The sequence below is a fragment of the Pipistrellus hanaki genome, assembly GCF_964339955.1.
Source record: "Pipistrellus hanaki genome assembly, chromosome: 12".
Lineage (NCBI taxonomy): Eukaryota > Metazoa > Chordata > Mammalia > Chiroptera > Vespertilionidae > Pipistrellus > Pipistrellus hanaki.
Window position 1 is genome coordinate 51,917,219 of NC_140514.1, and position 115,173 is coordinate 52,032,391.

General features: G+C 41.6%; 3 protein-coding genes and 2 long non-coding RNA genes across 5 annotated transcripts; 3 read left to right on the forward strand and 2 right to left on the reverse strand.

The window, feature by feature from the left end:
- Nucleotides 1-22,383: 22,383 nt before the first annotated feature.
- NMS (neuromedin S) lies at nucleotides 22,384-35,136 on the forward strand (the record flags this gene model as incomplete). The annotated part of the gene is made up of 5 exons (XM_084900976.1): nucleotides 22,384-22,456; nucleotides 24,502-24,557; nucleotides 33,470-33,505; nucleotides 33,940-33,981; nucleotides 35,098-35,136. The coding sequence occupies 5 exons, from the start codon at nucleotides 22,384-22,386 to the stop codon at nucleotides 35,134-35,136; spliced, it is 246 nt and encodes an 81-aa protein (XP_084757102.1).
- Nucleotides 35,137-47,503: 12,367 nt separating this feature from the next.
- On the forward strand, nucleotides 47,504-57,198 carry PDCL3 (phosducin like 3). Its single transcript, XM_084900149.1, has 6 exons — nucleotides 47,504-47,659; nucleotides 49,777-49,906; nucleotides 52,335-52,425; nucleotides 52,710-52,853; nucleotides 53,787-53,995; nucleotides 56,280-57,198. Exons 1-6 carry the CDS (start codon nucleotides 47,654-47,656, stop codon nucleotides 56,420-56,422), a joined length of 723 nt encoding a protein of 240 aa, XP_084756275.1. The 5' UTR covers nucleotides 47,504-47,653; the 3' UTR covers nucleotides 56,423-57,198.
- A 3,872-nt stretch (nucleotides 57,199-61,070) lies between these two features.
- LOC311630757 lies at nucleotides 61,071-66,137 on the reverse strand. The gene is made up of 2 exons (XR_014796448.1): nucleotides 61,960-66,137; nucleotides 61,071-61,924 (listed from the first exon to the last, which is right to left on the reverse strand). It is a non-coding gene; the product is annotated as an uncharacterized lncRNA (long non-coding RNA).
- Nucleotides 66,138-75,110: 8,973 nt separating this feature from the next.
- On the reverse strand, nucleotides 75,111-76,543 carry LOC311630759. Its single transcript, XR_014796449.1, has 2 exons — nucleotides 76,231-76,543; nucleotides 75,111-75,450 (listed from the first exon to the last, which is right to left on the reverse strand). It is a non-coding gene; the product is annotated as an uncharacterized lncRNA (long non-coding RNA).
- Nucleotides 76,544-80,646: 4,103 nt separating this feature from the next.
- Nucleotides 80,647-100,626, forward strand: STARD7 (StAR related lipid transfer domain containing 7). The gene is made up of 8 exons (XM_084900150.1): nucleotides 80,647-81,286; nucleotides 92,080-92,291; nucleotides 92,621-92,670; nucleotides 93,453-93,563; nucleotides 93,646-93,728; nucleotides 94,453-94,552; nucleotides 97,890-97,974; nucleotides 98,690-100,626. Exons 1-8 carry the CDS (start codon nucleotides 80,970-80,972, stop codon nucleotides 98,872-98,874), a joined length of 1,143 nt encoding a protein of 380 aa, XP_084756276.1. The 5' UTR covers nucleotides 80,647-80,969; the 3' UTR covers nucleotides 98,875-100,626.
- The last annotated feature ends 14,547 nt before the right edge of the window (nucleotides 100,627-115,173 follow it).

Below are 115,173 nucleotides of genomic sequence, written 5' to 3' on the forward strand. Positions count from 1 at the left end.
TGGACATCTGTATGTCCTCTTTGGAGAAGTGTCTATTCAGGTCCTCTGTTCTTTTTTTAATTGGATTTTTTTTTTTTGGTTTTAAGTTTTTTTTTATAAATTTTGGGTATTAATTATGGACAGATGTTTTCTCGAATATTATAATAAATGTGTCCTAATTTGCTAAAATATGATAGGGCTTCACATTTGTGAAAAATCACCAAAATAATTTAAGTCAGGGGCATTTTTAAGGCCTATATTTTGAATTGTTGAAAATATATTTTAAATATTCCTAAAATGAAATCCAAAAAGATGTGAATTCTTGAGATGGAATGAGACCACAGACATGCCCCCAGGTTAGACTACATTTCAAATATACTTGGCTAAGGATAGAAAATTTTATTTGGAAGAAAAGTGACCACACAGAGTGTGTTTGGCCTATGTGACTGGGCCAAAGAGATGCACACAGAAATTATCTAAGCCAGTGGATGCCAAGCAGTGGTCCGTGAGGTCTGGAAGGATGGTGACCGCTGATTTAAGGAAACCTTTGGAGCAGCGGTCACCAACCAGTGGTCTGCAGACAACTGGGGGTCCATGAGGTCCAAAGGGTTGGCGACCACTGATCTAAGCCATCTATAGGACTCACCCTTAAGAACATGCCATATGTTCCAGAATGGAAGCAGCTGTGATCCCTGAGTCACCATTTGGAGGAAAGTTGCAGTACCTGCACAGAATAAGATGAGCAAGAAATCAGTATTCATTGTGCTAAGCCAAGGATAGTTCAGGGTATATGCCTTATACAGCACAGCCTGTCCTAATACAATATCCTAGTTTAGTGATAAGAACACTGATTTCATAGTCAGGAGACTTATGTTCTGTGAGGTTAAACTATAAGAAATTGCTGATAATTAGAAGTTTTTAATATTCAAGAATGTCAATTTCGCATAATTTATATTAATAGTTCCTCCTCTGTGACCAGCTAGATATGTAACATTGAATAATCCACAAATCCCATTTTCCTGATGTATTAAAATCAGACCTAATAGACCTTTTAAAACACCCAAAAACAGCAGAATACATATTCTTCTCAAGGGTACATAGAACATTCTTTAAAACATACATATATGCTAAGCTATAAAACAAACCTCAATTAATTTTAAAGGATTGAGATTATAGGAAGTATGGTCTCTTACTACAATGGGATTAAATTAGAAATCAATAACAGCAGGAAATTTGAAAAATACACAAAATTGAATTAAATGTACTCTTCAATAATAAGAAATCACAAGAAATTAGAAAATACTTTCAAATGAATAAAAAAGGAAAGCAAAACATACCCAAACATATAGAATACACTGAAAGCATGCTCAGAACTTTATAGCTACAGATGGGAACATTATAAAAGGAAAAGATCCAAAATCAACCTAACCTTTCATCTTTTGCTGTTGTTTGTTGTTAATCCTCACCCAAGGATGTTTCCCACCCCCCACCCCCATTGATTTTTAAAGAGTGGAAGGGAGGGGAAGAGACAGAAAGAAACATCAATGTGAGAGAGACACATGAATTGGCGGTCTCTTGCACATACTCCAACTGGAAATTGAACCTGCATCCCCAGGTAAACCCAGGACCCTTCAATCCATGGGCCAGTGCCCTAACCACTGAGAAAACTGGCTAGGGCTAACCTATCATCTTAGAAAAACAAACAAAAAAAGAACAGCAAAATAAACCCAAAGCAAGAAAAAACAAATAAATAATAAATATTATGGTGAAAATAAGAGAAACTAGAAAAACAATAGAGAAAATAACAAAACAAAACAAAATTGATTATTTGAAAAGATCAGCAAAGTTGATGCACCTTTTTCTAGTCTGGCCAAGAAAAAAAGAGAAAGGAATCAAACTACTAAAATCAGGAACCCAGGGGGGAACATTACTACCAAACCTGTAGAAACTAAAAGGATTATAAGCAAATAGTATGAACAATTGTATATGAACAAATTAGATAGACAAATTGTCTATCCTAATGGGATAGACAAATTTCTAGAGAGACATAGATTACTGAAATTGACTCACTAAGTAACAGAAAATATAAATAGATATATAACAAATGAGAGATTGAATTAGTAATTTTAAAATTTCATACAAAGAAAAGATCAAGCCCAAGTGACTTCACAGTTGAAGTCTACATTTAAAGAAGAATCCATACCAATCCTTAACAAATTTTCTTAAAACCCAGAAGAGGATGGTGGAATATATATCAATTCATTTTATGAGGCCAATATTACCCTGATCCCAAAACTAGACATAGACATCATAAGAAAAAATACAGACATATATCTCTTATGACTATAGACACACACACACACACACACACACAAAAAAAAAAAAAAAAAAAAAAAAACCCTCAAAAATTTCAAACAAGTTGAATCCAGCAATATATATAAAGAATTATCAATATATACCATGACCAAGTGGGATATATCCCAGGAATGCAAGGTCGTTTTTAACATCTAAGGAATAATGTAATATATCAATAGAATAAAATCATAGAATAATTTGGAGCAGGAAAAGCACTTGACAAATTTCAATTCTCTTTCATGATAAGCACATACAACAGACACATGAACTTTCTCATCCTGATAAATGGCATCTATAAAACCCCACTGAAGAATCAAACTTAATGATGAATGAATGAAACTCCCCCCCACCCCCATTCAGGAACAAAACAAGGGTTTTTGCTTTCATCACTTCTATTTAACATTTTACTATACGTTCTAGGTAGAATACTTAGGCAAGAAAGAAAATAGAAGTATTGTCAAAATTTATGACAGAGACCTTAACCTAGACAGGAATCTGGAAGGCCAGTGGAAGGAACTCTCACACCCTGTGTCAGTTACAAAATTCCTACAGGAAGATCTCTAGTTTTCCACCAAAGCCCTATGGTTATAATAGCCCCTCCCCTTAACATCCTCTTCCCTTCTGTATAAAGGGTCTTCCAGCTTCCTCTTGCTCTCTTTTAGTGCATGGCTCCCCATGGCTGCATGTTCTGAGTAGCAATCCTTTCTTTTCCCCAAATAAATTGTTTTGGTGAGGGAATACTTATTTGACATTTGTTTATAGTTGACAATATTCATATTGGAAATGAAGAAGTAAAACTATCTCTACTTTCAGATGACATGATCTTTAATATAGAAATTCCTAAGAACTTCAGAAAAAGAAAAAAAAACTGTTAGAACTAAAAATGAGTTGAACAAAATTATAGGATATACGCCCATTATTAAAAAAAAAAAAAAAAAAAAAAAAGTCAAGCAGGACGGTGGCCATGGAAGTCGGAATCCGCTAAGGAGTGTGTAACAACTCACCTGCCGAATCAACTAGCCCTGGGGAAAAAAAAAAAAAATCAATTGTATTTTTATAGACTAGCAATAAACAATCCAAAAATAAAATTAAGAAAACAATTTTAGAGAAGAACCAAGATGTTGATGTAGGAAAATGCCTTTCACAATCACATCAAAATTACAACTAAAATACAGAACAAATTTAGAACCACCTGAAATCTGGCTGAATAGAGGTTCTACAACTATAGAAGTAAAGAAGAAAGTACATTGAGATAGTAGGAGGGGCTGAACAGGCTGTTTCAACACCCATGGGTGGCATTTTTTAAATCCGGAGAGAGATTTCTGCCGTGGAGGCCTCCCTTGAGAAGCAAGGGATCCCAGCCACACACCAGAACCCCAGTCCAGACTTCCAGAACTGGGAAAAGAACTCCCTCATAACTTAGAGCTGTAAAAACCAGCGGGGATTGCAGCTGAGTGACAGAGGCTGGCACATGAACTTACATGGTCCCGCTTCCTCTCAGCTTCAGCAATGGGTGGCTTTGGAGAATCAAGGAACATATGGAGAGGAATTGGATTGTCTGGCACCAGGGCAGGAACTCAGGGTTGGCAAGAAATATTTAAAGTGATGAATAGCAAGGATCTGCAACCAAGATTAGAATTGAAGATCAGATAAATATAATAGCTTCATAGACAAAAAAACAAAACAAAAAAACACACGGAAGGAGTTCATCACTACCAAACCAGTATTACATAAAATGTTGAAGGGTATTTTTTTTTTAAGATATTTTATTGATTTTGCACAGAGAGGAAGGGAGAGAGATAGAGAGTCAGAAACATCGATGAGAGAGAGTCATCGATCAGGTGCCTCTTGCGCACCCCCAACTGGGGATATGCCTGCAACCAAAGTACATGCCCTTGACCGGAATCAAACCCAGGACCCTTCAGTCCCCAAGCCGACGCTCCATCCATTGAGCTAAACCGGTTTCAGCTGAAGGGTATTTTTTAAGAAGATGAAGAGAGGAGGCAAAATGGGAAGCGGAGAAAAAAAAGAAGAGAAAAAAATATTATTAATAAAATGGCAATAAATATGTATCTATCAACAATTAAATATAATAATCAAAATAAACCAACAAGAAACCTAAGGACCATATAAACTGATGAATAAAATAGAAAACAATTCTATATAATAGCATCTAAAGAAATAAAATCCTTGGGGGATAAATTTGATAAAGGAGGTAAATCATACTTTGAAAACTATGAACATTTTTAAACTACAAACATTTTTTAAAGAAATTAAAGAACACCTAAATAAATGTAGAGACATCCCATGTTAATGTATCAGAAGATTTAACATTGTTAAGATGGCAATACTCTCCAAATTGACATACAGATTTTTTGCAATCTTCATCAAAGTTCCTGCTGGCTTTTTGGCAGAAATTGCCAGTGTTATCCTAAAATTCACATGGAAATTGAAGAAACTTACTAGCTAAAACAATCTTGACAAATAAGATCCAAGTCAGAGGGATAACACTTTCCAATCTTAAAATTTACTACAAAGCTGCAATAATCAAGAATGTGGATCCCGCATAAGAATACTGTATACATTAGATCTCTGGAATTAAGAATCCAGAAATAAACTCTCACATTTATGGTAAATTGATTTCAGATAAGGTTGCTAAGACAATTAAAATGGAATAATCTTTTCAACAAATGGTGTATGGGACAACTAGATATTTATATGCAAAATAATGAAGACACCTCCCTCACAGCAGATTTTAAAATTAACTCAAAGTGGATCAAAAGCTAAAACTAAAAAAACTAGCAAAAAAAAAAATAGCATATATCTTTGTAATTTTGAAGTAGAAAATGGTTTCTAAGATGTGACATCAAGTATACATGCAACCAAAGAAAAAATAGATAAATTAGACTTCCATTAAAAATTTTAAAATGGCCCAGCCAGTGTGGCTCACTGGTTGAGCATTGAACTATGAACCAAGAGGTCACAGTTCAATTCCTGGTCAAGGCACATGCCAGGGTTTGCAGGCTCAACTCCTAGTGTGGGCATGCAGAAGGCAGCCAAATTGATGATTCTTTCTCATCATTGATGTTTCTATTTCTCTCTTCCTATCCCTTCCTCTCTGAAATCAATAAAAATATATTTAATTTTTTGTAAATGTTGTGCTTCAAAGGACATGATCAAGAAAGTGAAAAGACAATCCACAGAATGGGAGAAAATTTTTGCAAATCACATATCTGATAAGTGACTAGTATCTAGAATATATTAAAGAACTCTTACAAATTCATAATAAAAAGCTCTATTTAAAAATGGGCAAAGATGTGAATAGACATTTCTCTGAAAATGATATGCAAATGGCCAATATGCACATGAAAAGATGCTCATCATCATTAATCAATAGAAAAATGAAAATCACAGTCACAATGAGATACCTCTCTATACCACCTAGAATGGCTAGATTAAAAAAGGACAATAGCAAGTGTTGATGAGTTGTGGAGAAATGCAACACTCGTACATTGCTGGTGAGACTATAAAATGGTGCAGTTGCTTTGGAAAATTTGTAGTTCCTCAAAACGTTAAACACAGAGTTACCATATAACCCAGCAATTTAACTCCGAGATATATACTCAAGATAAATGAAAACATGTCTATTCAAAAACTTGTACATGAATGTGAATATTCACAATGTCACTATTTATAATAGCCAAAGAGTAAACAACACAAATGTTCATCAGATCATGAAAGCATAAACAAAATGTGGTATATCCATACAATAGAATATGATTGGCCGAAAAGAGAAAAGGAACAGAGTACTGATACAACATGGATGCACCTTGAAAACATGCTAATTGAAAGAAGCCAGACACAAAAGACCCTTTATTGTATGCTTCCATTTATATGAAATGTCAAAAATAGGCATTTCTATAAAGTAAGAAATTAGGTTAGTGGTTGCCTGGGGCTGGAGTGGGGATCAGGAATTGGGAATGACTAATGGATATAGGGTTTCTTTTTGGGGTGATGAAAATATTCCAAAATTTGACTGTGGTGATTACTTTAACTGTTTAACTGTACACTTTCAATGAGTAAGCTGTAGAGTATGTGAAATATGTCTCAATAAAAATGTTATTAAAATGTGATGTGCAGTGGTTTTTTAAAAAACATTGCATATGTATTGCATATATTGCAATTCACTTTATTGTATGCATCTAGTGAACAAAAGGGTAACTGGAAAGAATGCTCAACTAATAGAAGATGTGATTTCCATTCTGGCTTTGAGGTAGACTCTGGGAAATCACTTAAGTTCTGGACTCCAGTCTTCTAATATGAAAACAGTCTGTTTTTAAATGAGTTCTATGTTCCCTTCCTGCACTAATAGCCTGTCATTCTGTGGAAGCTAGGCCTGAATCTATATAGAGCTGTTGTAGGGAATATATATTTATGTCTGAGTTTAAGTCCTATAACAAAGTAGCAAAGTGTAGAATAAAAAATGTCAGAAACATTCATCTAAGAAAAAAATAGAATAAATAAGGAGAAAAAAATAAGAAATGAATAAGTAGATTTTTTTTTTGTATATGTGGCACATAGTTAGATAATTAAGTATCCATCTAGTTCAGTGTTTCCCAAACTTCTCTCATGGTGAGAATCACCTGGTGGAGTTGTTAAAACACAGATTCCTGAATCCCAACTAAGAAGTGCTAAACTAGAATTTTTGGGAACATATAGGTAAAATTGTATACTTAACTAGTGTTTTAAGACAAATGTTATATACAGAGCACTAAGTTAGGTATGCAATTTTACCTATATGTTCTCAAAAATTCTAGTTTAGCACTTCTTAGTTGGGATTCAGGAATCTGTGTTTTAACAACTCCACCAGGTGATTCTCATCATGAGAGAAGTTTGGGAAACACTGATCTAGTTGGCTGAACTAAAAATTAACTCAAAATGGATTAAAGACTTGAACATAAAACCTGAAACTATAAAATACAGGGTGAGGCAAAAGTGGGTTTGCAGTTGTTCATTTAAAAAATCACCCAATAATTAATAATAATACAAGAATAAACTCTATGTTTTACATAGTCACAATTGTAAATCTACTTTTGCCACACCCTGTACATAGAAGACATAGACAATAAGCTCCTTGACATCAGTCTTAACAATGTGTTTGTTGATTTGATTCCAATGGCAAGGGAAACAAAAGCAAAAATAAACATGTGAGATTACATCAACCAAAAAAGGCTTTTGCACATCACAGGAAACAATCAACAAAACCAAAACAGCCTACTGAATGGGAAAAGATATTTTCAAATGATGCATTTGATAAGGAATTAATATCCAAAATATTTTTAAAAACTCATACAACTCAACAACCCAATTAATAAATGGCAGAGAATCTGAAAAGACATTTTTCCCAAAGAGGTCATACATCTGGATTGCATGAAAAGATAGTCAACATCACTAATTATTAGGAAAATGCAAATCAAAACCACAATGAGATATCATCTCACACCTGTTAGAATGGGTATGATCAAAAAGGTAAAAAACAATGTTGGAGAGTATGTGGAAAAAAGGGAACACTGACACACTGTTGTTAGGGATGTATATCAATATAGTCACTATGAAAATGAGTATGGAGGTTTTGAAAAAATTAAGAATAGGACTGCAATATGATCCAACAATTTCTCTTCTGGGTATTTATCTGAAGAATATGCCAACACTAATTTGAAAATACATTGCATACCTATGTTCATTGCATTAATTATAATAGCCAAGATATGGAAACAACCTAAGTGTCCACTGATGGATAAATGGATAAAGAAGATGTTGTATTTATATACAATGGAATATTATTCAATTTAAAAAAAAAGATGAAGTCCTGATATTTGTGACAGTCAGGGTATTATGCTAAGTGAAGTAAGTCAGATGGAAAAAGACATACTGTCTGATTTTACTCATCCTATATAATAAAAGCCTAATATACTAAGTGTTTGGTCAACTGGTCAACTAATCAAAGCATAATATGCTAATGATATGCTAAGGCCACTCAACTGCTCATTATTACAGGCACTGACCATGAGGGGGAAGATGCTCTGACCAGTAGGTTAGCTTACTGCTGGTGTCCAGCCAATCAGGACTGAGCGAGGTCAGCCAGACATGCCCTGGAGCCCTCCCTGGCTGGCCAATCTTCTGCATCCCTCCCCAACTCTGATTGTGCACCAGTGAGGTCTCTCGATCTGGCCTGTGCCCTCTTGCAATCTGGGACCTGTCGGGGGATGTCAGAGAGCTGGTTTTGGCCCAATCCTGCAGGCCAGGCCAAGGGACCCCACTGGGTGCATGAATTCGTGCACCAGGCTTCTAGCCTACCCGTATTTTCCGGCATATAAGATGACTTTTGAAACGAAAAAAAGTCAACCGAAAATGGGGGGCAAAAGACCAAAATTGCACAAAAATTACCTGCAGATCTTGATGGCAAAGTAAGTCTTTTCTTTGAAGTGGGGGGATAGTCTTATACAGTGAATATAGGCCTAAACCTATGTTTTAACTGTAAAATTAGGGGGTCGTTTTATACGCCAGAAAATATGGTATATAATAAAGGCCTAAACAACCGTTATGATGAACAATCAGAATGACCCGTTGCTATGATATGCACTGACTACCATGGGGCAGGTGCTCAAGCAGGAGCTGCCCCCTGATGGTCAGTGCACTCCCACAGGGATCACAGCTGGTGAGCTCGGCTGCCAAGGAAGGAGCCTCTCCCAACTCTGTGGCAGCAAGCACAATGGGCCAGGATGAACGTGAACGTGAGTGGCACCCGGCCCTGAATTGGGCTCCTCCCCAGCCACCTGTTGCTTGGCACACTGCTACATCTCCAGAGGGGTCCCAGACTGTGAAAGGGCACAGGCTGGGCTGAGGGACCCCACTCTCCTAGTGCACAGATTTCATGCACTGGGCTTCTAGTGTGGAACATAAAAACAAAAACAAATTCACAGAGGCAAACAACAAATTGGTGGTTATTAATGGGAAAGAGAGGTGACAGGATTAAAAGGGTAAAGGGGGTCAATTGTATGGTAACATGGAAACTAGATTTTTGATGCTACACATGATGCAGTATATACAGATGTTCAATTATAATGTTGCACACCTGAAACATACAATGTTATAAGCTAATGTTACCAAAAAGTACAGATATATTATTTCTCTTCAATCATGGAAGGATGGGATCTATTTTTATGTCTTTTACTTATGATGAGGAGATTTCTGATTAGAATAAAGTTATTATCTTTCTCATTTAGGGCATGCTGCTCAGAACACATCTCTTATAGTAAAGTAATGTAGTTCTAAGTTGGCACTTTGAAAAATAGATTCTAACTCTCTTCATCATGCATGCACTCTGTTTGTTTTACCATCAAGTCTTTTCCTAGGATTGGAAGATGTGTCTCAATTTTGCCAGGTCGGGTGGAAGTCCAGGCTCTTCACATGGTTCCCACTGACACCATAGGAAGGGGTTGTTACTACCCAGTGGAGATAACAGTCCTGACTCCCTACTCAGTTGTGTTTTGTTGTTGTTGTTGTTGTTGTTGTTTTGTTGTTGTTGTTTTTGCATTTAGACCCTTAATTTTAATTATAGAAAGAACACTTCTAGACTCACTTAAACATAAAGTTTATATATCATATATTGTTTATGTTCATAGTTAAAAAAGAAAATAAGAAATCTAATTGATTAAAAATTTTTAAACATCACATATTGAATCCTATTCTTATTACTTTTCAACTTAGAGCCAATGACAGAAGTGATTTCAATACAATAGCACCAGCAGTGCCACCAAAAACATTGATGATGGTGTGTGTGTGTGTGTGTGTGTGTGTGTGTGTGTGTGTTTACTAGTAAGTGATCTGCTGACAGTCATGTTTTTATATATTTTTTATTGATTTTTTACAGAGAAGAAGAGAGAGAGATAGAGAATTAGAAATATCGATGAGAGAGAGACATCGATCAACTGCCTCCTGCACACCCTCTACTGAGGATGTGCCCACAACCAAGGTAAATGCCCTTGACCAGAATCGAACCCGCAACCTTTCAGTCCTCAGGCCGATGCTCTATCCACTGAGCCAAACCGGTTTCGGCGACAGCCACGTTTTAAATGTGATGCTGGTTTCTTCCTATTTTACTGCTCATAGTTATGCTTTTTCCATTGAATCACTGGTAGCTAGAAGGTAAGGGCTTCTCTTTGAAGTCAGCAGGATACAACATATGCATTGATTACACCAGTCTCTTATTGCTTTGAAAATGTTTCCATTTATTTGGAGGAATTGGCAATTTATTACACCTTGAGTTGCATTGCTCGGTGTGGAGAGAGAATTCTGCAGCACCTTGCAACATCAGCAGCACCTGGAATCTCTGGCCCCACCCTAGGCTCGCTGCGCCAGAATCCTCATGTTTAACCAGACCCTAGGTGATTCAAGTTCAAGAAGAATTATTGCAGCTTCATCCCTTCGTAGGATGCTGTTTCCTAATGGCTGTAATGTTCTTGGTTGCTCCTTCTGGACTCCAGCCTGGCAGTCCCTCCTGGTCATGGGCCTAAGTGTCTCCTCAGCTGCTCCCGGTGGGCACCTCACGACTGGTTTTCAGCACCAGCTTCTCCTATGTTGCCTGACTGCAGTGTCCAACTCCTCCTGGCCACACTGCAGCTCATCCCCAGGCCCAGGCAGCACCCCAGGGGTGAGGACGCACATGGGTGGGCTGGAGGAGACACCTGCTCTGCCCAGGGTGGTGGGTCTCTGCTCAGCTTTCTCTGACATCACCTTGGCCATAGGGCTGGGCCTGGCAAAGGGGAAAGTCAAGGCTCCCCAAGCAGCCTTTGTTTGCAGGGCCTGGGCCAGGACAGTTGCTGTGCTGTTTTGCTGAGTAGAGTGATTATTTTCTAAAAGTTTCCTATTTTGCTAGGTGACCTATTCTAAGTCCTTCGGATATAGGAAGCAAGCTTCTGTTGGGGCTCTTTTGGTCTGCGCTCATTGGCAAATTTCAGGGTTGGTGGTTTTTCCAGCACCGAGTCTGGGGCATCTGAGGCAGAAAGAAAACCCAGAGAATGCACCACCATGCTGTTCTTGGGGCTCTGAGGTCCTATGTCAGTCTGCCTTCTTCTCTATACCTTTGAGAGCCTCTTATATTTTATATATCACAGTCGGTGCTTGTAGTTGTACATAGTGGGAAGAACAGAGAAACATGCCTCTGCGCCATCACTCTGGAACCAGGCTTGACTTGCTTTTCACTCAACGTTGTGCTTTCAAACTGTACTTATCATGGCACAATTAGAATGATTTATTTATCTAATTAATTCCTGTATAGTATTCCATTGTATGATTAAACCTAAATTTATTTACCTATTCTCCCAATGGTGAACATGTATGTTATTTCAGGCATTTTTGTTGTAACAGAGCTTCATTGAATATCCTTCCTTGCACATGTCTCCAGGGTACACATGAGTTTCTTTACACACCTACATGCAGCACGGATGACCATAGAGTGGGCACATTTTCAGCTTTACTAGGTATTTCCAAATGTTTACTCTCCCACCGCTTCTTTGCCACACTTAGTATTGTTAGACTTTTTGATTTCTGCCAGTCTGATGTGTGTGAAGTGTATTTAATTGTTTTACTTTGTATGTCTCTAATACTAGTCTACTGGTCTTTAGATTTCTTCTCTGAATTGCTTGTTCATATCCTTTGCTGAGTCCTGGTTCAGGCTGTTATCAGCTATGTGATATGGAGCAAGTTATCTAATTTCTCTGTGTCAGTTTCCTCATCGATGGAATGAAAGTATATAATAGTATCACTTTATAACTGCAGGGCCATTATTAGGATAAAGTGCCTTCATGTATGTTTAAAACTGTGTTTCATGTATAGTAAGCACTGTGTAACTAATTATTATAATATTTTTCATTCATAGAATATGTATTAATTTTTATATGGATATAAATTCCTCATTTGTTCTCTCTGACTGTGACTTGTCCTTAAACTTAGTTTATAGCATATATGATCAGACTGAAGTTTCAAATTTATATAACAGTATATATCCCTAATAATTTCTGATTTCTTTATAAAGAAATCATCTTTCCCCAAAATAATGAAATAGTTCTGCATACTTTCTTGCAGTTGTATCAAACTGTTGACTTTCATTTTTAGATATTTAATCTCCCCAGCACTTATTTTTATCTGGTGTGAGGAGATAGAAAGCTGAGTTAGGCCAAGACCACAGGAGCTGGTGAGGGCATTAGGACTGGTGAGGGCGATGACCCGTGCTCAGTTTGGTCTCATTCTTTGTCATTTACCGTATTTTTCGGACCATAAGACGCACTTTTTTCCTCCCAGAAGTGGGGGGAAAAAGTCCCTGCGTCTTATGGTCCAAATATAGCCTACACATATACTGTAAAAAAAAAAAGGTTTTTTTACTTGCCCGGCTTTGTGTGGTCTCTGTGTGCTTGCTCGGCTCTAAAATGGTTCTAAATGCTGCTGTTTACTTTACAGGGTTGATTACATGTGTTTATGACTGTGATGTTGGGTTTTAATGCACATAAAATATTTTAGGACACTATTTGTTTCAGAATCTTTTTTTCTTCATTTCCCTTCTTTAAAAACTAGTGCGTCTTATGGTCCGGTGTGTCTTATGGTCCGAAAAATACGGTACTTGGGAGCCAGTCAATGACCAGGACAAAGGATCACAGGAAGTTAAGGGCATTCGTACAATAAAACAGCTCTCCAAAATGTCCTTTGTGTCATGGAAGTGCATCTGATATTTGGCATCTCAGCAGGCCCAGGAGAGACAGTGCCAGAGGCTGCAGAGTTAAGACAGCCTGCCTTTTCCATCATCCTGGCGGTTGAGAGGGCCCAGGGGAGTCACATCACCACGTAAGATAGCACTGTGATCTCATGAAGATATTGGCACAACTCTGCCTTCCATTCCTTTTCTAATTAGGCCTTCCTGTGATTTTGATGCCAGGAGATGACACAATTCTCTCAGCTCCATGAATTGACTAGCCTTTCCCTGAAACTGGTCACATCTCCCACACAAAAGACCCCTAAAGGCCAAGATCTCAGTAACATCATCCACGTTGGCCATTTTGCTTTAGTTTTGTAAAGTCCGAATGCTGCGGAGCTGAAGTTAAAGCAAATGACACATTTGCTTGCAATGACACATTCCAGTTTTTAAGGATTCATAACACAACAGAGTCTTTCTCTCCAGATGCCTAATGGTATGCTATGGGCCCCGCGCTTGGAAGTGTGCCTTCTGGTAAATACAGCGGGGTCAGATGTAACAGCTGGGTAGTTATAATGGCAGGAAATGTGTAGCCTGTTCACGGTCAGAACCTGAGTCAGTCCATAAATTGATCGGCGAACTCTCCAAAAAGAAAATCACTGACATGGGACGTGGAGGAGTAAATGTGTGGTCACAGTCCGGTTTTATTTCCTGAGAACGATCGCTTCCTCAGTAATGGGCACTGTGTTCCTGGTGCCTTGGGGAAGCTCTCACTTCCGTAGGGTCATGATGGGTAATAAAAACACAGAATCCCGAGGAAGGTTTTAAGGATGGCCCCAGAATAAAAGGTAAAATGAGCTTGTGACATCTGACTAAGAGGGAGATGGAGGGGTGTGAGAATTATTCACAGTGAGTCATAAAATGAAAATGCCAAGAGGTCAGCAGAAGGGGCAGCCAGCAACGCTGGGGGGTTGTTTGCACACCGCTTCTCTAGATGACACATTCCAGTCATCAAAGCTTCTCAAAACTTCCCATCCGCCAGGGCTGCAGGGCGAGTGCACAAATGCTAATTTTACACGTGCAGATGGCTGTGCGCACATCTCGGGAACATTAGCAGCGGTGATGGAGCTGGGCTGTGGCACAGATCACCCAGGACATTCTATACGGCTTCTGGGAAGTCCTCTATTACTTTAATTTTGGCAGGAGAGTTATCTTTGTCAGTGTGATCCTGTGATTTATAAGAAATATACATTTGGTCTTCTTCCACAGTTTCTGGCTCACAGCTCTAAAACCCTTGGAATTTTTTAAGTGATGAGAGCATAATGGTGTCTTCGGTTGTGTTAATAAGGTGACTTTTGGAAAGTATCTAAGGTTGGGGGCTGGTAGACAGGGGAGGGTTGGAACTTTTAGTCCCACCAGCCTTCCCCGCCCCCACCTGCAGGGAGGATAGAGGGGCTGGAGGTTGAATTAGGGACAGTGACATTGATTTAATCAAGCTTGGCTATATAATGAAGCCTCCATAAAAAACCAACAGGACAGGGTTTGGAGAGCTTCCAGGCTGGTGAGCACGTGGAGACGTGGGGTGAGTGGTGCACCTGGAAAGGGCATGGAAGCTGAATCCTTTCCCCTCACCTGCCCTATGCATCTCCTCCATCTGGCGGTTCCTGAGCTATATCCTTTACAATAAACCAGTGAGATAGTAAGTTCTGAATTCTCTGAGCCATCCTGGCAAATTAATCAAACCCACAGAGCTGATTGTGTGAACCTGTGATTTACAGCCACTAGGTCAGAAGTACAGAAAACAACCTGTGATTTGCATTCTGAGTGGAAAACAGTTTTTGGCATCTCTAAGTGTTAGCCAGTCAGAAGCCCAAGTAACAAACTGGGTTTGTGATTAGAAGTAGAGGGCAGTCTTGTGGGACTAGTTGTTTACCTGTGGAATCTGATTTTATCTCCAGGTAAGATGGTGTCAGAATTGAGTTGAAATCTCAATCATCCTGCTGTGGTCTGAGAATTGCTTGTTGATGTGGGGAAGCCTACACACACACACACACACACACACACACACACACACTGGGCCTGGGTCCAGGAACACTTTTCAGTCAGTATTTTTCCAGAACTATATATATAAAACCTATATATATAAAACCCTAATATACAAATAAACTGAATGGCAGAACAACCAAACAACTGAAGAACCAATCACTATGACATGTGCTGACCACCACGGGCACGTGCAGAACATGGCGGGCATCGGCTGCGGTAGGATGGTAAGCAGGTGAGCAGGGGTGCCAGACCAAGGTGGGGCATCGGTCACTGTCATCAGGGTGAGCCTCTGGTAGTTACTGAAAATTCCTTGCTCCCGCATGCTGTGGTCCTGCCCAGCACTTGCACCTGCTGCCAGTACCAGCCATGCTCGGACCTGCAACCAGTTCCAGAGCTGCCACTCGCACCCACTCTTGGTACCAGGTGCCAGTCCCAATCACTTGGCGCCATCAATGGGTGTGAGTGGCAGCTGCCAGCCCAAATCGCCCCTGATGGCTTCTCCACCTCCCCCTGCCCCTGAAGGGCAATCGGAGCAGCAGCTACCACTTGCACCCACTGCTGGCGCCAGCCCCAATCACTCGGGACCATCAGCAGGTGTGAGTAGGGCCGGCACTATCAATGCATGGGAGCAATGGCAGTAGTGCAAGGGGTGGCAGGGGCAGGAGGGGTGGCGGGCGTGGGGCTGCTGGCAGACAGGGGACCAGTATTTCAATTGGCCCTCAAAGCTCAGTGAAGGCACTGGGACACTCTTAATCCATTTTATAGACCAGGAAACTGAGGCCAATTCCAGTTGGCTGTGGAACTGGACTCAGCTGCGCAGGGAGCCCTCACAGCTGCGCTCTCCATCTTTCCTAAGGGACATCCTTGGGGCAAACAGAGCAAACTTCCTCTTGAGGCTTCTAAGCTACCTCAGAGGGTACCTGGCAGCGTGATGCCCTTCCAGTGAAATGACGCTGCCCCTTAGCCCCTGCCTCAGGGCTGCAGGTTTGTGTCCTTTCAGCCAGCAGTCATCGCCTCTTGTTTTCTGCATCTTGGGGCCACCGCAGAACCTCGCTCTCCACAGGCGAGGCAGATCCCCGCCCGCCCGCCAGCCCCCTGCCCGGGCCGAACCCCCTCAAGTGCATCCTGCCTTGGTGCCGCTCTGTGCCCCTTGGGCCACCGGCCTGGCCTCCTGCACTTCGCTGAAGCTTCCTTTTTCCCTTCAGGGGCTTGGTTCCAGTGACCCCGCCCCTCCGTGGCTCCCTGGAGCCCCCGCTCCACTCTGCTCTCCTGGGTCGCCTATGCAGGAGGCTGAGAGCATGCGCTCTGTCCTAGAACCTGGGAGTGTGGAGGTGTGTATAGATGCTGCTGCTAGAGCTAGAACCCCTAAGTGCTGCTTCCGCTGGAGCCATCACCCAATGCAGGGAAAAATAAATGGCTCTCCCTTCTATCTTTCAGACTCCTCTTCCATTGACAGAAGGCAACTGGGAAGAAAGTTTATTTTGCAGGCTCCCAGTTCTCTGTGATTGGAGAGGAATAAGGAAGGTAGTTATGAAGACTAGTGTCCAAATAATGGGCACAACTCTTGACAAAGGAAAGTATAAAATACGAAGAGGCATGGTTCTGCCATCTCACGGGTCTTATCTGTTAGCACATTCTGGTTCTTCTGAGATACATGGCTCTCCTGCCCCCTGAAACAAAACAGCAAAAAAGCTGCATTCAAGTGGGTGTGGACAGTGTCAGCAGATGGGTGAGGTTGGCCTTTTCTGCCACCAAACCGTTTTTTAGGGGATTTGACAGCCAGCCTCTGAAATAAACCTATTACTACTTTCTATAAATCCTGCAGGTAGATAGATGCCATCAAACATTAATTATTATACCTACATCATAATTTACTTTAGACTCAGGGGTTCTGGAAGAACATTGGGTACCACAAGAACTAGGGGAATTATACTTTAAACCCTGAAACTTATCATTGATTTTGAAATTTCATTTTTTATATCCTACAGATTAAAGTTCAGTTCCTTGAAAGCCTGCTGAGTTTTATCATAATAACAACTTGTAAAGCGGAAGCTAATTTAATGAGGGAAGGAGAGGAATTTTTAGTGTAATTCTCTGGCGTTTGCTTCTGTTTCAAATGGTGTGGAAAGTCCACATAGTGAGTTCATTTATTTTTTTAAATTATACCTCATTAAATTGGCTTGGCACTGACAAACCCACTGGTCACAAGCTTTTCAATAATACCTAACAAATAAAGCACTTTGGAGAAATAAATGTAATTAAAAAAGAGAAGGATGATCTTTCACATATATAAGTTCAGGTCTTTACATATGTTAATCTATTTACTAATAATATCGTTTAGGGGCAAAATTCCATAGCATAGTTTAAGTCATAAATATTCTATGTTGAGCAATGCCTACTCAAATTATTCTGTAAATCTTCATTCATTTAAAAATTATATAAATGACAGGTAAGTTATTAACATGTTTTAGGCATATTTTAAGCATTCAACAGTTGTTAGGCCTTAAAAGACCAAAATTTAATGATATGCATGATTAAAAGAGCCCACACATTTGTTTAATATAGGTCATGTCTGTTTCCTCTTTAGTAAACAATAGCAGAATTCTTTTTTTTAAATCTTCTTTCTTTTTAAAAAAATATGTTTTTATTGATTTCAGAGAGAGGGGCAGAAAGATAGAAACATTAATGATGAGAGAGAATCATCAATTGGCTGCTTCCTGCACACCCCTTACTGGGCAGCAAGCCCATAATCCAGGCATGTGGTCCCTGGCATACTGGGAATGGAACCATGATCTCCTGGTTCATGGGTTGATGCTCAACCATTGAGCCACACCAGCCAGGTTGCCTTCTTTCTATCCCATATCTAATCTATTATTTTTAATTTTCTAATTTTTTTATTGATTGATTTTTAGAGAGAGATAGACAGACAGACAGAGACAGAGAAGCATCAATTTGTTGTTCCACTTATTTATGCATTCATTGGTTGATTCTTATTTGTGCCTGGGCCAGGGACTGAGCCCTCAACCTTGATGTATTGGGACAATGCTCTACCTACTGAGCTAGCCAAACAGAACCTTAATTTTTCTATAATTATCATAAATTTCATGTGCAAGTTTTAAAAATAATGTTTGTCTAAATTAGGGGTGGAGAACATCTGGATATGGGCCACAAAATCATGTGGTCTGGCCCTGCTAAGGCATTAGGGGTGAGTTAACTAAATGTCTGACCAAACATAACAGGCTAATTTTTAGGTTGATAATTTTGTATGGCCCACAAATGATGTTATAAATATCCAAATGGCCCTTGTCATAAAAGATTCCCCACCCCTGTGTTAAATAGTCTTCCTAAGTTTTTTTTTAATCTAATTCAGAACAGAAGAATAAAATTTTTCAAGCAAATACTTTATCAGGCCTCTAGAAATATAGGGTGGGACAAAAGTTGGCTTACAGTTGTGAGTACACAAAACACAGAATTTATTATTATAATACTAGAGGCCGATGCATGAAATTCATGCAAGAGTAGGCCTTCCTTTCCCCGGCTGCTGGCACCGGCTTTCCTCTGACGCCCGGAACCCAGGCTTCCCTCCCAGCCCCAGCTTCGTCCAGAAGGTCATTTGGAAGGATGTCCACTCTAATTAGCATAGTATGCTTTTATTATCACAGATTATTTATTAATTATTGTATTATTTCCCAAACAACTATAAAACTACTTTTGTCCCACCATGTATTGCATAGCTACTCAAATGAAAACATATTTTTAATATTTTTTCAGCTTTTTTATTTCAAGATAAACAATTTTAAATGTAATGTTAGATGCAATAAACCTTAATAGTTCAAGAAAAATAATTTAAACATGAATATATTAAATGCAATAAATACCAATTATTCAAAAAATGATCTTACATATAATATTGCATGCAATAAACATTAATATTTTAAGAATAAAGGATTTTAAGTATAATGATATTACCAAAACTGTACTAACATAGATGATAACACAAACGTTGTAGGAAATATTAAAAATCTGAAAATAACAGGATTACTTCTACTATATTCTAGTACATATTTTCTCTGGCTCTATTTTTGTTCATTAGTTTATGTTGTTCATTATATTCTACAAATGAGTGAGATCATATGATATTTATCTTTCTCTAACTGGGTTATTTCACTTAGCATGATGCCAATAATGTCTATTTTGTTGGATAAGAATATTACTACTACAGCTTTTTTTTTCTTTTCCATTTTCATGGAAAAGTTTTTTTCCATCCCTTCACTTTCATCCTGTGTGTCTTTTGTTTTGAGGTGGGTTTCTTGTACACAGCATATAGTTGGGTCATTTTTTTTTATCCATTCAGCTACCCTACACCTTTTGATCAGAGCATTTAATCTAGTTACATTTATGGTTATTATTGAGAGGTACTTATTTATAGCCATTTTAATTCTGTATGGCTAGGTTTCTCTCTGTGTTTCTTCTTCTCAGGAATCCGTTTAACATTTCTTGAAATGCTGGCTTGTTGATGATGAACTCCTTTAGCCTTTTTTTTTTTTTTTTTTTTAAATCAGGGACCGTCTATTTTGATGATAGCCTTGCTGAATATAGTAATCTTGGTCTCAGATCCTTGCTTTCCATTACCTTGAGTACTTCATGCCATTCGTTCTGGCTGTAGAGTTTCTGATGAGAAATCAGGTATCAGCCTTATGGGAACTCCTTTATAGGTAACAGTTTTCTTTTCTCTTGCTGCCTTTAAGATTCTCTCTTTGTCTTTCATTTTTGGCATTTTAATTATGATGTATCTGGGCATGGGTCTGTTTGGGCTCTTCTTGTTTGGCATTCTCTGTGCCTCCTGAACTTGTGTGGCTTTTCCTTTACCAGGTTAGTGGAAGTTTCCTACTATTATTTCTTCAAACATATTCTCTATTCCTTTCTCCCTTTCTGCCTCTTCTGGCACACCTACTATTCTAATATTGTTATGTTTCACATTGTCCCACAGCTTCCTTAAGCTGTCCTCCTGTTTTTTGATTGTTTTGGTTTTTTTTTCTTTCTGGTTCTCTAATTGAGATTTTCAACTCTGTCTTCTAATTCACTGATTCAATCCTCAGCTTCCCCTAATCTGCTGTGTATTCCTTCCAATGTGTTCTTTATTTGTGTTATGTCATTCTTTATCTCAGACTATACTTTTTTCATAGTTACTATATCTTTTTTCATAGTGTTGAGCATTTTTACCATCATTACACTGAACTGTGTTTCAGATAAATTTCTTATCTCTGCTTTATTTATCTCTTCTTCTTGAGAATTCTCTCCTTTCATTTTGGGGTTGTTTCCTTGGTTCTTCATTTTGATTGTCTGTTTGGGTTTGTGACTAGGTTTTAGGTAAATCTTCTACACCTCTCAATCTCTAGTGTTTAATAACAGTGTTAAAGGCTGTTTCTGACTAATTGGATCAGGTAAAGACTCAAAGCCTCCAGAGACTGCCTCTTCCTACAGATTAATAGGATTCTGACTTGAATTGCTCCCAGGCAATTGTCCTTAGGTATGGTGAGAGTTTTTTTTTTTTGTTTGTTTGTTTGTTTTTGTTTGTTTGTTTGTTTTAACAGAGTGGGGCAGTTGCTTCTGCCTGGAGGCTATTACTTTTAATCTCTTAAGTGGCCTTAGGGCAAGGTATTTTCAATAGGTTGTGTTCATTTCCCCCCCCACCCCCAGGCAAGGCAGATGTCTATGTGGGAAAGATGTCCTCCCTGTGTGAGGGAATGACTTAGCCCAGAAAACTTGGGGTGTCTGCCTTCTGAGCTCTATCTCCTGAGTCCCCAGTCCTGGGTTCTGATCTCATGGCTCTAGTCCACTTCACCCTCCCTCTGCCAGAGCAGAAGGTGAGTGGCTCCACAGGGAATATTTGTGCATTGGCCCTTTAAGAGGGTGCCCAAACTTTCAGCTGCCACTCCCTGGCAGACTGCACCTCACTGCTTTTCACAGCAAATGTTGTGTGGGTACCCTTCTCAGTTTGGTGCTTTCTGCTGGGGAGCCTTGCTTGTGGATTAATCCCAGAGTTCTCAGTAGCACCCCTCCCCCAACAGCTTAGATATGTTTCTGGGACTTCAGTTGCTGTCTATGAGTGCCTGGGCAGCCCTTTCATGCCTCCACCCCTCCTACCAGTCTCTGTGTGGTCTCCACCTTTAGTCCTTGGGTATCAGGGTTCTCTCCTGTGAGTTTTCCATTGATTATTCAGGAAGCCTTTCTGTATGTCAGTTGTAATTCCAGCTTTTTTCTGGGAGCATGTCCATGTAGCATCTTCCTACTCTTCTGACATTTTTAGTTTCCCATGTCTAATCTTAAAGGGACTATTTTTAGGGGGAAAAAAACAACAATAATAACAACACCTACCTCTTATCCCACACTCTTAAAGACATGACTGCATCCTTGGGTCCAAATTCCTCATTTTCATTCTTGATGGGATGGTGACCTTGGCAAGTTCTTTTATTTTCCAAGGTTTAATCTCCCCATTAATAAGATTAGTATGGTACTATAGTTCTTACGGATTTTCAGTAAAAATTACATGAAATAACTTATGTGAAGTGTCTAAAACAGACAAAAACTTAGTAAGTAGAGTGTTGTTATTATGATTAGACATTTTCATGTCTTCAGGTCATATTTAACTTACTTATATAAAAGAAGCTGGAAAAATCTTAAAGAGTCTGATTTTCAACCATGATTTTTTTAAAAAGAAGCTTACATAATTGAACTTTTTAATTTCTTGTAATGTTATATGCTGAACTCTAAATTTTGTTCTCAGATGCACCAAAAACTACAAAACATCCTTTGTTAATGATGGGAAAGAAACAGCTTCTTCAGAAACAAGACTTGATCATTCAAGAGTGTATAGATTTATGTCCAGATCTGTGATTTTAAAAAAGGGAAAAAGCCTTTCTTTAGAGTTAGAAATGTTTCTCAAACCACTATAGAAAAACAATTATGATTCTCCACTTTTTGTTTTTATTGCTGGGTTTAAAAGGATGACTCTCTACAATGCCAACACCAGGAGGATATTATTTCACAAATAAGAGCCCAGCATGACATTTATGAGAAAGCCGGGGTCCTCCTGTGCAAAGCTAATTGGTGCTTAGCCAATGGGCTCCGGGCATTGCTGGGCTTATCAGACACAGAGAAGAGGGTTGCCTGTACCTGCGGAACTTCAGAAAATACTCACTTCTTGTCCTAGCAGGACACATCTGTAGCCATCAAAGAGCAACCAGAGTTTAAAGATGAAGTATCTTCCCCAATTCCCTTCCATCTTGGCCATCTATTGCTTCTGCCTGCTACAGCATCCCTCCTCAGGTAAGGGAGCCCTTCATCTTAGTTGGCCTGAGCTCTAAGGAAGACTGAGATGATCCTTGATTCTTCTGGAAGGAGGCAAACTTTATTCCCCCACCTGCCCCTATTTCCACCCTTTCAATTTCTGTCTCTAACCTTTAAGAGAGGGTGAACAGAGCTAGGTATCAAAGCCTTTTACTAAAGCAGGCAACTTTCACTCGTTGAATGGTCTCACACAGCTCCTGCCGCTATCCTGAGGATGTGCCTGCTGAAACTGCGAGAGAAAGGACTTGGGGAAATCCCAATTTCTTAGGAACAGAACTAGAGACTGTAGAATTGAGATTACAGGCTGGATATTAGGGGCAGTTGGAGAGGGGTGGAGTAGGAGTGCTCACAGGAAAAGGGAATTTTTCATAGCCTTGTGGGCTCCCAGGAGGCAGGACCCTGAAACCCCAGCGGAGGTCTCGCTGCTTCCAGGTTGAGGCGTTGTCCGAGGTGCTGACTGGAGTCGCTTCATTAACTGCCTAGAACCAGCGGTTTGTAGGGAACCAGTGCGTTTGTATGGGGAGTAGTCTGAATCCATTACCCCTCTCAGGTAACTCTCCGTATGATGCAGGGAAGGATGTGGTGGCAGAACAGCGGGGCTGTAAACACGAACTGTTTAGAATTTTGATTTAGGGGAGTAGAAATCTTTGAAAATATATTTCAAACTGTATGTGTGTTTGTTAACTGTGTCGTATAATCACAAACCTAAGTATTTCAAGGAACTGTGAAGGTCACTTGATTAGCCTCTTATAGAGAGCAAGGATTTCCTCCGTGGTTTTCCTCTGTGATAACTCTGTAAAACCCAGTGCACTGCCAGCCTGAGATAGCGAGTAGCAGCTTCCTTTGGGCTCCAATAGAATCTTGTTTCTATTACACTTTTGTACATGTATTGTCTTTTATATATCTGTATGTATTTATAGCCACCTCCTTCATTTTTTCTGTTTGACTTCATGTTCTCTGAGGATATGGTCCCTATGGTCTTTGTGGTTATATTGATAACACAGAACCTATTAATAACTCTTTATAGGACTGGTTTGAATTAATTTGCATTTTTGAATGGCACCAACTATCAAGAACTTCTTTACACTAAACTGAAATCCGATCACATGTAACTTCTAACCATTAACCCTAGCTCTTTCCTTTGGGGATGTACAGAATAAGTCTAATAACTCTCAGGACAGTTCTCAATATATTTGGAGGTAGTTAACATATGCTTCCTAATTTTTCTCTTTGTCAAAGAAAACTATGTTTGGCTCCTTTTATTCTACCACACATCGTACTATTTCAAGTAGGGCTATTACCTTTCAAGGTTTGGACACTATTATTTGAATATAGCACAAGAATGCCTTAGGTTTTAGCTTTTTCTTGACTCATAGAAAGATTTCAGGGAGCAAAATACCAATTTTTCATATATATATATATATATATATATATATATATATATATATATATATATATATATATTGGGCCAGATATTTCTTTTCTCATATTTAAAAATCTAAGTTCAGAGTTTTGTATTTATCTCACTTAATTTCATCTGGTTAGTTTTGACCTATTTAGTTGATTCTTCCAATTGCACTATTAGCTATTCCTCCAAGTGTTGTATCACGTGAAAATGAGATGAAGACTTCATTTAGGTCAGATACAAATTGGTTGGCATATATTTCTTAAATGTTCCCAGAGTGATTTTGATGCACATACTTTACACCATTTCCTGGCATTTCATCTTCATAAATTCCATCAAAATATAAATTAAGATGTTGTCTAGGCATTTTTGCCCTTTTTCCTGACTTGATAATTCTTGCACTGTTAATTCCTGATAAATAGAAAATCAAGTTATTTCAATTAATTTTGGTGCAAATCTCATGTTTGCTAGTGGCAGGTAAAATGTTGTTTTCTTTGTCAATCCTTTTTAACAGCATTGCATTTATAGAATTTCTGTATGTTTTTTATGGGAAAGATTTAAAAATTAATGCTATGACTTCTTTTATCCTAATTGATATTTTTATGATTTCTCACAATAGGATACACTCAACCTTTAGATGATTCTCCAGATGGCGTGGATACTGTGCAGCTGGAGGTACACTGTTGTTCAGTAACGTGAGGTTTTTATTTAGTCTTGGCCTTGAAAATATCATGTGGTTAATGTTTACTTAAAACTATTTTAAGAACAGAGTCTTGGCTGCAGCAGGACTCACTATTGTCATTTTCATGGCCTCATTTAAAGCATCCTGAAAATTGTGTTGAAATGTATTGCCACTGTGTAAGAAAATAATACAAGGCTCATAAATGGGACAATTTTAGAATTATATGTGTTGTAATAGAATGCTATGGACTAATGAATTTATACTTAACTTTGATTCATTTTCCTCATTTTTTAGCGACTGGCATATTGGGCAACTCTTTCTAGTCAACCTAAGGTAAAAAAAAAATCCATCCTAATATGATAAATTTTAATTATAATATGTTTATGCCATAATTGATATCTGTAATAACTGCACTATTTTGCTACCTACAGGAGAATTTTATGTGTGTTTGTGTAAGAATATAGTTTTAGGAAATAACAACTGAATCTCTTAAATAATTTACTGTAAGATTTTTGTAGTTCATCTGCATTCTTACAATTACCATAATCACATATGGATATCTAATTAAATTAATTGAATATGTTGTGTTATAGCATAACATGAATTACAAATTGAATACTGTGATTTGACAGTTCTCCAAAACAATAGATTTCATGTAAAGGACTTATAGTAGCCACAACAGAAATATTTTAGTGAGTACAAAGTAAATGTTGATTTATTCTAAAATGTAAGAGAGTGGTATCAAGGAAGAGTCCATGATTCTTAGCATCGACTATATGGTTTTTACTTTGAGCTACATCTCTTCCTCCTCTACCTCTCCTAACTCACAGTATCCCATGCTCCAGCCACAGTAAACTTCTTACTATTTCCCAAAGCACCATGGCCCTTATTTCTTTGTATAGGCCTTTCTTTAGGTAAAATGCCTTTGCCTCCTTTGCCGGCTATAGTTAATATCCCAGACTCTAAAGCCAAAGCTCAAAACCCACATCTATTTATTTTTTAAAATATATTTTTTATTGATTTTACACAGAGAGGAATTGAGAGGGATAGAGAGTTAGAAATGTCGATGAGAGAGAAACATCGACCAGCTGCCTCTTGCCCACTCCCGACTGGAAATGTGTCCGCAACCAATGTACATGCCCTTGACCGGAATTGAACCCGGGACCTTTCAGTCCACAGGCTGATGCTCTATCCACTGAGCCAAACCGGTTTCGGCAAGACCCACATCTATTTAACCTTAGTAGGTGTCTTAATTGCTCTGTGTCTCAGTTTCGCCATCTGTAATATGGGAATAATAGCTGTAATAGCCTCATAATATTATGTAAGTAATGCTCACTTATTTTTATAATTGTGAAGTATTTTCAACAGTATCTACAAGATAGACAGTGACAGCATTTAAGTGCAAGCTGTTATCATGGGTTTTTTTTTCCATTTATCTTTATTGTTGAAAGTATTACAGATGTCCCCTTGTCCTCATATTGATTCTTATCCCCCCCCCATTGACTCTTAATTAAATGAATTTCCATTCTTCAAGACTGTAACATCATGTTCTCTCTTAAACTTCCTAAGTATATGGTGCCCATCTCTTCTCATTTTCAGTTTACCATTATACATATGTTTGAAGACAATTGTCATCTCTCATCTTTAGAACTAATCATTACAAATTGATACCCAGAGCAAAAATCCAGAGCAAGAGCTCTCCATCTCCTTGCCACTGACTTCTCATTCACACCGAAAGGACTTCCTTACCCCTCACATCAAGGCTGTGGGGGTGCCCCTTCATAAGCACAGGAAGTACAAGTGTGGCTGTCACATATACTGCCTTCAGTACTAAAGTAGGCTGTGTGATTCCCCAGTTGCAAAGGTCCACTTGGATGAATTTCCTTCCATTGTCTGCATTTTCCCATAGCTGATCCAGTTCATTGTTTCTAATTGCAAAAGAGCAAGGCATTGCTCAGTGAACACAACTACCAATATTTTACTAGAGAAAGCTATTAATAGAGAGACTGCGGCCAAAATCGATTTGGCTCAGTGGATAGAGCGTCAGCTTGCTGACTGAAAGGTCCCAGGTTCGATTCCAGTCAAGGGCATGTACCTTGGTTGCGGGCACATCCCCAGTAGGAGGTGTGCAGGAGGCAGCTGATCGATGATTCTTTCTCATCGATGTTTCTAACTCTCTATCCCTCTCTCTTCCTCTCTGTAAAAAATCAATAAAATATATTTTTTTTAATTTTTTTAAATAAAAAAATAGACTGCAGCTCTTCTGCCTTGTAGTGTAGCTTTGAACATGTCACTTCCTCTCCTGGGCTTTGGCTTCCTCTCCTACACAGTGTCTGCATGTCTTGCGCTGCTCTAAGTCCCCTCCAGTGCTGGTCTCCAGGAGAGTCCCGTCTGTGTCTCTAGGGAACTTTCATACAAGGCCACTCAAAAAGCATTACAACCTGCGAACTGCAGCTCTCTTGGTGTTTTGAGCTTCTGGTCACTATGTGGGATCAGAAGAATTTAGATGGGAAAGGGGGCAATGGATTCTTATGAACACAGCCCTACTATTCATCCATTTGAAAAAGGTATTTTTTGAAAGCATGCCATGTGCCAGGAGCTAAGGATATACAGTAGTGATCAAAATAGACAAAACTACCTATTCTCATGGAACTTATATGTAGTTAGGGAAATAAATAATTTAGATAAGTACACTTAAACTTTTTTAGAATAAAAGAAAAGAGAGAGAATCCAAGATGGCTGCTCGGGTAGGCAACTAGCCGCAGCCGCACACAACAATTTTAATAAAATACAACTAAAATATAAAATGGACATTACCCAGAACTACAGGAAAGTCGACTGACTGGAAATCCTACAACAAGAAGCAAGGAGAAAACCAGAAGGAAGCACGGAGGAGCTGTAAAAGCCCAAGGTACGGAGACACGCGGCGCGCGAGAAGAGGACGGAGCCGGAGAGGAGGGAGGCCAAGTGCCTGGCGGGCGTTCCCTAGCGGAAAGGAGATAAAACTCCGACTGTGCTGGGCCCCTCACTGCTCTGAACCCCCGTTCTGGGCCAGACCCCGGGGACTCAGGCTCAGCCATAGGGAGCTGGGCTGTAAGTCGGAACCCCGGGGTAGCGGAGAAAGGAGGTCCCGGAGGCGCGCACACTGCCCCCAGAGAAGGGCCGGCCGGCTGTGCCGCGGGATTGCCCTGACGGGAAGGAGACTGGGGCTCCAGACTGCTGTGAACGCCACCTCCAACTCCACTTCCAACTGAACTGAACCCCAATACCAGGCTCATTGGGGGAGAGCATAGACTGTTTGGCAGCAGGCGAAAATTGAGGGCACCTTTCTCTCAGAGGCGCCGGCAGCGAGCACTGAAGGACCCGCAGAGGGCGGGGCTGACGGAAGCCAAAGCTGCAGGCTCCACCCTGAAACCCCGCCCCATCTGTAACTGCGAAATGCGACAACAAAATAGATCACAAACGAAAGAAATGGAGGACAAAAAGCGTCTGGATATAGAGTTCAAATCTACGCTTATAAGGTTTTTCAAGAATTTCCTAGAAAAGATGGATAAGGCCTATGAGGATATGAAAAGAGACCATCAAGAAATGATAAGGGAACAACAAGAAATAAAGAATACATTGTCTGAAATAAAAAATATTCTACAGAGTCCTAAAAACAGAAGGGAAGATCGCAAGAATCAAGTCAAAGATTTGGAACATAAAGAGCCAGAAGACACTCCTCCACAGAAGCTAGAAGGCAAGAGAATCCAGAAAATTGAAGATAATGTAAGAAACCTCTGGGACAACTTCAAGCGAACCAACATCAGAATTATGGGGGTTCCAGAAGATGAGAGAGAGCAAGATATCGAAAAATACTGAAAGAAATAGTGACAGAAAACTTCCCCCACCTGGTGAAAGAATTTGACTTACAAGTCCAGGAAGTGCACAGAACTCCAAACAAAAGGAATCCAAAGAGGACCACACCGAGACACATCATTATTAAAATTCCAAGAGCAAAAGATAAAGAGAGAATATTAAAAGAAGCAAGAGCAAAGAAGGTAGTAACTTATAAAGGAGCACCTATACGATTGTCAGCTGACTTCTCAACAGAAACCATGCAGGCCAGAAGGGAATGGCAAGAAATATACAAGGTGATGAATAGCAAGAACCTACAGCCAAAAATAAGCTACCCGGCGAAGCTATCACTCAGAATCGAAGGCCAGATAAAGAGCTTCACTAATAAAAAAAAGCTAAAGGAGTTCATCACCACCAAACTAGAATTATATGAATTGCTGAAGGGGGTTCTTTCAGAAGAGAAAGTAAACAAAGATAAAAATTATGAACAACAAATACGTAATTATCAACAAGTGAATCTAAAAACCAAGGAAATTAAAAAAATCTGATGAACAATATTAACTGTTGAATATAATAGAATCAGAGGTATGGAAGGGGAGTGAACTGACGATTCTTGGGGAAAAGGGGAGAGGGGGGCGTGGGAAGAGACTGAACATAAACTGTGCACCTATGGATGAGGACAATGGGGAGAGGGGAAAGGGCAGAGGGTGGGGTGGGAACCTGGTGGAGGAGAGCAATGGTGGGGGGGGGGGGAAGGAACATTTGTAATAATATGAAAAATAAAAACTTATTTAAAAAATAAAAATAAAAAAAAAACAATAAAAAAAAATAAAAAAATAAAAGAAAAGAGAAAGGAAGGTGCATATAAAATGTTGAGAGTGGTGTTTAGCAACTGGAAAAAAAAATCTTTGTATTTCTTTGTGTGTGTGTGTGTGTTGTTGGTTTTTGTTTGTTTGTTTTTTGTGGTTTTTTGGTGTTTTTTGTTTGTTTGTTTTGTCTAAAAGGTAATGGTAAAAAGTTGATAAACTTGGTACCAAAAAACCACACAATTGTTCACCCAGTACGTTTTCAGAACACACACACACACACACACACACACACCACAGCAAACAGATGCTGACAATGAGACCAAAAACTATAAAATAGTAAATGGTAAATTTTAGAATTTATAATAAGGAAATAGAGGAACTCACCACAGAACCTCTGCTATTAATGATGCTGGAATTATATGTGGTGGGCAAAGTAGGTTTACAGTTGAAAGGATAAGAAATACAGGGTCTATTCTTATATTTTTATTAATTGTATTATTTCCCACATGAACAACTGCAAACCTACTTTGCCCACCCCCTATAGTGTGTGTCTGTGCCCATAAGTATGTAGGTGCATGTATGTACATGACAGAGAGAGAGAATGCATAGATATTGGCTGCTGCAGAAATTCTCCACAAAGTTTATAGAGAAATGTAATCATATTCAGAGCCACAAAATTAGAAGTGTTATTAAAAACTTTTTATTTCTGTGTTAATGGAGGTTAAGCTCATTCAATAATGTTTAAATGTGAATGAGATATGAATGATCAATAGCAGCCAGATCAACATATTTAAAAGTGCATTCACAGTAATCATCTCTAGCAATTTTATAAAATACAGACATGGAATCCTGTGCTAGCATTTTGTGAGCGCCCTCTTCACAGCATCCTTGAGTGGAATATGCTGCCCACACAGCTTTTTCCAGGTTGTCATCTATGCAAACAAGGGCAGGTGCTGCTCTGACAAGGACTTAGCATGAAAAACTATGCTTTGTGCAAGAACAGTGAAGATTCATGTTGAATGTTTTAGGGGGAAAAGTTTTGATCAATTCAAACCAACCATTTAAAAAGCTGAACTCTAGGATATACCCAGCAGCAAATTAAAAATTGCAATCATTATTTTGTTCCAGTTCTTATCAGATGGTTATCTGGGAATAGATTCTTGTATCTCTTCTAGGCATCATAGAGTATGTTTTCCCCTGAAGCTTGAAAAGGTAAAATGAGATTAAGTTTTAAAATGATGATATATTGCTGCCAACTTTGTTTTTCATAAGATCCTGCATCACTATAATCGTATTCAGTTTGTGTAATGAATTTCTTTTTAGCTTGGCAATTTATTTCATAATATTAAGGTAAATCCTATATATCTCATGGTGTGACTTATCCTGAAAACTTTGTCAGTTACCTGCCACATGAAATTCCATGTAACTTGCCCTCACAATTCTCTTTCCAGGATATTGGAGACATATACAAAAGGGTGAGTACCGCCCAGCCCGGTAGCAAGGGCATGCAGCTTCTACTTTGTAGCAAGTGACACAATACTACAATAAAATGAACCTTTTTTTGTTTTTCTTATTCAGTTTCTATTTGACTACTCCGGAGCTCGGGAGACAACACAGCCAGTTAACACTGGGGTCGGTATTGTATCGTAATCGTCTTTGTAAAAGTCCCTCCCCTCTGCATGCCTTTTTTCCTTTCTAATTAATATGTGCGCGGGTCAGCAGAGGCCTGAGACACTCTCTCTGGAACAGCTTCCCCGACGCCTTTCCCAGGCCGGTAGGGACTACACGTCTCCCTTCCTCGGTGGGAGCGGGAGGAGGCTGACAGATCTAGAAAGATAGAGAATAAATTATAGAAAAGGAAACGTAAGTAAGAAATCACTTTTCGTGATGCATTTAAACAGATGTACAAGAAGAACTTGACAAACAGAACTCTATTTATATTGTTCCGCATTACCCTCTGTTCTTAAAAGTATGAAAAAGTGTCTTGTGATGTGTAAAGCACCCTACCCCCCAACAGTGGTCCATGGATGTTCTTTTTTCATAACAGCCACAATGTGTGGGTGCTGTTCAAATAATAAACATCACCTCTAACTTTATTAGCATAAACTTGAGTTACCCTCAGGTACAGACTGTGTAAGTGAATTTCTGCAGGGTATGATTTGAGAATTATTAAAATCATAGAATAAAATTAATTCAGGTGCCCTGTCACAATAACTGAAATTTGACCATTAGAAAGTCACTTATTTATGTAATTAAGGCTTCCCAAGTCTTCAGGAAGACCCTTAAGAAAAACAGCAAAGTATTTTTTTCTCCTCAGAGGCAAAGATTCACAAGTAGTACAGGTTTGGGAATGGGAATCAAGGAATGATGGGGGTTTTCTCACGAAAAGCCTTGGGCACTGCAAGGGGGAGGGGAGGTGCAATGGAAGAGGAAAAATAAACATGGTCTGTGACACCAATTAAACTTGACTCTGAGTCACACTTCTCAGGAGGATTCAGAAAGACCAGGTAAGACACAGATGTGTCTGAGAGCCGGTGGGGAGTCACAGACACGAAGTCTGGGAAACTAAATGCATCGGGGAGAGAGGGTCCGGGTGCTGCCCTCCCAGTTGGTCCCTTAGGTCAGGAGAGCACAGCTGGAGGGCAGAAGGACCTGCGAGGAGATGCTTCTTTGGAACAGTGCACTCCACACCAGAAGCACGGAAAACTTGGGGCCAATGCAGCTCAGAGTCTGGTTTATCCTAAGGGAATGTTTTAAGTGATGTGTTGGAATTGAAACCTGCTATCCAAGCAGGCGTGTCTTTATTGAAAATATAAAATTCCAAGCTCGGGCTCAGAAAGGATATTACTCTGAAAATTAAACCCATTTGTAAGGGAGGGAGTGGAAAGGATGCGGATAACGCTGGGCTCTGGCCCCGCTGCCTGGAGCCTCACGGAGCCCATCTGTTGCAGTTTCCTCCGGGGCGCCCTTCCGTGCGGCTGGCCGCCTCGCTCGCCGAAGGAAAGATGAGGAGATTTCTACAGCGCGTATGTGCTTTTTTCTTCCGCCATATTGCATGCCGGTAAAGGTCCATTTAACCATGGTATATGCGTGTCTTCGCCTCGGAACGGGCTTGCATTCTCTCCTCAATCTATGTCTCCCTGCGGGAGGGAGCTCTGGCCCATTGACCTCACACAAGTTAATTAACCTCCCCCAGCCACAACCTCCTCCACTGGAACCGTCCACGGGCCCCTCATGGCTCCGTCCTCTCCGCTGCTGACCTCTTCATCCACACTTTTGTTGTTGTTAATCCACTGGAGAATATTTTTTCCATTGATTTTTAGAGAGAGTGGAAGGGAGGGGGAGAGACAGAGAGAAACATTCATGCAAGAGGGACACATTGATTGGTTGCCTCCCCCACGAGCCTGCTCTCAGGGACACAGACTGAGCCTGCAACCGAGACATGTGCCCTTGATTGGAATAGAGGCCGGCCTGCACTCTGTCCACTGAGCCAAACTGGCCAGGGCTTCATCCACGTTTTTTGTTTTGTTTTAGCTTTTGTGTTGTCTGCCACCTTTCCTGTCCCTTCTCTTCCTCTTGACATGAAGATTTGCCTTGGTGGCCCTCTGCTTCCCATTGCCCTACCCACCCTTTTGTCCATACCTCAGAGCTTTGTTTTTGTTTTCTTAGAGGGGAAAAAATAAGTTTAGAAATTGCCAGTTTCAGTAATAGTTGAACCTCAAAATCTTCATCAAGGTTTGTTGCACGGTAGCAAAAAGAAAACTTCTTTTGAACACTGTGAGCCCAAGTCAGGTGACCAATGCATCCCAGGATGCACAGGACTTACCTGGTTTTATCTCTGAAAATTCCAAGATCCTCAGGAAACTACTCAGTTCCTGAGAAATTTTTTTGTCACCCCAAGCACAGGGAGCAGTTTTTCTGATCTGACCACAGCTCTCCAGGCTGGGTCTTGCCTCCAGGGTTATGCCAGAGTCACAGGCAAAGACAAGCTGAAGAAGCTGAAATGCCTTATCTGGGATATGTGTCTAAACCAGGGGTCAGTTTCAAGTTTAGGCTGTTGAGAAGAGCAAGCAAATATAACATTGTCCAGGACACAAATGGTAACTTAATCAATAAGCATGCTTGCTTTCCTGAACAGGAAATTGAAACTGACCACATGCCTGTGCCCTTGAACAGGGAGGTGCAGAATCCCAGCAGAATAACAGCTAGCCTCACGGATGTGGTCCCTGTGAAATTAACCCGTGTCTTTTCCTTCACAGGATTCGGGGGCTGTGGCACCTGACTTTACCAAGAAGGTATGTGAGCCTTGCGGAGAACACAACCTCCCAAGAAAGATCTGCGAGAGGGAAGTACTTGGGACACATTGACAATCCTTTGGCTGTGGGTATCTCATCTCCAGTCTTGTGGATGCGTCACCTGGGGCCATCTGTCCTAGAATTGGCCTTCTGTGGCTCAGGGCCCCCATGCCAGTGTACCAACTTGGGGAGGTACTGCAAGTGGCACAGACCCTATATACCTGTGCTTCTCCGCTTTGACATCGCATTAAAGATATCTGGGGACCTTGTCAAAGTCTGGAGATTCAGTAGGGGCCTATGAATGCGTATTTCTAACAAGTTGTCAGGTGTTATTAATGACTGGGGACCACACTTTGAAAACTGCTGTCATAGACATCTTTGAGAGGCCTTGGGCACAACATGGTTGCATAATTGTTTGTGTTTTTATGTTGTAGGATCACGCTGCTACCCGGGGACGACCATTTTTTCTTTTCAGGGTACAGAATGTTTCTGTTTTTAACCCTGACTCCCTCGTGCTGAATGAGCAGAGCGGGCCCCACGATGAACTGATGAACAATTGTGGGGACTCTAACTCTTTAGTTAGGGGGTAACCCTCAAAGTTTTCTCCTACAAAGTCAGCGCTTGTAAAGGAAAGAGTCCACCAGGACACAGGCTGAGAGCACCAGGGCGCTGGGAGCACAGGGCTGGGAAGTGGGGGTTCTAGTGATGGGCAGACAGGAGGGCCAACCAGAGTCGGAGTCTGTGTTTCTGAACATGAAGGTGTGGATACCTGGCTCCAAAACACACTGGCAAGAGGAGCCTCGTGCCATCCTCTCCTTCCCAGGGGACTTGAGCCTCTTGCAAAGATCATGGAGCCGGAGAGTTCTCTCTTGGTATTTGACCTGCCTATCACCCGCTTTGTTTCAACCCCTAAATACGCAATGTTCGCATCAGAAAAATGTGCAAATCAGCCAGACTTGTACCTCTCAAACTGCATTCTGTGGGCCATTGGTGCAAAGAGTTGCTATGCAAAGATCAAATCAGATTAGAAAACACTGCACCCACCATTCCTGAAAGTTTACAATGCACACTGTGTCCTGCAGAAAACAACCTGTTTAACTTGAGTTTATTGTATGTTGTTTCCCAAACTGTTCTGGCTATGGAAACGCTTCTCAACCCTCATGCCACCCCACGTACACCCTTTTAATCTGCATGACCTGTTAGTGGTTGTTCTCTGGAAAGTACTTTATGAAACAGTGGGTCTCAATGATGTCTTTAGGGTGAGAAGTCCTGTGACAAATAGGTTGAGGACTGTCCTGCTACAAAAACAGAGGCTAAGGGGTGGAGTGAAGGAGGGGGGACAGTGTCTGGCTAGAGTGGTGGAGTGCAGACAGTCTAAGCAGGTAGGGTCTTGGAGCTCTGCCACAGAGGACCTACAGACTGAGACAGGGCTAAGACTCACCCAGTGAGCCCCCCAGGAGGTCGCTGACACCTTAGTTAGGAGAACAGGGCCTTAGGGCTCATGAAGAAAGAATCTGAAACCAAGAAACAGGTTCTGGGCAGTTTTGTTCCAATGTTTCTAAGTTGCTCCTTTTTTATTTTATTTTTTCCAGCCAAGGAATGGAAGAAACACTGAACACCCAGTAGGATAGACCAAGGTCAGTCCATTACAACGTTTTACTCCAAGGAAATGTTATGAGTCTGACAGGGGGTAGTGAGAGGCAGCCAGAGGGGTGATAGTACAAAGAAAGGAGGGCCACATGGAACTCTTGAGGACCTTCTGCCCCATCCCCTTTCCAGCTCTCAGCACCACAGAGCCCCCATTCCAGCCAGCCCTGGGCAAACACTGCAGCCTTCACTTCATACTGGCTCTTTGCAAGGGAGCTGTCTTCTGCTGCCTGTGAGGGGCTGGACGCTCCACTTGGCCCATCTGACTCTCTGTGAATTCTCACCTGGCTCTTCCAATGAGGAAAAAAACTACCCTGGGGTGCGTGGGGCAAGGTTTAAGCTCCCTAGAGTGGGAACACTCCAGAGTACAGCCAGACAAGGCCATTCCTTCCATTCAATGATGCTCAGAGCTTCCATCTGGGGAGATTCCTGGTCTTCGGCCTCTGGAAGCAAACATCCCTGTACAAGGTCTCCTCTGCCTCTCCTGATGATGTGGTCCCAGGGACATGAGGTCACAGTCCTGCAAAGGCAGTGCATCTTCTCACCTGGAACCTGATCCTGACCTGCTGGCTGTGGTCAGGGCCCCAGAAGGCCCAGGTGCCTGAGAAAGCTGCCCAGACGCCGGGTAACAGAGCTGCCAGGTCAAAAGGAGAAGGTATTCCTAGGGTCACAGCACTCACACATAGTTAGTGGTCTAATTAGGTACAGAGCAACACAGACCTTAGAAGTATCGACTATGGGCATTTAGGACATGTCAACTTGAGGTGTACTTTTAAAATATGCTATGTAATAACATGCCCATGGTCTCATCTCAGTTCTGAGAATGAATTCATCTGAGTTGTATGTTTTCTTTCTTTTTTCTTTTCCCAGAGTTCGGTGGCAAAGGGAAGCTGGATCAGATGAAGCAACCCAGCAATTATTCTGGACAAATGTCAAATTTCTTCTTATCAATATGAACAATATGAAAAGATAATTCTCTTGCTCTATATTTACTGAAATATTCAGTTGCATAAAGAATAAAATAGCATTGGCACATTTTCATTTCTTATTGGAAAATCTTGGGGGAAGGATCAGTGTATATTTAAAATAATGGGATTTTTCTTTTTTTTAAAGTACTTTTTGGGATATCATTTTAGCATGCCCCAACTATGATATCTTGTTATTATTGAGAACTGAGCACACAAGCTTGAGAGAGATGGGCTGCTTTCAAATCCTTACTCTATTTTGTAGTTGGGGTACCTTGGGCAGGTCACTTTCTACCCCTGTGCCTCAGGCTCTGGTAAAATGGAGTTGGTAATAATGGCTCCTAGACATAGTTTGTGTGATGATTGAAGAACTGGTCCATGTAAAGGGCTTAGCATGGAGGTACATAGTGAGCATTCAATTGTGTTGACTCTAATTATACTTCAAAGATAAATTTCATCACACAAATGGTATCAAAGGGACTTACCCTAATGAGAGCTACTTCTAATTGCTGACCAGGGGCCAGAGGTCACAGCATTAAGTTAATGCATAACAACTCAAACTCCTTAAGGAATCATAAGGCCCAAGCCATTAGCTTCTCACGCTCCTCCTCTATAAATAGTATTTGACATCAAGACGCCTCAAGATCATGTGAAGGAATAGACAGCGATGCAGAAGACAGGCACACAATGCAATGAGGGGCTCTAATGATACATGCATATAACAGTCTTTTAAGGCACTAAAGTGGGTGCTTTTATTGATCTTCACAGTCCTGTAAAGTAGTGTATTAGAGTAATGCTAGTTGCTACAGAAATAAACCTCTGAGTCTTGGTGGCTTGGCTTAGTATAATCTTTTTCCCCAAAAAATGGAGTGAAAAATTGAATTAACATCCTGAATATATGTTTCATTATTATATCATTCAGGTAACTAATCTTACTTTTACTTGTATTATAGAAAACATATTTGCCTAAGACAATAGTAAAATAAACATTTTTCTAACCTTTTCCCCTCAAAAGAATTTTGATGAATAGATGGAAATATAATACATCTTGTTTGTTTAAAAGCTTTACTGAATTTTAACTCTACAAATATTTATTCAGTTGGGTCTTAAAATAGCAAATACTTTATACTGTTCAGTAATGAAATATTTATAGAAAAACTGCCTTTTGCACATTTAGCAGTTATATTCTAAGACAGAGGTTCCCAAACTTGTTTGTGCCGTAGACCCCTTGCCATGTTTTTCGGTTTTGGGTAGACCCCCTACTTACCTGATATTGATTTTTTTGTAAATTTCTAACTGTAGTGAAGTTTAGTGTTAAAAACTTGAAATAAAAACACATGTTAAGTTTTATACATTTATTTATTTAATTTAAATTAAAACTACTCAAAATAAAATTTTGTATCTGTTATATAAAATATACGTAACATAAAATTTAATAAAAAAATAATGTACCTACTTTTCTCTGGCATTCTCAAACAAAATAACACTGATTCACTATAATTTGTATGATAAACTACCAGTTTATATTTTTTTAAATATTTTCTCAGCACTTTTCTATTCAAGATTCAGGAAACGAATGAACGTATTTTTCTCACATTCATATTTATAGAGTGACGAATTGAACAAGTTGGTGCAAGTTCTCGAAGCTTTGAGACAAAAATTGGCAAGAATGTTTACTGAGCGTATGCTTGTAACAAGATGATACTGGTATATCATTATGTGCAGGTTTTTATCCTACAACTTACACAATTTTATAAACATATATAATAAATTTTTTACTTCATAGGTACTTTTATAAATAATGTATATGTATTTATATTATAAGATAATATGATGTAAGTAAATAGGTACTATCAGTGTATGTTGAGATCCACTATCGTGGACCCCCATTTTCATTTCATGGACCCCCAAATTTTTTTTTCGCTGACGTAGACCCCTTGCAGGTTGTCATAGACCCCTGGGGGTCGATATAGACCACTTTGGGAATCACTGTTCTAAGACTTGGCCCCAATACTTCCTCATATATAAAGAAGTTTGATGCCTTCTTGTGAACACTTCACCATTCCTTTTTGCCTCATTATTTTTTATTAAAGTACTTATAAATTGGTAATACTTTTTTTGTTAGATTTTCGCCATTTATCTAAAATACTAGCAGCCTGGTGCACAAAATTCATGCACTCAGGAGGGCCCCTCAGGCCAACCTGCACCCTCTTGCAGTCTGGGAGTCCTTGAGGGATGTCCGGTAGTCAAACATCCTTAGTGATGCTACAGAGGCAGGAGAGGCTCCCGACACCACTGCTGTGCTCACCAGCAGTCAGCTGGACTCATGGCTTCTGGCTGAGCAATGCCCCCTCTGTGGGAGTGCACTGGCCACCACGGGGCAGCTCTTGCCTTGAGCGTCTGCCCCTAGTGGTCAGTGCATGTCATAGCAACCAGTCATTTGGTTGATTTGCATATTACCCTTTTATTATATAGGACTAGAAGCCCACTGCATGAATTTGTGCACGGATGGGGTCTGGCCAGCCTGGCCCTGGGGAGGAGCACAAGGGGAGTTGGCCAGCTGCCTACCCTTGATGGGGTGGGAAAGGCCTATTGGGAGTGGGGCTGGCCTGGGGAAGTTGGCTGGCTATCCCCTCCCCAGATGAGGCCAGTTTGCTGGCCCCAGAGAACATCATAGCAACTAGTCGGTCAGGTCTTTACAGCATTCCATTCACTGGCTTTTTAGATAGATAGATAGATAGATAGATAGATAGATAGATAGATAGATGATAGATAGATGATAGATAGATAGATAGATAGATAGACTCCTTAAGGAGAGAGCAGGCATGAAAAATTATGTATTTTCATATTGACTAAGAAACAAAAGCCGCCGGGACCGGTTTGGTTCAATGGATAGAGCGTTGGCTTGGGGACTGAAAGGTCTCGGGTTCGATTCCGGTCAAGGGCATGTACCTTGGTTGCGGGCAGATCCCCAGTAGGGGGTGTGCAAGAGGCAGCTGATCAATGACTCTCTCATCGATGTTTCTAACTCTCTATCTCTCTCCCTTCCTCTCTGTACAAAATCAATAAAATATATTTTTAAAAAAAAAAAAGAAAAAGAAACAAAAGCCTTATAGAAGACAAATTATAACACATGCCACTAAATCAGTAAAAGGTAAGCAGAAATCTGAGGCAGGAGATGATGCTGATTTCATCAGCTTTCAGATCAGCAGATTAGAGTACATGCTATCATATTTGCTAAGTACCTGTAAAGAAATGATATTTCTATGAACCAACCACTTATAACTCTCTGACAGGATTAATGAAATATAATCCCTCCCCTTTCTTTCATTTCTACAAAGAAAATACTTTTTCTGAGGTGTATTATTAAAATAATGTTAATCCTGAATTTCAGTGTACATAAAGGCCAAACAGTTGTCTTTCTAGGAAAAGAAGATTGCTACAAGATTGAAAGAATCATTTGATAGATTAATTTTAGAGATCACATATGCAATAACAAGTAGTTTGGGCTTAAGTTTTAGAGTTACTTTAACACATGCTTTAAACTTTTTAGCCTTACAATATTGATTTAATTAAAGTAATTCTGTTCATTGAATACATTTATTTTCATAGGGATTGGATAATGTTTTACCGTAACTCTTCATTACATACATCTCAAAAGTTTTACTGACTGAAAGCTTCATAAACTGTCACAAATGTTACGTAGAGGACTCTTAAAATGTAATTTAAATTTTATACATTATGTTTAGAATATTCAAACTTCATTTTAGTGACCCAGTTGACAATATCTATAAATTTTAAACTCTCAGAAACCAAAATCAAAACAAAACTTTCTAGATTAAATGCTTAAAAGTTATATTACTATGCTATATAAATGTAAGTGCTTATATATATGGAATTTCATTTTTATGATATTTATATTTATAGGGGTCATTAATGCCACTACAAAAGCCCTAAGTTGCATGCCTAGCACAGAAGCCACATTTCTTTTCTCCTTTTCTTTCTTTCTTTCTTTCTTTCTTTCTTTCTTTCTTTCTTTCTTTCTTTTTTTCTTTTTTTTTTTTTTTTTTTTTGAGTGAAAACCCTGAATTTAATGTGATATTGGGGAGCCCCATCTTTCACTTCCTATCACTCACTCATCGGACCTATTGTGAGTTGGGTGAAGGCTGCCCCCAGTCAGCCTCCTGGGTCTGTCTCTGAATCTCCTTCTCGCCTATTCATAGAGTGCCTGTTTTCACTCCTGTAGGCTTTCCAGTGGGCCCAGGAGGACGTGGCAAATGTTATGGCTGTGGGCTGAGGGCTCCCCAGGCCAGGGCTGGGGAACTGAGGAGATGCAATGTGCAATCATCATAAATGCCCACCAAATGCTTACTGTGCAAAAGAGGCACTGTGGTAGGGTCTTGGAGGCAGAGGTCAGGGAGGAAACTGGGTTCCCTCAGGGATGTCTTCAGGTATGAAAGCTATATACTCCCTCAAGTATATTGCCGAAGATCAAGTCTACGCAGCCAGTCCTCGCTGACTGGGGCCGAAATCTAGGGTGTGTTTGTCGCTTCAGGTGCTTTGTTCTGAATGCTAGAGTGAGTCATGTCCCCATCTGGCCCAATTCTTTGGCCACCAGCTGTTGTGCATGGAGGGAACTCCTCATTCCCCTCCCCCAGCTAGCAATGAGCAGGACACAGCCACTTGATACTTCATGCAAGATACAAATAGTGATCACAGCAGTTCTGAGACCCAGTAGGCATGTGACACCTTCACAGAGACTAGTCTCTGGACTCCAAAAGTAAGAGGCTATACAACATCCTGGATAGAAAATGGTCAGGAAGGTGTTACAGCCAGGGAGGTTGACTATGTTGTGGTTGAAAGGTATCAGGTAGTTGCGAATGAGGACCCTGAGATGGTGATCCCTGAGTCTCTAGTCCTGCCTGGCCAGCCCCAGCACCACACATTTCGCACCACCAACCTGTGAACGACACTGTCCAGCAGTGCACTGCTGAATCGGAAGGCACAGGTGCAGGACAAGGAGGCTGGACCTGATGGGCACGTAGAGTAACAGTGTGAGGATGGGCTCCGGAGCCACCAGGGGAGGCTCCATGGAGGTTGCTGCAGGGACTCCTACAGGCCACATTTTTACTTGCCACAGGTCAATCCATTCAGCTCTCACATGGTCCACTGCAAGCGCTCCTAGTTTAATTCAGAGTCCAAGTTCCTTTCTACATTGTAGTCTCTGCCCAGGATGGGCTCAATGAACCTCCGCACCCTCTCTAGACACTGATTGAATAGGGAAAAAGAAGATGCTCTCAGGAGCGAGGGTTTTATGGGCCAGGCCTTCCTTTTTAGTAGAACTCTGTCTCATAACCATGTCTGACTGGAAAGGAGGCTGGAAATGTCACCTTGCTGTGTGGCCTGGAGGAAGAGAGGCAGATTTGGTGACTAGCTGGTCAGTCTCTACTGCAGTATAAATATTATCCTTAGGGTGCAATAAAACTGACACTCAAAAAAATCAAATATTTGCCCAAAGTCTTTCACTAAATGTCAAGGTCACAATTCAAACCCCTGGCGCAACTGACTTCAATATCTGTGGCTCTTCACCAGCACAAGCTATCTCCCAAGGACAGTTAGCCTTTGGCTGGGGGCAGCAGTGGAATGGGATAAGGGTACACTGTTGAACTGTACATGAAATCAAAGCGACAAGCCCTGCTACCTGAGCCTTGACTTGTTAGGTAGAGATTGATGTGCTCAGTGCCAGATCAGAGGGAAGTAAGAGTTCACCCCAACCAAGCAATGCAAGGCAGTGCCTGATCGGGGCTGAAGAGGCATCTGGATGAATTGGGGGAAGTTAAGCAGGGACCCTCCCCCACCTCTGCTTGGGTTCCAGGTTCTTTTCCAATTCAACATGTTTAGACACTCTGGGTTTCTTAGTCTTTATGAAGGTATTTACTAGTATCTTTGTATCTCACTACCTGAAGGAACAAATATGCCTGGACCAAACAAACCTCTTTGAAGAGCTGGAAAAATTCCACTTTGGACAATTTAATTTTTTGCTCAATTCTCTGATCTCTTTGCTGACTCCTAGTATTTCAGCTTAATATTAAACCATCAATTTGCTTCAAGAGAATAAGTCACAATCAATAGAAACCCTGAAGGAACAGGCAGTAGGACTTACTTTATTTGCCCACTTCGTCTTCCAGACCATGGTGAAATGGATGTAGGGAATTGCTGTAATAAAGCAGAGCCCAGGAGAAGAGACATTCACTGCATGTCAGCTGTAAGAATGCTGGGCACTGGGCAGCTGAGCAGTAGACCATGTGGCTACAGACTTGCCGAAGGCTAAAGCAAACAGCAGTTAGCATAAAAATGCAAAAAGAAACATTGGAAGGCCAAAGGACTTTGGTATTCATCAGGGCTGAAAATCATCATAAAATTGCCCTGTTGTGGGCTCAATGACTCAAGACAATTTCCTAACCTGATAATCCTTACATTGTTTACCAAACTTTACCTTTGATCTGCCTGTATGCATTGCTAAAGGAAAAATGTGTATTCAAGTAAATAAAAAGCAGACCAGGCCAAAGGTGGGTGTGTCTCTTCAAGAAAGAGGCTCCACTAGACCCCCAATGCCTTCTAAATTCGTATTTCTTGTATAGCATTTTCATTTGTGCATCAGCCTCTCCTTCAGATCCTGAACCTAGCCATGAAGGTCATGGCACAGACTCAGAAGAAAATGTGGCCAAGGGAAGAGCTACCATTTATCACTATTTTCTGGGGAAAACTCACAGTGACCTGAACTAAGTAAAGAAGAGCAAGGAGCATTTGTGGGAAGAAAAGCCACAGGAGATTAATTTTACCCTTGATTGTCACTTATGCAATGGACAACATTGCAAAATGCATCTCTTTATCAGGGGATAAGGTCCCTTCACACTCAGCAAGAAAACAGACCATTTGGTAATGGGACTTGTATTACTTGGAGTCTCGATGCGAATGACCCAGGCCAGTTGAGCACCTCTATTGTTCGAACTGTTCAGAAGGAAAGGATCCTGAAAATCATTGCCTCACTGTACCCCACATTATTAAATCTGGGTTGCCCTTAATCTGTGCTCCAGCATAATGTTTTAAGTCCTGGGCCTGGAAATGAAAAACATCATTTCCCTCCCTTGGGGAGAAATAAACAAGACCACACTTGAGATGTAATTCATAGCTCATACCTGGGTGGTCCTATCTCACCACTTGAGATGTAATTCATAGCTCATACCTGGGTGGTCCTATCTCACCACTTGAGATGTAATTCATAGTTCATACCTGGGTGGTCCTATCTCACCAGAGTCTGCTGCCTTAGATTTAGAAGAGGAGAAGAGTTCTTGGAGGGCAACTATGACTAACAGAATTCAATGTTGAGGAAGAGAAAGAGATCCTTTAGCAAAGGGCTAATGCTGTGGTGTGCTAGGGGGTGGAGTTGGGAGAGGCTGCTCATGGTTAGCACACCAGGCGTTCCAGGACACCTTGAAGAGAGACTCTCCTCACTGCCTTAAATATTCCAGGCCAATTGTCCTCCACCCTCCCCTAAAACTCCACATTTCTTGACGGCTCCTTTCTTCTGGCTAAGTCATCCTACTCTTCCTCGGTGCTGTCATCTACAGACATCCTGGCTGTACCTCCTTGTCCCTCAAGGGTTTTGATAATTTGTTCATGGCCCTCCTCTCCACCTCATGTCTTGTGTCATTCAGGTTGGCGACAAAGCCCCTGTGGACATCTGTCTGATACTCTGGGCTTGGAGTTCTTGACCTCCTCATTGACAAAGCTTTTCATCTCTTCACTCTGGCTTCCCACTGGTTCTCTCCCCAACCTCATTGCAAGTTCCTTAGGTGGAGGATGCTTGTATCTATAATAATAAAAGGGCAATATGCTAATTAGACCAGACATCTTCCAGATGTCATTCTGGATGTCTTTCCTAACAAAGCCAGGGCCGGAGAAAAGCCAGCCCAGGTTCCAGGTGCCTGTGGGTGGCCTGAGGGAAGCCATCTCAGATCCTGGGTGCCTGTGGGTAACCAGAGGAGGGAAGCAGCCTGTGTCTGGAGTGTTGGAAGGAAGCCAGTGCCAGCAGCTGGGGGTAAAAAAGGCCTATTCTTGCATGAATTTTCATGCATTGGGCCTCTAGTTGTTAATAACTTCAGAGATTGTAATTCTGTTAAATGAAAGGTTGTCATGCTTGATTCATAACTGATAATGTTAGATCTCTGTTTGGGTCTTTTACAAGAAAACATCTAATGATCATGGGGAGGCAGAAGAAGAGACTGATTTGAAATGTGATAAGAAGTAATCATTGACAATTTCATGGTGGCCAGTCCTCTGGGTTCCTTTCTGTGACCTGGGATCTAAAATTGGTAATCAAGTCAAATACAAGCAAACAAACGCTACCATCTTTCTCCCCAAAATACAGGTCAAGGACCATATTCTTTCTATTTAAGCTTAATCAGACCAAAATCACAAGGACAAGCCTGAAATCTGACAGAATCAGATTTATTGACCTGATGCCATGAGGGAGGCACTCCAGAGGAGCCATGAGTGCTTCTCAGTAAATGAGGAGACTTGTAAGTCAAGCTCCTGATGAAGGATTCAGGAAAGTCCAAAGAAAGTGGGGATCAATGCTGTACTGGTTGCAGCTGCCAAGGCAGAATTATGAGAAGTTGGGACTAACTAGAGCTTGGAAGGCATAATGAGCAAGGGTGGCTCAGCATTTGGGAATACCTAGTAAAAGATGGTTGAGCTAAAGCATGTCTGGGCATCGTTGGTAAGAAAACAGAGGTCATTCGAAGAGGGCATTGTTATGACGTTTCACAGCTTGGGAGAAGGCTCTTCTCTGTGAACTTCGCTTTTGGCTTTATCTGAATCTGTCCTCCCAGCCTGGTATCAGCAGGACTGCTTTTGTTCTTTTTCAATCCAAGCTTATTTTCACTCTTTCAGTCCCAAACAAGTTTTAGCTCTTTCTGTTAACTGGATTTAGCCAAGTTTAAATATTCCCTTTTACATCTTACTAAACCTAATGTCCACATTTCCCTCTACAGCTATGACCATCAACCACACACAGAAGCAAATCAAATAATCCTGCAAAGACTAAGGTGGCATGTGTAGGACAACTGTAGGAAGGTTCATTAAAACAATTAGAACCAAATAAAATACAAACTAAAGTCAGAGGTGGTTTATTCCCAGCAGAAGTGGGGTGAGCATCTGCTTGCTGTGGCATGGTCAGCTTCATGTGACTGGTATTGGGGAACTGTTTTCTCTGCTAAGGCCCTAAAGCATTCACTAAGAGGAAGTACTTACCAGCTCCTCTTCTCTCATTTCTTTAAAAAAAAAAAAAAAAAAAAAAAAAAAGGAAAATCATTGAGAGTTTGGACACATTAAGAGCCCAGCTATTATAGCTGATGAGAGACAACTCATATTCCAGTAGTTCTCAAACTTTACTGTGCTTCAGAAAAACCTGTAGGACTTGCTGAAACCCAGGTTGCAGTTCTCTATCCCTAGAGATTCTGATTCAATAGGTCTGGAATAGGCGCCTAAGAATTCACAATGTCAGCAAGTTCTCAGGTGATACTGATGATGCCGATGCAAAGACCATATTTTACTTCTCTATCTCAGCTTTTCCTCGTTGCTTCCACCTTCCATATTTTTACACCTTCTGTTTCTCCTGCTTGAAATGCCTTCCCTGCTCTCCATGTAACTAGTTGTTTGTCTTAATTTCAGTTATCCAACCTTGCGTGGCTATTATATTCGTTTATCTGTTGGTATGTAACAAATTACCCCAGGTAGGACCTCCAGAATGGTAGCATGAGGTGCTCATAGAAACCATTAAACTGGTGAAGATTAATAAAGACAACCATTCAAAATCTTTAAAGATTGATCAAAAGGTTTAAATATAGTTGAGAAACATTAGATCAACAAAATCTATGGAAACTTAGTTGGAACAGTGGAAATCCATGGCATTGAAGCTAGAGAATGCATCCATCTCCCCACAGCTCTGCCTTGTTGAAGAACTAACTGTTCCAGTGAGCTCAGCAACCATCTATACTAATAAAAGAGTAATATGCTAATTAGACCAGGAGACCTTCCGGAGACCTTTCAGACAAAGCTATGGTGGCAGGGCTGAGGCAGAGGCAGTTAGGGGTAATCAGGCCAAGGGAGCAGTTGGGAGTGAGCAGGCCAGCTGGGGCGGGGGCAGTTGGGAGCAATCAGGTTGACAGGAGTGGCAGTTGGGGGTGATCAGGCCGGCAGGCAGAGTGGTTAGGAGTAATCAGGCAGGCAGGCAGATGAGCGGTTAAGAGCCAGTGGTCCCAGATTGTGAGAGGGATCCCAGGTTGGAGAGGGTGTAGGCTGGGCTGAGGGACACTCCCCTCTATGCTCAAATTTTGTGCACTGGGCCACTAGTTGAAGAATAAAACCTCCCTTTCCACAATAGCTCAGTGGAGAAGCCCTCATGGGCTCAACAGATGAATGACAGCTTCCATCTTCCCCAGCTTCCTAGGGATGAAGATGGCAACCAGTGAATTTCAAATCTCATCCTCTTTGGATCTGTGCCACAGAAGATTCATACTGGGGACATACTTAGGAGTGGTTGCCCCCTGATATGCGATCACTCCTTCCCCTATCTTGCCTCACCACCAGCACACACACACAGCTCCTGGTCAATAAAGAGAATCCAGGTGGGGTAGTCAGTCAAGAGTGAGCTCCTCACCCTCCCGCCAGCTCTGGCATCAGAGCCTCCATGGCTTAGGTTCTGCCCAGGGGGGAAGAGCAAATCTCAAAGTCGGGTAACACCAGCCCAAGTGTCCAAGGAGGGATATTGATTCTTTAACTCAAATTTGTAGGACTTTCATAGGCAGAATTCTGGGGCCTAGCACCCGCATTTTACAATTCAGACTGATTTTTACTCAGTGCCTCCAGTGTGCCCATATAAGGCTAAACATTTGTGCAAATATGGATCGCCTTTCTGGTTTTGTCTGTTGTGATCTATGCTGAATTGGTAGAGCCAAAATTAGACAAAGCAGGCTCTCAATAAATGTCTTACAAATGAGTTGCCTTATCCGACGCTGAAATTATAGTTTTAACTCCAGGTGACTCTGTATCATTTTTTATTATAACACTGCATCAGGGAAACATTTCTATTTCTGACTTCTAGAGCTTAGTTTAGACTTCTTTTGCACATTCAGGTCTAGGGCTGGAATCTCCTCCACCCAGCCCACAGCTCCAAGGCCGAAGACCAGCCCTAATAAGGTAGCGCTCAGGGTTGGCTCCGGGTCACGTGACTTTCAGCGCAGCCAGAAGGTAGACGTCTCCTGCCTCGCGCGTGCGCACAGCTTCTGCGCCGCTTTGAGGAGCGTGCGCAGACTCAGAGGCCTCGCTTCCTCCCAGGCTCCGCAGCTCACTCGGGTGGGCGGGGCGAAAGCTGAGCTGGGAGGAGAGGCCGGGCGGCAGCTGCGCGCATGCGCAGGAGAGACCTGAGGGCTCGGGCGTGGTGGTCGGCCTGGCTTAAGATATTTGAGACAAGATGCAGGTGAGCAAGCCCGGGGGTGCGAGGCCTGGGGGCTACGGTTGCTCGTGTACCCCGCTAGGTCCGCGCCGACGGCGGCCTGTCCGTCCGGGCCCGCGGGGAGCGCCACAGGCCGCTGGCGCGGGGGACGCTGGCCAGTCGGCCCCGCGCAGGCGCAGTGCGGAGGGCGGGCGTGTTCCTGCCGGCGGGGCATCTCCACCCCAGTGTATCCCACCCCCAAATCTCCGCTCTTTGGGGCTACCCCTCTTTGAGGTCGTATCCCACCTGGCAGTTACTTCTTACCTGTTAACTCCCTTACTGAGCACCTGAGCAGGTGTGTTATGGACCCTTTGCACCGATCGGGAAACTGAGGCTTGGAGAAGTAAAGGGTCCCTCCTGGTGGGGGGCGGGGGGGGTCCCCCCATAAAATGAAGTAGCGGTGGAACCCCTGTTCCTGATTCCACTTAGAGATTGGGGAGGGCCCTCGTTCGTTACATTCTTATCCCTAGCGATGATGTTCAGGTTGAAGGGGCTCTCCTGGCTTTCAGAACTCGGCCCGAAGAGCCCCTATGCTCACTTTCCGTCTTCAAACAAAACCCCCTTGTATTGTCCTCTTATTGTCTCTGTAATTTGACTAAAATCCAAAGGAAAGTAAAAGAAAATGACTGAAAACACAGTGAAAATGGATGCTTTTATGAGCAAAAATCTGTAAAACTAAGTCATCAAGGACACTCCCCGAAGGTCATTCTGCTGCCTTCCAGACCTCGCTGTGGGCAGGAATTCTGATGAAAAGGTTTCTGGCTCAGTGGGAAATGAGAATGAAGTTCGTGTGGGTTTGGTGGGCACTGGAGATATTGAGGCTGGAGCGGATGATCCTCTGCAAATACAGCGTGTCTGCCACAAGCTGGACGCTCTTACATGTTGAGGAAGCTCCAGGCTCCCTGGCTCCTTTGCACTCTTTATCCTTCAGGCCCCTCCTTAAAAATGTCACCTCTTCAGAGGCCTTCCCTGACCACCCAGTTGAAAGGATTCTGTTCATTTTTCTTTGGCTGTATCTCAGATAAACCACGAAGTGGAGTGGGCCTGGTTATCCCAGTGTCCTTTCCACAGCGCTCCTTGATTACACATTTCAAACCAGACCCATTAGCAGTGTCCCTGTCAAGCTGTGCAAAGCCCGTGTTTGAACAATTGGGTTCTGGAGCTAAAAGCCCACTTTGACATTTATCCTTCCGACATTTGCCTGGCAAATTGGACTGGTACCAGCATGGCAATGGCTTCCTAAATGCTGTGTCTCCTAGGCTTGTGAAAAATGAATTAAGCAGATACAACTAAAGGGCGTAGAAAAGCATCCAGCGCCCAACACTCATCAGGTGTTAGCCATTGTGAGCTATTCTGTGGGTCTCAGCTCTTCTCTCAGGGTTGGCTGTTAGAGTTGTCAGCCTAGCATCAGGCTCTCCTCGTGCTTCTCCTGCAGCCACAGGACTTGTAGATGCTCAATATCGCTGCTCTTGGGCCCTTTGGACATGCTGGTCCCTCTTCCTGGAATGTGACTTCCCAAGTTCTCATGTCCGATTCCTTCTCACCCTCCAGAGATGGTGAGAGGTCACCTCTTCTGAGGGACTGTCTTTACCCATCCTGTGGAATGCAGGCCCTCATAATTCTAGGTCAGCAGCCTGTTGGCCATTGCACTTGCTACAGTTTGTAATAAGTCTGTGATTGTGCGTTTAATTGTTAGATGCCTGTCTCTTTCTCTCTACTGTAAAATGGGTAGCTCTGGTATTCACCACTCTTCCCTACTATTGCCAATAATTTACATATAGTACTTGCTCAATAAATATTTGTTGAATGAATCACTCTAAGTCATTAATAAGAATATTGGATAAAAGTCAGGTCAGAGCCTTGGTTTCAGCTTTGATGTTGATCGGCACATCATATCCTGTTCTATACCCCTCAGTGATGGTTGGAGGCATGGGGGGAGAACCAGGAAGAAAGGAACAGTCTTTTGACACTTTCTCAGAAACATAATTTGAATTTTTCTTCCCACCACCTTTCCTTTCCCATTTGACCCCTTGCCCAACATGGCACCCTCCTTAGTGGACTTTGCACTCATTGTATATGTATCCTTGGTCCCCCTGTTACAGGACCCCAATGCAGACACTGAGTGGAATGACATCTTACGCAAAAAGGGCATCTTGCCCGCAAAGGAAGATTTGAATGAACTGGAAAAGGAGGCAGAAGAGGAAGAGCAGCGAGTGCTTCAGCAGTCAGTTGGTGAGCTGCTTTTATTACTTTCCGTTCTGTGTCTACCTGGGTAGAAAATAACTTTCTAAGCCTCTGACTGCTTTGGTGAAAGGATCCTGTGAGCAAGAGTTGGGAGCCAGGGATTGAGGTGCCAGAATTAATGCTGTGGGACTACAAGCGAGTCATAGCATGTCTCTACCTTTGTCTTCCTGGGCCGTAGAATTAGGGGACTTCAAGGCTTCCTTCATTTCCACGGTTCCTTGTGTGTGTCAGATGAGCACATAACAGTCTTAAACTTGACTTTCTCATCTGCGATTCACTTGGGATAATATCATGGAAATCTGCTCAAAGTTTATAATGTTTGTATAATTCTGAGCTTATACTTTATTCTCTTTGTGCCTTGATTGAAAATATTTAAATAACTTAATTTAGGGAAGCATAAGATGTTTACAATGTATAGGAGCTGAGAGAGGTATTTTCTGAAAGGTAGCTCTACTCCCAGAATTGGACTCCTTGGGGCGCTTGTAAACACTCAATTCCTACTGAATGGGAATCTCAGGACGGGGCTGAGGCCCAAGAATGTGCATGTTAAGCCAAGTGCCTCAAAGGCTTTCTGACTCACTCTAGAGCCTGAGAACTACTGACACAGAATCCCATTTGCATATTAGAGCTAATTTAGAGAAGGTCTTACTACAAAGCATGTATCCAGCGAACAGTTATTGAATGATTACTGTGTGACGTGTGTTTTTCTGGACCGGGGCTTTCACCATGCACAGGTCAGACAGAAATCCCTGTTCTGTGGGACTTACACTGTAGTGAGAGACAATAAACAATACATAATGAAATACAAGAAAAGAAGACAGTGAAAGGGCCTTTAAAAGGTTGAAGAAGAGGTGAGTATAATTTTAGATAGGGTCAGAGAGGACCACACTAGGAATGACATTTGGGTAGACCTGAGGGAGGTAAACAGCTGGTTTAGTGAAAAGTATGTTGGAGAATCTACAAGGAAGCCAATATGATTAGGAGAGAGGAGTAGGGAGTTCAGAGAGGTAACTAGAGGTCAAACTTGGAACCTTGTAGCTTCTAGTAAGGATCTTGATTTTATGTAGTGAGTTGGAAGTCATTGGAGTTTTATGTTTCAGCAAAGGGGTGACATGTGTCCTCCATGTTGGCAGCACCATCCTGTGCCTGCCTTCCAGAACATGGACAGTGGGGGGAAAGGCAGGACATATAAGACTAGTCTGTTAACTACTGCAGTAATTCAGGCAAGAGGTACCATTGGCTTGGACCAGCATGGTGGTGGTGGTGGTGGTGGTGGTAGTGGTGGAAATCGTGAGAAGTGGTCAGGTCTGCATATATTTTGAAAGTAGGGTAAACAGGATTTGCTGATGGATTGATCCTATGAGGGGAGAGAGGGAAATAAGTCTAGCATGAAATAAGGCTTTGGGTTTGAGCCACCAGAAGGATGGAGTGACCCCAACTGAGAGGAGGAAAGCTCGGAGAGAGCAGGTTTGGAGGTGAGATCGGGAAGTCTGTTTTGGACATAGTAACTTTGATAATTTTTATTAGACAAATAGGGATGGTAAGTGGGCTGTTGTTTTTCTCCAAGTCAGAAAATATGCTATGTTTTTCTCCAAATCAGAAAATATGGGCTGGAGGCATAAATTTGGGAGTTGTCAGCATACTTTAGCCATGAGATACTATCAACAAGGGAGTGGCTATAGGTAAAGAAGCAAAGAGATCCAACCAGCAAAGAGTCCAAAGGAGGGCAGTCTTAGGGGTAGGAGGAGAGCAGAGCGTAGGTGTCCTGGAAGCCAGCAGAGGGCAGTCTTTCACAGAGGAGACAATGATGGGTTGAATCACATGCTGCTCAGTCAAGAAATGAAGATCATTGTTGACCTTGATAAAAGCAATTCTTTGTTGTGAATGAGTGGGTGTCATGGACAAAAGCCCGCTTTGAAAGCAAAAAGAAAGAGTGTTTATGGCAATAAAAACAAAATACAAATGTTATAGCATTTTCTTAAAAGAAAAAATAGAGCGGCCTGGAAATACCCATAGCCTGTGATATCCCTGTAACTGTAGGAAGGGTGTGCTCACTGTGGGAGGATACCCCGTGGTCTCCTTCCATCTCCTGGGAGACAGGAGGACTGTGATACACCACCCACTAGGGTATGGGCTTGTTCTGCCAGGTGAGTTGTAACCTTGGGAAACTTCTCATTCATGTCCTTACTATGGTGTGTAGGAAAGAGTCAAGCCTGTAGATTCCAACACACTAGTTCTCTTTTTAAAACACCCTAACTTATTTTTACTAGTTAATACCTGAAGTACTTTGCGTCCTGGTTTTGGTGAGCTGGGACTCTTGGGTGTTGTGTGCACATCTTTAGGAGTGAAGGGGGGGAAAACAAAATGCATGTTTGTCCTTTAATTTTTTTGGTTTTGCTAACTTAATCACATTCAGTGAAAACATATGAAGATATGACTCTGGAAGAATTGGAGGATAATGAAGATGAATTTAATGAGGAAGATGAACGAGCCATTGAAATGTACAGGTTAGTGCCACCCGGAGGGACTGTTTTTTTATGAGGCACTAAAATGTGTGTCATTTGAAAATGAATTTTTTGACTGAAATCACATTTGGGAAAGACCATAGTTAAATAATATTTCAGATTTCAGCAAACAGGTCTTGGACTTTTGCCATGTGTCAAAGAAACCTGGACCTTTATGAAGGTTGCTATGTGAAAGATATACGTGTGTGCACATGCGTGTGTGTGTGTGTGTGTGTGCGCGTGTGTGTGTGTGTGTGTAAGATAACTCACTCCTCCTTGTTGTGCAGGCAGCAGAGACTGGCTGAATTGAAAGCAGCTCAACTGAGGAATAAATTTGGAGAAGTTTTAGAGATCTCAGGAAAGGATTATGTTCAGGAAGTTACCAAAGCCGGAGAGAGCTTGTGGGTGATCTTGCACCTTTACAAACAAGGGTGAGTGAGCTTATGCTTTGTCTTTAATGCTCATTTGAATTTATATCTTGAACATCTTTATTCCACATTGGAGGTTGTTTTATCTTACATTTTTTTGTGGCTGATTTGCCCAAACCTTAATGCCTAATTTTTGTCTTAAGATTTTCAAATTAATATTTGTGACTAACACAAATGCCTTTGTTATGGTGTAACAATAGAGACTTTTATTGAAAATAAATTTCTAAGTTATTTATTCCTCTAGAGAAACCCTGGCTTTTTGTAATCCCATGTATGCGTCACTCTCGTAGGTGGCCAGGTGCCTTTGTAATGATTGTCCACAGTGAGTGGTACAGTGGTCCTCCATGTTTCTCACCTCCAGGTCTGTCCTCAGAGCAGGAAGTACTTTCTGACGTATTTCACACATTCTGAATCTTGAATATTCTGTCATGGAGAGGGGCATAACAATTATCTTTTACATTGATGCTGTTTTTCTGACTTACATTTCGGAATATTAATTTGAACTTTGGATTTTGAGTTCTTCACTTTTCCTGAACATATTAGAAGGTTTGTGGCTCTTTTAAATATAATTTTTTTTAAAGATTTCAGTTAGGAAGGGAGAGGGAGAGAGAGAGAAACATCAGTGATGAGAGAGAATCATTGATCGGCTGCCTCCTGCACGCCTCCCACTGGGGATCAAGCCCGCAACTGGGCATGCCCTCTGACCGGGAATTGAAGGTGACCTCCTCGTTCACAGGTCAACACTCAACCACTAAGCCACAGAATTTTTTTTAATGTTAATTCATTTTGACTGGAGAAGCAGGTCCTCTTGTGAGTTTTTACTTAGGGCGGAAGGCTAGTTGAGCTTTGTTCGGTATAAATGCAGAATCATAACTGCTTCTATTTTTACTTTGTAGGGTTTTCCTCTCACTATTATTTCCTCTTTCTGTTTTATAGGATTCCCCTCTGTTCCCTGATAAACCAGCACTTCAGTGGACTTGCCAGGAAGTTTCCTGACGTCAAATTTATCAAAGCCATTTCAACAACCTGCATCCCCAATTACCCTGATAGGAATCTGCCCACAATATTTGTTTACCTTGAAGGCGATATCAAGGCTCAATTTATTGGACCTCTAGTGTTTGGTGGCATGAACCTGACAATAGATGGTAAGGGTCTCTTTGAGATGGCCGGTGCATGGTAGAGATGAGAAGAAGCATATTTAATCTCTCATCTGAGACCAGTTAGTGATGCAGAATAACTGGGCTCTAATGATTCTCAGTGAAAAGAGGACATGGTGGACTTTTAAAATATATGTAATATTGATGTTTTATGTCTCTATAGTTGAATGTTTTAAATTATAACTCAAGATCATATCATTTGTTTTTGTTCAATTCACATGAACGTATTAGGACATAGCATAATATGCTAAGTGTCTGACCGGTCACAGTGAAACACACTGGCCACCAGGGGCAGATGCTCAACACAGGAGCTGCCAAGCTGCAGTTTGGCAGTGGTGGTTCTCAGATGATGCACCTTGAAACCAAAGTGCAGGGAACCCAATTCCTCCGTGGGGCTGCGGATTTCACCTTCAGCCGTGGGTTTTATTGTTGCTGGGGCACTGTCGGCCCCAAATCTGGTTTACTGCACACTTGAGTTTGCATTCCACACTCTGTACTATAGCAACTTTGCAGAGTGCCCTCTCACACTTTGAGACACCTCCGGGGATGTTGAAGAGCCAATTTTGGCCTAATCCCTGCAGGCCAGGCTGAGGGACCCCACCTACTGGAGGCACCCCACTCATTCCACAGATGCCTTCGAGCCATGACGCCACCCAGGTGTGGCTGGCAGGGGGAGGAACCAATAGGGGTAGAGACCATGAGAGGTTGACTACAGAGCATGTCTGGCCTGTCAAGCCCAGTCCCACCGATACCTTCTAATTAATTTCCTTTCAGTGTACACAAATCCATGTACCATGTCACTATGTATGTGTCATTAATATTCATATTAGTGACACATATATATGTGAGTCATCTCCATAGAAATATTTTCTCAATTGAATATCTTAGTAACTTTTAAATCAAGTCCATTTAATTCTTCCTTTTAACTTGTAACCAATGTCTTTTTATTCCTTTCTGCCTGTTAAACATGAGGTGTCAAATCTTATATAATAAAAGTGTAATGTGCAAATCGACTGAACAGCAGAAGGACTGGTCACTATGACATGCACTGACCACCAGGGGACAGACACTCAACACAGGAGCTGTCCCCTGGTGGTCAGTGTGCTCCCACGGGGAACGCAGCTCAGCCGGAAGCTGGGCTGACAGTGGTGGGAGCCTCTCCCACCTCGGCGGCATCGCTAAGGCTGTCTGCAGGGAGTGGGCCTAAGCTGTCAGTCAGATACCCCTCGAGGCCTCCCGAACTGCGAAAGGGCCCAGGCCGGGCTGAGTACACACACACACAATGTGAAAGAGAGACTGAGGCCTGAGGGTTTCCTGCTAGGTCAAAATCTCTTGATTGAAATATTCTGTCTAACTATGCCTTAGTAGTCTTTAAAAACATGTTTAAATATGATTACTTACTACTTTATATAACTCTATATGATAGTCAACTGGGAAAAATACAAACATACACATCAGTATGTTACATTAGTTATTCCAGTGAGTAAAGGCAAATAGCATGCATATATGTATGAATGTATGTGTGGATTTACTGTATTTTTGAGTCAAGAATCAGAAATCTTAAGCTTGGGTTTTGTGTGTTTTTGTGTGTGTGTTTTTAAAGAAATTGGTTGGATTTTTATAACATTTAACTGAGAAAACTGAAAATACTGGTGTTATTCATCTCCATGAGCACTTTACAGTACGATGACTTCAGTAAAATTGGTTGTCTGACTTTAATGGCACGACCTAATTAGCAGAGCATTGCTTTAAACCAGGCTGTTGTGGACTTTCTCCTCCAGTCCCTTAATTCTGCCTGGACCCTCTACTGATTTTGCTTCATAAGGGCTCACTGATTATCAGAGTGAAATACAGAGGCATTAGTCATTCATTTTGTGGTATTCTTTTTTAATTAGTTGAAACAAATGATCAGTTTAAAATGTCATCACCCATTTAGCCTTTGACTCTAATAGATGGGAGATATTGGACATGAGGCTGAAGAATTTCCGTTTGTTAACTAAAATAGGACTTGATCATATAGGCAGCAGGACTGTGAAAAGAATTGCCTTTAAATGCTTCATGCTGATTCTTTCCTGGGAAATTGTGGAGTCTGAAAAACTGAAGTCATTAGGAGACTTAGGTGTAGTCTCTTAATTCTAAGTTCCTTGTAATTATGGCACTAAAATTAAATTGTCATCAAATGTTGATTGTAGTTTCTGCAGAGAAAACATCTAACTTGGTGAGAGCCCTGTGCAGTCTGGCTTAGATGATTTTCTTTTTCTTTATTGCTTAGAGTTGGAGTGGAAATTGTCTGAGTCTGGAGCAATCAAGACAGACCTGGAGGAAAACCCTAAGAAGCCAATTGAAGACATCTTGCTGTCCTCGGTGCGCAGCTCCATCCCCATGAGCAGGGACAGCGATTCTGATGATGACTGAGCTCTGCTGTGGAACTGCCCTGCCCTGCCCCGCCCGGTGACCTCTTGGTTCCTGGGTTGGTGCTCAACCACTGAGCCACACCAGCCGGGCCTGAGCTCTCTCTTAATGGGACAGATGATCCGGATTTTTTTTTTTAAAGGAAAAAGTAGGATGAATCCTTTGTTTTTTAGTCTTTTATAATTATGTTTCGAATATCGTAGTTCTCAGGAATAATCATTGCTGGGAATCCAATTGGATTTCTTAGAATTTTTTTTAAATTAATAACATTTAAATTAATAACCAGCTGTTGGTATGGCAGATGTCTTTGTTTTCCTCACTTGTGGCTTAAGAAAGCTGTAAAACTATTCGCTATTTATTCACATATCATTACATAAAAAGGAATGTGGAGTTTTTTTTAATATGAATAATATATACAGAGAGAGAGAGAAATATTAGTGATGAGAGAGAATCATTGATCGGCTGCCTCCTGCACCCAAAAAACTGCAAACTAAACTTTACAGTTACATTAATGTTTATATTTATTCTTTTATAAAGGTAGCAATGGGAGTAATAGCACAAAGGAATGATTGATAGGAAAAACATCTTAGTGTTCTGTTTGGGAGAATATGCAATGATTTTTATAAAAACAAACTGTATTCTTAAAGCAGTAACTGAAAGATCTCAATTTATTGCCACTTGGGTTAAATATTTTTTCCAGTTAAAATAATTTTTTTGTCGCAAACTGTTGAGATGTCAGCTAATTTCAATTACTGCAAAAGGCTGCCTTATTTTTTTTTTTAATAAACATATAAGCATGCACATAAACAGAAACTCAGTCAATTAATAAAAAAATACATCAAGCTGAAACCAGTTTGGCTCAGTGGATAGAGCGTTGGCCTGTGGACTGAAAGGTCCCAGGTTCTATTCCAGTCAAGGGCATGTACCTTGGTTGCAGGCATATCCCCAGTAGGGGGTGTGCAGGAGGCAACCGATGGATGTTTCTAACTCTCTATCCCTCTCCCTTTTCTCTGTAAGAAATCGATAAAATATATTTTTTTAAAAAGAAAAAAAAACACATCAAGATATTTTTCTGCCTAGAATCCTTGTAGAATTTACCACTTATTAACAAATCAACATTAATAGGATAATTAGGGAAAATATTGTTCCCTAATATTTGTGTTGAATGATGTAGCATTTAATGCTGGTTTGAATCTTAAAAATATGAATCGAAGAGGGCAGAGTTCCTTCCGATGATACTGTAAAATTTATTTCTGCTGTAATTCAACAAATGACAAGTAGCTTTGATTCATCCATCAGAATTGTCTGTGTTAGTGATTATTGGTTTTTCTACACACATGAGAGACAGCGCTCTGTCACGTTTTACCTTGAAGGATCTTTTCTGAAATTTTCATTGCTACAAGCTTGGCAGGCCTGTCACTTGAAGGAGAGCTGCTTTCTTGGGTTTTCTGTTGTTAGCAGACAGTGAAATGAAGTGTGTGGGAGGAACACAGGTGAAGGCTTGAGCACTGCATCTCCTAAGCTAAGGGCTGCAGTTTGCGCAGCTCCCAGGAGAAGAGAGAACTCTACCTCAGTGTTTCCCAACCTTCTCTCATGATGAGAATCACCTGGTGGAGTTGTTAAAACACAGATTCCCGAATCCCAACTAAGAAGTGCTAAACTAGAATTTTTGGGAACATATAGGTAAAATTGTATACTTAACTAGTGCTCTAAAACAGATGTTATATACAGAGCACTAAGTTAGGTATGCAATTTTACCTATATGTTCTCAAAAATTCTAGTTTAGCACTTCTTAGTTGGGATTCGGGAATCTGTGTTTTAACAACTCCACCAGGTGATTCTCATCATGAGAGAAGGTTGGGAAACACTGAATTAAAGCTCAGTTGCCTGTGGATTTGGCTCATGAGCCCCATCTGGCCCCAGGGCCCTAGGCCCCAGGTGCTGTTTAGTCATGCTGACCAAACTTGATACAAAAAGATAGAGAGACCGTCTATGGCCACACCACTGAATGCTCCCAATCTCCTCCACAAAGAGAGAGAGAAGCATCTCTATCCTAAAATTAGTATTGGGATTTAGAACCTGACCTGCAGATTGCTACAGGTTAATAATTATGAGAGACTTTTCTATAATATTCACCATTAACTTACTTCTGTTTCATTTGGAGCATTTGTGATGTGACAGAAATGATACAACTTGGCTCTTGAGCATTGAGTTAATCTATTCCACAGCAGAAACATGACCAGGGAAAACATAAGAATGGGACCCAGAGCCTGTCTTCGAGGAAAACTGAAACACACTAAGACTATGGTCAAATACAGCAGGTTTTTTCTGACTTTCCTTATTTGTGGAAGAGAAAAAGGATATTAGTAGATGGAGTACACCTTCTTCATTGCAAATCTAAGTTTTCATTCTTACTCGTCAAGGGTACAGACAGCTGTTTCAGCAAGGCCCCTCTCACGGTGGTTTCTGGAGTGTCGGGAGCACTTCAGAAAAGTTGTACTGGCTGGAAAGGTACCTGCTGAGAAATGTGAAAGGGCTGTGAAGAAGAGCAGTCACCAACCTTTTGGACCTCATGGACCACCAGTGATCCATGGACCACCCATTGGCAACCGCTGGTTTAGAAGGGTGTCCCTGTCACCAGTGCCTAAATTTGTTGTCATCTGTTACCTTCAGCTTTCAATCCAGTTTTCTTATATAATAAGCACAAATTTGGACAAAGTGCTTTTCAAATGTAATAGGCTAAAATGTTGTCATTGTGTTTCCTACTTTAGAAGCATGTCCTGATGAAAGTGGAAACCAGTTGTTACTCATAAATACAGCCTTTTAACAAGTGGCTTTCAACATATTCTTGATACTGTTCACATTTACACAGCAGATGGTGCAGGCCCTCTACCCTCTGCACACTGCCCCCCACTCAGCAACTCCACTGGAGACCTTGTCACTGGTGTGCTACGAGGACTTCCCTTGGCTCTCGGTCTCACCAACCCATGCCCATCCTTGTCTTTCTGTTTGACCCTCTTCTCTCCCATATTCTTTAGGACTTTGTTCCAATAAATCATCTTGATTTCATTCTCTCCCTAGATCACATGTGTCAAACACAAGGCCCGCGGGCCAAATCCAGCCCGCCAGGCCTTGCAATGTGGCCCGCACCGCGCTGTCATCACTGCACTCCGCTGTCAGTTTATGACATTGTCAGTTTATGACTGTTCAGTAAACCATTCGGCCCGCGATTTAGGCTGGATTTTAGATTTTGGCCCCTTCTCTGATTGAGTTCGACACCCCTACCCTAGATGCACAGCGTTAGGCAGTAAGAGTGTTTGAGACCTGTGGCAGAGACTGTTACTTGCCTACCAAGTATCCAGAATTATCTGGTTCCACTCAAGCAGCAACAGGACCAGCTAAAGGATTAGACTCCCAGCCTCCTTTGGAGCTACAGATTGCCAGAAGGAGGTGGGCACAAGTTTCATATGAGAAACACACTGGCATGTGCCCCTTTTGGGCTTAATCCCCTTCTACTTTCTGACTAAAGCATCCATGTGATTGCAGCCGACTTAGCATAACATTCCTGATGACATTGTGGGGCCGCTACAACCCAGCTCCTGACTGTCCTTTTACACTGCTGTTATTGCAAAAGAAGTAACTTCCATCCTGGTTTCTCTTAGTAGCAGCTGCAGCATTTCCCAGTAAAGCCACCAGGCCATCACAAAAACAAAAACACACAGTCACCCTAGCTTTCTACTCCCCACTTTTCAAATCGCTTGACCAACAGAAGAGCATCTGTATTCCTGCCTCTACTTCGTCATTGCTTTCCAGTAACTCCATGGGTCAGAATTTAGGACTTCCATTTCCAGTGTAGAACTAGGTACTTGGAGGGGGTATGGATGCAAAAGGGGCCATACTAAACCTGGTAAGCACAGGGGAGGCCTGCATGGCTGGTCTTACAAACTCAGAGGCTGAAAGAAACCACAAAAGATTATCTGAAATGAAAACTTCCTAACTAAACAAGTCATGGTGAGTAGTCATGCCCTAAGCATGTATCTTCTTTTGCAAAGATCAGTCTTTACCTTAACTGAGCCTGTCTAATCTTTTTGTATCTATGAACTAACATACTTTGGGAATGTCATTTTAACTTCCCTTTTTCAGAACCCCTTACACCAGAGCAGAGACCCTAAAACTGATCATTGCTATTGTTGTGTTGTTAATTATCCTATACCCTCCAATGTAAAAGATGTGTCTATTTTTTATGCAGTCCCAGAGATTTCCCCACTTTGCTTTATCCCACCTCCCTAATCTATCACCAGTGGGTTTCGTGTAACCCTCCTTATGCCTCATCCTTTGATTGTAATGTATAAAAGGAGGTGCAAAACTGCCATTCTCTGGAGCATTTTCTCAGTCTGTTAAGATTTTGCTCCCTGGCAATTGTCATCAGTTTGACTCAAATAAGCTCATAAAAAAATCATACAGGTTTGGATTTTTCTTATGTCAACATTTACTTGGTGTAGTGTGACAGGATTCCATAGAAGCGCACCCAAGACCATCTTGCAGACCCGGACCCATTCTAGGTACCAGCAGGGGCCCGAGGACTCCTCATTTTGTATCAGGTGAACTTGGGCGAGTTTCCGTTGGAATTTCAAACCTCCCTGTTTTAAGGTAAATCCTTGAGGTGGAGCTAAATGTAAATGGTTGAGAGAACCCAGGCTAAAGATAAGAGTGGATATGACTAAGAACAGGAGGGAAAAAATTAGTTTGGCTTTTCATTTGGAATTGCATTCTGAGAATCTGAGCAAAACATTTTACCTCATAAATGAGAGCCTGAACTCATTCAACTCTGAAGATGAGGGGCCCTTCCTCCAGCCCAAATCTCAGGTATTCCTAGGTGACTGACAAGCTTTGTGGAGGTGTCAGAGGATATCCCTAACTAATGTGCAGGAGCCACATAGGAAATGCCAACCAACTGTAATGAAATACCTGACTCTTCTGGGGCCATGCACATATAGGTTGGTTACCTAGCATTTGAGCCCTCATAGCTGTATTAGACTGTCAGGGAAAGAAACCAAGAAATGTAAGAGGGTTGAATGAGACTCAGGAGGTGACAGCTCCTTGGAGCTCAACCCATAAGCTGCCTCTTAACCAGATGAAGATAATGATTTCCTTTCTATACAGTATCCCTAGAAATTTGTTCAGACTCCAAAGATTTCAAAATAAAACATATTAACATGGGAAATCATGCCTCCAAGGCCAGAAACTCCCAACCTCAGCCCCCATTAATATTCCTGCAGGTATCTATATATATGAAAGCCTAAGAGACCTGGCCTACTGGATGGTAGCTATAACATGCACTGACCACCAGGGGACAGAGGCTCAATGCTGGAGCTGCTGAGCAACAGCAACTTTGCAGAGTGCCCTCTTGCACTCCAGAACCCCTTGGGGGATATCGGACTGCCAGTTTCAGTCCAATCCCCACAGGCTAGGCTGAGGGACCCCACTGATGCACGAATCTGTGCACTGGGCCTCTAATAAAATAACTAAGAAGCCTTTACTTGCAAGTATTTACAGAAATGAAAAGATTTAACTAGAAATGTTACCAACTTTATATTCTGAAACCTAATTGTGTTTTACTAGAGGCCTGATGCATAACATTCATGCATGGGTAGGGTCCCTAAACCTGGCCAGCGATCAGGGCCGATTGGAGCTTTCTGGCTGCCAGCTGGTGCCTTCCTTCATTCCACGCTGCCCCTGGTGGTCAACACACGTCATAGCAAACGATGGAACTCCTGTCATATATTAGCCTTTTATATATATAGATTGTAATAAGTGATACTAGATTCATGCCATTTTAAAAACTGAGGTAAAATATACATAAAATAAAAATAAACATTTTAGTCCTGGCTAGTGTGGCTCAGTTGACTAAGCGATGTCCCATGGAACAAAAGGTGGCCAGCTTGATTCCCAGGTCAGAGCACGTACCCAGATTATGGGTCCAATCCCATCAGGGTGCATACAAGAGGCAGCTGATCAATGTTTCTCATGTGATGTTTATCTCCCTCTCCCTATCTAAAATCAATAAAAACATATTTTTAAGAAAATTACCAAAAAATTAAAAAACATTTTGAACTATACAACTCAGTAGCTTTAGAATCTGAAGAATGTTGTACAACCATTAGCTCTCTAATCCTTAAACATTTTCATCACTGTAAAAGGAAGCCCTATATTTTAAGCAGTATTTCCCATTCTCCCCTCCCTGATCACCTCATTACCACTAACTTCCTCCTGTTTCTATAGCTATGTTTTTTTATATGCTGGTTCTTCACATATTTCACTTCTAATTGACAGAGCTTTATTAATCATTTGTATTATTTTACTCACTTTTTGTTGTTATTTATTTACTTATTTTTAGCCATACAATATACAAAATGAATCTATGCGGTCTCCATTTCTGGTCCTCAGATATCAGTGTTCTCTCCTGGGAGTTTTCTGTTGATTATTCAGGAAGTTCTTCTGTATTTTAGTTGTAATCCCAGCTACTATAATAAAAATAAAACTTAAATATCAAGAACAAAACTCTGACTATTCAAATAATAAAACAATGCCAATGCAACACAGCAATGAGAGCAATCAAATTATAGACATGTTAACATTTTTAGCTACAAAATGAAAGTTTCTTTTGCTGCTAATGTATATTTACTCAGAGTCCTCAGACTTTGCTGCGCAAGATTTTACACAAGACTGGCAAGTAACCAATGCTAACATAGCCAGAAACGTGGTTGAGGAAGTAGCTTCCACCTCTTGCTTTTCTATTATCTGCTGGGCTTCAGTCATTAACTTCTTCAGATGACCTTGGTCCCTTGTGTAGCCTTCAGTTTTCTACTTCTTCCACTTTGCTGTCATCAGTCTTTTGAACTAAGGGACAAGGAGCTTCTCTGGGTCCATTGTGGTGATGCATGTAATGCTCTGGCACCCAAATTGGCTGCTCTGCTCCTTCTGGAAAGATACAAAACACAACCTCTTTCCCACAGAATTACTGAATCTGATAAAAACTCTTGTCTGGTTTGTGTATCCTTCCACCAGGCTAACTCGGCAGAGGCTATTGTATAAGAGGCCTGATGCCTTTCGGCTGCTGTACGACCCTCTGCATCACAATTCTAAAAATTTAAAGTATAAAGAGCATGACTGAGTTTGTTTTGAGGTGACACATAACATCCCCCCCTTTTTTTTGTTTTAGTAATTGCATTTTGAAGACTATGATTGGCTCTTCCCACTATTGAGTGACATCCATTTGCCAGATTTGATTAGGTTTAAGTCCTCAGGGATTTGCCCCTAATGCTGGCACAGGGAGGTGGACAACAAACTGAGGGCATTGCTTGACACTTGGCAAGCCTGCTCTCAGGAAATATGGAGTTCCTTGTGCAAGGCAGAGGCATTTTGATGATGGAGGGCATGTGAGGCCTGTGCCATGGGAAATGGAGTGACCTCCTCTCCTGAGGCAGCGAGGTGATCTACTTCCTCATTGCCTGCAGACAAGGTACCCGGAGGCCAGAATGGGGTCTAATATGGCCAATGAAACATGGAAACTGTCATTCTCAAACAGCCTTTTGAAGGCTGCAAAATAAGTGAAAGAGTTCCTCCGAATTAGTGTGCCCTATAGTAGCTGTTTCAATAACTTTGGCCATTCTTACCACATAAGCACTATCACTATAGGTTGATGGGCTCCATAGCAAAATCTGTCAAGGCATAAATAAGAGCTTGTATTTCTACCCATTGTGCTGAAATATAAAAGGTTTGAAGGACTTTTGCTTCCCTGCTGCAGTAGATCCAGCCTTTCCAGAACTGGATCTATGTGCAAAAATGGTGAATGCCTGGGGTATAACATCTTCAATGCGACAACTAATACCATTCCCTGAACGTATGCAGCACAAATACCGATAAAATGCTTCCATGACTAATCTCCAGGTGAGAGACAAGCCTCTGCGACAATATTAAGCCTCTGGTAACCTTCCGCTATTAGTTCCCCTGAACTTTATTTGACCTAGGGTGTGGACAGTAAATGACACTAACTGTATTTCTGCTATCAGTCTTTTTGAGTACTTTGGCATAAGCTATTTACTTTCTGTTTGGGAGGCAAAATATAAATCACTGACTTTTAAGTGTCCTTGGTTTAGGGAAGATAGGATTTACCAAATGCTTGGCATTCAAATTTTTTAGATGGTTGCAAACTGCTATTACATGTGAGTCACAAAATTAGAAAATTGACTCTGTAGGTCTTTGCATACACTTAATAAAAACTCTCTTAGGATTTCTAAGTATATTGAATAAATTTGTCATTTCTCCCATAGAGATTTTTAGATAAAGTCTTAACTAATTAATGTCCCCTTTAAAAGTCACTTAAGATCTCAGAAACATCACGATGAGAGAGAATCATTGATTGGCTGCCTCCTGCATGCCCCCTACTGGGGTCTGAGTCAACAGCCCGGGCATATGCCCTGACTGGGAATTGAACTGTGACCTCCTGGTTCATAGGTTGATGGTGAACCACTGAGCCACACGAGTTGGGCAGTTTTGTTCATTTTAGATTGATCACTGGTGTAGGAGACTTATGTACAGGGTTTTTGCATAATCGAATGGCACTGCACTCAGTATTTGACCCTGTGATTCTAGGAAAACCTTTAAAATGACATTGTCTTTTATTGATAAGGATTTGCTACTGGGTGCATATAAATGGTTATTGAAGCAAAGAAACTCACTAAGAGGTACTGCAGGGTCCTCTTGTGGAGACAGCAGGCCTACTGAGTAAGCACACAAGAACGCAGGATATTCACATGCACCCAAATAAAACAACTGCTAAGCAGGGCCTTTAGCTCAAGAAGCAATTGTTGGCTGCATGAATGGCTGGCATGATGTCAAGTAGCTGCTGCCTGTGGCCTGAAGAACATCAGGGCAGGATCAGGAGCCATCATGGGGCTGGTATGAAAGATGAATAATGAATTTGCCCTTTCCTAGGGAGAAAGTGTCTTTTTATGAGATTTTTGTCCAGGTATGCAAACTAGGTGTGTTTCCCTGGGGCGTCTAATCACATTTTAGCAACAAGGCAGAAAGAAACAAAGGATGCTGAGTGGGTGCTAGGCCCACAGGTGGAGTTCATACAGAAAGTTTTAGCCCCAAAGGTTAGGGCAGAAACAAAGTACCTGTCCTGTGGTTTAAGAGTATGCATTCTTGCCTGGCCAGCATGTCTCAGTGGTTGAGCATTGACCTATGAACCAGGAGGTCATGGTTCAATTCTCAGTCTGGGCACATGCCTGGGCTTGATCTCCAGTGTGGGGCATGCAGGAGGCGCCAATCAATGATTCTCTCTCATTATTGATGTTTCTCTTTCTCTCTCCCTCTTCCTTCCTCTCTGAATCAATAAAACTGTATATTTTTTAAAAAGAGTATGCATTCCAGAGCTAGAGCCCTTTGGTTTGAATGTTACCTTTGCCCTTTAGTAACTGTGCAACTTTGCACAAGTTAATTAATTTTTCTGAGCTTCAGTTTCCTCAACTATAAAATACAGACGATAATATAACACCAGGATATTATAATGTTTTATATTATAATTTAATACAAAGTAATATTTGTGTCCTACTTGGGACAGGGCCTTGCACATAGTAAGCATTAGGTGTTTATACGTCAGACCTGGAGTCCCAGGTGCCAATACTGCTCAACAAACCATCACAAACCAATGGCATAGACCAGTGTTTCCCAACCTTCTCTCATGATGAGAATCACCTGGTGGAGTTGTTAAAACACAGATTCCTGAATCCCAACTAAGAAGTGCTAAACTAGAATTTTTGAGAACATATAGGTAAAATTGCATACCTAACTTAGTGCTCTGTATATAACATCTGTCTTAGAGCACTAGTTAAGTATACAATTTTACCTATATGTTCCCAAAAATTCTAGTTTAGCACTTCTTAGTTGGGATTCAGGAATCTGTGTTTTAACAACTCCACCAGGTGATTCTCATCATGAGAGAAGGTTGGGAAACACTGGCATAGACAACCACCCTTTTAGATGCTCACGTTGTGTGGATCAAGACCCATTGGGCATGGCTTGCCTTTGCTTCACAACGTTGGGGGCCTTGGTGAGGAAGACTTGGAATGCTGGGAAGGACTCAGGGGGCTGGGCCAGCCCTTCACTCATATATCTGAGGCCAGCAGGGACCATGGGCAGAGCGCCTGCTCATGCCTTGGTCATGGCCTGGCTTTGCTCATCGTGGTAGCTGGGTTCCGAAAGTGAGTGTTTCAAAACATATGAAAGTTAGAAGAAAATCTGACTCTCTCTCCCTCTCCCTTCCTCTCTGTAAAAAATCAATAAAATATATATTTTTTTAAAAAAAGAAGAGGAAGAAAGCCATATAGCCTTTTGTTCCTGAGCCCCAGGCGTCACAGGGAGTCACCCCCACTACCCTGTACTGGTTGAAGCTGTCACCCAGGCTGATATTCAAGGGGAGGTGATATAGACCCCACCTCTCCACGGTATTTGATGGGACAGGAGAGCCTCAACAGCCCCATCTGCTTTGGGAGTCCCATGTGCACTGCGTAGTGGGCAGAGCTGCCACCCAGGTTGCTTCCAGAGGAGTAGAGCCCTGTGTAGGCTCTGGTCACACCCACTGGGTGGGCTTGCCTGAGAGGACTCTAAACTCATGCCACTTCGCATAGGGACCGTGGTGCAGGACTTTCAAGTGACTGGCAAGGCCACAATGCCAGGATCTGAACCTTGCTTTGCACCTCCTGCCTTCCAGTACCAGGGCTGATCTATCCTGATACCAGAACTAGTGCTGAGTTGCTGTCTTTAGCCCACAGAGGTTGCCTGTGCTCCTTGGTTTTAGTTATAGGCTGCTTTTTCATTTTTAAAATCAGCCATAGGATTAAGGACACTGTCGTTTTAAAAGCCACACTCCTGGCCTGAAATCTCATCAGTGAATCCGAGGACAAATGTTCCCATGGTAATGGTTAAAATAGAAGCTTTGGAAAAAGTGGCAGAATGAGATGAATGTCATTGAAATATAACTGCATTTACTGTAAGTGCGAGCTTGGGGAAGAATCTGTTCTAGGAAGAGAAGCTCTATGGTGCTTGTGACATGGAAAACCCAAATCCTTAGCTGATTGCTGCTTTTGTGTTTTGAATTTTTATAGTGTGTATTGTTATGGATACTTCTCAGTGTCCTTCTTACCAAAGCTATTTAAAAGGACCCTGCCGCTGAAACTGGTTTGGCTCAGTGGATAGAGTGTCTGTCTGCGGACTGAAAGGTCCCAGGTTCGATTTCGGTCAAGGGCATGTACCTTGGTTGCGGGCACATCCCCAATAGGGGGTGTGCAGGAGGCAGCTGGTCGAAGTATCTCTCTCAACGATGTTTCTAGCTCTCTATCCCTCTCCCTTCCTCTCTGTAAAAAATCAATAAGATATATATATAAAAAAATAAAAATAAAAGGACCCTGCCACTCCAAAGGAAAATAAGAACCACATAGTTCAATTATTTTTCTTTTTCTTTTTTTAAACCTCACCTGAGGATATGTTTTTATTGATTTTTTAAAAAATTGACTGAGCCATTTGGCTGGGCTAGTTTACCTTTAATCTCAGAATGTAGCTTTTCCTTTGTTCTCACTGAGCAACATTTCTACATTTCTATAATATATATCTCCTGCCTTAGCAGTCAAGTTGTACATTGGACATATTTGAAAGGCAGGGCTTAATGTTTTTTGGTGTGAAGAAAAAAAAAAAGCTTGTGCTTTTCTGATTTTAAATCAATACATTCTTGCCATATAAAATTTTTTAAAATGTACAAAGAAAGTAAAATATCCTAAATCCAGCCACACACAAATAAAGCACTGCTAACTATTTGATGAATATACTTTCAAATCACAATCTTTCTGTGGATTTAGAGATAGTTCTGTTTTATTGCTGATGTTAAAAATATTCTGGGACCTATTTTTATGATAATACATAGTTACATTATGTGTAATGGCAAACACATTCCAAAGGATCAGTACACCATAACTTATTTAATAATAACACTGTCATAATGAGCCAAGGAAAATTTGGCCTAAAGCTAAAAATTATTCTTTTACATATTGCAAGACAAATGATTTCATGTTTATATATATCTAGGCTGCTTTAATGAACATGTTGCACATTCATCCTTATGCAGTTGGCCAATTATATTCTAAGTGTATATATATATTCCTAGAAGTAAAAGATGTATGCATCCTTGAGTAAGAGATGTATACACTTACTATTTTGATATTTCAATTACTAAAGTTGCCCTTGGAAATGTACCAGTTTACCTTCCCATAAGCACTTTTGTCAGCATTAGATTTATACCAAGATTTGTAAACAAACAAATATCAATCAAGCAGTTTTATTATTTTTTAATATATTTTTATTGATTTCAGAGAGGAAGGAAGAGGAAGAGAGAGAGAGAAATATCTATGATGAGAGAAAAATCATTGATCAGCTGCCTCCTGCACACTCTCTATTGGGGATAAAGCCTGCAACCAAGAGTCCTGGTCAGGGCACATGTCTGGATTTTGGGCTTAATCTCCAGTAGGGGGTGTGCAAGAGCCAGCCAATCAATGTTTCTCATGGATATTTCTATCTATTTCTCTTCCTCTCTCTCTAAAATCATTAAAAACATATTTTATAAAAAGAAAAAGTATTTAAAGTAAAAAAAGAAAACGAGTCTTAAAGAATAAGGGCATGTAAGAAATTCAATTCAATATTTACAAAAACACTTTCTCCTTGGGAACTCAGGGCCGAAGGGTGGCCTGAGAACAGGTCCAGGTATTTTAAAGTCTCTTGTAAGCCCTGGTTAAATGATTTTCCTACTCATATTTGTAGCCTCTATGGCAGAGGCAGGGAACTTTTTTCAGCCAAGGGCCATTTGGATATTTATAACATCATTCACAAGCCACACAAAATTATCAACTTAAAAACCAGCCTCTATATTTGATCATTTAATTAACTCACCCCTAATGCCTTGGCAGGGCCATATGACACGCAGGCTGGACATTCCCCACCCGTTCCATGGGAAGATAAGCTCCACATAACTCATAAAGAGTGTGAATTATGGGCTATTGGTACCTCACAGTCAGCCAGCTCCTATAAGGAGCAAGACCAGCCATCTCTGATGTGGGCCATCAGGGGTGGCCACTTGCCCACGTATGCTCCCTCTAGTCATTCTGCATAACAGACCTGTCTATGTGGACAATTGGCCATTGCCCAGGAGGCAGCTGGGAGGGGCCTCACTGAGGCCCAGCATTTTGTGGTAGAACATGCAGTAGCTGCAGTTGTGGACCAGTGTCCTATGAAGAGACACAGACCAAGGGCAAACCCTTCTTATGAGAAAGTGGCTAAGTAGGAAAGCTCAAAAGTCCCCCAGACAAGAGATCAAATTCTACACTTCCAGCCCCAACTGCAGGTGGGAGCTGGCTGTCCCCAGCTCCCAGCACTGATGTGAGGACACTCGCATCGCCTAGCTGGGTGACCTAGTGCTGTAGGTGGAAATGACTGTCTCCACCTCCCAGCACTGAGGTATAAATTGCTCCACTTCCTGCCCTAGCTTGTTTGGCTCAGTGGATAGAGCATCAGCCTACAGATTGAAGGGTCCCAGATTTGATTCCGGGTTGCAGGCTAGATGCCCGGTTGGGGGCATGCAGGAGGCAGCCGATCAATGGTCCTCTCTCATCACTAGTGTTTCTTTCTCTCTCTCTCCTTTCCCTTCCTCTCTGAAATCAATAAAAATATATTTTGAAAAATTGCTCCACTTCCCAACCAGGTTCTTCCCTAGTGACAGTAAGGGTGCGGCTTAGCTCAGGCTCTCCTCTGAGTACCAAATTGAACAGAAAACATGCTCTTTCCTTGCAGTTTACAAATATCCCAGGGTTTATTCTGATCTGGCTAGCCTAGGATGGACCTTGTTCCTGAGGACAATTCAGTGCCCTGAGTGGCCAGGCCTAGGTCACTTGTCAACCTATGTGGCTGAGGCGGGAGGGAAGGTTCCAGGAGAAGGAAAGGGAAGCACTTTAAGTAGAGGGAGGGGGCTGGATGCTGAGTGGCTGAAATGCAAATGTCTCCCAGAAATGGAGAAGACTCTGGGCTTGAGGCCATCCTTCATCCTAACCTGTCCCCTCCCCCATAGGGCTAGGCTCCTGTTGGAGTTCCTGACACGTGTGTTTCCAGTCCCATCATAGGGCACTGTCACTGGTTTCTCCCAGGTCTTTCTCTTCAGTTTTTGTTTACCCAGCTTATATGAGAGTGTCTTCTCTTAGATTTCAACTAGTGAGGGGAGGAGATAAAAGGTAGTTGCCCAAATAATTAAATGTCATAGTGGACACACACACACACACACACACACACGCACACAAACAAAAAAAAAACAACCACAAAACCATACAGTGCAAACTCAAAGGGCAAGATTGAAGGGAATAGGAAAGCGATTCTCTAGAAACAATGGAGTGGCAGTCAGGGTCCAAAAATGTGTTATTGAAAGAGAGGCTGGGGCTGGAGTACATAGTGTTAGGTTTGTCTGGGCTAATACAGATCCCATGAGGCTGACCCCCTACCTAGAGAAAGCCCCCAGCTGCTGCCCTGCCCCTGTAACCATAGAGCCCACTGCAGCAAGAGCAGTGGGATTCTGTACCCTGCAGGCAGCTCACACAAGAGGAAGGAGCTGGCCCATGCGTGATCAGTTTTCCATCCCCATCATCAGAGTGGCCATCTTTTACTTTTCCTGAGCAGTGAGAGGACAGGAGTATTACCCCACTGGAGCTCCTTGCATACAGAAGGCAATAGGTTTCCAAAGGTTTCTAAAAGGTGGCATTTAAGATGGGTCTGCCTAGGTGCTAAGCAGGAGGGATTGAGAGTGTTCAGGCTAACGCTCTTACGTGCAGTTTCTTGTCACCCCACTGTGGTCCTACCTTTGTCTCAAGGCTCTAATGACCATCCTCCTACTTGCCTCCGGCCTGGGCTGCTATATGCAGAACCTCTGCACCCTGGTGTTTGGGTTCTGACTTGCTGGCACATGGTTTTGCACATCTGAACCCTAAGATACTCTCCCAGCTCCAGCTGGCTTGGTTCCTCTGCACCTGCTACCTTGCAATGAGTCAGCCTATCTTCAGACCCTGCTGTTGGGCTTCTCATTGTACACTGGGCCAGGCTGGAGACAGATAGTAACCAAAGCTGAGCGAGCAAAGCGCTGACTAGAAGGAAGAAAGAGGAGGAAGGAGTGGAAGTCTCATGTAATTCACTCCGAGCTCTAGGCCCTCCACTGTCCACTTGGGAAAATTCCTGCCTACAGGAGGCAGGGAAGCCTTACTCCCAGAGCAGGGCTGGTGGAGGCTGTTTGAAGAAGATTCTCACTGGGAATTTTCATCTGGTTCTGAGAAGGGTTGGCCTATATGCAGCTGCATCCTTGATGACAAACCCGGATGCTTTCATTAATTATTTTAGATTATAAATTGGGGAAATTGCCTGCTATGAAGAGATTCACATACTGATTAGTAACCAGATGGACATTGCAAACACTTTCCATTCTGAATAGAGCTTTGGGTTATATATCAATTTTAAGAGAAGGAAAGGCAATTATCACTGCATTATGGCCTGACCATTGAAGCTGGTACTTGCAGATAAATTTCTTCATGCAACACTGATAATTGGTGCTTCACTCTGCCAGGTTCCCAAACTGGGAGAGATGATGTCCAGTCATCTCACCTGCAAGCCACAAGAAAGGGCAGGACAGAGGGCAACGATATCTGTTGAGGGCCAGCAGGGAAGGCTGGCTGCAGAGGGGAGTGTGCAGTGTCAACAGCACTTCCTGGGCAGAGATGGAGAGCCCATGACCTAAACCTCAATACAGCTTCTCTGAACAGGCCTACTCTATTGAGCTCAATGAGTCTGCTGCAGGCTGGGTTCCCCAGACAGCTGACTTTGAGATGGTGTTGGGGTTGCTCTCAGGTTCCTCACCTATGGAGGAAGCAGCCTTGGGTCAGAGGGAGGTGGGGTATACTCCCCACAGAGGCCTCAGCTGACCCCATTGAGAGAGTTCTGAAGATGAATGGCCTTTTGAGTCGTCCCAAGGGACAGTCTTTATACCCCAGCTTCAGCCAGTCTTTGAATGCTTGCCGTCTCCAGAAAGGAGAGCGTGACCTTGGGTTGGGTAGCTCTCTTCACTTGGAGTAAATTCCCAAAGAGGGCTGTTAGCCAGCAACAGTTCCAGCAACCACCTTTAGTCATGAAGGTAGACCTAGATCGTTGATCATGTTGTCCATTATTCCTTTGCTACTCAAGAGTCACTTCTTTGTATAAATTCTGGGAGCAGCTCTACTTTTCCTGGAGGAAAGTGATGGTAATGGGACAAACCACAGTCTGAATCTCGTCTTAAAGCCCCAAATGACAATTGTCATCTTCCTCCTCTACTACCCATTTTATTTTTTTATTTTTTAATAAATGTACTAGAAGCCTGGAGCACGAAATTTGTGCACAGGGTGGGGGGTGTCCCTCAGCCCAGCCTGCACCCTCTCCAATCTAGGATCCCTTTCACAATCCAGGACTGCTGGCTCCCAACTGCTTGCCTGCCTGCCTTCCTGATTGCCCCTAACCGCTTTTGCCTGCCAGCCTGATTACCCCCAAACCACCCCCATGCCAGCCTGATTGATGTCTAATTGCTCTCCTGCCTGCCCGTTTGCCCCCAACTTCCCTCCTCTGCCAGCCTGGCCACCCCTAATACCCTCCCCTGCAGGGTTGATCACCTCAAACTGCCCTCTCTTGCAGACATGGTGCCTCCCAACTGCCCTCCCCTGCTGGCCATCTTGTTGTGGCCATCTTGTGTCCACATGGGGGCAGCCATTTTGTGTGTTGGAGTGATGGTCAATCTGCATATTACTCTTTTATTAGATAGGATAGAGGCCTGGTACACGGGTAGGAGCCTGCTTGTTTGCACTGAAGGGTGTCCCGGATCAGGGTGGGGGTTCCCTTGGGGTGTGGGGCAGCCTGGGCAAGGGGCCTGTGGTGGTTTGCAGGCCAGCCATGCCCCCGGCGACCTAGGCAGAGGCCCTGGTATCTGGAATTTACCTTCTACAATGAAACTTTGTAGCCTGGAGTTGAGCCAAACCCCCTGCCCGCCGTTTGTTTGGTTTTATGTATCTTCTATAATTGAAACTTTGTAGTCTGGAGTGGAGGCCTAGGCTGGCCAGGGCAGGTGGAAAGCTTTGCTTCCTGTTGCCGGGGCAATCCTAGCCTGTTCTCTCCAGCTCTGCGGCTGCCTCCATTTTTCTTGGGATTTATCTTCTATAATTGAAACTTTGTATCCTTGAGTGGAGGCCTAGGCTGCCCAAAATGTGTGGAAGGCTTGGCTTCCTCTATTGCCGGGGAAACCCAAGCCTCTCAACTGCTCTCTGTGGCTGCAGCCATCTTGGTTGGGGTTGACTTGTATACTTGCTCTGATTGGCTGGTGGGCACGGCTTGAGTGAAGTGATGGTTAATTTGCATATTACTTTTATTAGGTAGAATTATTATTGATTTCAGAGTGGAAGGGAAAGGGAGAGCTAGAAACATCAATGATGAGAGAATCAGATTGGCTGCCTCCTGCATGCCCCCTACTGGGGATCAAGCTCGCAACCAGGGCATGTGCTCTTGATAGGATCTGAACCTAACATACTTCAGTCTGCAGGCTGACACTTTCATACACTGGGCCAAACTGGTCAGGGCTATTTTAGATTCTTTTAACTCTCAGGAAGGATCTCTGCTGAGCCTCTGGTCACCATGCCATTTTCAGGCCATGGCTGCTGTACTTGTCTACTTACCATTAAAACTGAGCAAGGGTGTAACAGACACCCAACTGGACCATCTGGGTGCCAAACATCTTTTTTGTTCCATTGTGTAACCAAAGCCCTAGCTTTTCCTGATGAGCAGGGTCAATTGTTCCTTCCAAGACAGTGCCTCACCCTTCTTGCCTACTGGTCCCTTGGCATGAGGAGTTCAAAGTGCCTGGTGGCAAGTGTAAATTAAAGTTCAATAGGGCTTTTGCTCTTATCCTCTAATAGAAATATTTCCTTTTTTGGGAACCAGGGTTTCAAACCCTCAAAGCTCAGAGTTGTGGTGACAGAAATACCCCCAGTGGGATCATTGGGTTAATGGCAAGAGGAGCCACTCCTACTTCCACCCCTTGATCCCTGGACTTATCCATTCCTCTTTGGGACATAGCACCATATCGATTGTTGATCGAGTATAAACGACTGATCACCAACTGGTGGTCCACGAGTAAATTTTGGTGGTCTCTAAAAAAATTTGGATATTATTTGCATTTTTATGTTTTATTAATCCTAATAAATAATAAAACAAATATTCTAAGAAATTCTTATATTCTGACTGAATGACAATTTTCGCTTTACAGAGACTCGTACATTTTGTGAATTCTCCTTTCTAGTAACTAGAGAAGGGGAAACAAGAGAGGTGCAAGCGGCTTCAGTATTGTTTCGACTATTACAGCAGTCTCCCGCTCTGCGATTACTGATTCTCATCTGATTGTTTTATTTGTGTATGGTATGAAACTGTGTATTTTCTTTAATGGTATCAAACAGTTTAATTAAACTATAATTTCTTGTTTGGTTTTAGATTCAAATGAAATAAACCCATAATGAGTGAAAAAAAAGCAAAAAAATATTTTGCATTCCTTTAATAATACAAAAGATAATATAACAAATGATAAAAGTAACAATAGTAATATGTGTACTTCACTTAACCGTGAGCTGATCAATGAATCAGAGTGTCCACAGTCCTCATCAGGCACCATTCGGAAGAATATTCGAACTGGAGGTGGAGAGAAGAAAAATCTCAAAGTATCAAGAAAACATGATTCAAACTACTTGAAATTTGGATTTAAGAACCTGGTAGTGAGCTGGATCCACGGCCGATCTGGTTGTGTGTTCTGAGTTTATCCAATGATGCCTTGAAACCTTTGAAACTTGAAAGACACTTGCAATCAAAACATCCGGATTTAGCTAAAAAAAACAACTCACGTGAATATTTTCAAAGAATGTGCAAAAAATATGCAAAAGCAAGTAATTGCTCTAGCAAAAATGACTGCTGGAGATAAATCCTTATTAAAGGCTTATCTGATAGCACTTCAGATCGAGAAAAATAAAAAACCGTATACAACTGGAGAAGAATTAATAAGTCTTGTATGTTACAAGCCAGTGAAGAGGTTTTGGGAAAGCAGACGTCCAGAAACTGAAAGCAATTCCTATGTCCGCTAATACAGTCAAATACAGAATTGAAGACATGGCTGAAGATATTGAAAATCAAGTTATAAAAATGGTGAAAAATTAACCATTTTATTCAATTCAACTTGACAAAACAACAATGTAAGTAACAAGACACTTCTCCTTTGTTTTGTGAGAGTTGAGTGCAAAGGAGTTATAGGAAGAACTATTTTGCTCAACTTGCCAAGTTGAACAACTAGCTCTGAGATTTTTGAAGCACTTAATAGTTATTCCCTAGAACACAGAATTGAATGGAAAAAATGTATTGGGATATGTACAGATGGTGTCACAAACATGACTGGACTCAGGAATTTTGCAAAGATGAAAAATGTTGGTCACCAAGACATTTTGTCTATATACTTCATTATACATCGTGAGCAACTTGCAGCAAAATAAATGTTCCCAGAACTACATGAAGTATTATCAGATGTTATTGAAATTATAAATGAAATTTGTCACAAGGCACTCAATTCTAGAATATTGGAGGCATTTTGTGAAATGGGTTCCCACTATACTCACCTTCTTCACGCTGAGGTGAGATGGCTGTCGAGGGGCAAGATATTAATGCTCTGCAGGAAGAAGTCAAATATTTTTCCAGTGGCAAAATAATCTGAAAGTATAAGAACTCTTCTCTGACGATGAGCGGGTAGCCAAGCTTGCTTACCTGGCAGATATTTTTTCACTATTAAATGAACTAAACATATCCTTGCAAGGACAACTTAAGGACATGTTCACACTACGAGATAAAATGGATGCTTTTCAAAAGAAAATATTACTGTGGCAAATGTGATTGGCTGAAAATCTGCAAATGTTTTCAAATTTTGATGAATATATGAGAGAGAAGGATCTCAACTGGCAGGTGGTACTAGTAACCCTTGTTCAACAGCACTTACAATCACAAAAGCTTCATCAATCTATCACCTGATGATAGTCTCAAAGCTAAATTCCAGTCATCCTTATCAAGACCTCATTTTTTGGATCTCCATTAAAAGTGAATACCCATTGCTGAGTGAAAAAGCAATGAAAATTTTGATTCTATTTTCAATAACGTATTTGTGTGAAAAAACATTTTCATCTGTGAGCAATTAAAACTCAGAACTGGTCTCGGCTTGAAATAAACACAGCTCTCCGTCTTGTAGTAATGTCACTGGAGCTAAAAATCCATAAACTTATTTCAAGCAAACAGAGGCAAATATCACTGTAAAATTTGTAATAATTAAATAAGCTTCAATTATTTCATAAAAATTAAACTTACTTGAATAAATTAGAATTAAACAAACTGAAGATTTTGTTATGATTAAATAAGCATAATGTTATATTAAATAGGTGCTTTTCATATTAATAAAATGGAAGTTCTCTGATCATTTTACAAATGTAGTTATCTTTTTAAAAAATCATATTAGTTGTCCGCGGGACTTAAAATTATGAATTTATGGTCCGTGAGATCCAAAAGTTTGGCAACCACTGGTACACACTGTGTCCTGGAAGATGGTGCCCCATCCTTAGCTGTTGGCATTTCTGTGTTGGCAGCCCAGCTGTGCCTTCACAGGCCATCCTTCTCTCTGTTCGGGCTGGATCTCCTGGATGGTACAGAATGAGATAGGCCTATGGTCTTCTCCCACTGTCATGACTCCTTTGCTGTGTAAGGGGTCCTTTGGTCTGATATGATGTTATGTGGGATCTACCAATGGGTCAGACATTCAGTAAACACAAGATAGTGGTAGTGGCTGAGGCCCTACAGGCAGAAAAAGCAAACCATACCCAGAATGTGATGCCTGCAGTCAAAATAAATTGCTGCCATTTCCATGATGGATGGTATCAGATGTAGTCATCTTGTCATTAAGTGGCTGGTTGCTCTCCTAGTCTAGAGGAAGACAGCTATTTGGCTGGGGGGGGAGGGGGGGCGGGGACACGACCAGGGGAGAAGGGCAGCACTGAATTTGTTGCTGGCAGGTTGGACATTCAGCAATGGCAGGATCTCTTTCAGCCTTTGTGAATGGAGCCCATGCTCTGGGGTCCATGTATGGCTCCTATCTCTGCCATCATGGCTACTCCATTCATGTTCCCATTGTGCCAGTGATGAGATGGCCAGTAGCATCTGACATTAATTGGTGAGTCATTCTATTTAGTTGTTCAATGCCTCTTTCAAGAAGATGCATCTGGAGGGCATCCACACATTTCTTTCCCACCCACATAGTCCATCCACTCAGCCCTCATCTTTAAAAAAAAAAAAAAATTTTTTATTGATTTTTTTTTTTTTTTTACAGAGAAGAAGGGAGAGGGAGAGAGAGAAAAAAACATTGATGAGAGAGAAACATCAATCAGCTGCTTCCTGCACACCTCCTACTGGGCGTGTGCCCGAAACCAAGGTACATGCCCTTGACAAGAATCAAACCTGGGACCCTTGAGTCCACAGGTCAAGGCTCTATCCACTGAGCCAAACCAGTTAGGCAAGTCCTTATCTTTGATATTCTAATCTTTCTTCTCCCAGGACCTGGTCAACCAGCCAAGCCAACAGCTAGTGACATGAGTTCGTATGTATTCTAACCATGGCTACATTTCTGTTCATGCCAAGTGAATGACCAGGTACACCAATGAGAAAATTTATCCATTGGGAGAATTTCCCTTGCCACTGTCTTTCAAGATCACCCCAGAGTGGAGCTATAGTAAAGCCATCATTCATTTTTGGCTTACAGACATACCATTCGGACATATCAGTAAATCAAGCTTTGCTTTTTCCCGCCTCCTTGGTCAGCTGGTCATAAGGGACCCAACTCTTATGCAGTCTTATGTGTGAACTAAGGCAGAAGTGTTGGAGCAAAATGGTAGGTGATATGGATGTCTAGGCCATTTGCTGAGTAGCTTATCAGTATCCTGGCCCTACTCATGCCCAATTCTGGATGCACCACTTCTGTCTTACTATGGGTTATTTTTAGGCCTATTCAACTTTATGTTTTGGTAATTTAGTAGGCAGAGCCCAATTTAAATAAGATGAGCTCATGATGAAGTACTTTGGATCAACTTAAAAATATACAAAGGGAGCCGAGACCTGCTTGGCTCAGTGGATGGAGCATTGGCCTGCAGACTGAAAGGTCCCAGGTTCGATTCCAGTCAAGGACATGTACCTTGGTTGCGGGCACATCCCCAATAGGGCGTGTGCAAGAGGCAGCTGATCGATGATTCTCTCATTGATGTTTCTAACTCTCTATCCCTCTCTCTTCCTCTCTGTAAAAAATCAATAAAATATGTATTTTTTAAAATATATACAAAGGGAATTACATTTTTCAATGTTGTTCTGGAACACACAAGCGAGTTTGTTGACAATGGATTGGGAGGTTAGGCTAGAGAGTACTGTTAAGGTCTAAACAAAAAAGTGGTTGAGAAAATGGTATAGAAGATATTAATTTTTTTAATTTTAAGGAGGAAGAAGTGTTAGATAGATGCAGAAATGGAGACAGCAAGTATATTTATGCTATCCTTTAAAAAACAAAATCAGAGCTGTGAAAGAAAAGAGAAGGGGTGGTATCTGGACAAAAGAAGAGAAAGTCTCATTTTTTTCAAAGATATTTGATGATAGGCTTGATTGTGTTTATGTACTAAGAGAAAGAGGCAGTAAAGATGGAGGCAAATGGAAGGATTGGAGGAACTCATTTTGATAAAAGAAATTAAAAACAGGAACACAACAAAAAGACCAAGCAGAGTGCTAAACTTCTTTTAATCAGGAAGCAGGACAGTAGTAAAGTTCAACCTTTCTGCCAACTGCCCCCTCCTGGCCATCTTACCATCGCTGAGAAAAAGCCTGGCTCAACATAGTGTAAAATACTACTTTCTGTTATATATCCCTTTCTCCTTTCCTGCTTTCAAGGGAAAATAAACATCAATACCAACCCCCAGAGTAAAATCAGACAGTCTGGATAGGATAGATATAAATTTCAGCTCCCTGTAAAGCATGATTTTCTTGTTCTCTTTTTGGAAAAATGTATTTTATTAAAAACATCTAAAATTGCTCCACTAGATAGAGTAAGAGAAAAATTTCTAATGCATTGCCTTGGAACGAGCACAGTCCCTTTAATATCAAGATGTCCTTCTCGATATTTTATCTGTCTACAAGGTACTTTAAGTGGAAAAAAACTAGAAACAATTTAGTGTAAGGTTTTCCTATTGGACACTCAGCAACTTCATTTTTATGAGGTTAGCGACAGAGTCATTGAATGCCCTTTGAGATCACTTAGCCAGGCTTCTCATGAGAGCTGCAAAGTAGGTTTTAGGAAACCCGTTCACCCCCTCAAGCTGGTGCCTTTGGGTCACTAGGAGGGGGGCAGGAACTGACCCAGAGTAAATGCAACTAACCCCAAAGGGCTCCCGCTTTTCCCGACTCAGACGGGCCACCTGCCCACGTGGCTCTCCAAAGTGCGGGGCTCTAAGCGTGTCCTTCCTGATTTGCAAAGATTAGACTCCGACCCCGGGGAACTGTCTCCGCGTCCCAGATATTCGGGGACAACCAGAGGCGAGGCCGAGAATGGTGTGATGGCAACTGCCGCCAGGCCACACTACCGCAACTAACTGAACACCCCAGAGCCTCCACAGAGACAAGCCCAACGCCCCTTCCCACCCAAACCTCAAACTAGTACTAAGTGCCTAGTAAGTGCGGCTACGAAGCACCGCGCTGGGCTACGAAGCACCTGGCCACACCCCTTCCTCCGCGGGGCGGGGTCGGCAGCTCGAAAATGGCGGCGGCGACGGGGCCGAGGGTCGTTCTCGGAGCGCCCTTGACTAGTTCCCATTCAGCGCCACCTACCTTGCTAGAGAGAAGCCCCGGCGCGTGCGCGAAGGGGCGGGAAGGAACGGTTACGAGCACTTGCTGCGGCCAATCAGCAGCGAGGAGCCCGGGAGGCGCCCAATTAGAGCACGGGCTGCAGAGAGGCGAGTAGGTTGTAAGTGGGCAGCGTGTGTGGCGGGTGAGGAATGCCAGGGGTCTAGTCGTCTGCCTCGCTGCTCCCCGCGCGCTCCGCCCTGCGGCCCCGGTAGCCGGCGTGAGGACACCGAAGAGGCTGGTACCCGCCGCCCACCAGGTTCCCATCCCCGGCCCACGTCCGCTTCCTGCAGCGGTCACAGTGGACCGCCTCAAAGTGGACCCCTCCTCACCGGTTGCCGCAGAGAGACATGGCAGGCTTGGCGTTGACCAACTAGGAGCGTCGGCAGGAGCCCGCCGACACCGCGAAGAATCGTTCCTCTGTCCGGGGCGTCCGGCTGGCGGCATGTTCCCGCGGAGGCTGGTGGGAGCCGCGGCTGCAGCGGCGGCGGCGGCGGTGGCGGCGGGCGCCGTGCCGCGGGGCGGGGGCCTGCTCGCCCTGCTGGCCAATCAGTGCCGCTTCGTGACGGGCCTGCGCGTGCGTCGCGCGCAGCAGATCGCGCAGCTCTACGGCCGCCTCTACTCGGAGAGCGCGCGGCTGGTACTCCTGGGCCGCCTGTGGCGCCGGCTGCGGGGCCGAGCTGGCCATGTCTCGGCCGTGATGGCGGCGGTTGCGGGCTTCGTTTGGGACGAGGAGCGGATCAAGGAGGAGGAGCTGCAGAGGTAGGCCCTGCTTTGGGGGGGGGGGGGGGGGAGGACAGTGGCGCGGCCCCGGATGGTAGGGCGGGACCTTGAACCTGGGGCCGCACCCGGTAGTCCTTGAAGCGATGGTGCAGTAGCTGGCTCCTGTTTGAGCAATCCCTGATGTTGTTGTTGTTTTTACTTTCCTCTGTTAACGTGATCTGTCCGGCTGGAAATAGCAGGTCGTGTAGGTTAATGTAGAGAGAGACTTGGAATGGGGAGCAACAAATAATATGAGATGTGTAAGGCACTTGTTTGCACCGTCGTTAGCCTAATTTTGAACACACCCAGAAAGGTGCAAATTCAAGGTTTCAAGTCTGACGTAAGGGGTTAGACATGCAGTTCACAAAGTGGCTTCATTCAAAATGGGACTTGGTCAGAAGTGCCAGGAGAACTCTCATCATTGTGACTTTTGTGGGAGAATGATGAAGCTGGAAATGATTTTGCCCACCTGTCACAAGCCAGTAGTCCAGACACTTTAACCTATAAGAATTAGGTCAGTGTTTTACTACTACTGTGACTAGGACTTTGAGAGTACTGTTTCACTAGCTCTGAAATTGTGCTATTAAACCTCCGCGTGAAAAGTGCGTGTCATTGATTGAGGTTGTCAACCTGTGACTCGAAATCGGAGTCCTTATAGTTTTCAAGTAATATATCCTAGAGAAGCCTTTGCTTCAGCTCTTGCTTTACATTGTCTCTGTATTTTCTTTTTAACAGATATTCTTAAACTGGTCTCTCCCCCCACCACACATACTCTGTGCCCATTGAACTATGTAACTGATTTCAGGAACCTAGAACAGCCCATCCCCCCTTCCCGCCGTAAATCCCATGCAAGTCTGTTTATCCCAGATATTTTTCTTCTGTTATTTCACATTTTTAGTTTGGTTAGAAATGGAAATACTTAATTAAGGTTAATATTGTGACCTGTTTGGAGGTGTAGCACCCAGATGCCAGGCATATTTAGGCAACACGGTGAGTTGTGGGTATTGCAAGTTTACCTTAAGAATTGGTAACTTTTCCTAGCAGGGATGATGACTGTTTTATACATGCAATTTAAAATCATAGCTACAAACAGTCTTATTCACACAAAAAGTTAAGATACCAAAGCATGATTGGTAGTTTGCTTATTTTTTGTTAGTATTCTTTTGCTGCTTGGCCATTTCTAATGTAGCAGTCTCAGGTGTAAGATATAAAGGGAAACTTTTAAATTGAGAAATTATCCATTAGCTGTTTGAATTTTCATTTTGTTTTTGAGGATGAAATACACTTGTTTCACAGTGGTGAAGTTTGTGGGGAAATTCCGGTTGGATCTCTGGGAAAGAGGAGAGAGACCAGAAAAGGGCTACTGGCTACAAAAGAGAGGGAAGATGTTTTGGGAGTTGAATGGTGTTGGAGCCTAGGGGGCAGGTGACATTCTTTGCTTACTCCATATGTTTTTATGGAGAAATGGCCTGGAGTCTCTGTTTAGTAGATCTCCCTTATTTGCAGGAGTTAGAGGGGGAAATTAGATAGGAAATCAAAGCTGTAAATGCTTGGATTTAGTAGTTAAAACTATCCACTGGGGCAGAAAGATCAGACCAGCTGATAGCCAGGCCTAGTATTCATTCCTTTTCCCTCTCTTCTGGCTGTTTTTGAAAGGGGGAGGCAGTTGAAATAATCTTGGTTCTAATCCAACTCCTAAAGAGGTATTGCTCTGGGTTAACCCGCCTGAGAATTTCTTAAGCTTAGGTGAAGGCCAGTCAGAACACTTAAGGTGCCTTTTGACCCTCTCCAGGGTTGTTACAGTAAAGGTCCTCATCTACACTTTATTGTCCAGTTCATGCTTGAAGTCCGTCATATGCTTAAAATTTGATCAAGTTACCCATTTTGAGGATTTTAAAAAAATATTTGTTATCTTGATAGGGAGGCAAACAATATGCTATTCAACTATATACAGTAGTTCCATGGATCTTTATTCTATTATAATAAATTCTCATATTTATATTTCATTTAATACAATATTCTGGGTACAGATTAACTTCTTTTGCCGAGTGTTTGCTTTAACAGAGGCACTGCTGAGGTTGTCATAGCTAGCTTAGAACACCTTAGGTTTTTGTTCTGGCGAGGTGATTTGGGGTAGCTTTGATGGAACAGTTGAATGTGCCTCCGGACAAGTGCATTTCTTTCATTGTTAATGGAAGAAGAGAATAATTGTCCCAGGGCCCTTAAATCACAGCCTTTAGCTCTTCTGTGCTGTTTCTGTACCAACTTGAGCTGGTACAAACTAATTGGCTGCTGTCTTGATTAAACAGTGATGGAGTGTGCAGGGTATCTCTGCTTTAAATGTGTGCTTTACAGTGGTACATGTTTTCTTATGTTATTTGAGTTTCTACTCGGAATGAAAAAGAATAACCTTGCTTTCTATTCTTTTGTGTTCAAGATCATTTTAATAATAAGTAACATCTCATTAATCTAGCAACAGGAATAAAATTTGAGAAAAGAAGGACACCAGATGTAGAAATCAAGCCTTTTAATGCTTGGTGTCTAGTATTCTAACCCACTTAGCTTTAATTAAACCAACAAAACAGTTTACTATTTTTGGTGCTACTTTGAATTCTGTGAGTCCAGGGCAAATCTTATGGAAAAAACACAGTAGTATTTTTTTAATGTATTTTTATGGATTTTTAGAGAGAAAGGAAGGGAGAGAGATAGAAATATCGATGAGAGAAACAAATTGGCTGCCTCCTGTACCGGGGATCAATGCCTGCAACCCGGGCATATCCCCTGACCTGGAATCGAACCTGAGATTCATGGGTTGACACTCAACCACTGAGCTGTATAGGTCAGGGGATAGTAAATTTTGATTACTTTGAAACATTAAGAAAAAATTACAGGAACAAAAAGAGGAAGGAAGTTAAGAAATATGCAAGGCTAGGGGAAAATCTCCCATTAACCTCCCCTCTTTTTAAAAACTTTACGGCAGTTATATACTCAAATTTCTAGAGCGAACAGTTCTTCCCTCTAGAAATTTGAGTAAATAACTGCCAGTAAAGTTTCGTACAGAAAAGTGACTTGTTCTCATTTTTGCCTTTCAGGGCGTTCAGAATACTTTTTAGTATGCTATTGTATTAACTAGATAAAAATGATCAACAAAATGTCCTTTTGACTTAAATAATTTTTTTAAACCACTGTCACTTGAGGGTATTTTACTGATATACCCTTCTTATAGAACTACGTAAAAGCTTACTTGAACTTTTTAATATTCTCTTCACTATTTACCATTAGCCATTTGGCCCAGAATTGCTATGAGGTAGTTGATGTCTTTTATTTCTAGGTGAGCCCCATAACAGCTATACTTAAAAGTCTCTAATTTTGACAATTTGGAATTTGAGGAGGGGATTATGTGAAATGAGTCAGTTGTCTTGAATGGTTGGCTTCATTTGAGTCATTTTTTAGCCTTGTTTCAAACTCTACACTGAGGGCAGGACCCCATAGATGAACCAACCATGGTTATACTTACTCTTCCGTCTAATGTCTTTAATTTTCATAGCTCTCAGTCCAGCCTTTCTCAAATATCGAGCCCACTTTAGTTTTGGAGAAAGGAAAGAAGCATTGGCTATCTTTCCTTGATCCTCTTACCAATCTGCTGATTCTGTTACTATTTTTGGAATAATCTTTTTTGTCCTTTTTACTTAAGTCTCTTAGATAACAAGGTGTAGACATCTATCCTGCCCAAATGAGATTTGGGACAGCAGGCTACACAGATATGTAGTGAGAGGTTTTCCTTCCTTTGCATACAGGGTATTGAGTGGCTTGGTGCACCTGGATCTGTCATGTCAGCATTTAGCATTTGAGACCTTTCAGAGATGTTGAACCTGGGGAGGTAATCATTTACCTTTTCCTGATGCAGTCTTGCTCCAGCATTCATATTGTGCTATTCAAAGAATAAATGTTATTTGTTCATAGGTCATTTCTTGTCCCCTGTAGGAACTTAGTCTCATAATTTTAATAAAAGGCCACTTGAGTTATATGGTTCAGAGCTCTGTGCCACCTGGAGTCTTAGGAGGCCATTAAGCTTATAGTTCTGTAGTTTAATTTTCTCAAAACCTTATTACTGTGTAATTTAGTGAACCTCTGATGTACTTTTAATAAGATATCCCTGCTTGTCTTTATAATGTGATAAGAATGACGTTTGGGAGTGTTGTTTATTTTAATTATAGGATGCTTTACTAGTCCTGAAAAGTGGCCATGTGATACCTGACTGGTTCTCAAAGAAAACAAGCTGGGGCTGGATGGATCTCCTCTGTCTGGCTGAGGCCACGGAGGGAGGGAGATCAGCCGGCAATCTGAGCCTTTATTTTATAGTCAGAGGTAAACAAGGTAGTGGTCACCGTAGTTACAGCGTTCTTGTGAGCTTCACTTGTTTTGCTAGCACTTGTTGCACCTCCCACAACCCATTAGCTACCCTGGAAGGATCTAGGGAGCTCATAAGGTCAAGCTTAATGATTTTTAAGCTGGGACTTGTTTGTGGCTTTGCCAAAAAGTTAGTCCAAGGCTTAACCCTATAGCTGCTCCCTACAGGTTAAACCTTTTTTCAGAACATCAGTATAAATAAAAGGTTCTTGTTTGCAAACAAAAAAACCAATATTGGTTAACTTAAGACAAAAGGGAATTAATCAGAAAGGTATTAGGTCATACAAAACATTGGTAAGAATGCCAAAGAACAGGTTGACCAAGAGAACTGCCAAGACCATCTAACTTTAGGAATGATCTTAGGTTCATCGCTGCTGATTTTGTTTTCCATGGACTGGTTGCACTACTGCACTCTCATCTCCCTCAGGATCACTGAGAATAATCTCTAAAGGATCCCATGCCTTTCTCATTTCCTCAAGATTCAGTCTACCAGACATCTCAGATGTCTGACCTCACTGAAATCAGGAGCTATGCTCTCAAAGAGAAGGGGTGGCATCCCACCTATTCTTTGATTCTCCCCAAATGGAAAAAGATTTCAGGCCATCATAATAACAAATTTCCCTGTGTAAATACTTTCATTTAACTGTAAGGTTGATAATTCAGAGAATTGAAATTTTAGAAACCTTCAAGAAATAATGTCCTCCCTTTCTTTACAGGTGGAAACAGGTAGGGCTTTAATAAGAATTTGAATTATTGAGGCCTGCTTTCATGTTAATTTATTTGTTAAATTTATTCAGTAAACATTTGTTGAGCATCTAATGCTTACCAGGCACTTGTTAGGGGCTGGGGATACAAATATGCAAATGACTGATTCTGAGCCATCAGGGAATTCATAGTTTAGTAAGGAAGGCAGATATAAAGATGAATTAATTATAATATGATACATTTCTATAGAAAGTAAATATAGTAAATGTATTTGGTCAATTGCCTGGAAATTAATCTTGAACTTTTGAGGGTTTTTTACTGAAGGTTGAAGAGGAGAAAAAAAAAAGGGGGGGGGTGGCATGTATCAGTAGTTGGTATCTTTTTTTAGTCTTGAATCACAGAAGAGTTGTAAATGACATAGCCAAAGATTTTTTTCTTTCATGTCTGCTATTTAAAGGTTAAGGGGAAAATACAGCCATGTTTTAAATTATGAAATGCTCTCGGATATATAAAAAGATCTTAAAGAGTACCATGAATGTTGCATATACAGTTATTTTTAAGAAATAAAATACTATAAATAAAACTTATTCTTTTGTATTTTATGTATAATGAATAATTGTTACTGGAAAGGGAACCTGGCCCTTGGTTAGTCTGCCTAGGGGCCAGCCTGTAGTGTGTGGGTCTTTACTTTGTGCAGGAAAAGTTTTACAGGATGAGTCCAGATGACTGTGGGGAACATTTATTAAAACTGGGGACAGTAAGACAAGAAAGGGCTTAGTATAGGAGAAGCAACAGGAGAGCCTAGGCTGGGCTGCCCTAGCTCTCTGGGAAGTCAGAGAAAAGGGGGACCTTGGGAACAGGTTCAAGGATCTATCTAGCCTGCGATAAGCTGCCACTGCCCGTTGATCCCTAGGTTGCCAGTCTCATAGAAGATGCATGTCCTTGGGGGAGGAAGAGGGGAGAGGGAATTGGGAGATGCTCCCCCAAGGGAAAGCACACACCGGCTCCTTGGTCTTGAGGCTTTCTTTCTTTCTCATTGGTGGGAATCTTAGGAGAGGTTTCTGGGGAGGGTTTCAAGGGAATATTCATGTTTTCTAGGCGTGCTCCTTCAGAGAGGCAGTCTCCACTGGTTGGTCAGTGTCAGGGCAGGGGGTTGTCAGTCATCACAACTGGTTTTGCTGCTCTTCTTGACCTGAAATACAACTGAGGCCTAGATGTTATTTCTAGCAAGGTGATTTGTATCTGCTGTAAATTGCTCTGTCAGTTTGTTCAGCTTTGTCTCAGTTTCTCTATTCCATTTGTCCTGGCTTATTGGCCTGTCTTAAAATGACACTTAGTGTGATAATATGGCCTTGTTACAGGCAGTCCAGATCCCAGAAAACGTATTGTCAGACAGCACCAATTCATAGGGAGACGGCTTATCTCTACCTCGATTCTACTACCAATGAATTTAAATGAGATCCTGATTGAATTGTGATAAACCCAAATTACTGAAGCAATTTAAGCAAATTCACTAAGGAGGCAAAGCAAATCTGTCACATGCATGGCTTCTCAGATAATCTGAAGAGTGAGTGAGTTGGGTGGGGTTTGAGGCTTTCTGAATATACCCTCCTGTTTATATGTTTCAGATTTCTCTGTTGAATATCTTGGTATAGATTAATTCTCGTGATCTTTTTTTTTTTACTTTGTTGTGGCCTTCCCAGAATTCATGAGAAGTACCTGGCAATTTTATCTTACCACGTCTTGAGACTGCTGGCTTCTCTGTTAGGGAGTTAAAGAGACAAAAAAAACAAAACAAAACAAAAAAAAAACTGCCCTTTTTTTCTTTCCCCTTCCCCTGTCCTTTCCTGCATTCTCTTCTTAAGGAGGCTTTTAACCGTTTTCTCTCAAGTGTCCTTGGCTGGGGAAGATAAAGGGCTGTACTTTTACAAGTTGGCTGCGAAATGCCATACTGTTTGGCCTTGTTAAACTTACTGTCTCAGTTTCCCAATTCCACTTGCCATGGAATTTTCCTAGCTTTTCACTGTCCTGTAACAGTATTGTTTTGAATGTTTTAAAGATTTATATAGTCTTGTACAAAATAGTAACAAATTGAATCCAGCAGCATATTGAAAGGATTTTATACACATGAACAAGTGGGATTTACCCCAGCAAAGCAAGGTTAGTTCATCATCTATAAATAACCCCTGGTGCTGCTCAGTGGTTGAGCATCGACCTATGAGCCAGGAGCTCATAGTTTGATTCCCAGTCAGGGCACATGCCTGGGTTGTGGGCTTGATCCCCAGTGGGGAGTTTGTGGGAGGCAGCCTATCAGTGATTCTCTATCATCACTGATGTTTCTATTTCTCCCTCACTCTTCCTCTCTGAAATCAATAAAAATATATTGAAAAAATAAATAAAAATTTAAAAATCAATTTAATATACTATGTTAATAGGATAAAGGAGAATAGAGGGCATCTGTAATATTGTCAACAATAAAAAATAAATTAAAAAATAACGGACAAAAACCACATGATCATCTCAATAAATGCTGGGGAAAACATTGACAAAATCCAACCTTTCTTGTTAAAAAAATACATTTGATAGAGAAAAGAAGAAAACGTCCTCAAGCTGATAAAGAGCATCAATGGAAAACACAGCTAGCTAACTGCATAGTGGATAGTGAAAGACTGAAAGCTTTCCCCCTAAGATCAGGAACAAGACAGTGTGTTCTCACAGCTTTTATTTAACATTGTACTGCATGTTTTTGCCAGGGAAATCAGGCAAGGCAATGAAATAAAAGGCATCCATATTGGAATAGAAGTAGTAATACTATCTCTTATTTGAAGCTGACCTGATCATCCTATAGACAATCCTAAGGAATCCACAGGAACCTATTAGAGCTAATAAATGAGTTCACCAAGGTTGCAGGATATGTAACCAGACAATTAATGGAATGGGTCTAGGCTGCCCATCACTACTTGAGCCAAATAAGCAGAGACGGGATTGAATCATCTATGAGTGTTTATTCCAATAATGCCGGCAGTATGAAAGAGCAGCAACTCATGCATGAAAATCTGCTCTACCCCTCCCCATAAGTCTGCTGCTTATATTGGGTAGAAAGACAAAGATTACATGGGAAAGTAAGAATTACAGGCATGGGAAAGTAGGCAAGGTATAATGGTTATAGAGGACAATGCTGACTGGGGGGAGGTGGGTCACAGTGGGTGGGTGTCTCCAGGCGGCCTCCAGGATCAGATTACAGGATATAGGAGCTGGGGGTTGAAGGGTGGGAAAGGGAAGGGGGGACTTCAGGACTAGATTGTTTCAGCCCCTAGGTTGTAAATCGATCCTATATAATAAAAGCCCAGTGACAATGGCAGAACGACTGGTGGACCAATTGCTGTGACATGCACTGAGGACTAGGAGCTGCCCCCCTGGTGGTCAGTGTACTACCACAGTGGGCACGCTGCTTGGCTGACCGGGATGAGCTGCTGTTCCTGTTGCAAACCCTGGCTGATGTGCAGGAAACTGGACTTAGACCATTGCCTCCTCGCCCCAGGCTCCTCCTCCTTACTCCCTGCTGCTTCCTCTGGATACCCACAGCCCAAAGAGCTGACCCTGGAGGCTGAGAGGTGGGTTCATGGCCACCGCAGTACTGAGGCCTACTCTGCCACCTTCCCAGTGCTGTTGTCCCTGGGCTTGGCCCTGACTGGGTCCCCTGGAGAGGTGACCAGATCCATGGAAGATGCCAGATCAGGGAGCAGCTGCTCAGAGGACAGGTCCACAGCTGCTGGGCTGACAAGGATGAGCAGCGCTCCCACAGCGGGCTGATCCCCACAGGCTACATCCCCCATGAGTGCATGAATCCCATGCACTGGGCCTCTGTTATAGACATAAAAGCCTAATATGCAAAGTGTTCCCTCAGAAGTTCATCCAGGAGACCAGAGGTTTAATTATTCACTATGACATGTGTTGGCCACCAGTGGCGGCTCAGAACGAAGGAAGGTCCTGGCCAGCAGTTGCTAGGGACCCTACCCGTGCATGAATTTCGTGCACTGGGACTCTAGTCTTTCTATAATGATAGGCAGTTTTGGAAAAGGAGGATGGACTGAATTCCATGTTAGTTCCCATGTCCCAGGGCATACAACTCCAGGCAGGTTAGAATGTGCTTTCTCTAATCAGAACAGAACAATGACAGTTTACAGAGCATGACTAATATTTCTTATAGTTAGTCCCCAACATTCTATTTCTGCCCCTAACACATGATCAATATTTAAAAACCATATTTTTATACACTAACAATGAACAATCCAAAAATTAAATTAAAACAATTATAATACATTTATAATTAATATAAAAAAGAATAAAATCTAAGGAGTAAATTTAACAAAAGTGAATGATAGTGAAAACTACAAAAATCATTGAAAGACAAATAAATGGAAAACGGAGCTTGATGGAAGATTTCAGGCCACGCCCCTCATCCTGGCACTGCCCTGGAATACCTAAAGGTGTGCCAGGGGACTTGAGGCTGTGCCCCCTACCCAGAGAGGCTTAGGCTGTGCCTGCCTCCTGGTAGGGCCGGCCAGGTCTGGATCTCACCCAATGGGGGTGGGGTCAGCTGGTTCTGGGTCTTGCATGATTTCAAGGTGCACTCAGGTGGGCGTGGACTTGACTTGGGGTCCTGCAACATTTCCCAAACTGACAGGAGAAATATTTTCATATACATTTATTCATTTTCTTTCATCTCTGATACTTCTATTGTAGAGAAAGGGCAAATAGCAATATTAAAATATTTTCTCTAATTCCCTTTTAGTGTGCATGAATTTCGTGTACTGGGCCACTAGTTTAGTCATAGAAGAATAAAATCATGACTAAACCTTGAAAATAGGTTAGATGTAAAAAAAAAAAAAAAAAGACACATGCGATCATAGTGTAGGATACCATTTATATGAAATGTCCAGAATAGACAAGTCCATAGAGACAGTAGTAGTGGTTGCCAGGAGCTGTGGGGAGGCAGGAATGGGAAGTGACTGTTGATGATATAGATTTCTTTCGGGTGTGATGAAAATGTTCTGGAATTAATGGTGATGGATGCACAACCTTATGACTATACTCAAAAGCACTAAATTGTATACTGTAAAAGGATGGTATATGAATTTTTAAGAGGGGAGGACATATATATAAATACTCATAACGTAATAGGAAGATAAAGAACCCAATTAAAAATAAACAACAAAAAATGGACAAAGGGTACTAAATGATCTTCGACAGTCCTAAACCTTAATAGTTAACATTTGTGAGCTAATTATGTGCCACGTACAAATCACTTTACATGTAAGTGTATTTAATTCTTACAGTCAACTTTGAGATATGCACTATTGTTACCCCCACTTTCCAGGTTAAGAAATAGGGACAGTAATTCAATATGCTAGTTAATGAATACTGGAGTCGGAATCGAACTTGCAGCTCTTTAGTGCATAGGCTGATGCTTTAACCACTGAGCACACCAGCCAGGGCTCTTATTTTATTTTAATCCTCACTGGAGGACATGCTTAGAGAGAGAACTCACATTTTTATTCACACTTTATACTGTTTTAAACCCACACCATTCTTTTATAAGTCTTTGTGTGGACATGTTATTTCCCAGAGCTGACTCCAATCACCTGCAACATAACTCTTGTTTTTCCCCTTTCCAGGTCCATCGATGAGATGAAACGGTTGGAGGAAATGTCAGCTGTGTTTCAGAGCCCTGGGGTTGAGCGCCACCCTCCAGAACCAAAATCCCAAACAGAAGGAAATGAAGATTCAGGGGGCAAAAAGGCGGCACCATGGGAAATGGTGATGGATAAGAAACACTTTAAACTGTGGCGGCGCCCTATTGCAGGCAGCCACCATTACCAGTACAGAGGTGAGTCCAGCGTGGCTGCCTGGTGGGTTTCACGGTTACCCAGGTGCTCAGGACTTGTGTTCCTCAGACTCTAAATTGTCTTTCTGGTTGTTTCTGAGGGAATTTGCCATGGTTTACTGTTTGTTGTTTTTCCTCTCTTAGATGACAAGAGTCTCACAATGTCTTCTTTGCTGAACTATGCAGTAGGATGTCTTTGCCACCCAATATGACTTTTAGTTTCTGAATTTCCCTTTAAGATCTGTCAGTACTATAATTGAAATACAGTAAAATGATAGGAATATGGTGAGTGATGAGAGTGTGGTAAACATCCCTGATTCTTATCATTCTAGTTTTTGGAACCTACACAGATGTTACACCCCGGCAGTTCTTCAATGTTCAGGTGAGTAATTTTTCTTCCCTAATTTGGAGCCGTTAAGCCTGGAAATTCACTTAGCCACCATCCACATGAATAATTTCTCTGACTCAGAAATTATATTGTGGCTTCAATACGTTCATCCACCTATGTACCCTCATCTTACATTGAATAGCATCGGGGAAAACATTTGCTACAATTTCTTTGTCTAGTGGGGACAGGACCACTTCTACCCCCTCAAAACTAGTTGGTGATTATAGCACCCACTATGATATGCAAGTGCACACATTTCCCCGAAGGACTGAACTTCGTGAATTTACATTGAATTTTTATTGGTTTAGATATGTATGATAGTGTCTCATTTTATAATTCCTTAGTTACTAGTGATGTTGGAAATTTAAAAAAATATGCTACTTGCATTTCTTTGTATGAGGTGTCTGCTCATCATTTTGTACTTTTTGTCTGTTTAAAACTGTTAGAATTGTTTTACCCTTACACATTTGTATCATTATCTATTGTATTTTTCTCAGGCGTATGTGCCTGATGGAGTATTTTTTTCCCCCCTTACATTGTTCTTTATTTTATCTTTTTCTTATTAAGATTCACTTCCAAGGTACCAGTATTGGCCTACAAGAAGAGATTTTAAGACTTACATGTAGTAAACACAGCCATGTCTTTCACACTATAGCGCTGTCTTTTAGGTTGGATCACAATTTCACAAGGAAGACCTTAGGTCAGAGACCCAAGTATCTGGGGAAGGCTTCTGCAGCTTTTGTTTTAAATCTCTTGGGTCTTTTCTCTTTCCATAGCTGGACACAGAGTACAGGAAAAAGTGGGATGCCCTGGTAATCAAGCTGGAGGTGATTGAGAGGGACGTCGTTAGTGGCTCTGAGGTTCTTCACTGGGTCACACATTTTCCTGTGAGTATGTTCACTTCTGGCTTTACTTTTACCACATACATATGAGGCAGAACAATAATCCTGCTCCTACTTTTTTTTTTAGTATCCAATGTACTCCCGGGATTATGTTTATGTTCGGCGGTACAGCGTGGATCAGGACAACAATGTGATGGTGTTGGTGTCACGGTATGTATGGTTACCTGGGATTCCTGATGAGTTCTGTTAGCTGTGTCCTTTACTCCTGTATGTCTATAGTGGGTTTGCATGTTCTCAGTGCCCTTATATAAGTGAAGCCCAGGCCCCTCCCATCCCAACTAGAACATGAGTTTAAAGGGATATATGCTTTTCATTAAAGCGTAAGAAGTGCTTTGTCTTCAACACAAGGCCTAGTGAACTGGGATTTACCAAGTAAACTCACTTTGTCTTAGAAGTTAGTTTGTGTTCATTTGTCTTGGTGACTCGTCTTTTATTTATTTTATTTTTTGGTTAATCCTCACCTGAGGATATTTTTTTCCATTGATTTTTAGAGAGAGTGGAGGAGAGGCAGGGAGGAGAGAGTTACATTTTATTTATTTCTTTAATCCTCACCAGAGGACATGCTTAGAGAGAGGGGGGGAGAGAGAAACATTGATATACTACGAGAAGAACATCAATTGGTTGGTTGCTTTCCGTACACTCCCCAACTGGGGATTGAACCCCCAACCCAGGTAGGTGCCCTGACTGGAAATCAAACCTGCAACCTTTCAGTGTATGGGATGACACTTAGACAACTGAGCCACTGTGGCTGGGCTTCTCTGTTGTATTTTAAATATTAGTGTCAGCTTTTTAGATTTTTCTCATAACTTTATCTCCTGTGCTATTTTGTATGTAGACATTGTTACTCAGTTTCCTTAATTTTTCTCCTTATCAGCGCTGTGGAGCACCCTAGTGTGCCAGAGTCTCCAGAATTTGTAAGGGTCAAATCATATGAATCCCAAATGGTTATCCGTCCCCACAAGTCATTTGATGAGGTGAGTTTATATCATTCAAGAGGTGATGTGTGGTGGCTTTGGAATTTTCTCAAGAAATGCCTTTTATCTGAAATGGAGAGGGCCTGGGTGCATTGGTTCTCGGAATCCACTGGAGCCTGAGAAGTTGCATTTTTATTAGTTCTCAGATGAGGCTGATGCTACTGGACTGGGGACCACACTTTGGGGACCTCTGCTGTGGGCTGATAGACCTGGAGGACAGTCCCATTTATCTGAGAGACGAGAAGATGAAAGCCCCTAACTCAGCCTGTGGTTAGCAGCATTCTTTAGGAATTGTTAAAATTTCACAATTGGCAGATCATATATAACCTTTCTCAACTTCCTTTTCTTTGTCTATAAAATGAGAGGGTTAGACCAGCGATACTTAACCTTTTCATCTCATGGCACATTTAAACTAATTACTTAAATTCTGTGGCACACCAAAAAAATATAATTGTTGCTGAACTGACAAAAAAATAGGTATAATGGATCATTCACACCAGACAGTTATTGTGTGGCCTGTTGACATTTTTTAATTTAACAGTCCAAAGGAAGAGGTCAGTGCCCCTGTTGGGTGTTGCATGTCTTAAAAATTCTTGTGCACATTGGTTGAAAATCACTGGGTTAGACTGACGCTGTCTGCCTTCCTTAAAATTCTCTAGCCATTTTTTGAAAATATTTTCTTTAAATTAGTGGGTATTTTGTTTGTTTTTAGCAACATTTTTGTTGATTGTACATGTTGATTCTAATGTTTGCTGTTTGTAGTTCTATTTCACTTTATATTTTTGTTCTGTCTTTTAAAGCTATATGAACTGTATTCTTTAGTACGGTTTATTGTTTTCATCAAGTTGTCACCCATACACTTAACAGTGTACAGGATGACAATCCAACCAGCTGAGCCACACTAGCCAGGGCTCAAGTTGTTTTATTTATACCATTTTAAAAACCACATAGAAATTGTTATTCACCTAAGGTAATAATATGCTGTTTGCCTCTCTTTTTACTGGGAGGTCTGTGTGTTTAATTCAGAACTATTTATAGAGAAGAATTTTTTGTTTTGTTTTGTTAATATTCATTCAAGGATATTTTTCCATTGATTTTTAGAGAGAGTGGAAAGGGGGGTGGGGTGTAAGACAGAGAGAGAAACATCAATGTGAGAGAGACACATCGACTGGTTGCCTCCTGCATAAGCCCCACCTGGAGCCAGGGATCAAACCTATGACCCTTTGGTAGCACAAGCTGACAACCTAGCCAAAGAGCCGGCCAGGACAGGATTGTATAGTTGTTTTTTATATCTACCATTTTTGCCTGTGTTGAAACTAAATTCTCACCACCACCCCAAGGTAACACTCATTCACTTTAACCTAAAACACACAAACCAGCCTCAGACTAGAAATACCAACAAGATTAACATGGTGACCGAAAAATGTGTGTCTCCTAAGTTTTATAACTGGCCTCTGTGGTGGGTACTGTTCCCATTTCTGTTGCCTGGGCCTTACCTCTCCTTCCTGTTTACTTCCATAGTATTCATCTATGGCTCTGTTATGGCAAACATTTAGGTACCCAGTTACCCTACCAATTGGAAGTTCCCAAGGACAAGGATTAGCACATTTTTCTTTTCTCTATAGCGCCCAGCACAATGCCAGACATATAGCTGACATTCAGATGATACTGAGTACATGAATAAGAGAATTAACCATTCACTCAGGGAAAAGAGTATGGACTTTGGTATAAAGGCACAAGAGAAAGTCTAGGTCTGCCACCTGGAGTTGTGGCCATCTGCCCTACAAAGTGCAGGCACAGAGGAGTTCCCGCTTACCCCTTTGGGTGGAGCATAATTGATTCCGTGCCCTCTCCTAAGATCAGGACACTTATAAGTCTCTTAATCCTCATCCTTCACACTGTCAGGCAGTGAGAGGGCAGACCCAAAAAACGTGGGTACATGAGCCCCAAGGTCAGAGTCATGGGGGTGACTTTGGGCCAAGTTTCATAACTTCTCTGAGCTGAGTTTCCTCATTTGTAAAGCTGGGGCTAATAGGTCCTACATTCTGGGATTGTTGGGAAGAATTTAAGCAGTCCCTGACACATAGTTAAGCACCATATGTAAATATTTGCTGTCAGGAGTAGAGTTAATACCATTCTGGCAAAGATTAAGATCTTTAACCATTGGGGGTTTGTGTTGGGGTATCAAGATCACCCTCACATTAGAAAATTCACTAGAAGGACTCAGGGACTCAGCATGTAGTTGTCCTCACAGCTAAGGTTCATCACAGCAGTGTCTCAGAATGCACATCTGGACCATAGGGAAAAGGCAGAGTCCACCTCAGAAGACTAAAGGCACGTGTACGCTTCCCATGCCCTCTAACTGTGAGAGTCACAGAGAGCCCATTCTTCTGCCAGCAGCATGGATGTAATGTTTCTGCCCAGGGAAGCCCATTAGAGACTTGGCACCTGATATATATATATATTTTTAATATATTTCATCGATTTTCCACAGAGAGGAAGGGAGAGGGACAGAGAGTTAGAAACATCAATGAGCTGCCTCCTGCACAACCCCACTGGGGATGTGCCCGCAGCCAGGGTACATGCCCTTGATCGGAATCGAACTTGGGACCCTTCAGTTTGCAGGCTGACGCTCTATTCACTAAGCCAAATTTGTCAGGGCAGCACCTGATATGTAATATATTTTTAAAATATTTTTTTTTTATTTTTTGCAAAGAGGAAGGGCCAGGGATAGAGAACTAGAAACATCGATGAGAGAGAAACATCGACCAGCCGCCTGCACACACCCCAACGGGGATGTGCCTGCAACCAAGGTACTTCCATGGATGCCAACTTCACAGTCTTCAGTGTTAATAACTCCTCTGCTTAGTGTAAAACAAATGGCACTCTTACCCACACTCAGGTCGTGGTTATCCTGAGGGCCTGGATAATGGAGGCTGTAGTACAGTGGTTCTCAATCTTTCTAATGTCGCTACCCTTTGATACAGTTCCCAACCATAAAATTATTTTTGTTGCTATTTAAGTTTGCTACTGTTAATGAATCGTAATGTAGATATCTGTGATTTCCGATGGTCTGAGGCTCTATAGCAGCAGTTCTCAACCTGTGGGTTGCAACCTCTAGCAGGGTCGCCTAAGACCATCGGAAAACACAGATATTTACATTACGATTCATAACAGTAGCAAAATTACAGTTATGAAGTAGCAACAAAAATCTTTATGGTTGGGGGTCACCACAATATGAGGAACTGTATTAAAGGGTCGTGGCATTAGAAAGGTTGAGAACCACTGCTGCAGTGGTAATTCAGGTACCTTCATCTTTGCTGTTTTTCTTTTCCAGAACGGCTTTGACTACTTGTTGACATACAGTGACAATCCCCAGACTGTGTTTCCTCGCTACTGTGTTAGTTGGATGGTTTCCAGTGGTGAGTGGGCTCTTGTGTGCATGGTTTGGAACCTGTGTTGAGCATTTTGTTTTTTTCTAGCTTCTTATTGACAGCAGCAAGCTTAGTACGTGTGTCACTGGAGCCCTATTGCTTGTGCTTGAATATTGTAAAGCTGTAGAATCCTCCAGCTGGGTTTGGAGGGATGAGAAATATGAAGCCCCAGACAGGATCTGTGCTCAGAGGGGAGCTTTAAGAAGAGCGCTTGCTTAAATCCTTAAATATGGACTATGGGCGTTAATGCACTTAAATTTTTCCTCTTGGATAATATTGGGGACATAAACTGGCAGAGAAAATACGGTGGTTGTAGGACAGGCACCTGGAGAAAGGGGCAGCAGCTGTCCTAACAGAGGGTAGCCATCATGGCTGTGCCTACACCTTTCCCTTCAATGTCTTGCCTTATAAAGCACCCTGATGTGATTTTCTTCTGGAATCTTCTTGTACCTCAGGGAAAGAATCCAGAGGATATTTGTCGAAATAAAATAGGCAGATATATGTGCCACTGAAAAATGATTTATCACCTGAAAGAGCTACTTAGGATTTAAGTGGCCTGATTCACATGCCTTTTCAAAGGATTTCAGAGGTTATGAGTTGTTTTCACTCTCTGTACATTGAGGAAGGATAGGCTTTTCCATGAAGGAATTTTGAGCCCACTGCTGGTTTGTCAGCCTGTTCACATTCCCATCTCTCCCAATAGGTATGCCGGATTTCTTGGAGAAGCTGCACACGGCCACTCTGAAAGCCAAGAACATGGAGATCAAAGTAAAGGACTATATCTCCTCTAAGCCGGTGGAAATGGGGAGTGAAGCCAAGGCCACCACCCCGTCTTCTGAGCGGAAGAACGAGAGTAGTTGTGGCCCTGCCCGGATCGAGTATGCTTGAAGGGCCTTGGGATAAGAAGGGACAGGCTGCTGCTAGCTCTGTCTTGTTCCCTCACTCTGATTCAGAATCGGGGACATGTACGGGAAGGCGTCTGCAATAATCACCAGTGCAAGATAATTCAGTAACTGGTGTCTGATTTCATTCAGAACCGCCTTTTCTCTCTATCGAAACAGAGAAGGAGGCATCCATGGAGGCGTTGTCATATTCTCAGGCCAAGCATTTTGCAATTCAGTATTCCATTGAGCTAACCTGGAACAAACCGCACCTCAGGCCAGAAGAGGATAACTTGTTTTGCTTCCTCTGAATAGTTTTCTCTGCCAACATTCCAGTTTCCACCATCAGTCCTGCAGCACTTGGACTTCCTTTAGTCTGAAGGTCCAACTGGAAAGTGAAGGTGGCCAGTTGATGGTCCTCTGAGGGGCCATTGGGAGTCCCTTGGTACTGGGTAGTCCTATTGTTGAACAGATGTGAACTGTTGCTTGGCAGTGTAAGTGCCTTGTCCTCACCTTGCTTCTATCTTTAGGAACATCAAGTTTGTACCAGGAAATTTTGTTGCCTCCCAAATACCACCCACTGACTACCAAAGCCTTTTCTTTTGGACTGGCTATATTCAAACACTATGTTCATTTGGCTTGGCTCCTCCTTTCTTGGCCCATTTACCAAGAACACTGGGAAATGAATCCTTTCAGACAGTAGCTTCCTATATTATTACTGTTTTGATAGGATCAGTGGAGATGCTCAAAACATCCCACATTAATATATATATTTTTTGATGTTAAAGGTTTCACTTAGTTCAGTGTTTCACTTAATTGAATTTGAAGTATATATATATATTTTTTAATCTTTGTGTCAAAAGGTAGGGATTAGGGAGTTGAATAGAATTTCTCTAGTCCATTGTCTAGAAAACATTTTGATTTAGGCATTGTTTTTCACACGTCACGTTTGGACGCTGAGGACTTGTCCACCTCAGAAGCTAAAGGCAGAGGAGTGGGGTTGGGCCACTCCCTGGAGCTCTCGGCTGTAGACAAGCTGTGTGATGAAATCTTTCACCATTAGATGAAATCTTCTCCAAACACTAGTGTAATGGGTTTATGTGACTCTCTTGCTCCTCTGAAAGCTTTTCCTCTTCTCTTCAGAGCTAAAATAAAAGCAAACGATGCTGTTTAGATGAAGTCACAGTCAGATGGGATGCATCAGTTTGGCCTTGCTGATTCTGCTTATGGTCACGCTGCCATCTGCTGGAAGAATAGGGATCACGTTTTAAATTCTCCCCTCCCCCTTTAAAAAATAATAGAAATTATCAGATTCCCCCCCCCCCCTTTTTTTTTTTACTTAGTTCTAAAAATGAGACTAACTGAAGCCCCTCAGCCTTTTTGTTGCCTGTGAAGTGTGCCAAGGAAATAACTGCCCGATGTTTCCTGTCTTGCCTTCTTTGAGTTTGGCAGAGCAGAGGTGCGCCAGACAGCCCCAGCTTTTATTGATCAGTTCTCTCTTCTCCTCCCTAGGACCTGACAGGCCAGGAAGAGGCCCTGGGTTATGCCTGCACTTAGCGCCTGTGATTGCCAGGCGTGGGTGGGTGTGGGCAGTAGTGTGAGTGTAGAGCTTTATGGAGCTGGGTGTTGCTCATGTTCTGATTTTGGGGAATTTGATTGCATTGACGTAGGTCTGTGTAGTTACTTATGTCATCATAATGATTTCACTTCTGATATTTTTTTCAAATGTGTGAATAAATACATAAAGATTGGTATAAAAGAGTGTTTGTTTTTGGACAGATGGTGGTGGGGAAATCTTGCATTTCTTCCTGACTATAAAGTTTGAGAAGAATAGTGTTTCTCCTCATAGAATTGGCATGTGGAAGTAGTCTCGATCTTTCCTGGTGGTGGCTGGCTCAGCTAACCACTTTGTCTAGACACTGAGCCCTTTCCCGGTGACCGGTTGGCAGCTGACAACAAGCCAGCATTTCCACTTTGTGCTGATGTATTAACACATGTCGTTTGTTTTTAAAGAGGGATCAACTTGCAGGAAACAGTGATAGAGCTTTGCTGATAAAAACTTGAGGGAATGAGGAGAGGAGGGGACTGAGCAAGCCCAGGTCTAGATTGTGGAGCGGTGAATTCAGGGCCTTGTTGGAGAGGGAGGGTGGTGAGCTCAAACCCACGTGGCCTGTGGAAAGGAGTGTCACACAGGCAGTTATGCTAGAATGCAGATTTGTTCCAAGGCAATTGATGAAGACACTGGGAACATAATGTGAAACTTCAATTGATGTGTTGATTTTGCTCATGGGAAACACTAGCTCAACACAAATGCACACCCAGACTCTTAACTCTTTTTTTCCCCAGAATTCTCCAAGATGACTGGAGAGACAAGTTGTCAGGAAGTGTATGCTTACAGGTGCACATGTGTCTGTAATATTAAAAGGGCTATTCCGGTCTCCCCACTGCAGAGGCCTCTACACACGTCCCTGCTGTGGTTCTCCAGGTTGAGTTGAATGCTGAGCTCTGGCTGAGAGCAACATGTCCCGGGTCGGACAGCTCTGGCTCCGGGAATTTCTTTATGTCCTTGGATTGGCAGGAAAAGGGCTGCCATTCTTGGAGACAGTGTTCATGGGATTCAGTTTTTCTCAAGCTTCATGTCTCCAGCAGCCTCAAAAACCTTCCAAGTTGAAAGAGTAATAATGCAGTGTTGCAGAAGTACATTTATAGTTTGAATGGAAAAAGACAGGCAGATTATGATTACAATAGCTTTATTAACTTTTGTGTCCTCACAACTATAAACCTACTTTTGCCCTAACCTGTAATAAACCTTGTAGACCCCCCTCCCTTATGCAGGTAGTTAACAGCTCGCTGTGGTGTGTGCGTTTCCTCTTTACATACACTGCTGTGGCCTGAACTGTGTCTCTGTAAAATTCACGTGTCGGGGCCCATGTGATGGCATTCTTGGTGGAGCCTTTGGGAAGTGATTAGTATTAGATGAGGTCAGAGTGTGCGGCTCCCATGATAAGATTAGTGCCCGCCCTTGTTCTACCTTCTCTCCATGTAAGGACAGGAGGTGGCAGTAGCAAGCTTTGCCAGAGAGACAGCTCTCTCCAGGAACAGAATTGACAAGCACATCGATCCTGGACTTCTAGCCACTAGACCAGTGAGAAATTCTGTTGTTCATAGGATTTTGTTATGGCAGCAAAAGTAGATTGATACACTTTTCATCACCATTTGAAAGTAAGTTGTAAACATAACCGGATTTCATCCCTAAACATGTGAGTGTGCTCTTTTATTACACTACCATTCACATACATTATCTAATAATGTAGTCCATATTCAAAGTTCCCCACTTGTGCCCCCAAAGGACTTTCCTAGCACCTCTCCCCCAAATCCAGGCTCCGGTTACGTGTCCCGTGCTGCATTTGTGTCTTCAGTCAATAGCAGCCAAGTAGGTAAGGTAGCTGCAGCCTCTTCAGGTGGAATCAGCTTCACAGGTGCTTCTGAGTGCAGGCGCTCAGCTCAGTTGTGCCTGGGCCCCCCCCTACAAAGACAAATCACAAAATTGCTGGGGTCCACAGTGGAATGTCTGTGCAACCTCCCTTGATCTGGTTCTACCAATCTAAGCTCAGCTGTCGCTAATTTGTCACACTTAACGTGTTGTTATTGAGCACTCGCTATGCTGGACACGGCCTCAACATCCCTGTGAGTATGTAGCTGTCCTGTTTTATAGGGAAGAAACGGTACCAGAGAAATAATTCTGCTGCTCAAGGTCACAAGAAGTGGCAGAGCCTTAACACAGGCCTGACTTTGACCTTTCCGAAGACACTTCGAGCATTATGGCTCGGTGGTTTCTCATAAATGCTGCCAGCAAATTTCTTCCCAGAGATATTGACTTACTTCAGAACCTGTATTAAAGGCTTTCTTTTTGTCTGTCTTTGTTAAATTTTATGTACTTTAAATCCCTACTTTGGGGGGATCAAAGCATAAATATCTCCTTTCTGAAACTTTCAGGATGTACAACACTTAATATAAAGGGTGGGGCAGTATTCTTGGGGACATCTTGAGGTCTCATTTATAAAAACGTTTGTTACAAGATGACCTGTCTCTACCCAGTGTGATAGGACAGGAGTCTGAAAATAATCTTCATAAAATTTAACAACTATGATTTTCAATGAGTAAACTTGAAAGGGTCTAAAAAAAAACACTATAGCATGTGGAAGGAAGTGATCTTAATGTAAAATATGCTTTTTTCTACTACAGTGATTACTTAGTAGAGCATCGTTCTAAAAGAATCCTCAGGCCACATACTGTCACAGTTGCTCTTAGAGCCTCATGGTTGATTTTGCTCCACAAACACACTTAAATTTTTTTTTTCAAACTTAAAAATGACCTAACTTTATCATCTACTTTTAGAGAGCCTAACCACGCCCCAAAAGGTAGGGTGAATGTTTGAAAGTCGTAATATTTACATGTTTTTATGGTTAGTGCACTTTTTCATATCTTAAAAACTCTGCTGTGTGTGTATATAAGTTAGGATTATGTCTTCCCAGACCCATGTACTGCTGTCTTGAACCCCCTTCCATCACATGGCATTGTGTTATATTTCTTGATAAACCATAATTTGTAAATGCTTTTCCTAAAATGTGGAATCCAGGACTGGACCCAACTGCTTCCTGGTGGATAGCCACCCTGAGGACAGGCTGTGTCTGCTCACTGCCTGCTTGCTGAGTCCTCCGTGCCTCCTGCGGAAAGAAAATGTCCCTCCCCTTGAGGACAGTTCCCAGAATGCCACACCATTCCTGCTTACATCCCAGTGGCCAGAACTTAGTCAAAAGGTCTCACCCAACTGCTGAGTAATCTACAAGTATACTTCAGGCAACCAGAATGAAAATGGGGATAACGGACAGGCTTTGACAAATTACAGCTAAAACATTTATCTACAACTTTAAAGGCGTGGCTTCAAAGACTGGATTCAGTTAGAAAAGTCGCCGGAAAGGGCCAGGCCCCCAGTGGGTCTGCCTCGGCACAGTCTGGGGTGTGCGGTTTGTTTTTTGTGTTTTTTTATTTCAGAGAGGAGGAGAGAGGGAGAGAGAGAAACATTAACGATGAGAGAATCGTTGATCGTCTGCCTCCTGCACGCTCCCTTACTGGTGCAACCCAGGCATGTGCCCTTGACTGTAATCGAACCCAGAACTCTTCAGCCTGCAGGCCAATGCTCTATTAAGCAAACCATCTAGGGCTGTGAGTTCTTGATTTGTGCAGACATGTCAAAACGGAAATCCAGGTGAAAGGGTATATTAAAGCTTGGGACAGGATTGAGGAAGCAAAATCACAGGAACGGGATTGAGCTGAGGCAGAGCTGCCCCGGCTCTGAGAAAAGTGAGGCAAGAGGAGGGTCCTTGAGTTTAGGAAAAAGAGTAAAGTACATGGGAGGAAAGGGAGGCTCAAGGGAGAGAGCAGGGCAAGTGCTGGGTCCTTTGTCTTGAGGGCTTTACCTATTTTCCTAGGTGGGAGTTTTAGGGTGAGGATCTTAACAATATTTAGCTTTCCTGGTGTGTCCTTGAGTATGTCAATTTATCAAAATGAACTTGGTCACTTTCAGCTCTAACTGAGTTTTTGTTATGTGTTCCCCTGAGTAGGGTGACTTAAGCCATTTGCTCTTAGATACCTTTGGTTGGGGAGGAGAGATTTAAACCATCTGCTCCTAGGAGTCTGGTTAGGGAGGTCAGGGCCCTGTGGTTTATTAGCTGGCTGGTGGTTGCTCAGCCGCTCAGGCCGTTTGTTTCCTCATTCTGATACCACTGTGATTAGCTAATTATTAATATCAGCAAAGGAGCAAAAGAAAGGCTAGACATAGGCACATTCCCTGCAAAACATCAGGGCAAGGAGACTGAACAAGGGGAAGATAGACACATGCCCAGTTAAGTCGGGGTGACTAGGAAGATAGTTGCCTGTCAATCACACCTGGGGACAGGTGGTTGGCCAGAACGGGCGTGGCCACTGCAAGCTCATGAAGATTTGGGAAACTTAATACCCCGAACAAAGACACTCACTCTCTTGGTTCCTCTTGGCACGCTGGCTCATGGTTCATGCTTGGCTTCCTGGCCCATGGCCATGGGGACCCCCACACACAATGAACTAATGGACCTCATCTAGTGTGATGCTCTACTGGATCTGCTGCAACATAAAACAGACTCTGGACACTGGCTTCTAGCTCTACTGAAACCCCAGCTACACTTCTCTGACTGGACAAAGGGAAACCAGCGATTTAATTGCATGCAAATAAAAATCACTCATTCCCCCATGTGAGTTTTAGAAAATTCTTTTTCTGGGAATATCGTAAGAAGTCCACCCTCAGCAGCATCCAGTGGGGAAGAAGACCCCTCACTTCATTCCATATCAATTCCACTTGCCAGGGAATTTTCCCAGTTTCTTACTAACCTTCCCCAGAAAAGCAAAAAATTATCAAATTTGCTGGGGCTGCTGTGATAAAGAACCACAAACTGAGTGGTTTGCACAGAAGCCTGAGATTGAGGTGAAGCAGGGTGGTTCCTTATGAGGCCTGAGCGTCTTGGAGCTCCTGATGGCTGGTGACCTCCTGGGCTTGTGGATACATCACCCCGATCTCCGCTTTCATGTCCACATGGCCTCCCTGTGAGCATGCCTCCGTCCAAATGTCCCCTTTTTGTCAGGACACCAGTCACATGGGATTGGAGGCCTGCTTTATTCTGCTGTATCATCTTAAACCATCAATTACATCTGCACCAGCACTAGATCCAGTTAGGACACACTCTGTGGTCCTGGGGGCTAGGACTGCAGTGTATGAATTCTGAGGGGACACGATTCAATTCACAACAAAGGGAGACTGCAAGGAATGCAGTTGAAGGGTAGCTTTTCTAAAGAAATGGCCCTTTATGGAGTCCCGAGAGACTTCCCTGCCTGGCGGATGCCCTGTCCTGTAGTGTTCGTGTGTTGGCAGCAGGGGGCAGGGCTACACCTCCTACCCACAGCCTCTCAGGCTGCCCTGGGCTGCAGAGGGATCTTAGCCCATAACGCATGGTTCAATGTGAGTATTTGGGCACCACCATCCCACGCAAAGCCTTGACTGTCCTCATAGCCTATGAGTAAACAAGAGGAAGTGGGTCAGACGACCACAACCTGTGTGCATACAGGGAGGAAGAGGAGGCTGAGGGCCAGTGGGAGACTCCCAGCTCCCAGCCCTAACCATGCACCAGTCAGGGACAGAGGTGAAGAGGAGGCAGAGCCCTGATTTGCTGCCTCCTCTCTCTCAGCCTTCTTGTTCCTGGTGGCCCATCCAATTCTCAGTCTAGGGAGGTGGGGTACCCACAGATCCAGGCAGGACTGGTAGGCCAAGTGGAGGACCCAGCCCTGTGAGGTTCCAATCCTTCTTCTTTGCCTGCTGTGTTCTTTGATATTCAGAAGAAATTAATGAAGGCCCACTGTGCCCGAGGGCTTTCAGAAGCCCTAGGGAGATGACACTAAAGTCGGCATGAAGGAGTATGATTTCTGGGTGGTGAGGAGAGGGCAGGCAGTCAGGAGAGCCAAACAGCCTGGAACATTGGAGACCACTGTCTGCTGATTGATTCTTCACTGAGAACATTCTTGACATTTTATTGGATTTTGCCTTCATATTTTTGTTTTCCAAAGAAATTGTGTGATTGAAAGGGTAAAATATTTTATGCATATAAATATGAAGATGCCGAAACGGGTTTGGCTCAGTGGTAGAGCGTCGGTCTGTGGACTGAAAGGTCCTGGGTTTGATTCCGGTCAAGAGCATGTACCTTGGTTGCGGGCACATCCCTGGTAGGGGGTGTGCAAGAGGCAGCTGATCGATGTTTCTCTCCCATCGACGTTTCAAGCTCTCTATCTCTCTCCCTTCCTCTCTGTAAAAAATCAATAAAATATATTTTTAAATATATATATATATATATATATATATATATATATATACACATATATATAGCAAAACAATTTTAAATATAATAATGTTACATGCAGTAAACAGCAATTATTCAAGAAAAACAATCTTAAGTATAATAATATTACATGCAATAAACAATATTTTTTAAAAAAGGATTTTAAGTATAATAATATTATCAAAAGTATACTAACGTAGTATGATATCACAAAAGTTATGGAAATATTAAAAATCTGCCACTAGCAGGGTTACTTCTATTATATTCTAAAATATTATTTTTTCCCTCTGGGTCTATTTTTGTTCATCAGTTTATGTTACTCATTATATTCCACTAATTAATGAGATCATAGATATTTGTCTTTCTCTGATTAGCTTATTTCGCTTAGCATGATGCTCTCCAGGTCGATCCATGCTGTTGCAAATGGTAAGAGTACCTTCCTTTTTACCTCAGCATAGTATTCCATTGTGTAGAGTACCACAGTTTTTCAATCCACTCATCTGCTGATGGGCACTTCGTTTGTTTCCAAATCTTATTGTAAATTGTGCTACTGTGAACATAGAGGTGCATATATCATTTCTGATTGGTGTTGCTGATTTTGTTGGATATATTCCTAGAAGTGGGATTATTGGGTCAAATGGGAGTTTCATTTTTAATTTTTTGAGAGAACTCCATACTGTTTTCCACAGTGGTTGCACCAGTCTGCATTCGCATCAGCAGTGCGAGAGGGTTCCTTTTTCTCCATATCCCGACAGCACTTGTCTTTTGTTGATTTGTTGATGATAGCCATTCTGACAGATGTGAGATGGTACCGCATAAGTGACTTTGAGCATGTTTTCATATATCTTTTGGCCTTCTTTATGTCCTCTTTCGAAAAGTGTCTATTTAGGTCCATTGCCCATTTTTAATTGGATTGTTTATCTTTCTTATGTTAAGTTGTAGGAGTTCCCTGTAAATGTTGGAGATTAAATCCTTATCTGAGATAATATTGCAAATATGTTCTCCCTTGCAGTGGACTTCCTTGTTGTTTTGTTGATGGTTCCTTTGGCTGTGCAGAAGCGTTTCATTTTTATGCAGACCCATTTGTTTATTTCCTCTTTAGTTTCCATTGCTCTAGGAGCTGTATCGGTAAAGATATTGCTACAATATATGTCTCCAATTTTGCTACCTATGGATTCTTCTAAGACTTTTATGGTTTCCTGTCTTACATTTAAGTCCTTTATCTATTTTGAGGTGTGTTTTTTTTGGGGTGTGTGTGTGTGTGTGTGTGTGTGTGTGTGTATGGTGTAAGTTGGTGATCTAGTTTCATTTTTTTGCATGTATCTGTCCAATTTTCCCAACATCATTTATTGAAAAGACTATCTTGACTCCATTGTTTGCTCTTGCCTCCTTTGTCAAATATTAATTGAGCATAATAGCTTGGGTCAATTTCTGGGTTTTCTGATTTCATTGTTCTATATGTCTGTTCTTGTGCCAATACCAGGTAGTTTTGAGAACAGTGGCTTTGTAATATCATGATCACTCCAACTTTGTTCTTTGTTCTCAGGATTGCTATAGCTATTCAGGATCTTTTTTTATTCCAGATGAAATTTTGGAGAGTTTGTTCTAGATCTGTGAAATATTTCATTGGTATTTTAATTGGGATTGCATTAAATCTATAGATTGCTTTGGGTAGTATGGACATTTTAATGATATTGATTCTACCAATCCATGAACACAGTATATTCTTCCATTCATATATCTTTTTTTTTTTATTTTTTTTTTTTATTTATTTATTTTTTTTTGTTTTGAGAATGAACTTTATTTACATCTTTTTATTTATTTATTTATTTTTTATTTTTTTTTCTTTTTTTTATTTATTTATTTATTTATTTATTTTTTACATATTTTCTTGATTTTTTTTTTATTGCCCCCCTCCCTCCCTCCCACACATCCCCTCCCTCCCCATAGTTTTATGTCCATTGGTTGTACTTATATGCATTTATACAAGTCCTTCGGTTGATCTATTATCTCCCCCTGATATCCCTACCCTCCCCACTGTAATTTGACAGTCTGCCTGTTGCTTTACTTTCTCTATATCTGTCTCTTGGTTCATCAGTTTATAAAGATCTTTATCATCCACCGATGTGTGAGGTCATGTGGTGTTTCTCTTTCGTTGATTGGCTTATTTCACTCAGCATGATGCTCTCCAATTCCATCCAGGTTGCTGCAAATGATGAGAATTCCTTCTTCTTTATGGCAGCATAGTATTCCATTGTGTAGATGTACCATAGTTTTTGGATCCAATCATCTGCTGACGGGCACCTAGGCTGTTTCCAAATTCTGGCTATTGTAGATTGTGCTGCTATGAACATAGGGGTGCATATATCCTTTCTGATTGGTGTTTCTAGTTTCTTGGGATATATTCCTAGAAGTGGGATTACTGGGTCAAATGGGAGTTCCATTTTCAGTTTTTTGAGGAAACTCCACACTGTTCTCCACAGTGGTTGCACCAGTCTGCATTCCCACCAGCAGTGCACGAGGGTTCCTTTTTCTCCGCAACCTCGCCAACACTTGTCGTTTGTTGATTTGTTGATGTTGGCCATTCTGACAGGTGTGAGATGGTACCGCATTGTTGTTTTGATTTGCACCTCTCGGATAATTAGTGACTTTGAGCATGTTTTCATGTGCCTTTTGGCCTTCCTTCTGTCTTCTTTTGAAAATATTCTGTTTAGGTCCATTGCCCATTTTTTAATTGGATCATTCATCTTCCTTTTATTTAGTTGTATAAGCTGTCTGTAAATGTTGGAGATTAAACCTTTATCAGTGGTAATATTTGCAAATATGATCTCCCACACCGTGGGCTTTCTTGTTGTTTTATTGATGGTTTCTTTTGCTGTAAAAAAGCTTTTTATTTTGAAGTAGTCCCATTTGTTTATTTTCTCTTTAGCTTCCATTGCCCTAGGGGCAGTATCAGTGAAGAAGTTATTTTGGCATACGTCTGAGATTTTGCTACCTGTGGATGCTTCTAGTATTTTTATGGTTTCCCGTCTGATGTTTAAGTCCTGTATCCATTTTGAGTTTATCCTTGTGAATGGTGTAAGTTGGTGATCTAGTTTCATTCTTTTGCATGTGTCTGTCCAATTTTCCCAACACCATTTATTGAAGAGACTGTCTTGACTCCATTGTATATTCGTGCCTCCTTTGTCAAATATTAATTGAGCATAGTGATTTGGGTTGATATCTGGGTTCTCAATTCTATTCCATTGATCTATTTGTCTGTTCTTGTGCCAGTACCAGGCTGTTTTGAGAACAGTGGCTTTGTAGTATAGTTTGAAGTCTGGTATTGAGATCCCTCCTACTTTACTCTTCTTTCTCAGAATTGCTGTGGCTATTCGGGGTCTTTTATTGTTCCAAATGAACTTTTGGAGAGTTCTTTCTAGGTCAGTGAAATATGTCGTTGGTATTTTAATGGGGAGTGCATTGAACCTATAGATTGCTTTAGGAAGTATGGACATTTTGATGATGTTGATTCTACCAATCCATGAACATGGTATGTTCTTCCATCTCCTTACATCTTCCTCTATCTCTTTTTTCAGTGTCGTGTAGTTTTCCGCATATAGGTCCTTTATTTCTTTAGTTAAATTTATTCCTAGGTATCTTAATTTTTTTGGTGCGATGGTGAATGGAATTGCTTTTTTAGCCTCTGCTTCTGTAGTTTCACTGTTGGTGTATAGAAATGCCATGGATTTCTTGGCATTAATTTTATATCCTGCTACGTTGCCAAATTCATTTATTAAGTCAATTAGTTTTTTAATGGAGTCTTTTGGGTTTTTTATGTACAATATCATGTCATCTGCAAATAAGGATAACTTTACTTCTTCTTTTCCAATTTGGATGCCTTTTATTTCCTCCTCTTGTCTAATTGCAATGGCTAGTACTTCCAGAACTATGTCAAACAGGAGTGGCGAGAGTGGGCATCCCTGTCTTGTTCCTGTTCTTAGAGGGAATGGTTTTAGTTTTTGCCCATTGAGTATAATGTTGGCTGTGGGTTTATCATATATAGCTTTTATTATGTTGAGGTATGATCCTTGTACTCCCACCTTTTTAAGAGTTTTTAACAGGAAAGGGTGTTGGATTTTGTCAAATGCTTTTTCTGCGTCAATTGATATGACTATATGATTTTTATCTTTCAATTTGTTTATGTGATGTATCACGTTTATTGATTTGCGGATATTGTACCATCCTTGCATTCCTGGAATAAATCCTACTTGGTCATGGTGTATGATCTTTGTGATGTTCTTCTGGAGTCGATTTGCTAGAATTTTGTTGAGGATTTTGGAATCTATGTTCATGAGGGATATTGGCCTGTAATTCTCTTTCATTGAGTTGTCTTTATCTGGTTTTGGTATTAGGGTGATGTTGGCTTCATAGAAGGAGTTCGGAAGTGTTCCTTCCTCTTGGATTTTTTGGAATAGTCTGAGGAGGATAGGTTTTAGTTCTTCCTTGAATGTTTGGTAAAACTCTCCTGTGAAGCCATCTGGCCCTGGGCTTTTGTTTGCTGGAAGCTTTTTGATGACGGTTTCAATTTCTTCCCACGTCACTGGTCTATTGAGATTTTTAGATTCTTCCTGATTGAGTTTTGGCAGTTTGTATTTTTCTAGGAATATGTCCATTTCCTCCAGGTTGTTTAGTTTGTTGGAATAGAGTTGTTCGTAGTATTTTGTAACAATCTGTTGTATTTCGGTGGGGTCTGTTGTTATTTCACCTCTTTCATTTCTGATTTTGTTTATTTGGGTCCTCTCTCTTTGTTTCTTGGTTAGCCTGGCTAGAGGTCCATCAATCTTGTTTATCCTTTCGAAGAACCAGCTCTTGGTTTTGTTGATCTTATGTATTGTTTCTTTGGTCTCTATGTCATTTATCTGTGCTCTGATTTTTGTTATTTCCTTCCTTCTGCTTACACTGGGCTTTTCTTGTTGCTCTTTTTCTAACTCTTTGAGTTGTAGAGTTAGTTCATCTGTTACCATTTTTTCTAGTTTTTTGCAATAGGCTTGTAAGGATATGAACTTCCCTCTCAAAACTGCTTTTGCTGTGTCCCATAGAGTTTGGATTGTTGTGTTTTTATTGTCATTTGTTGCCAGGATGTTTTTAATTTCTTCCTTGATTTCTCTGGTAACCCAGTCCTTGTTTAATAGCATGTTGTTTAGTCTCCATGTATTTGATTTCTTTGGATTATTTTTATTGTAATTAATTTCCAGTTTTATGCCACTATGGTCTGAGAAGATGCTTGATATGATTTCTATCTTCTTGAATTTGAAGAGACTTTGCCTATGTCCCAAAATGTGGTCTATCTTTGAGAATGTCCCATGTGCACTTGAGAAGAATGTATATTCTGTGGCTTTGGGGTGGAATGTTCTAAAGATGTCAATTAATTCCATCTGGTCTAGTGAGTCGTTTAGGATTGATATTTCTTTGCTGATTTTTTGTTTAGATGATTTGTCGAAGGGTGACAGTGGGGTATTAAAATCTCCTACTATGATTGTATTGCTATTAATCTCTCCCTTAATGTCCTCCAGCAGTTTTTTTATGTATTTGGGTGCTCCTGTATTGGGTGCATATATATTTACCAGGGTTATTTCTTCTTGTTGGATTGTACCCTTTAGTATTATGAAGTGGCCTTCATTATCTCTTGTTATGTCCTTCACTCTGAGATCTAATTTGTCAGATATAAGTATTGCTACCCCAGCTTTTCTTTCCTTTCCATTTGCCTGGAAAACTTTTTTCCATCCCTTCACCCTCAGTCTGTGTGCATCTTTTTTTCTGAGGTGGGTTTCTTGTAGGCAACAGATGTAAGGGTCTTGTTTTCTTATCCAATCTGACACCCTATGTCTTTTGATTGGAGCATTTAATCCATTTACATTTAAGGTTATTATTGATAGGTACTCATTTGATGGCATTTTTATTCTATACCCATGTTCCTTCTTCAATTCCTATTTCTTTATTTTTACAGTAGACCCTTTAGCATTTCTTGCATTGCTGGTTTGGTGGAGATAAATTCCTTCAGTCTTTTTTTGTCTGTGAAGCTCCTGATTTCCCCTCCAATTTTGATTGATAGTCTTGCTGGGTACAGTATTCTTGGATTCAAACCCTTCCTTTGCATGACTTTGTATATTTCATCCCATTCCCTTCTGGCCTGATATGTTTCTGTTGAGAAATCAGTTGCTAGTCTGATGGGGGTTCCTTTGTAAGTAACTTTCTGTCTCTCTCTGGCTGCTTTTAAGATTCTTACTTTGTCGTTGTTGTTTGCCACTTTAATTATAATGTGCCTTGGCGTCTGTCTTCTGGGATTCATTTTGCTTGGGACTCTGCGAGCATCTTGGATTTGTGTGGGTTTTTTCTTCTCTATCTCAGGAAAGTTTTCTGTCATTATTTCTTGAAATACTTTTTCCACGTCTACCTCAGTTTCCTTTCCTTCTGGAACCCCTATTATTCGAATATTATTTTGTTTTGTAATGTCCCAAAGCTCCCGTAGGCTCTCCTCCTGCTTTTTAATCTTTTTTTCTAGAAGCTGCTCTAATTGGGTATTTTTTTCCATCTTGTCTTCTAGCTCACTGATGCGGTCTTCCGCTTCATCTAGTCTACTCTTGATGCTTTCTATTGAGTTCTTCATGGTAGCGATGTCATTTTTCATTTCTTCTTGGTTCTTCCTCAATTCCTGATGGTTCTTCCTCATTTCTTCTTGGTTATTGTCAAATTTCTCTTCCATTCTTTTTAGCCAACCAATAATCATTATTCTGAACTCTTGCTCTGGTAGGCTGCTTGCCTCTGGCTCGTTTACTTCCTTTTCTGGTGATGCCTGCTTTTCTTTCATTTGTGGGGTGTTTCTTTGTCTTCCCATGGTATCTCTTTTCAGGATGTCTGGTTATGTGGTGTTCTTTCTCTTGCGTTAATTTATAGGTGCAAAATACAACACTACCAGGTACAACACGAGAGGCACTTAACAGGAATGTATTTATAATATTAATAACCTCTAATAAAGGTAACCCCTAGCGATAGGCAAATTAGGGTATAGGAGAGAAGGAAGGAAGGAAGGTAAAAATAAAATAAAGAAAAATTAAAAAAAAAAAAAGTCAAAGAAGAAATAAAGTAATGACAAAATGAAGTTAGAAAACAGGGAGAAAAAGAAGAGAGAGTAAGAGAGAGAGAGAGAAAGAGAGAGAGAGAGAGAGAGAGAGAGAGAGAGAGAGAAGAAGCAAACTAAAAAAATGGGAAACAAACTATATATATGTGGAGAAAATTGCCATAGATCAACCACTGAGCCCAGCCAATGCGGTAACAATACTTGGAGATTAATACAAACTACAATACAATATCCACTATTATTAAGTAAGGTTATGATATACAGAAGTCAAAGAAACAAACAAAAACAGAGGATTTAAAAAAAAATACAAAGCAACAATAACAACACTGGAATAAGCATAACAATTTCACTGAAAAGCACAAATATTCACAATAATCAACCTTCACTCAAACAATGAGAAAAGGATAGAAAGTAGAACCGTTTTTTTTTTTGTGTTTTTTTTTTTTTTTAACTAGTTAATATAGTGCAGAGAGTGATATTTATACACTTGTATCAGGGGTTGGAACTTAGGTCTATGAGTATAGTGAGAGCTTTAGCAGGGGGTATACAGAAAGAATAGAGGAAAAACTAAAGCCGGAAAGGGATAGGATAAACTGGAGACTAAAAGGTTAAAGTTTAGTAAGAGAGTGATGGGGTAAAGGTCGAATTGAGATAGGGTTGAATGATGCTATAGTAGAGATTAAAATAGAATGAAGGTTACTCCCAATGTAAAATAAAGACGAAGTAAAATGGTACTGGGGAGGAAAAGAAAAAGAAAAAAAAATTGCAAAATAGCAGTAGTAATAGTGAAGATAGAGATTGAAAAATGTAATAATTGAAAAGGTAAAATCAAGTAAGGAAAAAAGAAAAAAAATCGTTTCTGAAGTAAAAGATGTAAAAAATGAAAATTAAATAAAAAATGTAAAAAATGAAAATAAAATAAAGAATAGTATAATTAGCATAAAATTGTCCAGTAGAGTTCAATCACTTCCTCTGTTATTGTATTTGGTATGCCTGGTTCTTGGATCAGAGAGTCTTGCAGTTCCCAGCTTTCCACTGCACCTCAGTTTTGTAAGGTAGTCCTTAATTTTAGGTAGGCTATATCTTAGTTATTTGTGTCCATTTATTTTTGATTAATTAAAAGAAAAAGAAAAAGAAAAAAGAAAAAAAAAAAAAAAAGGCAGTTTGTAGTTCAGCCCTTAGGTGTCAGTGTTACTGGTTTGACCTCCCAGACTTTGGTTGCTCTGGCCTTCTTTCTCTCTGGGGGCGGGCCCTCGCAGCTCTC

Bases quoted from the DNA above. Each gene is read 5' to 3' on its own strand.
- PDCL3 (XM_084900149.1), top strand. The intron at 49,907-52,334 runs GTGAGCTGCTTT...AATCACATTCAG, and splicing joins AGTGCTTCAGCAGTCAGTTG to TGAAAACATATGAAGATATG. The intron at 53,996-56,279 runs GTAAGGGTCTCT...TTTATTGCTTAG, and splicing joins CATGAACCTGACAATAGATG to AGTTGGAGTGGAAATTGTCT.
- STARD7 (XM_084900150.1), top strand. From the start codon at position 80,970: ATGTTCCCGCGGAGGCTGGTGGGAGCCGCGGCTGCAGCGGCGGCGGCG. The intron at 92,292-92,620 runs GTGAGTCCAGCG...TTATCATTCTAG, and splicing joins CCACCATTACCAGTACAGAG to TTTTTGGAACCTACACAGAT. The intron at 93,729-94,452 runs GTATGTATGGTT...TCTCCTTATCAG, and splicing joins GTGATGGTGTTGGTGTCACG to CGCTGTGGAGCACCCTAGTG.